Source organism: Haliotis asinina, chromosome 2 (assembly GCF_037392515.1).
Source record: "Haliotis asinina isolate JCU_RB_2024 chromosome 2, JCU_Hal_asi_v2, whole genome shotgun sequence".
Taxonomy (NCBI): Eukaryota; Metazoa; Mollusca; class Gastropoda; order Lepetellida; family Haliotidae; genus Haliotis; species Haliotis asinina.
The window spans coordinates 28,851,030-28,981,602 of record NC_090281.1 but is presented as its reverse complement, the minus strand read 5'-3'; the positions used below and the strand labels follow the sequence as shown (position 1 = coordinate 28,981,602).

The following is a 130,573-nucleotide window of genomic DNA, read 5'->3' as shown; positions in this document are numbered from 1 at the left end:
CACTATACTTAACGTAGCCGAGAAACCATTTGCTGCGTGGCTGCTTCTGAGAGCAGCGCGTGCCCACTGAGGACGGCGGCATTGACGGACTTCCCGCGATCAACGTCCTGACGCCGGAATATCGTCAAGTTAGATTCCTGGTCGGTAAATGCCCATAGTTTGCTTTCAAAACAAACAGTAACTTGTGCAGCTGTGAAACACAATATCGGTATTATCTCCATTATAAACACCAACTAGAGATGGAATCAGTGAAATTGTGGTCTATATGTACTGGAGAGTCATCATTACCGACTACAGGGGGTGTTTAACTGCCTATCGAGTTTCCCTGTCAACATCGCTGTGCTGCCACCCGTATCAGCCTAACATTTTTGCATCCATCTTATTTATCCCAGGTCCCGTTCCGCATTAATCTCATACAAACCTATCCCATCTATATCTTGTCTGTCTCACGGTTCCTGAACCTCATTATTTTCCTTTCTGCCCAGCCCTAAATACAGCCAGTGTAAATCTCCGCTGGTTCTGAATCTCCCATCTAACTGGGGCTCCTTTTCAATTCAAAAACAATCATTTGTTTCTGTCCAAATTTTGTCTAATCCGTATCCGTCACAATTAACCCCGCCAGTCCTTATCAATCTCCACCAAACCTTTCCTGTTCTCACTCTCCCTCTGATCCATACTCTTAGCTACCAATCTGAGTTTCACTCACCTCTATGCAATTCAGCCTATCCTTTCCTCTCCATATCAAACTCTACCGACCCTTCTTATGTATGTGCCCCAACTCCACCAATCTTTTCTTGTTGAAATAAATCTCCCCAACTCTTCTCGGTATGTGTCAATCTCCGAAATTGTTCTCAGTACATGCCAATCTCCCCAACTCTTTTCAGTACGTGTGTGTCCCCCAACCCTTCGCAGTACGTGTCAGTCTCCTCAACTCTTCTCAGTACGTATCAGTCTCCTCAACTCTTCTCAGTACGTATCAATCTGCCTAACTCTTCTCAGTACGTGTCAGTCTTCCCCAAATCTTTTCAGTACGTGTCAGTCTCCCCAACTCTTCTCAGTACGTATCAATCTGCCCAACTCTTCTCAGTGCGTGTCAATCTCCCCCAACTCTTCTCAGTCCGTGTCGATTTCCCGACTCTTCTCAGTACGTGTTAAAGTGAGATGGTGACTGTGTATAAATAAGACTGTATCTAAGTGAAATGACCACACTGTATCTAAATGAGTTGATCCACGTTGTATCTAAATGAGAAGACCCACACTTTATCTTTCAGGGATCAAGCACACCATGTCTAAGTTAGATGACTCACAGTGTATCTTCCAGGGATGAGGCATCCTGTATCTAAATGAGATGACCCACACTTTATTTTCCAGTGATGAAACACACTGTATCTAAGAGAGATAACCCACGCTGTGTCTGAGATGATCCACACTGTATCTATGTGAGACGACCCACACTGTATCGAAGTCAGATGACCCACACTATCTAAGCGAGATGACCCACACTGTATCGAAGTGAGATGACGCACAGTGTATCTAAGTGAGATGACCCACACTGTATCCAAGTGTGATGACCAACACTATCTAAGCGAAATGACCCACACTCTATCTCAGTGAGATGACGCACATTGTATCTAAGTGAGATGACCCACGCTGTGTCTGAGATGATCCACACTATATCTAAGTGAGATGGCCCACGCTGTATCTATGTGAGACGACCCACACTGTATCGAAGTCAGATGACCCACACTATCTAAGCGAGATGACCCACACTGTATCTCAGTGAGATGACGCACACTGTATCTAAGTGAGATGACGCACAGTGTATCTAAGTGAGATGACCCATACTATATCTAAGTGAGATGACCCACACTGTATCCAAGTGAGATGACCCACACTATCTAAGCGAAATGACCCACACTCTATCTCAGTGAGATGACGCACATTGTATCTAAGTGAGATGACGCACAGTGTATCTAAGTCAGATGACCCACACTATATCTAAGTGAGATGACCCACACTGTATCCAAGTGAGATCACCCAAACCCTGGTAAGTGAGATGTCCCACGCTGTATCTGTAAGAGATTACCCTCACTGTATCTGTATAGGATTAGTCAAACTAATAAAGGATGGCCCATGCTTTATCTTTCGTGTATCTATTCGCGGTGAGCCAAACTGAGTTACTGAATCTGGTGGAGATGACCCACACTGCATCTAAATGATATGTTCCACGTAGCATTCGAACAGTTTGAGCCAAACTGTGTCTGTACCGGCTCAATGACAGATCCGGGTGCCGTAGGGGTGAAAATATAAACCACTTAAACTTAAGATGACTCACCCTGCATTTACAACAGACGACCACGCTGTATCTACAAGAGGTACGCCATGTTGTCTCTAGAAAGGATGACCACACTTTATCTAGAAGAGATCACCCACATTGTATCGGTGGGTAAACTAAACTATGTCCACCACAGACAACCGACACTTTATCTGTACGAGTCGACCCAAACTATATCTAGAAAGAATGACAAAACTATACCTTGAAGACATCACCCACACTGATTCTACAAGGGGTGAACCAATCCGTGTCAATAACACACCACACATACTGTATCTGGAAGGATTTCATGCCTGAGAAGGTCCTTGTTAGAACTGGTCTCCAACAACGCATGCTTATCATGAAAGGCGATCAACGGATTCAGGCTTGCCGACTTGATTGGGTTGACACATGTCATCTTATCCCAGTTGCGTAAATGGATGTTGATCACTGGATTGTCTGGTCCAGAATGGATTATTTACAAAATGGCTCCATGTAGCTGGAATATCGCTTTAATTAACAAACAAAGCAAACAAAGTGGTAAGAATTCTGGTTCATATTTACAGGTCCTGAGTCAGCTTCCTATCAAGCAATATTAGCTGCTTCTGGTACAGTTGTTCTCAGAAAGATACATCACGCGTTTAGGGATTGCCTGACGTAAACGTTTAATAACTGTGATAGAGTAAATCCTGTATGTCAGCATATACATGAAGCCTATGACTTAGCATAGCTCTCGTTATCAGGTGATCTTGATCTACATCAGGTCGCTAATTTCAATAACTCGTTGCCTACTTCATTCCTTCCTCGCTACGGCGCATGCGCAGCAGGAGGCTATCGTCTGCAGTCATTACGATGGTTAACCCAGACCTCTCGAGACTACGTCACAGCATTGCCACGATAAGTTAGTTGTCACACACGAAATCATCACTTGACGTTCAATATGGCCGCTTCCCGTGTTTACATACTGTATGATAAGATCTCGTAGAACGTTTGATCGTACGAGGTTGCCGATAGGCTATCTCAGCCTAAATGTATATATATCGTTATGAGCGAAGAAGCCATAATTGCTAGATACTGAATCTGGCAGCTGTACATGGTGTGCCCTTTAATCTGCCATACATGACGGTATGACTTGATGCACCATAAAGAACAACGGTATTGCTGTACACGCGGCTTGTTTATTGTTGTTTATTGTTTGATAACTTTATACTGATATCTGTCAGTCTGTCTACTGCTGTACTTCCTTTTATTACACCAAGTTTTGTATTGTTGTTCATCCAGATTGTATTGTTGTTCGCCAAGCTTTGCATTGTTGTACACTCCGCTTTGTATTATTGTACACCGAACGTCTTATAATTGTACACCAAGCTTGGTATTGCTGTTGCACACGAAACTTTGCATTGTTGTACACCCAGAAGTGTGTCTCGCAGTCCTAACATCATAATATTCCCCTTCGTATTCTTGTACACCCAGATTTGTACTGTTGTATACCAGGTTTCATATAATTTTACGCCCGGCTTTGTATTGTTGTACACCAGTAGTGTGTCTGAAAGTCCTTTCCACAGAATTTCCCTTCGAGTCAGGACCCATGAAGGACCGGGGTAGAATAGGCCTTTAACAGCCCGTTTTTGCGATAAAAATTGACAAATTGGAAAATTGGCTTGTCGTAAGAGGCGACTAATGGTAAGGTTCGCTGACTTGGTTGGCACATGTCATCGGTTCCCAATTGTGCAGATCGATGCGCATGCTTTTGATCACTAGCCCGTCTGGTCCAGACTCAATTATTTACAGATCGCCGCCATACAACTGGAATATTGTTGAGTGCGGCGTAAAACTACACCCACTCGCTCACTCACTCACAGCTTCGACTCGGCATTGCCTGTCATAGAAACGCACTGAATGAAGCAAGTCTAGATTTCCTCTGGTTCACGTTCTGAATCTCCTATCTCTCTTGGGCTCCTTTTGAGTTTAAACTGATCTACTTGTTTCTTTCATACTAACATACACTAAGTGCTAGTGTGTACATCCAGGGTTCTGATCCACAAAGTTTTTGAAATGCTACGACCTGTCGTAACTCTATAGTTTATCACAGGATTACGAATGACACAAAGCTACGGGCGTTTTGTGGATCGATACCCAGCTTCGTCCTGCGAAACACAAAGCTTCGTGTTCTCCTGTTTCGCGTCTTCTATATATATTATAAAATTACCTCTTTATCCTGCAGCTCGACCAAAGCTTTAATTTCGACACGCATACACTCTGGTTGTAAACTTGGGGTAGCTGTTTGTTGCTTTTAAGATAACAATATTTTATTAAAGCACACATTGTTTGACTCTGAAACATTTGAAGAAGGTCTGATTTGAAATAGCTACCTGACACCATACCAACTGTTACTTGACTGATTGTATATTGGGGAGTGACGTTGTATAGCAGACTGCAGCTTATTTGTCAGATGTAGGGACAAACGCTCATTCATGTTAAGATGTACATGGCCTGTGAGGTATAAGCATGATGTGAAGATGTACATGGCCTGTGAGGTAAAAGCATGATGTGAAGATGTACATGGCCTGTGAGGTATAAGCATGATGTGAAGATGTACATGACCCGTGAGGTATAAGCATGATGTGAAGATGTACATGACCCGTGAGGTATAAGCATGATCTGAAGATGTACATGACCCGTGAGGTATAAGCATGATGTGAAGATGTACATGGCCCGTGAGGTATAAGCATGATGTGAAGATGTACATGGCCTGTGAGGTATAAGCATGATGTGAAGATGTACATGACCCGTGAGGTATAAGCATGATGTGAAGATGTACATGACCCGTGAGGTATAAGCATGATGTGAAGATGTACATGACCCGTGAGGTATAAGCATGATGTGAAGATGTACATGGCCCGTGAGGTAAAAGCATGATGTGAAGATGTACATGGCCCGTGAGGTATAAGCATGATGTGAAGATGTACATGGCCTGTGAGGTATAAGCATGATGTGAAGATGTACATGGCCTGTGAGGTATAAGCATGATGTGAAGATGTACATGGCCTGTGAGGTATAAGCATGATGTGAAGATGTACATGGCCCGTGAGGTATAAGCATGATGTGAAGATGTACATGGCCCGTGAGGTATAAGCATGATGTGAAGATGTACATGGCCTGTGAGGTATAAGCATGATGTGAAGATGTACATGGCCCGTGAGGTACAAGCATAATGTGAAGATGTACATGGCCCGTGAGGTATAAGCATGATGTGAAGATGTACATGGCCCGTGAGGTATAAGCATGATGTGAAGATGTACATGGCCCGTGAGGTATAAGCATGATGTGAAGATGTACATGGCCCGTGAGGTATAAGCATGATGTGAAGATGTACATGGCCCGTGAGGTATAAGCATGATGTAAAGATGTACATGGCCCGTGAGGTATAAGCATGATGTGAAGATGTACATGGCCCGTGAGGTATAAGCATGATGTGAAGATGTACATGGCCCGTGAGGTATAAGCATGATGTGAAGATGTACATGGCCCGTGAGGTATAAGCATGATGTGAAGATGTACATGGACTGTGAGGTATAAGCATGATGTGAAGATGTACATGGCCCGTGAGGTATAAGCATGATGTAAAGATGTACATGGCCCGTGAGGTATAAGCATGATGTGAAGATGTACATGGCCCGTGAGGTATAAGCATGATGTGAAGATGTACATGGCCCGTGAGGTATAAGCATGATGTGAAGATGTACATGGCCCGTGAGGTATAAGCATGATGTAAAGATGTACATGGCCCGTGAGGTATAAGCATGATGTGAAGATGTACATGGCCCGTGAGGTATAAGCATGATGTGAAGATGTACATGGACTGTGAGGTATAAGCATGATGTGAAGATGTACATGGCCCGTGAGGTATAAGCATGATGTGAAGATGTACATGGCCCGTGAGGTATAAGCATGATGTAAAGATGTACATGGCCCGTGAGGTATAAGCATGATGTGAAGATGTACATGGACTGTGAGGTATAAGCATGATGTAAAGATGTACATGGCCCGTGAGGTATAAGCATGATGTGAAGATGTACATGGCCCGTGAGGTATAAGCATGATGTAAAGATGTACATGGCCCGTGAGGTATAAGCATGATGTGAAGATGTACATGGACTGTGAGGTATAAGCATGATGTGAAGATGTACATGACCCGTGAGATATAAGCATGATGTGAAGATGTACATGGCCCGTGAGGTATAAGCATGATGTGAAGATGTACATGGCCTGTGAGGTATAAGCATGATGTGAAGATGTACATGACCCGTGAGGTATAAGCATGATGTGAAGATGTACATGACCCGTGAGGTATAAGCATGATGTGAAGATGTACATGACCCGTGAGGTATAAGCATGATGTGAAGATGTACATGACCCGTGAGGTATAAGCATGATGTGAAGATGTACATGGCCTGTGAGGTATAAGCATGATGTGAAGATGTACATGGCCCGTGAGGTATAAGCATGATGTGAAGATGTACATGACCCGTGAGGTATAAGCATGATGTGAAGATGTACATGACCCGTGAGGTATAAGCATGATGTGAAGATGTACATGACCCGTGAGGTATAAGCATGATGTGAAGATGTACATGGCCCGTGAGGTAAAAGCATGATGTGAAGATGTACATGGCCCGTGAGGTATAAGCATAATGTGAAGATGTACATGGCCCGTGAGGTATAAGCATGATGTGAAGATGTACATGGCCCGTGAGGTATAAGCATGATGTGAAGATGTACATGGCCCGTGAGGTATAAGCATGATGTGAAGATGTACATGGCTCGTGAGGTATAAGCATGATGTGAAGATGTACATGGCCCGTGAGGTATAAGCATGATGTAAAGATGTACATGGCCCGTGAGGTATAAGCATGATGTGAAGATGTACATGGCCCGTGAGGTATAAGCATGATGTGAAGATGTACATGGCCCGTGAGGTATAAGCATGATGTGAAGATGTACATGGCCCGTGAGGTATAAGCATGATGTGAAGATGTACATGGACTGTGAGGTATAAGCATGATGTGAAGATGTACATGGCCCGTGAGGTATAAGCATGATGTAAAGATGTACATGGCCCGTGAGGTATAAGCATGATGTGAAGATGTACATGGCCCGTGAGGTATAAGCATGATGTGAAGATGTACATGGCCCGTGAGGTATAAGCATGATGTGAAGATGTACATGGCCCGTGAGGTATAAGCATGATGTAAAGATGTACATGGCCCGTGAGGTATAAGCATGATGTGAAGATGTACATGGACTGTGAGGTATAAGCATGATGTGAAGATGTACATGGCCCGTGAGGTATAAGCATGATGTGAAGATGTACATGGCCCGTGAGGTATAAGCATGATGTAAAGATGTACATGGCCCGTGAGGTATAAGCATGATGTGAAGATGTACATGGACTGTGAGGTATAAGCATGATGTAAAGATGTACATGGCCCGTGAGGTATAAGCATGATGTGAAGATGTACATGGCCCGTGAGGTATAAGCATGATGTAAAGATGTACATGGCCCGTGAGGTATAAGCATGATGTGAAGATGTACATGGACTGTGAGGTATAAGCATGATGTGAAGATGTACATGACCCGTGAGATATAAGCATGATGTGAAGATGTACATGGCCCGTGAGGTATAAGCATGATGTGAAGATGTACATGGCCTGTGAGGTATAAGCATGATGTGAAGATGTACATGGCCTGTGAGGTATAAGCATGATGTGAAGATGTACATGACCCGTGAGGTATAAGCATGATGTGAAGATGTTCATGGCCCGTGAGGTATAAGCATGATGTGAAGATGTACATGGCCCGTGAGGTATAAGCATGATGTGAAGATGTACATGGCCCGTGAGGTATAAGCATGATGTGAAGATGTACATGGCCTGTGAGGTATAAGCATGATGTGAAGATGTACATGGCCTGTGAGGTATAAGCATGATGTGAAGATGTACATGGCCCGTGAGGTATAAGCATGATGTGAAGATGTACATGGCCTGTGAGGTATAAGCATGATGTGAAGATGTACATGGCCCGTGAGGTAAAAGCATGATGTGAAGATGTACATGGCCCGTGAGGTATAAGCATGATGTGAAGATGTACATGGCCCGTGAGGTATAAGCATGATGTGAAGATGTACATGGCCCGTGAGGTATAAGCATGATGTGAAGATATACATGGCCCGTGAGGTATAAGCATGATGTGAAGATGTACATGGCCCGTGAGGCATAAGCATGATGTGAAGATGTACATGGCCTGTGAGGTATAAGCATGATGTGAAGATGTACATGGCCTGTGAGGTATAAGCATGATGTGAAGATGTACATGGCCCGTGAGGTATAAGCATGATGTGAAGATGTACATGGCCTGTGAGGTGTAAGCATGATGTGAAGATGTACATGGCCCGTGAGGTAAAAGCATGATGTGAAGATGTACATGGCCCGTGAGGTATAAGCATGATGTGAAGATGTACATGGCCCGTGAGGTATAAGCATGATGTGAAGATGTACATGGCCCGTGAGGTATAAGCATGATGTGAAGATGTACATGGCCCGTGAGGTATAAGCATGATGTGAAGATGTACATGGCCCGTGAGGTATAAGCATGATGTGAAGATGTACATGGCCTGTGAGGTATAAGCATGATGTGAAGATGTACATGGCCTGTGAGGTATAAGCATGATGTGAAGATGTACATGGCCCGTGAGGTATAAGCATGATGTACAGATGTACATGGCCCGTGAGGTATAAGCATGATGTGAAGATGTACATGGCCCGTGAGGTATAAACATGATGTGAAGATGTACATGGCCCGTGAGGTATAAGCATGATGTGAAGATGTACATGGCCCGTGATCTGTAAGCATGATGTGAAGATGTACATGGCCCGTGAGGTATAAGCATGATGTGAAGATGTACATGGCCCGTGAGGTATAAGCATGATGTGAAGATGTACATGGCCCGTGAGGTATAAGCATGATGTGAAGATGTACATGGCCCGTGAGGTATAAGCATGATGTGAAGATGTACATGGCCCGTGATCTGTAAGCATGATGTGAAGATGTACATGGCCCGTGAGGTATAAGCATGATGTGAAGATGTACATGGCCCGTGAGGTATAAGCATGATGTGAAGATGTTCATGGCCCGTGAGGTATAAGCATGATGTGAAGATGTACGGGGCCCGTGAGGTATAAGCATGATGTAAAGATGTACATGGCCCGTGAGGTATAAGCATGATGTGAAGATGTACATGGCCCGTGAGGTATAAGCATGATGTGAAGATGTACATGGCCCGTGATCTGTAAGCATGATGTGAAAATGTACATGGCCCGTGATCTGTAAGCATGATGTGAAGATGTACGGAGCCCGTGAGGTATAAGCATGATGTGAAGATGTTCATATCCTGTGAAGTATAACAATATTGCAAAATTGATACAGCACTTTACTGACACGACATTTTACATCACGACTACAAACTGATAAACACAAATACAGCTGTGGTACATTACTTAAACAACACTGACACAATACATCATAAATACAAGCCTAATACTTCATTGACGCAATATAGGTTTAACACTAACACAACATTGACGTAACAACAATACAACCCTAATACTGCATTGGCTCAATATAGCAAAGGTTTAGCACTGCCACAACATTGACGTAACAGCAATGCAACCCTAGTACTACATAGACGCAATGTAACAAAGATACAGCAACATTACAACATTGACGAAACACTAAATGCAACCCGAATACTACATTGACACACTATAACAAAAAAACAACATTGATACAACACTAACACGACACAAATACAACGTATTACAACACTGAGCCAACGTAGCAAGATACAACATTAATACAACACTGACACAACACTAATGCAACCATAATACTACACTGCCAAAATGCAACAACGTAACAGTAATACAGCACTAACACAAAACAATAACGACATAACATAACACAGATACAATACTGGCGCAATGACACAACACAACACAGCACAGCATGTACAAAACATCAACACGAAAGCCCGTGGATGGGTCACGTGGTCAGCAGGTGGCCGGGTGTGCTAGGCGTGAAACAGAAGGTGAACGGAAGCTGGCAAAACACCCATACCCCATCATCATCAATTGTAAACCGGTGTGGGATACTTGATAGTGAAGTAATCAAAGTCACACTGTAAACAGAGCACCCATCCAGACTCTTATAGAGGTTCAAGCCTCATGACATTGTTATACCTCCGCTAGACGTTGAAATCCCTCCGCCGACTCTTCAGAACATCTGGTCAGCTAAGTAGGAGCTCTCTATGATGCTATTCCCCCAATGTGGTGTGATGTTCTCACAGCTGCTGACAACAAGTAGTTCAATGGTTAATTCCAGGCTACTTTTGATATCCCCGGCCCCAACAGGTCTGTCTTCCTTAGGGCGACCTTGTGGCAGTCGGGTTGAAAGAAGCCAGACGCCCTGTGTCAGAAACAGTAGCAGCGAGTACGTCCACACAAGTGGGTGGTGAGTTTTTGGTGAGAGGGTATGTGGTGAGGATGGTGAGTGAAGGGGTGAGGTTATAGGGGTCGGGTTGTTTCCAAAGTGTGTTTTTTTCCCGACTGCAGACGAACAACTCGTCTTTGGAATGGACATATTTTACAGAAAAAAACAGTTCTTAATATGAACAAATATAATATAATGAAAATGAGTCCTGGAACTTTCTTCCGTTTAGAAACTGTGGCAATCCAGACTTGTCACATAATCTAGACGTGCTGGGGCTTTCTTCGATATATTGTTTCTAGAATATTGCAGAGTACCCTAAGCGCGACCGCTCGTTCACTGACTCACTCACTTACTCACTCATAAATATATTACCAACTTCTCTCATTACAAACAATATCATCGGATTGGAAACACATGTACTGTAGCCATACTTGCACCTACCTCATCAAGGATAAATATTCTGGACAAAATAAGTTAAGGATATTGGTAATTTTATGATTGATATTGCATCAGTATGTCAATGAATAAATACATCATTATTGATAATTTCAAAATTTACATATATCCCTAACTATTTTTGTCCAGTATATATAAGGGTAAGTCTTAAATGTCATGGCTGGGGTTGCGATAGACACGTCGTTCTGCAAAACTGGTAAAGTCTTTTTTCTTGAAATGTGTCATAGAAAATCTCAGCTACTATCAACTATTATAACGACTGTTCTCACCACATCCGTGATGATGGCCACCGACATTTCTTCCCTGAAATAAATTTATCTTATTTGCAAAATCTGCAAAAAACAAAATATCCCAGAACAATTCTTAATGGATGAAGCGATCTAGATTTGTCAAATCATTCCAGACTTCATATGAAATCTTGTTCAGTTTTGACCCGAATAGATTCGGGTTTGAATTGGCCTTCAACAACCCATGCTTATCCTATTAAACGAATATACGGATCGGGTGGTTAGGCTGGCTGACACATATGGCTATCATATCTCAGTTCCGCAGATCGTTGCTTATGCTGTTGATCCCTGGATCGACTCGATTATTTACAGGCCGTCGCCATACGGCTGCCAAGTTGCTGAGTTCGGCTAACAGGAAATAAACAAACATGACTGTTCGGTTTATTGACCAGGTACACCGGAAAGAAGAGGAGGGACAAGTACCGGTCATGCGCAGTGTGTCACATGTCACTTCCTGTTCCCATTTAGAACGTGAACTGCATTTCACGCCTTGACTCCCTAAGTATAAACACTGCCCATAATATGTATTTTGTTTATGCTGTAATTAACTGGAGCTTAGCAAAAAGTTATCATGATTGGTGTGATAAACATCCAGTGAGTAATAGAGCTAACGTAGCGTGTGTACAGATGCCAGCTGTGTGCCGCTTTTGATATGATTCCTACTTACTGCAGTAGGTCGGGACGTCATGGGTGTATAAGGTGACACGCGAGAGAGAAAGAGAGAGGTAGACAGACACAGGGGAGGGAGACAGAAACAGAGAGTGTTAGAGTGAGGGGAGACACTGGCAGAGAACGTGGGTTGGGGAGAAAGAGAGATATACACAGAGACAGACAGGGGGAGATGGGAGGCACATAGATCCAATTAAAGTGGATGAGAAATAGAAAAGAACACAGTGCGAGTTAGCGATAGAGACAGATACAGGTACAGAGAGAAACAGAGACAAAGAGATACAAACTTGATGAGAGATAGAGAGAGGGAAGGCACTGACAGAGAAGGTGGGTTGGGGTGAGAGAGAGAGGTTCATATAGGGAGACAGAGAGGATGAGACACTGAGGTACAAAGTGGATGAGAGACAGAGAAAAGGGAAACGCAGACAGAGGAAGTGGGTTGGGGTGAGAGAGAGATTCAGATTTAGACAGAGGGGGAAATACAGAGATACAAAGTAGAAGAGAGACAGAGAGAGGGGAGTCACTCGCAGAGAAAGAAGGTGAGGGTGAGAGAGATTGACAGAGAGAGACGGAGAGGGTGAGACACAGATATACAAAGTTTATGAGAGACAGAGAGAGGGGAGACACGGACAGAGAAGACGGTCGGGGTGAGAGACATTCAGAGAGAGACAGAGAGAGACAGAGGTGTGAGAGATACAAAGTTGATGAGAGACAGAAAAGAGGGCAGACTCTGACAGAGAAAGAAGGTGAGAGTCAGAGAGAGACGGGGGAGGGGATACAGAGATACAAAGTGGATGAGAGACAGAGAGAGGGAAGACGCTACAGAGAAAATGTGGTGGAGTGAGAAAGAGATTCACAGAGAGAGACAAAGAGGGTGAGACACAGAGATACAAAGTGGATGAGAGACAGAAGCACAGACGGGGAGATTGCGTTAGAGAGAGACACAGTGAGAGGAGGAACCATACCGAGAGGGAAAATGGGTGAGGGTGTTTTTACTTTATTCAGTAAAGTACAGCGTAAAATCCTTGACTCTTCGCGTAGACTGTGGATGTACAGAGTGTGAAGGTATAAACAGTGGTATGGAGACGCGTCGAATATGAAAGCGTGGAATATGAAATTTTGAAATGTGGAGGAGAGAAAGGTTGAAGTGTGGAAAATAGAATGTGGAGTAACTCATTGAAAAGGATGACTGTCGGAATACAGATCATAGGAGCGTATGAAACATTGTAGAAGTTAGTAAGTTAGTTTTACGCTCTCAGCAATATTCCAGTTATATGGCGTCGCTCTGTAAATAATCGAGTCTGCACCAGACAATCCAGTGATCAACAACATGAGCATTGATCTGAGCAATAGGGAACCGATGACGTGTGTCAACCAAGTCAGCAAGCCTGACCACCCGATCCCGTCAGTCGCCTCTTACGACGAGCATAGTCGCCTCTTACGGCAAGCATAGTCGTCTTTTATGGCAAGCATGGGTTCCTGAAGGCCTGTTCTACCCCTGGACCTTCAAGGGTCCGTTCAAGAAGATGATGAAAAGTGTGGAATAAGGAAGACTTTGGAAGTGTGGACCTCTGAAGCATAGGAGTGCAAGGTGTCCAGGTGTGGGATTAATACTATTGTTTGGAATGTGGATACGTTGAATATTGGATGTGGTTGTTTGGAATGTGGAAGTGTGAAATGTTAAATATGATTGTTCTAAATGTGGAAGTGTGGAATGCTAGATATGATTATTTTGAATGTGGAAGTGTGAAACGCTGAATATGACTGTTCCGAATGTGGAAGTGTGGAATGTTAAATATGATTGGTCTGAATGTGGAAGTATGGAATGTTGAATACGACTGTTCTGAATGTGGAGTTGTAGAATGGTTGTTTTGAATGTGGAAGTTTGGAATGTTCAATATGATTGTTTGGAATGGAGAAGTGTGGAATGTCGAATGTGATTCTTCAGAATGTGGAAGCGTGAAATGTTTCATCTACCTGTTCTGACTTTTAGATGTGGTTGTTCTAAATAAGGAAGTGTGGAATGTTAAATGTGATTGTTCTGAATGTTGAGGTGTGGAATGTTAAATGTGATTGTCCTGAATATGTAAGGCTGGAATGTTGAATATGATTGATCTGAATGTGGATATGTGGACTGTTAGGTATGATTGTTCTAAATGTTGATGTGTGTCATGATGTATGTGATTATCCAAAATGTGGGAGTGTGGATGTTAAATGTGATTGTTGATTGGTCTGAATGTGAATATGTGGACTGCTGAATATGATTTTTCTGACTGTGGACGTGGGGTTGTTTGAAGCCATTACGTTCGGATATTTGGACAATGCAAATGTGGAATGTGGAGCAGTTCAGTTAAACGGATGACTCTTGGCTGATCATTTTGTGAGTGCATGCAACATTCCAGGAAGTGATGAACAGCAGGCAGACTGTCCATTATATCCTTCGGCGGAATGAGGCAGAATAATGAACTGCCCGTGGTTTGTGTCTTGTGTAGACATTGATAAGGCAGGTTGGTAAATGGCAAGTCCACAATACTAGAACAAGTAACAAGATGAATGGTTCATACCAGTTCCAAACCTGCCATCCTGAATGAATGGCCAGTCCATGCTAAACAGCCTCCGGTGACTCGTTCGTATTGCTCATTGCACAGGATCAAAAGGTTTAATGGTGGGCATGTGCATAAGAACAGGATTCGAGGATTGCTGATGGATATGCACACAACAAAGAATTCAAGGGATGGTGAAGGAGAAGACAGGATCCAAGGGTTGTTAATGGAGACACACAATACCCAGCAACCAACACACCTAGATAAACCTACACACAAGATCCAAGGGTTAGTGAAAAACCTACACATAACACAAGGCCCAAGTGTTACTGAAGGTTATGATACCCACCACACCAGGCCCATGTTTTACGTAAAGATATAGTACACACTATGCAAGGCCCAGGTTCTATGGAGGTTATAATACACTGAAGGTTAAAATCTACACTACCCAAGGCCCAAGTGTTACTGTAGGTTATAATACACACTATGCAAGGCCCAAGTTTTACTGAGGGACATTCTATACACTACACAGACCAAACTGCTGCTGACGGGCATTATATACATTACACAAGGTCCAATTACTGGAGGGCATTATATACATTACACAAGGTCCAATTACTGGAGGGCATTATATACATTACACAAGGACCAATTACTGGAGGGCATTATATACAGTACACAAGGTCCAATTACTGGAGGACATTATATACATTACGCAAGGCCCAATTACTGGAGGACATTATATACATTACACAAGGTCCAATTACTGGAGGACATTATATACATTACACAAGGTCCAATTACTGGAGGGCATTATATACATTACACAAGGTCCAATTACTGGAGGGCATTATATACATTACACAAGGTCCAATTACTGGAGGGCATTATATACATTACACAAGGTCCAATTACTGGAGGGCATTATATACATTACACAAGGTCCAATTACTGGAGGGCATTATATACATTACACAAGGACCAATTACTGGAGGGCATTATATACAGTACACAAGGTCCAATTACTGGAGGACATTATATACATTACGCAAGGCCCAATTACTGGAGGACATTATATACATTACACAAGGTCCAATTACTGGAGGACATTATATACATTACACAAGGTCCAATTACTGGAGGGCATTATATACATTACACAAGGTCCAATTACTGGAGGGCATTATATACATTACACAAGGTCCAATTACTGGAGGGCATTATATACATTACACAAGGTCCAATTACTGGAGGGCATTATATACATTACACAAGGTCCAATTACTGGAGGGCATTATATACATTACACAAGGTCCAATTACTGGAGGGCATTATATACATTACACAAGGTCCAATTACTGGAGGGCATTATATACATTACACAAGGTCCAATTACTGGAGGGCATCATATACATTACACAAGGTCCAATTACTGGAGGGCATTATATACATTACACAAGGTCCAATTACTGGAGGGCATTATATACATTACACAAGGTCCAATTACTGGAGGACATTATATACATTACACAAGGTCCAATTACTGGAGGACATTATATACATTACACAAGGTCCAATTACTGGAGGGCATTATATACATTACACAAGGTCCAATTACTGGAGGACATTATATACATTACACAAGGTCCAATTACTGGAGGACATTATATACATTACGCAAGGTCCAATTACTGGAGGGCATTATATACATTACGCAAGGTCCAATTACTGGAGGGCATTATATACATTACACAAGGTCCAATTACTGGAGGGCATTATATACATTACGCAAGGTCCAATTACTGGAGGGCATTATATACATTACACAAGGTCCAATTACTGGAGGGCATTATATACATTACACAAGGTCCAATTACTCGAGGACATTATATACATTACGCAAGGTCCAATTACTCGAGGACATTATATACATTACACAAGGTCCAATTACTGGAGGGCATTATATACATTACACAAGGTCCAATTACTCGAGGACATTATATACATTACGCAAGGTCCAATTACTGGAGGGCATTATATACATTACACAAGGTCCAATTACTGGAGGACATCATATACATTACGCAAGGTCCAATTACTGGAGGGCATTATATACATTACACAAGGTCCAATTACTGGAGGGCATTATATACATTACGCAAGGTCCAATTACTGGAGGGCATTATATACATTACACAAGGTCCAATTACTGGAGGGCATTATATACATTACACAAGGTCCAATTACTGGAGGACATTATATACATTACACAAGGTCCAATTACTGGAGGGCATTATATACATTACGCAAGGTCCAATTACTGGAGGGCATCATATACATTACACAAGGTCCAATTACTGGAGGGCATTATATACATTACGCAAGGTCCAATTACTGGAGGACATTATATACATTACGCAAGGTCCAATTACTGGAGGGCATCATATACATTACACAAGGTCCAATTACTGGAGGACATTATATACATTACACAAGGTCCAAGTGTTAGTGAAGGACATTATACCCACTGCACAAGACCCTAGTGTTACTGAAGGACATTACACACATTACACAAGACCCATTTGTTTCCTTTGATATGTGCACACACAAAAGGACTCGGTAGTTTTAGGGGATTCTAAGTATACAAGCTGAAGAACGTCAGTGAGCTGTGACGTGTAAAAAACGGTCTCTCATGGCATGTTTATTTCATTAGTCTTGACACGTGAAGAAGTTTGGAAATTGGCTTCATTTTGAAATGATTAGAAAAACATGAATTTCAGAAATGCCATTTTTGTGTAAGAATATCCATTTCGAGGCTTTGTTTTTTGTGTAGTACTTAGCGAAATATGCCAAGCAAGTATCCTATTTATTTCATAGGCATTTCCTTAATGTGATATATATGTAGTTTTGTATAAGCAATCGTACCAATCTTTTTAATTTTCAGAATTCGCTACTCTGCACAAGCGTGAAAGCTTTCGGCGAAATAGTCACGTGACCTGCAGCTGCAAGGGGCCGTCAGTGAATTGCTTTAACTGTTATCAAAAATCCCCTCACAAAAACACCCCTTTCCTCCCGATTACGACCCAATCTCCTCTCGTCCTGCACTCTAAATAAATATTGTTCCGTTTTATTTCAAACACAGGACGAATCTGCGTAATATCTAGGCTTGGGTTTCACATAGAAAAGAGAGTTTTATGTTTTAACAACACTAAAGGCAAAAGATTGGACACATGAAATTTATTTTTACTTCAGTTTGGATGAATAGTAGAAACTGATACAACTGTACCCTCTGTACCTGCGTACCATCTGTGTCCTTATCGTTTTCTTTATATCGGTGTTATTGTATAGGTGTGCAATCCGTATCATTCTGTCATTTTTATCGTTAAATCGCATGCATCAGTCTCTCGTCTGTATCAGTCCACCATATGTTGTTTCATTGCACCATCCACATACATAACTTCCATGGCACCATGCACCTCATTACACCATATGTATATGTAATTGTACCACCTTACCATTCTGACAACTGATCCATCGCACCATTTATGCATGAGGTCCATGACACCATATGTGCCTCATGACACCATGTGTATCATTGTACCACCTGGACATGTATAAGTTTACCCAATATATACGTGTGTAAGTGTCAGTATATTAGTTCACCATCTCCCCTCATTATACCACTTGTATCATTATACCATCTGTACATCTGGTTAGCTGACTGTGTGTATTGTCCCTCTTCAATATACTTGTCATATCATTGTACCAACTATCTACAGGCTGTTATATCCATCTCCAATTGGAACCACTATCTGCTCCATGTATATCTGACGCCCATTTCCCACTGGAACCATTTTCCTGTATATGTATCTACAGGATGTTACTCCATGTTCTAGTGTCTGTTCCAGTGTCTGTTCCAGTGTCTGCATGCAGAGGGTCTGTATCAGCGTTTGTCCCAGTGTATGTTCCAGTGTCTATAAGAGCGCCTGTACCATTATCTGTACTTGTGTCTGTACCAGTGTGTGTCCTAGTGTCAGTGCCAATGCCTATACCAGTGTTTGTCAAAGTGTCTGATAAAGTGTCTGCACCAGTGTCTATACTGTACCAGAGTCTATAACAGTGTCTGTACCACTGTTGATACTGTACCAATGTCTGTACCAGTGTCTGTTCTGTACCAGTGTCTGTAATGTTCCAGTGTCTGTGGAAGTGTCTGTAGCACTGTTGGTACTGTGCCAGTGTTTGTACCAGTGTCTATACCGTACCAGAGTATATAACAGTGTCTGTACCACTGTTGGTACTGTACCAGTGTCTGTACCAGTGTCTGTACCTGTGTCTGTTCTGTACCAGTGTCTGTAATGTTCCAGTGTCTGTGGAAGTGTCTGTAGCACTGTTGGTACTGTGCCAGTGTTTGTACCAGTGTCTATACCGTACCAGAGTCTATAACAGTGTCTGTACCACTGTTGGTACTGTACCAGTGTCTGTACCAGTGACCGTACCAGTGTCAGTACCTGTGTCTGTTCTGTACCAGTGTCTGTAATGTACCAGTATCTGTCAAAGTGTATGTAGCACTGTTGGTACTGTACCAGTGTTTGTACCAGTGTCTATACCGTACCAGAGTCTATAACAGTGTCTGTACCACTGTTGGCACTGTCCAAGTGTCTGTGCCATTGTCTGTCCCAGTGTATGTTCCAGTGTCTGTCCCAGTGCCTGTCCAAGTGTCTGCACCACTCTCTGTTCCAGTGTTTGCACCAGTGTCTGTGTTACCTGTGTGGAACGGTTCCATTTCTGATACTGACATTTTCCCAGTCTAGCTACCAAGAGAGACTCACTACTTAACACAGAGTTTCCATCCAGAGACCTGAGCGAGTACCTCAAGTATTTCACGCACGACTACCTGCGGGACGGGGTAATGGTCCCTGGTAAATGGAATATTTCCATCTGTCGGTTTCAAAAACCATTTTCATAACGAAAACAAATAATTTTGTATTTCATGTTAACATTTATTGCAGAGCCCAAATACCTCATTCTGTGTCGTGGCATTACGCGCTCAGAATTGATAAACAAACTGAGTAGATACGTTGCCAGTGCACTAGTATCATCATACGCATCGACTTAATGAGGCAGGGTGAAAGGCAACAGCAACACTGCGTCTGTAACAACATAACCACAACCACTTCACAGCGAAATCGTCACACCGGCCGTGGTGAAAGAGCCTTTGATGCTGGGGAGTGTTCCGCTCATGAGACGAACGAACGAACGAACGGACCTCCTGCTAATGTTCAGATCTCACAAGCAGTATTTAGCCATCACCCATATACCCACCACCCGTATATTACGTTCACTTTGGGTGATGTAGTAGCCGCATTGTTCGATTCCCCAAATGGGTGCATTGTGTGAAGCCCTAGCTGGTGTCTTCCACCGTTATATTGCTGAAATTAAGAGCAGTCTGAAACTTAACTCACTCTGTACGTTCTCTTGCAAGTCCACGATGTGGTAGATATATACATGTGCCGTCTCCCTGCAGATGACGTACTAGGGCCTAGGATATTCCGTGAAGTCCCAGCGAGATTTTAGTGCTCCTTGATGGCTTTCTTTATCAGTAATTTTAAACGATATGGTTTTATGACATCACCTGACGATCCACCTGTGACATAGTATAGCGTAATTACCTTACTGACGAATTGATGCACGGATGCGAGGACGCGACAGATAGGCACACGTTACTTCCAACCGTGTCAGGAGGCCGGGTGGACAATGGCGGAATGGCAGCTGTAAGATCTCCATTGTTCAGTTGTGTTGATTTCGCTGACACAGTAAGCTACTGAGAAATTGATACGCCATAAATTGTTCTCTTAAGATACCGTAGTTTCTCTGGTGGCAGTATAGTAGTAACACAACAGATAGGAGTCCTGTGACTCAAATAGACGCCTACAGATAGGAGTCCTGCGACTGTAATAGACTACTATAGATAGGAGACCTGGGACTCCAATAGACGCCTACAGATATGAGACCTGGGACTCCAATAGAAGCCTACAGATAGGAGTCCTGCGACTGTAATAGACGCCTACAGATAGGAGTCCTGGGACTCCAATAGACGCCTACAGATATGAGACCTGGGACTCAAATAGACGCCTACAGATATGAGACCTGGGACTCCAACAGAAGCCTACAGATAGGAGTCCTGCGACTGTAATAGACGCCTACAGATAGGAGTCCTGGGACTCCAATAGACGCCTACAGATAGGAGACCTGGGACTCCAATAGACGCCTACAGATATGAGACCTGGGACTCCAATAGACGCCTACAGATATGAGACCTGGGACTCCAATAGACGCCTACAGATATGAGACCTGGGACTCCAATAGACGCCTACAGATATGAGACCTGGGACTCCAATAGACGCCTACAGATATGAGACCTGGGACTCCAATAGACGCCTACAGATATGAGACCTGGGACTCCAATAGACGTCTACAGATAGGAGTCCTGGGACTCCAATAGACGCCTACAGATATGAGACCTGGGACTCCAATAGACGCCTACAGATAGGAGTCCTGGGACTCCAATAAGCACCTTGACTTGTGAGTGCTATGATTCTGATAGAACCCCACAGATATGATTTCTGGGAGGCCAGTAAACACCTTCAGATCTGAGTCCTGCGATTCTGATATAATCTTACAGATCTTAATCCTGGGATTTCGATTAAACCCAACATGTGTGAGTCCACGGACTCACGACCTTTAGTCGTTCATATATTAGGGAGAGTACGGTACGAGCAGTGTGACATTTAGTACCGGTGTTAATAACTACGACAACATAGAAAGAGGTAACTCCTACAACATCAGCAACGCCCTCTGCACAACACGACTACCAAACAGCATATCTCCGGTTCATCTGCAGGACCCGCCTGTAACAGACCCCGGTGTGTCATACCGGCGTGGACCACCTGGCTGTATCACCAGCTCTGGGTTTCATTCAGTGTTGGGAAATGTGAGACAGAAAGGGTCAACATTCGTGACTCCTACTTATGTGGACGTGTCAACACTCGCTAAAACTACTTCCACGTTCAGATAAACCATTCACATGCTTCGCCATTTCATAAAGTGAGTGTGTTTAGTTTTACGGCGTCATGAGCAATATTCCGACAAAATATCACAGCGGGGGTGACACATTGCAATCATGCTGGGAATCGAACCCAGAAGAAGTGATGAGTGAACGCTTTAACTGCTTGGCTATCTCACCACTCCACATTGTGCAAGAGATAAATTATGAACCATCATACGTTAAACATTCTCACCGTGTAATGTTATATTTTACTACACGATTGTGGTATGCAGATCCTGAAAATACCACTCTATGCTACTCCAGTCCATCCCCACCCGTCATGTGCCAACATATGTAACAGTGATCCACCATCTACAACCGCATGTTACCCGTGAAGGTCCCGGGGTAGAATAGGCCTTCAGCAACCCATGCTTGCCATAAAAGGCGACTCAGCTTGTCGTAAGAGGCGACTAACGGGATCGGGTGGTCAGGCTGGCTGACTTGGTTGACGCATGTCATCGGTTCCCAATTGCGCAGATCGATGCTCATGTTGTTGATCACTGGATTGTCTGGTCCAGACTCGATTATTTACAGACCGCCGCCATATAGCTGTAATATTGCTGAGTGCGGCGTAAAACTAAACTCACTCACTCACTCACTCACAACCGCATGTTACACAAATCTCGAGTTGAGGAAAGCCACAATATACCATCAGGTGCGTTCACATGTCCATATCCATCTTGTACTATTGTATGCTATAAAGACAGACGCATCTTGTGTTATCCTATGTTTAACAGATCTACGCACGAGGTACCACGTTATGTTACACAGACCTATTCATCGTGTACTACCACATGTTACACAAACCTGTTCATCTTGTACCACCACGTTACACAGACCTAGTTTTCTTGTACCACACACACACACGCCGCCACACAAACCCACGGTGTACAGTCCCTGAACCATATTATAGTCTTCAACAACCTAGCCCCAGTGCCATGCTAAAGTCCTCAACGAAGCAAGGTTCTGATTTCTGAATCTCTGGTTTCCCTGGAGCTCCTTATCAATGTATATGGGTTCATTTGTTACAATCAAAAGTATTTAGTCAGAGACTAAGAGTCAGTCAATGTCATGTGTTATACAGGACAGTCAAGTTCGGCATACCATGTGTTACACAGATCGACCACGCACCCAGTCACCACTGACTCACATGCGTCGGTGTAATCTTGCCGATAAAGACATTACTTGAATGCCCAGGCGGTAGAGTGTATGACGTAGCACAGTTCGTTCCCAACTCCCTCGGGAGAATCCTCTGGTGCAGCAAGGCCATGGGTGTTAACAGCAACATAGTCGTCTCTTTCTATCGCCCCTGTTTCTCTCCGGGAGATGAACGCTGCTCAGCGCCTTCAGAATCACATCGACCTCTCTGTACGTATGTCCCCACGTTAGTCCAGATGAGTCATTAGGCTAACGCTTAGTTAATATATATAATTTTGATAGTAGCACATAAACCCGTTCAAATTGAGCCCCAGTGAGGATCTGGAATGAAGCAATTAAGGACGTTAGCATTGCATGAAGGGCCAGGCAGCAAGGAAAATAATGTGGTTCAGGGACTGTGAGACAGATTAATAAGACATGTACACATCAGTGTTAGATAAGGAATTCATGTACACCACTGCAATATATAGCATAGGGTGAGGAAGACCTTCAGGAGCAGAATGCGGATGTTATGTGCTAATTCGGGTAACTCTGGAGGTATTGTATCTTTCATGTGTACAGCAGGGGTATCATATGCCCCATGAGGATACAGGTTTAAGGGGCCATACATATGTCATAAGGAATAGATCATCAGTAGAACATGGGGTTGGTGTCGGGGTGGTCGGTCATCTGTGTTTTCACGAGTAGAGAATGGAGGTGATGTACTCTTTCAGCAGCAAAATCTAATGCAGGATGGTTATGTACCCAAGCAGGAGTGGAGCGGGTGGTTTTATGTGGTTTATGTATCTGTTCAAGATTAGAGCGAGGGTACCATCTACCCCTTCAGGAGTAGGGCAGGAGGTCCATCTGTCGTTTAAGTAGGCCAGTACCCCTTCACGAGTAGAACAGATTTGTAGATGATGCGTTTTTACGGATAACAACTTTTTTTCTTTATACGACGGTTCATTTACCTGTTGAAGGTGCAAGTATTGGCTCTGAAAAGTCGTCAAAAGAAATTGTTATCCATGTCGTGTATTCATGTTCGACCAACTTCCTAATGACTTTCATGAACTTTAGAGCATCTGCCCTTTCCGGAGTAGAGCAGGATGGTCACTACCCTTTGCAGGACTAGATCATTGAGGACATCTACCTTAGAAGGAGTAGAACAAGAGTTCAGGTGCTCAATGAGGATTAAAGGGAGTAAGGGGGTATATTCATCAGGTCATAATAGAAGTTTGGAATAGTTTTATATTATGCTTGTCTCGTCTCACGGTGATAGTTACACCAAAGCTTAGTTTCCGAATATATTTAATTTTGATAGTACCTACAAAAAATAAATCCTTTAAACTTGAAAACTGAGTTGAGAGCTTCCAGAACATATGGAAATCAAGACTTGTTTCATCCATGGCCGTAGGATTGCAGGAAGACCGGGCAGTCAGGGAAATAATGTGGTTCAGGCACTGTGACAGATTAGGTGATAGCCGCACGTTGTAACGCCAAGTATTACGGCAGAAGTAGCCGTAGTTGCTTATGACTGGGACGTGTTGTGGGTGAAGCATGCGTTGGCGTATTCCTACTTATAACTGATGTGTAATGTCTGCACTTCGGTTTCCTCACAGACTTGTAGTTTCAAGTAGTTCTTCGCTGTAGTTCAATTTGCGCAGTCTTGAGTCGTGGTACAGCACAAAAACAACTGTTTGAACTCTCACAAGATTATAACTACGACCAAAGCCAGGTGGGAAAAACAAGCCACTATGAAGAGCAGTAGAAAGACATGATGAGGAACAAGATACATGGTAGGAAACAAATAGACATGAAGAGCAACAGAAACACAAGAAGAGGAACAAGGTACATGGTAGGAAACAAATACACTTGAAGAGCAACAGAAACACAAGAAGAGGAACACGATAGATGGTAGGAAACAAATAGACATGAAGAACAAGAGCAAGACAAGGCGAGGAAAGAGATAGATGGTAGGTAACATACAAATATGAAAGAGTAAAAGACACGTTAGATGGGACAAACAGGCCAACGTGAATAGCAACAGAAAGACAAGATACATGGGGAAAAGAGTTATACAAGAAGTGCAACAGACATACAAGACGAGTAAGGATATAGATGGAAAAACCAGTCATACAGGAATTGAGACAGACATAAAACACGAGTAACGAGATATAGATGGGAAAACCAGTCATACAGGAAGTGCAACAGACATACAAGACGAGTAAGGATATAGATGGGAAAACCAGTCATACAGGAAGTGCAAGCGACATACAAGACGAGTAGCAAGGTAAATGGGGGTGGGGAAGAACAGGCAGCAGATAAGTAACAGAAAGTTAAGACGAGTAGCAGCGAAATAGATAGGGAAAATAAGACTACCACAACGAAGAAGAGAAGAAGACAAAGCAGAGTATGGCATCAAATAAACCAAACGTCAAGTTGTAAGGTCTTTAACACACCAAATATCAACAAAGAGTTCATCCAATGCAGTGTGCGTCTGTGATATATAAACTATGAATTGCATCACGAGATATATCCTTCGAAATGGCAAGATGCACATACACGGTGCAATACTTAATTAGTTGTGCATTTAAAACACGCATTACAGTCACCACAAAATGTCATCTGTATTTTCAGAAGCTTTAAAAAGGCTTATGAAAATACAGGTAACATTATGTATTGACAAAATACAAATTGTTTTGTCTGTTTCTCGACATCTTGCAATTTAAAGTCCCCCGACATTCTCCGTCCGGCCACACAAGAGTGGTTTACAGACGGAACATGTAAATGTGTTGTTGGTTAAAAGGTGGAAGGAAAAATCATAAATGAATTTTTCTAGCTGACAAAGTGGTTTCAGATCATAAACAAACACAGACCCTAAATACAATATGTCCGGTCGCCTTTCACCGAAGGTATTTTGTACATTGTGGAATGGGAATCCTTGGAGTTCAATCTCGCAAGAAGCAGTCATCAGAAAACACCTAATGCGCACAAAAAATAAATAAGCATAATAATACAGCACCCATTGTTTATGTAAAAGTAAAACGTGTGTACAGTATCTACACAAACATCACATTTTTCAATACATAGGTGAATTGCAGTCATATTTTCCGCGACAGGTATTTGTTGTCTCAGCCGCTGGGGAAATAAACATGGCAGAACGATCTAAGTAGTTCCCATGTAAAACACAGCAGATGTCAGAATAATATTCAGATATAATGCATTTGAACAACTTATTGTCATCAAAATATTTTGCGAGGGCTCCCGTCAGCTCCAAACATACAACAGCGGTGTAAGGAGACCGCGTGCACCTGCAACCCGCCATTTTGATGGACTGGAAAAGCTCTGGTACTAATTATGGCAGCAATACCATAAACATACACGGTCGGCCAGCCATTAAGGAATGGCAGGCACCATGGGGAAGAGAGGAGGAATGGTCACTCTTACTGATTTTCCCCTCCAACACGTCCCTAACTGCATAAAAGAATCATCTACACATTAACGGGTAAACGGGAGAAACACATCTATGTTAATACATACAGCCTAGGTGTACAGGGGAGGTACGCATATTCTGCCAAGACACACATGGGAAATACGAATATATTGCCAATGATCACAGGGAAAATATGCATTTATTACCAATGGAAACGCGAGAAATACGCATATACTGCCAAGGCACACAGGCCCCTATGAAGTATGCATATATTACCAAGGTACACAAGGGGCATAAACATATATTGCCAAGTTACACAGGGGAAATACGTATATATTGCCAAGGTAAACACGGAAAATACGCTTTTTTTGCCAAGGTACACAGGGCAAATGCATACATGCTGTCTGGATACACAGGAGGATGACATGCGTTTACAAATAAGCACACAAAATATATGCCCAAAGTGAGCACACACCTATAGCCCCAGTAAGCATTCGTTTATAGCCCAAGCAAACTCAGACCAATCACCCAAGTAAGCGCACACCTGGAACCAAAGTGTGCGCACACCTTTAACCTACGTAAGCCACACCCATAGCCAACGTAACCACACGTATACAGCCAACGTGAGCATACACATGCAGCCAAAGTTAGCACAAACATGTAACCTGGGTAAGGCGCATCTTTATCTAACGTAAGCCACACATAATCCTAAGTAAGCAAACATCTATTGGCCAAGTAAGCACACACACAAAGCCAAAGTAAGCACACACCTGTAACAAAAGTAAGCCACACCTTTAACCCACGTAAGCCACGCCTACGGCCAAAGAAAGCCCACATATAACCACGTATAAACCTGCGTTCACCCTACAGCTCATTATACATGTAATTCCTCTCCCCATTGTCTTGGTTCCTTTAAAGCACACTCTAATTGTTAAACGTTCCATGATTGTCGCCCCACATGACAGACCTACGAGCAGACAGAAGCCATGTATTCTAAAACCTGTTTAATGAAGGAAAGGAAAACTTCCTCTGGGGCACTAATTAGGTATACTATGAGCGACTGGGTTTGTTAAGATGGATGTTTTTTTAATCTTTTAACACTGGAACTACCGACGTCTTTGTGTCTACGGCATCAGGATGATTCGGATGTAGTCAAGAAGGTCACTAAGTCAGAGGGTTAAGTGGCCGCCAATTAAAACACAGATCTTCGTCACGTGACACAGCGGCCCACGCTAAGTACCCAGTTGTCATCGATTGGCCATCTTAGATATGCGAACATTAGCCAGGTTTTATCTGTAAGTTAGATTATCATTAAGTGGTAGGAGTTGCGCGTAGTGTACATGTGTCATTGATAGGCCATCTTGTCATTGATAAGCATGAACTGTGTGTTTTGTCCTGGCCGCGTAGTGTACATGTGTCATGGAAAGGCCATCTTGCCATTGGCTGTGTGAGCTGCATGTTTTGTCTTCAGGTCATGGAAAGGTCATCTTGCCATTGACTTGTAAGAGCTGCGTGTTTCGTCCTCATGTCATGGAAAGACCATCTTGCCATGGGCTAATGTGAGCTGCGTGTTTTGTCCTCATGTCACAAAATGTCTATCTTGCCATTGGCTGGTATGAGCTGTGTGTTTTGCCCTCATGTCATGGAAAGGTCATGCTGCCATTTGTTGGTATGAGCTGTGTGTTTTGTCCTCATGTCATGGAAAGGCTATCTTGGCATTGGCTGGTATGAGCTGCGTGTTTTGTCTTCATGTCATAGAAAGGCCATCTTGCCATTGACTTGTAAGAGCTGTATGTTTCGTCCTCATGTCATGGAAAGACGATCTTGCCATGGGCTAGTGTGAGCTGCATGTTTTCTCCTCATGTCACAAAATGTCTATCTTGCCATTTGCTAGTACGAGCTACGTGTTTTGTCCTCATGTCATGGAAAGGCCATCTTGCCATTGGCTGGCATGAGCTACGTGTTTTGTCCTCATGTCATGGAAAGGCCATCTTGCCACTGACTGGTATGAGCTGTGTGTTTTGTCCTCATGTCATAGAAAGGTCATCTTGCATCGCTCGGACAGGTCATCACTATACCTGTAAGAGTTGAGTACGATCCAACGTATTATCCTGCCTGTCAGATGAAAGAGGTGTGAGCAGTGTCTGGTTGCCAACGTCATCTTAACATCTTACATCATCTTACCGATTCAGGAGCCTGCGTCTGGTTAGGTCTCTGAGTGTCTGGTTAGGTACGTGAGTTTAGTTAGGTTTGTGCTGAGTGTAGTTAGGTTTGGACTGTTTGGTTTAGAATGTTGGTCTAACTTTGTGTCTGTACGTGTGTGTGTGTGTGCGTGTGTGCGTGCGCGTGTGTGCATGTGTGTGCATGTGTGTGCATGCGTGTGTAAGGCTTAGGGTGTAGGTCTGACTTAGTATGTATGTGTGTGTCTGACTACTTCTGTGTGTGCGACTTGATATGCATCTGGCTGGGTGTATGATTCTAACTAGATCTTTACGTCCATAAAGTGTGTGGGTGGGTCATGCAGGGTCTGTGTCTGCCTGGGTCTGTGTGTGTGACTTGGTCTGTGTCTGGCTGGGTCTGTGTCTGTGTCCGGCTAGGTCTATATCTGGCTGGGTCTGTGTCTGGCTAGGTCTGTGTCTGGCGGGGTATGTGTCTGACTGGGTTTGTGTGTCTGGCTGGGTCTGTGTGTCTGACTTGGATTGTGTGTCTGGCTGAGTCTGCGTCAGGCTGGGTCTGTTTGTCTACCTGGGTCTGTGTGTATGGCCAGGTCTGTATGTCTTGCTGCATTAATGTATCTTCCTTATTGTTTACGTCCAACTGGTTCTGTGTATCTTACTTGGAGTCCGTGTCTGACCGGGTCTGTGTCAGGCTGGATCTGTGTGTATGGCTAGTTCTGTATGTTTTGCTGCATTAATGTATCTTCCTTATTGTTTACGTCCAACTGGTTCTGTGTGTCTTACTTGGAGTCCGTGTCTGACCGGGTCTGTGTCAGGCTGGATCTGTGTGTATGGCCAGGTCTGTATGTCTTGCTGCATTAATGTATCTTCCTTATTGTTTACGTCCAACTGGTTCTGTGTATCTTACTTGGAGTCCGTGTCTGACCGGGTCCGTGTCTGACCGGGTCCGTGTCTGGCCGGGTCCGTGTCAGGCTGGATCTGTGTGTATGGCTAGTTCTGTATGTCTTGCTGCATTAATGTATCTTCCTTATTGTTCTGGTTCAGTGTGTCTGACTTGAAGTGTGTCTGGCAAGATCTTCGTCTTATTATATAATTTACTACGTGAATATCAGCCCACTTGAAAGAAATACACTGATTCTATTTCAGTTTCTCTATTGCAGTCGGCGTGTGTACGGTCTCAGCTTCCAAGTGGAGTGGGATGCAGATCCAACATCAGCCCCGCCATATTGTTAACTGAGCACGCGACCCACGACGTCCTTCAGCTTAGGTAGCCAGGATCGCTGTACATTGTAAAGTCCGCCTCACAGTGTCTGTACCGTGATGTTACAGTTCTAAAGGATGCAAAACTACCTTTCCTCATATTCTGAATTTCCCATTTTTCAGTTTAAATGGGATTATTTGGTAATATCAAAGAGCCGATTCTTTGTTAATATCAAATAAAGCGTTTCCTCGTCACACCGAAACCCATTTTTGGTGATATTGCTGGAATATTGCTAAGGGAGGCCTAAAACTCACTCACTCACTCACGCACGCATGCACGCACGCACGCATCACGCACGCACTCTGCTCCCAGACACAACAACCGATCGACTCTGGCTGCTAAGTTTTATCTCTTCTCTCAGAACAGAAACCATGCACCGAGAGTGACAGTTGAAGACAATCAGCGAAAGAAACAATTAGACTGATTGATATCCTGCGCAATGCCCGTCGGGACGATTGGCGTTACATAACACTTTAGCTTGTCGTCTGACGCCATTTCGTAATGTAATGATCCTAAATTTGTTGTTAACACCGCGAGTTAAATTCCAACATCCGGTGGTTGATCGGGCTGAGCGATACGCCGTCAGCAGACCCGGGCTCAAGTAACAGGGTTCTTGTTACATGACTATAGCATGAAGACGGATGACTGAACTTCGACTGCAGAACATGGCGGGGGAGCAGACGAGCAACACAATCATTCGCCCAGGAAATATTTCACTCTCCGCGCATTTCTGTTACGATAACATTTTCATTCCATAATGCCCTTTTCTCAATGATATCATACACACAACCTTCACAAAACTATCACAAGCATGAAGGTCTGGTCTAACTCAGAAAGATTCCATGCGATGGTAAAATTCGAGTCAGTTAAACCTGAAGGCAGATGACATATTGAAAAAACGTTTTTGCGAGTAAAACGTGGATATAAGCAAGGCCTAAAGCATGACGTTTTAATTACGCCCACGTTTTATTTTCTTGTTACTTGGGTCTATTCTTTTTTAGAGGGATTCAAGTTAACTTTAAAGATCTACCAGTGAAGTTACTGTTCGGTAGGAAAGAAAGGAGGCGAAACTTAATTTTATTTTTGCATCCAATAGAAGTGTTTTCTTAAAAAATAAAACTTGAACAGGCCACAAAATATTTTTCCAGGAGAAATGAAAGCGAAAGTTTTTTTGGGTTTTTTTGTTTTTTGTTTTTTTACCTAAATGCCTCTCTGCAAAAAAACTTTTCCTCTGAAAAACACCTTGCCTAAGATCAATACTTAGTTCGGATACAAATAAAAAACTAGGGATAGCAGGTGTGCACACATATCTAACGAAGCTTACTAGTATAACTGATGCTTGAAATAAATCGCATACACCATACGACCCGTGAAGGTCCCAGGGTAGAATGGACCTTCAGCAAACCATGCTTACTATGAAAGGCGACTATGCTTGTCGTAAGGGGCATCTAACGGGATCGGGTGGTCAGGCTCGTTGACTTGGTTGACATGTCATCGGTTCCCAACTGCGCAGGTCGATGTTCATGTTGTTGATCACTGGATTGTCTGGTACAGACTCGATTATTTACAGCTGCCATATAGGTGGAATATTCCTGAGTGCGGCTTAAAACCAAACTCACTCACATACACCATACACACTGCCGTTGTCTTATGGTATTTTATGTACAATTTTTAACTTATATTTTCAAAGAGGTCGGTGGGGTAGCCTGGTGCTAAAAACGTTCACTCGTCGTGCTGAAGACCTGAGATCGATTACCCTCACGGGTCCTTACCCTCAGGCAACGACGGCGTAAAACTACACTCAGTCACATTATAAAATGACGAAGCATGTGAATGGTTTGTCTGAACGTGGAAGTACTTTTAACGTGTGGTGACACGTCCAAATTAGTAGGAGTCTTGAATGTTGACCCTCTGTCGCAAATTTCCGTACACTCAGTGGAACCCCTCACTCACTCATTCACTCACTCTACAGAAGCCCATATTACTGGCCGAACGATAACTGGATTGTCTGGTTTATTTGCAGGCAACTGTCGCTTGTCAGGAGCACCGCTGTGCGACATCAGTCACTAGACGCTTTCTTTTTTATGCAAATTGTGTTAGGTGGCATATACTACGGCAGAGCATGACATGGTTACCCTTTACACAAACATCCGTGTCATCATCAAATTTCGGCTATCCATTGAAATAATTTCCACCGCTATTTCGCCTTTCACACCCAACAGATTCCGTTAAGGTGAGTAATCAAACCCCTTCAGTCACTGACGTTGACCTTTATCGTAACCACCTAACGACGAGGGTTAAACAAGTTGGTCAACTAGTTTAAACAGACAATTGATGGGTATTTATGTCAAACTACATATTACACATCCCTCGATGCATGAAGTGTCATGGGTTTTTGGGGTTTTTTTTGGGGGGGGGGTGTTGTTTTAGTTTTTTCAGTTTAGTTTTAGACATTTTTCACATTTTCATTTTATTTTTATGACACCAAGTTTAATTTATGTCTCATACCTTGAAAAACATTAAAATTTAAATTAGGACGTTTTTCACATACCCAACATATTAGTTGCCTTTGTATTACCAAGGTCTACATTTACTGTCAGTTTATTCCAACGTTCGTCAAATGTCATGAAGCATTACTTAGTTTCTCTGGATTCCAAAGTGTCATAAGTATAGACCATATAATCGTCTCGCATACATCATATTAAGGGTTCTGTATTGTAGCTTTTATGCTTAATAATCCATTTTCATTTTCGGAACGGAACGTTTGCACATCGGTAAATCCCTATACTGATAAGAAAGGTTTTAATATCTAACCTTGTCGAACACCAATATCACAAATACGAAAACCCGCAACGTCCCGATGACTTGAAACGAAGCATATGATATTTTATATGCATCTGTACGAAAGAAGAAAGGTCGGTGCCGGCACAGCTCGTTAACTTTATCGTTGATTAATTAGTTCAAGGTTGGCGTAAGCGCGTTTCCTAATTGACTGCTGCCGCGTTTGACAGGTGGGGATATAAACAAGATACACGATACCTACAAAAATCGGCCTAAAAGGTATCGATGAAGATATGCACTGTAAGGCATATTTGATATTCAGATACGTTTTAGGTATTCAGGTACACATTTGAAGTTCTACCCGTGATATTCCGGGTAAGATCTGGATTTCAGTAACCTACCTGTATATGCATGCCGTAAGCGGCGACTATAGAACGATGCTCATGTTGTTGATCACTGGACTGTCTGGTTCAGACCCGATTACTTACAGACCCGCGCATTATCGCAGGAATGCTGCCGGATGAGGCGTAAAACGAAGAAGAAGAAGAAGAAGAAGAAGAAGAAGAAGAAGGAGAAGAAGAGTCAAGTGCTCGTAATAACCACCACCACCACCACCACCCCCCACCCCCCACCCCTCCACCACCCCCCGCAACTACGTTGCAGCGCTACTTGGCTTGACTCTGAAATCATGTCCATTCTTTCATGAGCTTGAATCTTATTGTCTATGAACAACATACAAAGAGAAATACATTCCGAGCGGCAACAATTGCACAACCGATTCCTGTCTCAAACATTAACCTAGACTGTCTCACATTCCGGAATATGTTTGTTTGTCTATCACCCAGCCCTTTCGGTAATGCCAAAGTCCTACATAAAGAATGTCTAGTTTTTCCTTAGGTTCTGAATTCCCCATCTCACTGGGACTCTTTTCAATTTTAAAAGTTACGTTTTTCTGTCTCTTCCGAGACCAAATCAACGAGCAACATTAACCATAATCTTTAATAATATCATGGAGGGCGTGCATGGCCTTCTTTTCAGATTTAAAAAAAAGGTATGTGAGGCAAAAGCATTCTTAAAACCTCAAAGGGTTTGTTTTACAGATTTGTAATTACAATGGTTTTCTTTTAAATGTGACAAGCTATATTTCCTATTCCTGGGCACTTTTGTCAGTGAACAGAAATGACCATATAAATAGCCACATCACTATCTCCAGCGGCTCAGAACACATTGTCAAGCAAATGTCATCTGATGTTTACTGAGAAAACACAATATTTAAAATACTGGAATTCCTCATTGATAACATTTTGAAGAGGTGTTGTTTTTTTATATATATAACAAACACACAATGCAACCTCCTATTTAATTCTATCGGTATCTACTGGTGTAACAGACTAAGGCATAGTCTGGGAATATATACTACAAACAAAAAGTATGGGATCACCCTAAAACTTGATAGTCATCCATAAACTTAAGCTTGGTGAGGTCACTGAGGTAAGTGTAACTTCGTGTGTTCTTAATGGGCACTTTAAACGACATGTTAGAAAATGCAGTGAACCAACTGATTCAATGTTCGTTCAAGTAAAATGAAAAAAAAATGTCCAGAACAGAGAGAAAAAAAGGGTGCTGAAACACACTAGCACCGGGTTGGATTCAAACACCCATGTACAGTAGCCTGATGCATGTGGAAGACAGACTTGTAGGGAGATCTAGGGTGTACGGAAAACAATATGGAGCGGGATATATGAGACAGACTAGTGGTGCAGTAACTAAATCAAATCGTTCCTGTGACCGCAGCAGTTTGCTAACATTGGTGAAAGTGCTTTTCAAGTCGACAAGCACGTGGTTGGTGGAGGGCCGCAACGCCCACTGTCGGGCATCTGCAGTGACCGTCCAAGGGCGAGACTGGGGCGTGGCCAGCTCGGGGTGTGTGTGTGTGTGGGGTGGGGGGGTGGGGTGGGGGGGGGGGGGGTGAGCCTTGTGGCCGTCCCACGTAAACCTGCCGACCTCTGACCTTTGCGTGGCATCTCTGATCTTGGGGTCCGCCCTCTCACATCCCACTTGTGTCCACTTAGAATATTACAGAATTACCACCAAAACGTGTGGTACAAGCAGGAGCGACATCGCCGACACTTTCCGTGTGAATGACCTCCTAGAGACCATGGCCAATGGCCTGGTCAGTGGGGATGTTTGGAGCTATTTCCAGACTGACCGAGAACCTCGCCCCACGAAGCAGCGGCTCATGTGTATTAATAATGTAACTGAACCATAAACACTGGCTGCAGCTGATGCGCTTTGTGTATCTTGGGGGATCAAGAATATTTTAATTACAGGTAGCGGTCCACACACAGCCTTGGTGTCAGTATTAGTGCACAGACTCAAGGTGTTAGTGTGACGGCAGAAGCTTGAAGAGTTAAAGATTTAGAGGAAAGACACTTGGTGGGGACCAGACATGTCCATCGGTGCCGGTGTCAAGTAACAGGCACAGACTCGGTGCGGGTGTTAGGGAAGAGAGTCAGACTTGGTGCCAGTGTTATCAAACAGACTCTAGTTGCCAGTGCTAGTGAACGCACACTAGTTGTGATACAGATTTGGTGCCACTGTTACTGAATAGACACAGATTTGGTGCCTCTGTTACTGAACAGACACTTTGTGACAGTGTTAGTGGCCACACAGATTCGGTGCCAGTGTCATTGTAAAGGACACAGACTTGGCGCCAGTGTTAGGGAATAGACACAGGTTTGGTGCCAGTGGTACTGAACAGACACACAAGAGTGCGGCGTTAAACAGCACGCAAACAAACGTTCCGTTCCCGATAACTTCGTGCAATACATCCAGCCGACGCCGCTGCCTCAGATCAAGCAAAGTGCACTTGCTACAAATTTGCGTTCACATCATGCCTCGTGCTTGCACGTGCACGGTACCACGGCTTGGGTCACTGCACGTGAAAAGTGAAGAGCTTGTTCTGGAGACGGGCACCTGAGAAGGTTGAGCTCATGGCACGTGTTCTGCTATGTAATTTCTTCTCATCGAAAACCCGTCTGGTATTTCAAACACAACCTGACTGCTGTGACCGAACACGAACAGATGGGACATAAGCACGCCTGTAGCCACACACGATTATGCGCGCGCACACGCAAGAGCTATCCGTCTAATACCTACAATGCCGCACCTGAAGACAGTTTGACTATCAGCAACGTTTCGTGTAGAATGAAGCCATGAGTGCTCTAAGATGCACGAGTTCCACGAGTTTTTCTCTAGCAATTACTGGTATCTCACCGACATGCCAAAACATAAATGAAGACATGATAAGGGTGGTCTCAACTTATTTAATAATATGAAATTTACATGACGATTTAAGATTACAACTGATTTTGACTTCCTGTTGGTTACAGTTTCCCAGGACACAGATGACTCAGTCATTAGACTAACGTCTAGTCTGTGAAAAAAAAACATGTTTTGCAGCAAAAACATTTCACACATTGTATTAATAAAATATGATAGAAGCCTCTGCATTTTCGGAAACCTTGGTAATCTGAACTTGCCACATATATAAATTTATGGGAAAGATTTCCGTCCGTATCCCACCTTAAACTTCTTTCCAGTCAAATCATATTTTACCTGAATATATATTCCTCATCTGGTGAGGATTAGATTTAACATGTTTCTTTCACTGTATGTGAACAAACACAAAGGTATATTCAACTTCTAAAAATGCCACTCAAAGAAATACTTCCTCGTCGTTATAATTTAGCGGGGACACGGGCGGAAGTTTTACTAATTTATGCACGGGCTTTGTTGGGTATGCCTGTTTCAGTTTCTGTTTGGCAAACTAACTGTAAGGGCGGTAGGGTAGCCTAGTGGTTAAAGCGTTCATTCGTTACACCAAAGACCCGGGTTTGAGTTCCCACATAGGTACAATGTGTTTCTGATGTGTTTCAGATGTCATCCGCCGTGATATTGCTGGGATATTGTTAAAAGCGGCATGAAACTAAACTCACTAACTTAATGTCTGTACGCTACCAATATTCTCGTTCTCCGCCATAATATTGCTGAAATATTGCTAAAAGCGGCGCAAAACACTCAACAGTATTCTCAGAGCGCGTGTTCTGTCTCCGTTATATCAGCTTCAAAGAATTGTTCCCACATACGCATGCACTCGGACTATATGATTAGTTTTTTATTTGTTTTTCGAACAACAACTCCATAAAGAATGCATTCCGCCTCAACGATAAGAATTTAAATGAGCAAGCCAAGAAACTCTATTCAGACCTCGTTAGCGAACTCGCTCAATGTTATCTAGGTCATGATGCCAAAACGTAAATGAAGACAGGAAAAGAGTTGTCTCGTATTATTTAATGAATATATTGTATAAATGAAGATTTAAGATAACAGCTGATTTGAACTTCCTGTTGGTTATATTGCTTTTTATTCCCACAGCCTCGTCCAAGATGCCATAATCCAAGAGCAGGGTTGCGTCCCTTCAACACACCAGGAACCTGTGTTTGTGTCTCGAAGTTAAGTTCGTAAATAATATGATTTCTAGGTTTATGAGCCCATACCTCTCCTCTAGGTCACTAAAATGATGACGGTCAGAGATCTGCATCTCTAGGGCCTTCACATGGTATCCTCCAACATTCTCCGAACGCGTCTACTGTCTCCGTTGTATCAGGTTCAGAGAGACAGCCATTCATACGCATGCAGTTCCGCTCTATGATCAGTTATGCATCCGTTTTATGAATAACGACGCCATAAAAGATGCATTCCTCCCCGACCAAAAGAATTCAAATGAGCGGGAAAAGAATCCCTGTTCAGACCTTGTTAGCAAACTATAACACAGCACATGACATCCGATTTCTACACGGAGCATTGGCTTCGACGTTCACTGGCACAATCTCACACAGCAATATGAGCATCGGCACCCTGCAACATGAACACCAACACCCTAGAACACGAATATCGGCACCCTGTCACATGAACATTGACACCCTGCAATATGAGCATCGGCACCCTGCAACATGAACACCAACACCCTAGAACACGAATATCGGCACCCTGTCACATGAACATTGACACCCTGCAATATGAGCATCGGCACCCTGCAACATGAACACCAACACCCTAGAACACGAATATCGGCACCCTGTCACATGAACATTGACACCCTGCAATATGAGCATCGGCACCCTGCAACATGAACACCAACACCCTAGAACACGAATATCGACACCCTGCAACATGAACATTGACACCCTGTCACATGAACATTGACACCCTGCAATATGAGCATCGGCACTCCGCAACGTGAGCATCGGCACTCTGCAACGTGAACACCAACACCCTAGAACACGAATATCGGCACCCTGTCACATGAACATCGACACCCGGCAACATGAACATCGGCACCCTGCAACATGAACATCGACACCTTGAAACATGAACATTGGCATCGTGCAACGTGAACACCAGTTTGTCGATAATTTTTGTGACGTTATAGGCCGGACTCGCCTTTCTCTACAATCAGTGCCACGCTAGCACACACCAGTCATTGTAATGATGTCACAAGCACACATCAATCATTATAACGTTATCACAAGTACACACCAAGCATTGTAACGACATCACGAGCACACACCAAGCATTGTAACATCATCTCAGGCAGTCGCATAGCATTGTGACGCAGTTACAGGTACACGCCAATCATTGTAACGTCATCACAGACCCAAACGGTGTAGCGTTGCAAGTTAGACTCCTGTGTAACGTTCTGATGTGCACAACAAGTCTGGAGGTTACTATACGCTCGCTAAGGTTGTTGCGTTCGTCCTTGCAGGAACAACAGAGTCGGCTGAATCTCAGTTTGAATGTTCTTTTTTACAAGCCATGATAAATATCAACCTGGGTGCTCGCTGTTGACATTATCAGTGAGGATATAGAAAGAATCATTGTGGGAACAACCGTATTGCCTCCTATACTACGTGCACGTGTGTACACGCTCACGGTGTGTTCTGAATGGAAAGAGCGTCTCGCTACGGTAAGAGAGACGGTGTAGATGTATATAATCACTTTGACCTTCATATGTCGTTGTCTTACGGCCTGAAAAGCAATAAAGTTCTGTTCTCTGTACTCCACTATACCAGGCCCGACACGGGTCGGGTCAGAATTGACCTATGACCTTTAGCAATCCATGCGACTTACCGGGATCGGGTATCTAGATTCCGTAGACAAATGCCCATAATGTCAGACACTGTATTGTCAAGACTGGATTATCGAAACATTGCTGAATGTGGTAATTAAGACAACAATACAAACACTCTGGTGGAGATTCCAAATGTCATTGTTAGGTTTTAAGCCACTTTTAGCAATATCCCAACAATATCACGGCGGGGGACACCAGCAATGGGTTTCACACGTGGGCTTGTACTCGTGTCGGGAATAGAACACGGACCTTCGAGCGAACGCTTCAACCATTAGGCTACCCCACCTCCCTTATTACATATGAACGTCTGATCTGAGCTTGATACATAGCATACAAACATCACATCACCTGATACGATAGCAGAATCAGCATTGTCAATCTCATCATAGATATGGTTCAGTAGCCTCTTGCGCTGAAAACCCGATTCCGATTCCCCGTATGGGTACAATGTGTGAAGCCCATTTCTGGCCGTGATATTATGGGAATATATTGCTAAAAGCGGCACACAAGTAAGTTCCTTCGCCAAGCTCCTAATAATCAGATTTCAGTTCTCGTCACCGCAGCTGAACAAGACCTTATTGCCAGACATGCGTCCATTCAGAGCTTCCCTTACCAGACAGGGGAGAGTGGTGTTCGGAATGTGTTTTCTAACTACGCAAACTCGAAAAGCTCAATAAGCATATTCCGAAGGACACGTACAAGTTGTTCGGCTGATTCCGTCAAAACCATCGTTTAGAACTAATTCAATAATTCAATATAATAATTTCCGTGGTTGATCAGTTTTAATATATTACAAAAAGAACAGGACAAAAACAGGAAGCTAAGCCTCGTAATAAGTAGAGATATGTTTCCAGACAGGATAAACTGATTTCTGGGCCAAAATGTTTGTCAGGCACCCGTCATTGAGCCGGAGTATTGCAGGCTCCACGTGACAACTACAAACATCCACAGTACCTTTGGCCAGTGGCAACGACTAGATGATTGTACGTGCGCCTCACTCAACTCATTCCTCGATAGACGTTGAAAGACAATCACAGTGAGTGAGTTTAATTGTACGCCGCATTCAGCAATATTTCACCCATTTCACCAAGTCAGTAAGCCTGACCACTCGATCCCCTTAGTCGCCTCTTACGACAAGCATAGTCGCCTTTTATGACAAGCATGGGTCTCTGAAGGTCCATTCTACCCCAAGACCTTCATGGGTCGACAATTGGAAGGTAAGTGAAAGCCGTAGTGGGCGAGTGGGTTGGATGGCTGGTTTTCTGTGCCGGTGATTAGATGTCTCACTCTGACAGTGTGGGCTCGAATCCTGGTGGGAATCAACAAGGCAAAAGTACTAGAATTTGTACTTTACTGAGAAAGTGTAATCCCACATATAACTTGCCACATTTGACCACTTTCTAAATGACACGGTGTATACTAAGCTTCCGGCAGTGCCAATTTATACTTATATGACGTTAAAGGTTTATAAGTCTGTGGTCTAAACCATGTGTATTCACAAAGGAAAGTCACCCATGACTGTGGGCACGGTACGCTTGAGACTTTTCAGTGCGATGTAATCTTGTTTATTTATCTTATCTGTTTCTTATCACTTGAATTCAAAGCTTCTTAAACACATTTCATATGTCGATTATGATCAATAAAAGTCATGGGGACATGTAAATGAAATGAAATCTTACTGGAAGTGTGAAAGTAAACACAACAAGTAAACACATTAAGTTGATAACTAGCCTATCTCCTTAAGTGTCAGTTAAAAACGAATCTCACGGAGATATATATTGTGAAATAAGATGAATGTATTTCTGTCTCACAGACCATCGTATTACTTTTCCATCTGCCTTGCCTTTCCTCCAGTGTCAATGCTGTAAATGAAAGCAAGCCTAGATTTCCTCATGTTCAGGGTAAAAAATCTGAATCTCCCATCTAACTGAGGCTCTTTTTCAATTTAAAAGGATTTATTAGTTTCCATCAAAACGATGTATATTCGCGGGTAACTATCAGTCTAGGTAATGTATCAGGATAATCCAACAGTCCGCCAGTTTTATCTAAAGGACACCTTACTCTTGTCATTCTTATCTTGGAATCAAGGCTTTAACTAGTGACACTTCCAGACACATGTTGAAATGTGATTCCTCTCCGATGATGGCTTCATGGTCCACAGAGACTAGGTGTCGTTTGTCACCTGCTGAGAGGACAAACCAGGTGGTAACAGGGAGTCAGTTGGAACTAGAATCATCCCGATTGTCACAACCTGTGTCTTGAAACACAGGTGCAATTGTCACATGTGTGAGGTCGCTAGGCAACATCAATCATCAGCTAACAATCTTGGCTCCTCTCATTCTTCTACCACAACTACCACAAACTATCCCCCCTCTACATATGACACTGGCTCCTCCCACTATACTTACCTCTAAATATGACACTGGCTCCTCACACTATACTTCCCATTGCATATGACACTGGCTCCTCCAACTACACTCTCCTCTACAGATCATCAATTTACTGATTGATGGCACTGGCTCCTCCAACTACACTCTCCTCTACAGATCATCAATTTACTGATAGATGGCACTGGCTCCTCCAACTACACTCTCCTCTACAGATCATCAATTTACTGATTGATGGCACTGGCTCCTCCAACTTCTCCACAAACTATTCTCCCTCTATCACACTGGCTCCCCCTACTATACCCACTTCTATACATGGCACGGGCTCCTCTCACTATACTCCCCTCTGTATATGACACTGGGTCCACAAATTATTCTCTCATCTTGTATCACAATGGTTCCCCCCATGTACTCCCCTCTATATATGACACTGCCTTCTACCACTATTCTCCCCTCTATAGTTGACACTGGCACCTAAACTAACCCCCCCTCCCCCTCATTTTCTCCTCTATTCTACAGTCTATATATTCTACTAGCTCCTCACACTATTCTCCACTCTATATATTCTACTAGCTCCTCACACTATTCTCCACTCTACATATTCTACTAGCTCCTCACACTATTCTCCACTCTACATATTCTACTAGCTCCTCACACTATTCTCCACTCTACATATTCTACTAGTTCCTCACACTATTCTCCACTCTCCACATTCTACTAGCTCCTCACACTATTCTCCGCTCTATATATTCTACTAGCTCTTCACACTATTCTCCACTCTACATATTCTACTAGCTCCTCACACTATTCTCCACTCTACATATTCTACTAGCTCCTCACACTATTCTCCACTCTACATATTCTACTAGCTCCTCACACTATTCTCCACTCTATATAATCTACTAGCTCCTCACACTATTCTCCACTCTACATATTCTACTAGCTCCTCACACTATTCTCCACTCTACATATTCTACTAGCTCCTCACACTATTCTCCACTCTATATATTCTACTAGCTCCTCACACATTTATCCCTCTTTATAAGCAGGTTCCTCTCACAATTCATCTGTATGCCTCACCAGAGAATAAATAAGCAAAAGACAAAAGGGCCATCATTTTTATTGCTTTTTGTGAAAGACACAGGTACAAAATTTGTACACAACAACCACCAATAATCAACAACTAATATGCAGTAGATATTTGCTATCCCTGTTTAATGAAGACATCTGACTGGTGGCTATATCTATCACTCCCAAAACTGAACACACAAACAACGTTCTAAGAACTTAAACTATGTGAAGATCTTTTCGTACGTATCACTTGTAAGGCCACCATGACTCATATACAGTGGAAGCTCTCTAAACCAGCACTCATTGGGGCTGAAGAAATAATCCGGTTTAGTCAAGGTGCTGGATTGTAGAGCTGATCATAAATGTACAAGCCATGAATGGGACTGACATCTTGCTGGATTAGACAGATGCCAGTTTTGACAGCTTCCACTGTATCTAACTCTTAGAATGAAACACCACCTGCTCCAGTTGAACACACTATTACAATTTACACAACATGTTCCTCTTGTTTCCAGATGAATAACCTGTTATGGACAAATGTCTTCCACTTTCAATACCAACCATAAACAAGTCAACAGAGGGCCAAGATCTGTGTGCCACTGTGTGCCACAGTGGTGTAGCAGTTAGCACACTGGCCGCTCATGCCAAAGTCCCAGGTTCAAATCCCACAAACATTTGTGACCTGGGTCTCATACTAGGTTACATCCTTAAAACCTGCCTTAAGTCTTGCATAATATTCTGTTTAAAAAATACCACCTGGCAATTCCAACCTGGCATATCATTCAAATACTCAAGTACCTAAATTATAACCCTCTTCATTTTTTCCACCACATCAAGTTGCTTCAATGACAATTCTTACTGAGCAAATGCATACTTTCGACTGATCTTAGAGGCTTTGACCATCCTCACTTCACAAACACATGCATCTGGCGCAGTAGTCATGACACAAAACACCACTGTGCAGTCAACACAGATTACATAAACTTGGCTGAACATTTCATGATAAACAGTACTTTCTCTGTCCATGTAAGTTTGCAAGCACTTGAATGAGAGAGTTTAATTTAGTTTTATGCCACTTTTAGCAATATTTCAGCGATATTACATCAGGAGACACCAGAAACGGGCCTCACTCATTGAACTCATGTGGGGGATCAAACCTGGGCCTTCAGTACGACAAGCAAATACTTTAAGTATTGGAAGATTTTAACCAAATTAAAGACAAATCAGACAACTAAGCATGCTAATAAACCAGAGTCACTGTAAGTGGTAAATATCAGTCTTGTAAAGTACAAATGTACACCACACAAGCTACAATATCCCAAGCCTACACCACAAACTAAACACTGAGGTTGAAACTACATCTCTCATAATCATGATAATACCAGTATCTACATTGCATTATTGTGCATTCTCACATTAATCTTGGAAAAATGGAACTGAAGACAAGGACCAGACAAGACACATGCTGCATTCACAGGCATTTATAACGTCTCCGTGGAAAGACAGATTCACTATTCAAATGCACTTTGTATATCTGCAAGAACAGACACACACAAATATTCACATGTACTTCTTCCTCCTCTAAGAACAGACACACACAAACATTCACATGCACTTTCTACTTCTCCAAGTATAGACACACAAATATTCACATGCACTTTATACATCTGCAAGAACAGACACAAATATTCACATGCACTTTGTATATCTGCAAGAATAGACACACACAAATATTCACATGCACTTTCTACTTTTCCAAGAAAAGACACACAAATATTCACATGCTTTTTCGACTTCTCCAAGAATAGTCACACACAAATATTCACATGCACTTTCTACTTCTACAAGAATAGAAACACACACAAATATTCACATGCACTTTCTACTTCTCCAAGAATAGACACACACAAATATTCACATGCACTTATCACATCTGCAAGAATAGACACACATAAATATTCACACGCACTTCATACATCTGCAAGAATGGACACACAAACATTCATACGTACTTCATAGATCTGTAAGGATAGATACACAAATATTCACACAATCTTCATACACTGGTGTCTGATGTCATACAACAAATATGTAGTGTCTGATGCAACCAATATGCACGATATATGAACAGACTCCAAGTAGTCATCATGGTCATGCTTCTTTAATCTGCCACAAGACACTCAATGTTAACGTTTGCCCTTCGTGAATTCAGAGTGTTAACCAAAGTTCTAACCAATAAACCTTGAATAAGTAAATCTGTTCACTACACATTTTTGTATCATCAGACTATATGTCAGAAGTGTTGCATCACACTGACATCTAAACACTCATAGCATGACTTGTATTTAAGATAAAGTTGTCTTCTATAACTCTACTGCAGCAAGTGATTAGAGAGAGAGCAGCCAATGTTTTTCAAGTGTCCAAAAACTCATATGTTGTTATATACAGGGTTTTACGCAACCCGGCAATGTGCGTCCAGTACGCACAAATGTAGACTATGACGTTATACCTTTCAGAGCAGTTACATGCATCATTTCATCCACCAGTCCACATGATTAATGATTCAACCCAGATTGTGAACATCTTGTCAAAACCTACAGCTCTCTACTCTGTTCCTTCACAGGACCCTTATTTGACCAACAAGGACCCCTGAGACTGATGATAGGGGCCCTGTGACACCCTGCTTGAGTCGAGGTAATACCCTGGGTTATATATGTACATCAGTTCCCATATGTTTGTCTGCATAAATAGAGAGTACTAGATTATCACTGATTGTGGCGACTTCCGAACAGGACACTCAGATTCATAAAACTAGATTTGTCGACATCACTCCAGAGAAATCAGAACTTCTGTGAAATGCCTTCTCATGTTATAATTTTATGCCTAGTATATGATACATAAAAGATTAAAATACATTTCATACAGATCCAACACAGATAATATTGTTTGTATAAACAGATACTGAAATCAAAATTCACAACCATAAACAATACGTATGAATCTTCATGATAAGACCATTGGTCAAGACAACTTTGTTCAGGACGGGCCATTTTCAGATAAGTTACCAGTAGGGGTGACACAGTACATATTGCTGTACAAGGCCTTTTGTACAGTCCATTTTGGTTCGGTATGAAATATGATCACAGTGCAGAAAATTGACAACAAAAGCCAAAACATGATAGACTTTGACAAAATGATTCGATTTCTAGACATCGTAGAAAAGGGTTATAAATGTTTACATTACCCTTTTTCAAGGTTAATAAACTGACAGCATGAAAACCAAAAATACTGATTTTTTTACTGAATTACAGCATACCGAACAGAAGGCAAGATACTGCAGTTCTACTAACACCGTGGTATACCATTTCAGCCCTGTTCAATAGCCATGCAGAGAACTTACTGACATCTGCACTGCATGTAAGGTGCATCACCAACATGGCCGCCGACAGATTCCTTGGCAATTCCATTAGCGGTCGTCCACATTTGTACAATCACAATTATTTAACACACTGATAAACCTTGTGGGTGCAAATACACTGAATTTGCTTATTAACGTCTATGTGTTGAGGAATAAGCGTTCTTAAAATCAGTTGAGGATGTCAGTAACTCAAAGTATGGATGTCACAAGCATCACCTTAGGTACAGTGATCTGGTTTGCACCTTGGGTTAGCTGTGCAACAGAAAAAATATAATCATCACACATATGTTGTATGGTGTACATGTTGTACAATGTAAACTCCAGTAACAATGCAATATTCCAGCTTGTAAATAATTGAGTCTGACCAACACTATCCAGTGATTAACATTATGAACACCAATCCACAAACTGGAATACAATGACATGTCAGCCAAAGTAGCCAACCTAACCACCCAACCCTGTTCGTATTCTTACCGTAACTGAAGATCAGTTCTAACCTCAGTCTACATGGATCATGGTGTACCATGTAAATATCACTAAGCTCTATTTACAAATGAACATGGCCAAAATATGGTTCCAACCACAGCAAGCACTTGTCCTGCGGAATCCAGAACTGGGAGTATGCTATATACTCCAGAACACCTATCAGACATCCACTGAGAACATCTAGGACATAATGACGTCCTAGCATCACACGCGATAGACTGACACATGCTGACCACGTCACAATCAAGGTCATTGGAAGCTGGTTGATGAGCACACGTTCAATGTAGAAACATGCCAGCATAGCCGCTCTGGTCGTATGACCAGATGGGAAGGAGTAGTTGTCAATGGAAACGGTGGCGAACATGTCCATCTGATTGTTGGAGGGACGTGGACGTTGAACCAGCACCTTCAGCACTGCCACAACTACCAGGTCAAAGATGAGAGCTGAAACAGGAGAAGATTAAGTAACAATCACACTACAAGAAGAATAATGGCTACAGGAATAAACATGGTGGTTGTAGCAACCAGAGGGTGCATACATCAACACTGAATGTTTCATCCTATGTCTCATTAATAAGATGGTCGGTGGGGTAGCCCAGTTCTTAAAGCATGCACTCGTCCCCAGTTTGACTCCCCACACAAACTTATAGTAAGTGAAGTCTTTCAGCTGCTTTGCATTTAGATACATCCCAGAAACAAATTTGGATGATGCATAACCACAGAAATCAGCATGCAAACCTTTTGATGAATTTGAACACAGATGTTGGATAATCAACTGGATCACCTATACCTGACTTATACCTGATGAAACAAATCCATATCCTGCAAAAACAAATATATGTTAACCATTTGTATTCTTACCTGCATCAAAGACCCTGTTTAAAATATACTATCCATCTAAAGTTTAGACTTGTATTAGTGTAAATGTAGCCACTTACTTCAGTCAACTGTTCTAAACTAGATTTTGCAAAATACTCCACACTGTCTAAAGGTACTGTTTACACATGAACTGATGTGTTGTCAGTCAAATACGTATTGTTGAAAAGATTATTATCATGAGTTCAATAAATGATGAAACTTAGTGGAATAAAGCAAATTTATAAAAAAAAAATTTACACCAAAACACATCTAGTCACATGCATAATATTTGCACATGCTTTTCAGCAATTTGATGCATGATCCTTGCACAATTCATCAGCATAAGCTTTGCATTTGGTTTCCAAAGTTAGTGGAGAAATTCATATTCGATGTAACCATACATAAATATTTATCATACAGTGAGTACTGTAATTGAGTCTAAACTTTCAATGGGGAGTTTATACTTGGTTATACATACAAGTAGTTAAATCACTGACTGTGTAAACATCCCCTGACATTAGTTACAATGGTCAACTTCCAAGAATATAGTAGTTCTAATACAAAAGAACAACATGCCACCATTGCAGATATAATGCAATGTATTTAGTACATAATTTCTCAAGAGTATATCAAAGAAGATCACTTTCACAAATCAAAGATATTGACTTTATAAAACAACGACTAAAATCAAAATTGAATTAATTGGATGAGTGTTCATTCAGCAAATAATCAAAATTTAAAATGCAACTTTAATGAATGTTTTGAAAAAAAGTCTGATACTGTATATTTGATTACAAACATGTCGTTTTCCTGCTTTTGTGGACTATTACATCTAAAACGATTCGATATTGTACATCTTGCTTTAATAAAAAACGTAGAGAACCTCCAAATTTAAGCACGGGGAAACAAATTAAAGTACGAATGCCCAAGAACAGGTACGGATCTGTCTAGGATTTGTAGTATGGGTCAGCAATTTTCGCTGGATCGTCTGTCATCAATACAGATTACAATATTAATGACGTGTCCACCGATCTCCTTGAAGTAAACATATTAGTAAGCAGTGAAACAATATTTCCCCTTGTAGTTGCGCAGATTGATGTTTTCCTACCTAGAAACAGGTTAACTGAAAGTTCAACATCTTCTGGTTTGTGTACACAGACAAACCAAATGACTGTCCCAATCAACCATGGCACGCCGTGACAGCTGATCTCTAAAACTTTCATCAAAGGTCGAAGTTGACCTAAGGCCGAGTTCTGTGTCGCACAAAGGCCGAATGCTTTTGTACACTGCCGATCGTACTTCAGAATGGTTTCCCATGGTGATTTTGTGGTATTGCGTGATCTGTTCCTTCTATCAGTTTCTGCTGATTTAGCTTGTCGCTTGCGTGCACTCATAGTGGTAGTTTGTGTGGTTACACGGAGGTTTAGATTATCAGGAAGTGAGATTCTGTTCCTTCTCCAAGCAGACAGCTGACTTCCTGAAATAATTTGTTGAACTCCTGACAGCGACACTATTGTTCTATTCCATTAAGAATGAAAACACGCGCTGCAATGGAGCAATGTGATGGCGCACTAAATATACTACTATCCTTCTACTAATGACTGATAGCGGATATTAAACAGGTTGATACGTCCAATAAAAGCTGTTAATAAACTGTGATTACTGAATCTACGAAATCAATATCATTATTTGTAAATATTTGTTCTGTAGTTGAAGACTTGCCCTGACTATGAAACCAGTGTATATTCTGCAATAACTACTCAAGTGATAGTTGTGACATCATAGCCATTACTCTCTAACCACACATTATACAGTTACTTTACTTTATAATATTCTGAAACGAAGAGGAAATTATCAATAAATGTATCGACAGTTTAAAACTAACATATTGTTAGACCTCCTGAGAACACATTCACTCTATCTTTACATTAAGATAATACGATATTAAAAATATGAAGTGCATGAGAAATCCACGTTGGTGTCGGGATTATCTCCTTGTCAACATAACAACAGTAGCAGACGCTCCAAATTTGAAATGGCTGAAAATACTAAAAAGCGTCATAATGGATCCCGAGAAACATAATCAAGTGGACAGAAGCACCGGTCAAGGAAAATCAGGCTTTGGGTATTTTGTCAAAAGCCCAGGTGGCGATTAAAAACCAGCGTGGGTATTTTTCCCATGGATTTCGCCGAAGGAGATATGGGTATAGCTGGAAGTTCAAACAAGAAACTGTCCAATATATCCGTTTCAGCGCCCAAAGGTGTTCCTAGTAAGATCAAAATCGTGAATATTGATACTAGAATTGATAATGAAGCAACCCAGATCGACGAGAATTCTCCGGCTGTTCTGAAGTACAGAACACCGAATTTCAGGTTTGTGTAAATAATTTGCGGAAACCAAAATCGACCGATGAGGCATATTCTGCACGCGTATTTTATGGAGTAAATGAATGTACTTTATGTCGTACATTTATGTACCACAGAGTAATAACATAATTTTAAAATCTACCAGTTGTTCAGTTTGGTGCCATAATTTATCGCTAACATATATCGCTAATCCAAATATAGTCGACTTCTGAAGTTCTGCCTCTTCTGAACGCAGTTGTTTACACATATACATAATTATTATGAAATGGAAACTTGCGTGGTCAGTGATTAATACATGAGTGGTATAGGCGTGCTTAAATGCTTATGCACAGAAAACTATTCTGTTGCATTGCTATTTGAAATTGTCCTATAGGAACATGTGCTGCTTGAGGGTCTCATAGTCCTTAACAGTATGGTGTTAGGTCCAGATTTACCCATGTGCTGCTCCGACCTTCTCACTAGGACTAATTTTCAATTTGAAAGCAATTTGACATAATATGTAGGATATCTGAGGGACCTTTATGCCTTGTCGAAGCGATCATGTTTCAAATGTGTTATTAAAGTGCGTTCATGTTTAGGTAAAGGGATAATTTCCTAGAAACTAACTGCACTGTTCACATTAGCCAACGCACACAAGAAACAGGAACAACAACGAAACCTCAAGGCACCATAATTACCCACACCAAGCAAATAGCTCTTATTTTATAAATTAACTGAAAGGAATTCTGGGTAGACCTAGATTCATGAATTAGTTGCTTGCTTGTCTTCGTGGCCAATGAGTGGATCTTTCCTCACTGGAGGGAGTGTACAGTGGCTGTATAATTTTCTTATAGGGCAAGTGCAAAGATTGAAATGGCGCCGCTGTCCCACGCTGAGACGTGGAAGGTTGGATGGATCCAGGCCTGTACAGACATGCTCTTCCACAACCAGTACGGCGAGGAGGGACAGTAAGTATCTCAACCCCTGCATACACCCCCGCGGAACATACAGTCCCAGACTGGGGATATAGGTTCTAGAGTAACATTTATTATCTCATAAATGTATATCAGCAGAACAAGAAATGAAATCCAAATGGAATGTTTGATTTCCCAGGACTGTTTAATTTCAGAGACAAACTCTGCAAAGCTGAAACTTGTTGAATTTCTTTAATTTCGTCCATTTCAACGTTTACTTTTGTTCACGTGCCATTGCTTGTTCAACGTATTTATGACCACGCTCTGACTTTTTCCACTCCGTTGTTTGTCGTTGGAGAAGCCAAATCCAATGGGAATATTCTATTTAACGTTTTAAAAAAAGGTACTGCACATAAAGAAATAGTCTCTCTCACAGTCCCTGAACCACATCATTTTGCCTAATGCCAAGCCTTCTCTGCAGTGCTAAAGCCTTAAATGAAGCAAGTCTAGATTTCCTTAGGTTCAGGATCTGAATCTCTGGTCTCCCTGGAGCTCCTCTTCAATTAAAATGGGTTTTTTTTTTTGTTACTATCAAAATTATATACACATGAGCATCAATTAAGCACTACCAAAATAATTGTCGATTGTAACGAAAACGGATCAAAACAGAGAAGTCAACCAGTTATATCTATATACACATGCAGTTAGCATGAAATTCACGTGCTGACTCAAATGCATGCACTTTTCATGCTTAAGTTCTGTCATGGTACAAGCGACTGAGGGTATAAAAAGGTGAAATGAAATATTCTCATTACTTTCGTATCGAACAAACGAACAGCGCTGAAATTGAACTTTTTTGGATATGGCGAGGTGTAGGCTTTCTGAAAATACCAGATGGCAGATTATTGGTATGCATGAAGCTGGTTTGTCCTGACGAAGCATTGGGTCCAGATTGAAAATCAGCCACACTGTCATTAGTCGCGCTGTAAGGAAACATGCGGCCCCTGGTTACGTCAAGGATCGTCCACGATCAGGATCGCCAGGAAAGACCCCCACCACCCCCAAGTGATGACCGTGCCCTAGTTCGCCTATTGAGACGCAGGCCCATGCCAGAGATCTCAGAGAACAATGGAGAGTGGGTGTTCGTCTCTCTACGAGTTTGGAGGAGTAATAAGGCTTATCAACAGCGGATGATCCATGCAGCTGAACCCTTTGGTGGTGGATCTGTAATGGTGTGGGGGTGTTACCCGTGTATCTCCTATGACTGTAAGCTGAATCTTATCACCATTCAGGGGACACTCAATGGTCAGAATTACCAACAGGAATTGCTGGAAGCTGCTGTTGTCCCGCATTTTGATAACCACGCTCTCGTCAGTTGGCCAGTATATATGGACGATAATACTAGGCCCCATCGTTCCAGAGCTGTTATCGCATACTTGCAGAACGCAGCTGACATATTACCTTGGACTGCGAAAAGCCATGGTCTCAACCCAATGAGCATTTATGGGGTGTCAAGTTCAGGCAAGGGATCCACCTGTTCAAAATCTACAGGAATTAGCCCAGGCTCTTCATGACGAAGAGCAGAGGATTCCAATGATGCGCATTCGGCGTTTGATTTCCAGCATGAGAAGGAAGGTTGCAGTAGTTATCCGTGCAAGGGTAGGATACACTAAATACTGATGTCACCATTACTGTTGGCTTAGGACTGAACAGTGAACGTGTTTTGAGAACTTTGTGTACGTCGGACCACAGACATTGTCTGTGTGACCATAGTTTTGGACATGATTATTGATAACGTTTTTAGTGCCTCCATATGACCGTCAATAAATTGCAGCCGAAAGTAGCAGCAGTGTTGGTAGTTGATGGATTGACACTTTAGATGGTTCAGTTAACGAAATTATAACCATGTGTTTGGTTTCCATATCATGAATGACCAGTGTGTTGTGTTGAACACAATCTTACAGCATGAAAATGGGTTGTGCTTAATTAATGCTCATGCGTATATATATTGAGAGACTAAGCCTTAGTCTAATACAGAAACACTTCTATTTAGAGATCAGTTCCGATCCACAAATCATTTGTAACGTAAATCTACAGTGTACCATGGAGTTATGAACGCTTAGAGGATCCAGGCCAAGAACGTTAAGGGTCTGAATATGCTGCAGCCATCTTAATTGTTATAACATCAAACCATCGCGCTCTTTAGTGTGTAGGAGCGATGGTAGACATACATGGGTATCCAACCAGGGATAATCTACAACCTGTTAAAGTTTCTCTGATCCAAATGATTTCTTCTGTGCCTGATGGTGCTAGCTGCCCAGACTGACACGACTGGTACAAATATGTTAGACTGTCTTTGGCGCCAAGGTTCAAGCTGCATGTATATTCATGCTCTTATCACGTAATTAGGCTTACCAAAGGCATTGTTTCGAAACTAATACCTTAGTTTTCATTCTTGTCTAAATTTAGCTGTGGTTGTGACCATTTTGAATTTTCGACAATGTCAAGCATATATGGTTGTGGTAGCTAATGCTTGAATGTATGAAGATTAGTTCCAAGTTATAATGATGACGTGTTTGACATACTGATGTTTCTTTCACGTACAGCACAAGCTGGGAGTTTCCCGAGCTGACAAGTGGCAAGCAGTTGATGATCAGTGACTGTGATGGTCGACACTACCCTTGGTACGGCTCCCGCAACGAGACCGCCATAATCAAAGGGCCCTGCAAGTCTTTCCAGACAGCAACTATCACCATGAACGACAACTTCCACCCTCACGTTACGTGGCGTAACCCTGCCAACCGCCACCAGGTGGAGCCAAACCTCACCCACATCAAGCGTGACCAGAGTTTCTACGTGTGGCTGGTTGCCTGGAACCAGACAGCCAGCAAGTCGTACATCCTCTCCACCATCAGATGGGGCATGCAACTGGAGATCGATGTCAAACCTCACTGTGAACTGGGCAAGAGGGCGCGGCTCATAAGCAACCCTATTGCCAAACAGCCTCAGATCCTGGACAAGAATGTGCCCATCCCACGCTGTGCCCTGGTGCCCCCTAACGCCAACAGCGCGCAGATGTTGGTCTGGCGGCCAGTACGTGGCAAACCAGTGTGCATAATTCCTCCTGTCTGGTCGCCAGATGACCCAGTAGTCAAGTGTGACAGCAAGCTTTAGTCGACACTTGCAGATTTTCTTCCTCAATTATCAATCACAGCTGTGTTACATACTTTTTTATTCGTGATTGATCCATTGTGCATGTACTGGTTGTGTTTTTCATTCATACATTCTGCATGATGTTAATGAGATCATGTCAGCCATGTAATTCAGCAGAGGCTGATTTTAATTGTGTCTTGTGTTAAATGTCAAAGACTTTGGGGAAAGATAGTGTTAGCACCAGCAGAGATCATACATCAGTACAGTGTCTGGTATCTCAAAATCGCACCTTCAGGTTAAAGAGGTTTTCAAAACACCAAACAGTTGAATAGTTCTCACTTGTCTCTCTGGAACTATTGAGCTGATAAATATATTTATTTAAGCATCCACCTAACTCTAATAACTTTTTTATCTGCTGTACATTGGAGGAATAATGCTTTTATATTTTACCTATAACTTTAGGGTCACATTTGGTATTTTGAGAATTTTTTGCTTTTCATTTCCTTAGGGACTTTTCGTAGGTTTTATAGATACTTTTAAATTTTTATATATATGTATAATTCTCAAGGAATCTTTACTTAATTCTTACAAGGGATTTAACCAGTTGTTGTTTATAATACAAGTAGTTAGTAGGCAAAGCTGTTTCCTTACCGTGGCCTTGACCCAGGTGCAACATGATGTACATATACACAGACATAACCACTCTCAGTCAGAATTAGGCTGCAAAAGATTTATTTACATATTTGTTTTGTTTTATTTATTTACATGTATTTATCATTTTATACATGTATTTGCTGTTAAAATAAAACCTTTTGTAAATGCTGTCTTTTTGTTGTGATCTGATAAAGAGGTAATGTTTTGGATTCTGCTCTGTAGAAGACTTCTGGGTTGAATGTTTTCTCTAAACAGGTTTGCTTGCAGTAATTCATTTGAAATGGCTTAAAAATTTTACTGAAGTTCAAAGCATAACACTTGCAGTCAGATCAAGTTACTGCTTGAACCAGACACATACTTCTGGACCTAAGGATCAAGAATTTTCCTAACATCACTGATCAAGTCAGATTTGGTAAAAAAATGAACCCAGTATTATTCATGACACTGATGTACAAATATTCATCTCTATTTGCCGTATAAATAACAATCTACATAGTACTTACCATGGCAGTCTTATCTCATCTTAATGCAATAATATTGTCTGTATTCCTTATTCTTGTCTTCCAAGGGTCATTTAATACAATTTCAACCAGCTTTTTACATCCATTGTGTGATTGTGTTTCAAAATGAATTCTTACCATGACTCAGTATCATTATTAAAGTATGTCCACTTATTTGCTTAGGAGCCAGTGGCCTTCATGTTATACAGAAGAGAATTGAAAATTATGAACAGTGTTTATATGCAGGGTCAGTTTCTGCTAAAGATGGAGATACAAGTCTTATGATAGTCTGATGAGAGTGGGTAGGTGTTACCTTTGTCTATTCTAGCGTATGGAGTCAGGGTTAGAGTGTAGGTATAATGACTGGTATGTTGACGTATAAGTGTCAGTACAATTAGATGATGTTTCTGAAGCATGGGGCTTTTCAGTGAGTTGGGTTTTATGCTGCTTTTGGCAATATTCCTGCAATATCACAGCTGGAGACACCAGAAATGGGCCTCACACATTGTACTCACATGGGAATCTGGATCTTCAACATGACAAGCGATTGCTTTAACCACTGGGCTACCCCACCGCCCCCTTGGGACTTGTGACATTTGCAACGCTGCAATCCCTTTGAGGGGTAGGACCACAGTATACACATAAAACGACTGCATTAACATACTAATCCTTTTATTTCAGTTCAAATACATTTCAACATTTCATACTGACCAAAGCAGAAGCTGGTGACAAAGTACATCATGTTATGTTGCTTGTAGGTGTATTGTCCCACGAGACATCTGTACATCCCTGTCTAGCCTCTGTAGCTGGTAAACTGGGGGCTGGACCTGGAAACGAAACATAGTCAGGACTCTTGTGTTTGACAACACTCCCACAATTAAACTCCATTGTGTCAAACTTTCATCAAACATCCAGTTATGTTGAACATACGATTGCTTCGAAGTAAAAGCTTGGTCACTATGTACTCCTGCATACTGTTTCTTAATGTATCCTGTTCTGGTTTTGAGGAAGCCTGGATAACTATTATTTTATTATTTGTCATTACCTTCGATCAACAGTGGTTGACTGTATTACATGTATCATTTATTGAACATATTAGACTGAAACAAATGTTATTAGACTTGGGCTTGAGACCAGTGTTGTCGCGCCACTTACTCTGCTCATCACATCTTCATTAGAGACATGCATCATACCTTTCACACGAAATAGTGACTTACCCAAAGTTTCCTGCTGTCCCAGGTTGAGGACTTCCAAATCCACCTGCTTGCTGGGTGGCTCCAAATCCACTTCCTGCAGGACTCCCAAATCCACCTGCTTGTTGTGTAGCTCCAAATCCTGATCCAGCTGGGCTCCCAAATCCACCTGCTGAACTCCCAAAACCTCCTGGATTCCCAAATCCTCCCGTGGCTGCTCCAAAGCCCCCTCCTCCACTTGATGCAAGGTTACCAAATGATGGTGCACTGGACTGAGCTATGTTGCCAAAGGTAGGACTGTTCCCACTGGCAAAACTGAAACAAATGTTCAATCTCAGAAGTCTTGTATCCTACAGTGAACCCTGAGTCATGACCCACGATCATAACTCTGTAGTTTATCATAGACTTGCGAATGTCGTAGTGCTATTAACGTTTTGTGGATCAGGCTACAGAGAGCCTACTGTCATCAAGTTTCCAGCAATATGACAAAGTTCAGTAAACAATCGAGTCTAGATCAGACAACCCAGTGATCAACCATATTAGCATCAATCAATGTAATTGGGTACAACAACATGTATCAACCAAGACAGAGATCCTGATCATCCAATCACAATAGCAGTGACAAGCATGGGTTGCTGATTATAAATTCTAACCCCAATCTTCATGGGTCTTGGACCATGGGGCAACTTGTTTCATAATCCGAGACAATTTGTATCCAACAACCTCAGTAAATCCTGACCACTGTAAACGGGCAGAATCCTCACCTTGCAAAGCCGCCCTGTCCCCCCACTGAGCCAAATGTTGAAGTGGTGCCAACTGGGCTGGAGAAGGCTGCAGAACTTCCAAAGCCTCCTCCTGGACTGCCAAATGAAGGTGCTCCACCAAACGAAGAACCACCCAAAGATGGACTGCCACCAAATGTCGGCTGACCTCCAAACCCTGATGATGCTGTGAACAGAGGAAGGTTTGCCTAATGTTGTGAAGAGAACATCTACAGCTTATATAACCTGAGATCTCTTGGACCACCGCTACATTGTATCTACAGCTGACTTACTCACATCCATTTGTGACCAGATAGTTTAGTTAAGGGTACTAAATCAGCTTTCGATTAACATGAAGAAATAACAATAAAGATTTGGTAGGCATCATGAGTGGTGCTCGATAGGCCAATCATACATGATTTTAATGTGCAGTGGTAGAGTAGCAGCCTGCAAAACAGTCGCGGGGAGTACACTGAAGTGTCTGGCCTTGTCAGGAGTTATTGTACTGTGAAGCATTTCAAGTCATAAAAATGTTTTACAATCTTTAATCCTCATAAAGACATGAGGGCCTGTGGACTTACCCTGTGAACTCTGCCCAACACCGAACCCTGTTGCTGCCACTCCACTTCCGCCACTGAAACCACCAACAGAGCCAAACCCTCCATCAGATTTGCCACCAAATGACGTTGATCCACCACTACCGAAGAGACCAGAGTTTTGGGTGTTGTCACTTGTGCCAAACGTCCCACCCCCAAACACATTTTTATTTGCTTTGTCAGCACTGGGTTTCCCACCAAGACCCCCAAACAGGCCTCCTCCTCCTCCCCCTCCAAACAAACTTCCTTCAGAACTGGTAGTAGTGGTGGTTGTAGACTGGCCAAATACACTAGAGCTGGAACAGAAAAAAGGTCATATCAGTCGGGTAAGACTATCACAGTCTCATATGTCAGTGCCAATGTGACTTGAAATTTTAACTCAGTCATATGTCAGTGCAGTTATTCCCCTAGTGAGAGGGAGTGAGTACAGTTTCACGACTGATTTAGCAATATTTTAGCAATATTCCAGCAATATCTTGATGGGGGAACACCAGACAGAAACGGGCTTCACACATTGTGCTTATATGGAGAAATGAACCTGGGTCTTCAGCGTGGCGAACAAACGCTTTAACCACTTCATGTTGCTTTTAGCAATACTCCAGCAATATCCTGTCACACCAGAAATGGGCTTCACACATTATACCTATGTAGGGATTCAAACCAGTCTTCAATGTGACAAGCAATGTAACAACTAGGCTACCCGACTCCCACCTGCCTCTAAACATGACCTAGTACACTCACCTTGTGGTGGTTGCTGTTTGACCAAACACAGAACCTCCAGCACCAAAGCCTCCAGAGCTCCCGCCAAAACTGAAACAAACATGATTGATTTCAGAGAAACAACATGGTAAACAGAACCTGACAATTTTGTTTCAGTAATGAGTTTTCTGTACAAATAGCTCAAGCAAAACACCTTTGTTAGATTATGTTATGTATTTCTCTTACAATGTTTCTTACATATTGTAACCATTGTTTTATACCACTTAAAGCAAAATGAACCACTTAAAAATCTAAAACAATAAAAGAATGAAAGATTGATTGTTGTTGTTTAATGACAATATACCAGCCATATCGCAGTGTTCTGTAAATAATCAAGTCAAGTAAATATTCTGTTGATGTTGGGAGAGATGACATGTGTGAACCAAGCAAGGGAGTCTGACCAACAGATCCTGTTAGCAGTTTCTTACCACAAGCATGGATTTGGGTTACTGAAGACAATTCCAACTTGGATATTCATACCTTGACGCTAAGAAAAGTGCCTTATCCACATTATAATTGGATGGACATTAACAAAAATCAAATCCTAATTACCTTGATGGTTGGGAAAAGCCAGGCGACTGGCCAAAAGTTGGCTTGGCAAATCCTGCAGTAGCTTGTCCAAACCCAAACCCTGACGTCGCTGTTGAAGTCCCAAAGACAGACGGAGTGGTTGTAGTTGCTGCTGTGGATGATGCAAACACACCCGTAGTGGCTGTTCCAAATGCTGATGAAGTACTGGCTGTAGAACTCCCACCAAATATAGACTTGGAGGAGGAGGAACTACCAAATGCAAAACCAGTAGCCGCTATTGTTGTTGTTGTTGTTGTTGTTGCCTGGGCTGGAGTTGTCGCTGCTTCACTTGTTGCTGTTGCAGTTTGCCCGAAGCCACTGGTTGCTGAAGTTGTGGGTGTAGTACCAAACAAAGACTTGGCCACAGTGGTGGATGGAGCTGATGTTGTTGTGGCACCATCAGTGCTGCTCACCTGGGTAGTCTTAGCCAGGGAACCAAAAGATACCGGTCCAGCAGATCCAAACACTCCCGCACTTGTTCCGAACTGAGACGTTGTTGTGACAGTTGTGGTGGCGCCACCTGGTGGACTACCACCAAACTTGGCTGGCTGACCAAACCCACCAGAAGTCAAGCCAAACAGGTTCGATGCTGCTTTAGCTGCTTCAGGTGCAGTAACAGTAGTGGGTGTATCTGCCGCTGTTGTTGCTGATGCTGTGGCGCCGCTCACTGCCAGGGAGGAATTGCCTTGCTCAGTGGACTGCGAGGGAGAGTCACCAGGCTTGAAGCTGAAGCTACTAAGTGCAGCAGCAGCTTCTTGGGGTGCAGGAGACGAAGCATCAGTCAGAGCCGCCAGTAGGCTACTCCCTAGTGCAGCAGACGCTGTTATTGATGCTGCCGATGTGGATGTTGTGGAAGTGTCAGTCAGGGCAGCTAGAATACTGCTGCTGAGGGCTGCTGTCACTGCAGCTGCTGAGACGGATGATGTAACACTGGGTGTGGTGGTGGTGGTGGTGGTGTCGGTCTTCCCACCAAATGTTCCTCCACCAAATGCAGAGAATGCAGTTGGCTGGGGCTTGGCTGTCTCAGTCAATGGCTTGGAAAAGATGCCGCTGTCTGGGAACAAATATATTCCACAATACAATAAGAAACAATACCACTGTCTAGGAACAAACATATTTACATTACTCATGGAAATGATAACACTATCTGGGGAGAAATATATCCTATATTATGAATGTATCACAGTTCATTCATTAGAGTGATTAAGACTTACTGGCACCAAAAGAGAATCCCCCTGTCGCAGCGCCACTGGTGGCTGTGGAGCTTCCCCCTGGCAGAGAAAAAGAAAACCCACTCTGTGCAGTCGATGCTGTTGCTGTTGCGGCAGCAGAGGTTGAGGTGGATGCAGGAGTGGTGGAGGAGAGAGCTGTTGAAAAGGTGAAACCCTTTGCCTGGATCTTGCCTGTTGCAGACTCATCTGCTGACATATACAAGCATCAGAATTACCATCACTGTTACATTCTCATCATCATCATCATCATCATCAGCAGCAGCAGCAGCAGCAGCAGCAGCAGCAGCATGTAAGCAGTGTATATTAACTTCAGGGATGCATGGATGATTTGTGGTTTAACACCACACTCAGCTAAATTCCATATATATGGCATGTAAATAAACAAGTTTGGACCAGACAATTCAACGATCAACAGAGTGAGTTGGGAGGTAATAAATACCCTCGATACTATTGACAGATCACTTTATAGAACAATGATACCTTCAGCCGACGACTCTGGTGGGTTTGCTCCAGACAATCCAGACCCAAACAAAGATTTGCCTGCAAGTCCTGATGCTCCCAACCCGCTGCTGAACTTGAAGCCTGAAGCTGCAGCAGGTGTTAAATTGGTGGGCTGTTTAGTCACCATGGTTGGAGTGCTCGTTGACAGTTTACTAGTTGGGGGCTGATCTGGGACGAATGTCTTTGATCCACCAAATAGGTTCTTGCTCACTCCAGCCTTTGGATCTGTGGATACAGCCGACTGCAGAGCTGACAGTGGGGTGCCAGCAGAAACTGGAGAAGAGTTTAATCACAAAGTAGAAGTCCCATAAACAAACATAACAGAATGTAGTTGTGGTCATAAGTGATACATTATCAGAATTCTGTCCCTAAAATCCAATGATGACAGTTAAATCATTCAAGGTCACACACAAATAACAACTCATTACTGAAGTTTTGCATTTATAAAATTTGTACAGAGAAATGTTGGTAGCATTTCAGCATCATGCAAAAAATCGTTTCATATGCATCAAAATCTCTTTGAAACTATTAATTTAAAATCATTTTCAAAAAGTTAAAAAGAGGTGAGTAATTTCAAAAATTCACACAAAAAGGTCTAACTGTTTTCCTCACCTTTGTTTTGGTTCGTCTCATTGTCCCTGGGTTCACTTGTGCAGGGGTCCAGGGAATACTCCTTACCAAATCCAGTCTCTTCTTCATCATCATCGTCATCATATTCACCTTCATCTTCCTCTGTGAGACCTTCCTGCTCGTCACTCTCCAGGTCAGGGGTGAAGACAGGGGAGATGTCCTCCGTGTCTGGACGCTGACCCCCAGCTGAGTATGTAGCACTCAGAGTATCCTTCATGCGCAACATTGCCGACGTGAGCTCCTCTGAGCTCACTCCACGTCCTGTGATCTTGGTGGCAGGCTAAAAGTAGATGTCAATGGATTACATCTGACTCTTCTCTTGCTTTCAAACGTAAAAACATTCCATATGTAATTCTTCTAAGGAAAGGGCTGTATGTGGGTGCATTCGTGGCGTTGTGTATTTGTGTGCTCTTTGTGTGTTCATCTGCATTGTATGTGAAAGTGTTTGTTTTGGGAATGAATGTGTGTTCACGTGTGTGTTAATGTTGATGGGAGCATTGTGGTAGCCTTGTGGTGAAAGCATTTACACTTCATGCCTGGGTTTCCATCCCTACGTTGGTACGTAGTGTCCCATCCCATAATATTGCTAGAATATTGCTAAAATGATATAAAACTGAAGTCACTCACACACTCATGTTCATGTATCTGTGCATGTGTTTGCATTTGTTTTCATTAGAGCATATGCGATCATCTGAATTGTGTGTTTACTTGTGTTCATGTGAGCATGAGTGTAAGTGCGCATGTGGAGGGTGATGGTGAAGGTTGGTTGGTGGTCTGTTTGTCTGATTCAGGATGAGACAATCCAGTGATCAACAGCATGAGCATCAATCTATGCATATGGGATACAATGACATATGTCAACCAAGTCTGCGAGTCTGACCACCGTTTAGCCACCTCTTTCGACAAGCATGGGTTACTGAGGATCAATTCTAACCTTTACTTTCATGGGCTGTGATGGGGTAGAGGACCTCTCAATGGGGTAGTGGTCCATGGCTACTAAAACACTCACCTCCTGATTCCCAAATCCCCGATGTTGTGAGTCGGCATCCCTGTTGTTGTTCCTCATGGCTGCTAAAACACTCACCACCTGATTCCCAAATCCCCGATGATGTGAGTTGGCATCACTCTTGTTGTTCCTCTTGGCTGCTCAAACACTCACCTCCTGACTCCCAAATCCCCAATGATGTGAGTCGGTATCACTGTCGTTGTTTCTCATGGCTGCTTAAACACTCACCTCCTGATTCCCAAATCCCCGATGTTGTGAGTCGGTATCACTTTTGTTGTTCCTCATGGCTGCTAAAACACTCACCTCCTGATCCCCAAATCCCCAATGATGTGAGTTGGCATCACTCTTGTTGTTCCTCTTGGCTGCTTAAACACTCACCTCCTGACTCCCAAATCCCCGATGATGTGAGTCGGTATCACTGTTGTTGTTCCTCATGGCTGCTATCTGTACACTCCTGGCAGGGTGATGGTCACTTTGAGATCCAGTCTGTATGATGGCATTGTTGTTGGTAGGGGACTTCTTGAAGCTGCCCTGACTGGTTGGGGTCAACTTGGCGCTGTCTCCTGTTGGTTCAGAAAACTTCTCCTTGGAGCGTGCAAGTTGAAGAGGCGTAGTCTGGTCACCACCTAGTCAAAATACATTCACAAAATACTTTACATTCATAACAAGAAATGAGTGAGTTAGTATAGTTTTATGCCTCTTTTGGCAATAATCCAGTAATGTCCTAGCAAGGGACACTAGAAATGGGCTTCACACATTGTACCCATGTGAGGAATCAAACCTTCGTTAGTGTGACGAGTGAATGATTTCACTACAAGGCAACCCACCATGCCATCATAACAGCAAATTTACTGATCTTGCAAAGTAGCAGCACCTACAAGTTAGACATCCTTTGAAAACCACATTTGCAAAGTATATCACATTGTTCAAAATTCTGGCTAAACATTACTAAAATTCAAGAGAAACAGATGGTGGAAGCTGTCATCACTAGACAGACACTGGACTGCAGCAAATGCTCTCTTTGTGAGTACATACCTGGGGATGATCGGGGACTTCGAACATCCTCCAGTTTCTCACGAAGTCCCTTGGCTGCTACAATTCTCGACATTGACAGATTCACTGAAACATCAGTAAGCAGAGAAGATTGTACCATGTATTACCGGAGTTTAGCCGATTTCAAAGATAAGCCCTGAAAAGACTTGGTCTTCAGCAACCAATGCTGATTGCTGGTATCTTGTTGAAAGTGCATGCATGGTTCATAGCTACAGTCTCAATCCTCTTGCCATCTGAACCTTTCATGAGCTGCCACATTAAGGGGAGTACAGCTGACAGGGGTACAGGAGGGACTGCTGATGACAACATTGTACATGCAGGGGGGAATACAGCTGGCTACAGCATTATACATGCTGGGGAATACAGCTGACAGGGGTACAGGAGGGGCTGCTGATGACAAGACTGTACATGTAGGGGGAATACAGCTGACAGGGGTATATACAGCTGACAGGGGTACAGGAGGGGCTGCTGATGACAACACTGTACATGCAGCGGGAATACAGCTGACAGGGGTACAGGAGGGACTGCTGATGACAACATTGTACATGTTGGGGGAATACAGCTGACTACAGCATTATACATGCAGGAGAATACAGCTGACAGGGGTACAGGAGGGTCTGTTGATGACAACATTGTACATGCAGCGGGAATACAGCTGACGGGTACAGGAGGAACTGCTGATTACAACACTGTACATGCAGCGGGAATACAGCTGACAGGGGTACAGGAGGGGCTGCTGATGAAAACATTGAACTTGTACGGATTTGTACAGCATCTCTGGAAGGTTCATAGTACATCATACCCAGCCTTCCTGACCAGATACAAGGTACATGGTAAAACCCACCTGGTTTGGTTGACCGAATACGGGGTACAGTTCTCTGGGCCAGGAACTGTCTAAGCTGAGCTGTTTTTTCCGGGGACACGGATGCTTCCTTGGAAAGTCCAGGCTGGGCACTACCCCTGCCCAGTGAGTTGACCAGGGACGTCAGGTCCGGGGATCTAGTAGCAAGTACAAACAGACAACGATGACAGAGTTTCAACATGTTGACTGTGCAAACTGACTTGACTGTACAAGCAGACAAAGATGACAGAGTTTCTGCATGTTGTTGACTGTACAAACTGACCTGACTGTACAAGCAGATAAAGATGACAGAGTTTGGCATGCTGACTGAGCAAACACACAAAAGGTGACAGTGTTTTGACATGTCAACTGAACAGACAAAGGTGACAGTGTTTTGACTGTTCAGACAAAGATGACAGAGTTTCGATATGTTGACTATACAAACATACACAGGTGACAGTTTCAACATGTTAAATGTACAGAGAACACACAGACAGATAGCAGAACACTGTAATACCTAGAGGTGTCTGATCGAAACATAGCCATGTTCTGCCAGTCTGCCGAGCGGTTGTACAACTGCAGGTTCTTCAGATTCTCCTGCAGCTGCTCCAGCTGTGACTTCTGTGTATGGATCAGGTTGTGGTTACTCTTCACTGCCCGGTAGATCATGTCCGATGTCGGGGCCTGCAGTCTAAAACAGAACATCACATGCTACTAGTATTAGTCCACTGAACCTCCCTCCTTAAACAGAGAAATCCAACTTCAGACAGAATGACCTACGTTTCTTTGCAGATTGACCTATGTTTCTTTGCAGATTGATCTCCCCTTCATAACCTGTCTACATTTCATACAGAATGACCTCACCTTCTTTGCAGATTGACCTCCCCTTAATAGACTGTCAACGCTTCATACAAAAAGACCTTCCCTTCTTTGCAGATTGACCTACCCTTAATGGACTGACCACGCTTCATACAGAATGACCTCACCGTCTTCACACAGACTGATTTCCCCTTCACAGACTGACTTCCCTTCACAAAGACTGACCCGCAGTATGCACAGACCAACCACTTCTTCACACAGTAGGTACAATGTGTGAAGCCAATTTTTGGTGCCCCAAGACCATGATATTGCTGGCATATTGCTAAAAGCAGCATAAAACCAAACTCATTCACTCACTTCATCTCACAGACTGACTCCGAATCATACCAACTTACCTCCCCTTGATGGCCTTCTTCCTGTCCTGATGCTCCTCCCACTGCTGGTCCAGGATCAGTTCTACATCCGTTAGTCCCTGGCTCTGGGCTTGATACTGGGCCTGGAGCTGCTTCAGTTTATCAGCACTGGCTGGGTCCAGGGCCCGTGACCTGAGCAGCTGGTGGTACTTGGGGTCATCATTGCGTTCCTGACGCACCCGGCACTCCTCCGCCATAGCAAACAGTTCCAGACATAGCGTCTTGTGGTCATGGACCTCCCGGCTCTGCTCCTGTGGAGTGGAGATTAATGTCCTTACGTATATCAGTACTTAATAACCAACCTATGTAACAGCAGTACACCTGAATTCCCAGAAAGTGGTCAGGCTAGACTATGCCATCCTGTGTAAGTCTGAAGGGTCAGACTGAATCCCCAGAAAGTATAAAGTGGTCAGACTATATTACCATCCTGTGTAAGTCTGATGTAATAGTGTCAGACTTGAGTCTGAAGAGAACTGCTCAAGAAAGATGACAAGTGTGCTGCCAACCTTAGTGTTCTCCTTGATGTCATTGCAGAACTTGGCCATGTCCTCTGTTGCTTTTCTCAAGTCCTTCATCTCACTCCTGGTACCAACCTCCTTCAGACTGTTGCTTGACCTCAGCTTCAGATCTCGCAGCTCCTTCTCAAAGTGCTGCATCTACAACACAGACAAAATCTGTGAAACCACTGGATGGTAGGGCTGCAACGATTTGGTTCCATTCATCGAAAATTGAATCTGACACCCGAGTTTCAATTTATTATAACCATTCTCCTTATTTCAATTCTACATTTGAATATGTGTACAAATTACTCCACACAAACAGAAGATAATTCTGACTCTAGCTCAAGCAGTTTTGAGCACAGAAAATAAGGTAAAACACGAAAAGTTGACCCCAGGCTTATTATCAAATGAGAATTGTTGTTAGTAGACATTGCCAAGTTGACAATGGATTTCACACCAAAAAAGCTATTCTGAGAGCTACATGAAATCTGATGTTCTTACTAGCATGAAGAATCAATAAAAAATTATCAAATCAAGGGCCAAATATCAAACAACAAATCAAATCAAGATCTGGTGAATCACTGCAGCCCTACTGTATGGGACAAATATAGACAGGACTTCCTCATATTTCGCTCATATGATGAAATGCATGCATGTGTATGTGTGGCTGGTTATACTAGCCCAGCCTTGAGCTGGTTCTGTAGTGCTAGCCCACTGAGATACCATTCCACAATTAAGCATGAATACCCAACTCAGACATATTATACTTATGTCAAGCCAACCAGTAATTGTTGTACTCTTTAATGCCATTTACAAGGTAGTGACCAACAAGTACCATATTTTAACGTCTTTTGGTATGACCAGGGATTGAATCAGAGACCTTCAGCTCTCCAGGCTGACCCCCTAACCACTGCACCATATTATGATATATACAATATATGACCACATGATGTCACATTACACACATACAAATGATATCATTCACTGTACACACTCAGATGGTATGTATAAATAGACATCAGACTCTACATACACATCACAGATTGTTCACATCTATAGATTACCTCACTCACTGTAAAGACAGTATACAGATGATATCAGAGACTGTACACATGTACACATATCACAGACTGTACACTGCAACAGAAGATGCATCTCACCTCCTCCATGATTGACTTGGTAAATGTACTCTCCACTGTTTCATTCACAGAGGGTTTCTCATACAGTGGCGGAAGTGGTGGTGCCTCCTCCTCCGTCTGTCTCGTCTCCTCCTCAATGTCTCTCTTCACTCCCAGAGTCACACCTGGCAACATCACCAAACATGTTTCACTCATACAACAATCAGGTTATACCTGATCATCAGTAACTCATGCGTTGACAAATGGGACTGGGAGGTCAGGTAGCCAATTCAAATGATGCATTTACCAGCTGCTTAAATAAAGGTAAAAAATACAAATGGGAACCTTGTGTCAGGCTTGACAGCCATATGTCAGGAATGTGAATCTTGTGCTGGGAACATGAAGTTTGTGGTAGGGACATGAAATGTTTCAGGGATGGGAAAATTATGTCAGGGATGGGAAGTTGTGTCAGGGCCTGTTGTGTCAGAGATGGGAAAATTGTGTTGGATGGTGTCAGTGATGGGAAAATTGTGTCAGGATGGGAAAAGTGAGTTAGTCATATTCCAGCATTATCATGGCAGTAGAAATGGGCTTCACAAATTGTACCCATAAGGGGAATCAAACCCAGATCTTTGATGTGACAATGAAACGTTAACCACTAGGCTACCCCACTGACATGTCAGGGATGGGAACTTGTGTCAGGATAAGCCAGTTACAGAGAAGTCAAACAACTGATCTTGGAATACACTTTAGTACCAGGCAGGAACATGATCTCACCTTTGTTTGTGGCCGGGGCTCGTGGGGGTGCTGGGTGTGAGGGTAGAGGCTGTGTAGAGGAGGACTGCCCTGGGGCTGGACTGGGTGTAACAGTCTGACCCATGGTAAACCCACCAAAAGCCACTGCAGACTGTTTCTGTGTTGAAGGTTCGGGGGGTTTAGTGAAGGAGTTGGTTCCTAATGCTGTTGATGTTACACCTTGGGAAGCAGCTGGTGTTGATGAGGCAGTTGGTGCAGCTGCAACTGAAGTCACCGGAGCTGTTGTTGACGGAGTCTTGGGGAAACCGAACCCAGGAAAACTTGTTGATGTCCCAAATAGGGACTTGCCTGCCGGCTGACCAAACATGCTACCAGTGCTGGATGATGTTGTGGACGGCACAGTACTAAACCCAAACGATGGTGGTTGTGCACTTTTTTCTGCATCTGGCTTTGTTGCACCAAACACTGACTTTGTGTCTATTGAGGGTGAAGACACTACCTGTACCTTGGTAGTGGCCGGAGAGAAGGCAGTTGTTGCCCCAGAGGATGATGGTGTGAAGGACAGCCCTGTTTTCTGGCTGATAGAAGATGGTGTCACATTTGCTACCTGCGGGGCAACTGGTGTGAAGGACTGGTGGCCTGTCAACAAATAACATAGTCAGTGAGTGAGTAAGTTAGCAAGTGAGTGAATTTAGTTTTACGCTTCTTTTAGCAATATTCCAGCAATATTCCCATTCCGGGGATGTTTCGTTAATGTTCATCCAGTAACAATATGGATCAGGCCCCTTACATTGTTTTAGCCTGTGTGATCCAGGTTAGAACTGGCCCTGTCATAAGAGGTGACTAACGGGATCAGGTGGTCAGGCTCTTTGACTTGGTTGATACACACTGTATTCAAGTTGCATAGATCAATGTTCATGCTGTTGATCACTAGATTGTCGGGACCAGACTTGATTATCTTACAGACCACTGCCATATGGTCCACCTTACCAGTGTGGCACTAAACAACGCCCAAACCAAACAATCCCCATATTAAACAACCATGCCTCACCCAATCCTGTTTTTTTTCAAGTACGTACCAGGCAATTCTGATGTCGGCTGACCTGGTTTTGTCACAAACTGGAAAGAGCTGCCAGTGGTGGGAAGAGAGGATGTTTTTGGCTGTGAGAACAATGACGCTCCTGGTGTGTCTGATGCTGTCTTCAGCTGTGAGAACAATGACGCCCCTGGAGTGTTTGATGCCGTAGTGGAGGCCTTCTGTACAAACTGGAATGAACTTCCTGTCTTGGGAAGAGTTGACCCTTGACCCAAGGTTGTCATAGGCTGGCTCAACTTTTGCGCTCCCAACATGGCTGATCCTGGAGTGGAAGCCTGTGCAGAATCTGGAACACATACAGTAGATAATATACTGAAGCATCTGAAGATAACATACAGATATGATTCACATTCCTTGCAACAATCATCGTCACTGACGATGATTTTCATTTATCCAGAACAAGTGATAATCACAGTAGCCACACCAACGAAAACTGTTTACTTCAATTATTCATGCCACCTCTTTTGGTGGGCAGGGTTAATTAGCTAGCCGTGATTTATTTCATAGTTGATTCAGGTATATTTTGATTTCAGACATAAAGTTTGTTTTATATCATTGAAAACACCAGAACACAAAGTCATCAATATCCCCCGCAGTGGCAAAATTGTCTTCATGACTATGTCTCTAGTTATGACTATGTCAAATGTTTTGGCATGTATACAGCAATGAGGAAATGAAAGTATTGAGTACTGAAATGTTTTAAAGTTCTGCTCCAGAAAAGAACACTACCACCAATTTCAGTCAAAGCCAAACTTGCCATGGAAATGCAAAAACTATTTTACTCAGAAATCCAAAACTACCAAAAGGCACCAATACACCACCAGACCTATCCATTCAAATAACCCCCCAATGCATGAATGAAAATGCAAACCTGTTCCTCTTTATTGGTCCAGTTGTATGTGAAATGGAAGTCACATTGGTCAAGAAATCAAATCAATGCTTACATACAATCAGATTAACATGGACTGGAGCATGTCTAATTTGCTATTTGGAAATTTGAACTGTCATTTTCTTCAGACTTATTGTCTAAAGTGATCAGGTGAGAACACAAGCAGATTCCCTATTGAATATTGAACCATTCATGAGCCACCAAGCTGAGCCACCAGTTTGAACCAATCAATGCTCTCAAGCAAACACCCTATTGTGAATCAATTTAGAACCAAGCTGACCTCCATGAACTTTCTTCAGATTCAGGTGGCTAAAAGCCTCATTGGACAGACCACTTTGTAATTACATCATTGTGAAGAAGCAGATGATATTTGGTAGTAATGTGAGTCTGTGTCCAAGGCTTGATACAACATTTGAGAAAAGATGGGCACACTTCATTTTCACCCGTTTTGACAAAATTTTCAATTTTTCAACTTTCAGAAGGGTTGATGAACACCCCTTCACACCTCTGCACACCCCCATCATCTGGATCTGCCTATGGTGTGAGTTCTATTTCTCTGTGTGTGTGCATGCACATTACAGAACATACAAGTTCATATACAATGCGTACCTACCTGTCGATGTGCATGCTCCAGTGGCTGTGACCTTCTTCTGGGGCAGAATGAGGTTGGGGGCACTACTGCCAAGGTTCACCTACCTGTAGATGTGCATGCCCCAATGGCTGAGAGCTGCTCCAGAGGCACAATGAGGCAGGGGGCAGTAGTGCTGAGGTACACTTACCTGTAGATGTGCGTGCCCCAGTGGCTGTCAGCTGCTCCAGAGGCACAATGAGGCTGGGGGCACTGGTGTTGAAGTTTAACAGGTAGTAGGGCACCAAAAGGCCATCAGTTGACAACATCAACAGTATTGGGCTGGGAGGATGTGTCTTCTCACCTAGAATAAAAACACAAAAAATAAAAACTCCCTTAAAAAGTGTGAGGGTCAGTTTATTTGGAACAGGAGAGGGGTTTCTCCTTTTCATGATACCTGAGGTCACTGCATGGTATTGGTCACGTCTCAACAATGTGAGTGAGTTGCATTTAATATCTCAGTAACATCACTGTTGGGTACTAGGGCTGTGATGGAGCTAAATTTTCTATATGGATCCACCACCCCCTATTACCGTACCAGGACATCCAAAATGTTCTTCAGCTCAGAGGATAAAATAATGAGTTGTTAAATATCTTAATCATGTATTATATTCAAAACAGATGACTGTAAATAATGCCTAAATAATGTCAAAGACAATATGACCTTTCAATCATAAAAGAATAAGATAATCTATTAGTCACATGATCCTAAACAGTCCGATTCTTGAGATGTGTACCCGGGTCCCACTCATTACCCAATGTCCCAGACCTTTTGAAGAGGAAGGAGGAACAGGGATTCTACCCAGTTGTATCTCTGTCTGACCCAGGGCAATACAGAGTGAGTGTCATTTACCCAGTTTTGGGGGGTTTCTGACAGCCAAGAGTTAGAGTCAGACCAATGGACAAGGAGGGCAGGGTCACTTACCCAGTTTTATCTCTGTCTGACATCCCATGGTAAGGGTTACACCCATGGGGAAAGAATCTAGGTGCTTGTCAGTCAGAGGCAGCTCAGCTCGGCCAGAGTCTTCCAGTGTCCAGTGTTCCCACACTGGGGTCGGTCCCTGATGGAGCATAATAAAACATATCACTGACATATAAAAATAGGTATCAGTGGTCCCTAATGATGTGTAACAATGTGTATCAGTTGTCCCTGATGATTTATAACAATGTGTATCCGTTGTCAATGGTCATATATATATAACAATGCCATGTGCATCACTGACCTTTACTAATGCAGGGATTCAAATTTTGTTTCAAAAGCGACTTGCCACAGGGCAAGTCACTTCAAGAAAGTAACTTGTCCTGACTAATTTTCCACCTGCCCTGATTTTATGACACAATATTTGATGTTAATGTTTACTGGACTATTTATCGAAGAGTGATAAATTTCAAAGAACGATAGCTCTAAATTACTATTATTGAGAAATGTAATAGCTACATTGTGAGGGGACATGAAATGAAATTCAAGTTTATTTGCAGTCTGAAACCATAAGTGGAAATTATCTAGTAGTCCACGGACAAGTAAGATACCATTATTTGACAGCCTGAAATGAAAACTGATTTCTCCCAGGCCTCGGGCGATGGGGTTTTCTAACCCCTGTAATGTTGGACACAAAGGGTATGAATATTCCATAATCCTGTTTACAGCGGACACTCACCCCATCAGAATGTTTGCCAATCACTGCAGCTTCAGTAGCATTGCTGGATGACAACACAACCATGTCCCTGACAACACAAAGTAGACTCTTATGTCCCTGCATATACAATGTCATATAGAAAGTGGTCAAATGTAACAAATGTTATATTAGAGATTACACTTTCTCTGTTATAAACATAAGTACCAATCCTAGGACTTTTGTTCTGTTAGTCCCATCTAGGATTCGAAACCACACAATCTGGTGTGATGACTGAGCAGGTTAGCTAGTTAGTTGACTTAATGTGCTGGCAATTATGTGCCTGACTCTGAGCATGTGGGTTCGAATCCCAGATGGGAGTCAACCAAACAAAAGTTCTAGAATTGGTACTTAAGTGCACAAGTGTAATTCCAAATACAACACGCTAAGAAAATGTCCTCTAAGATATCGTACACTTACTGAGCACAACCATTTCATTGTAAATACATGCATACACATACTGAACACAACCATGTAAGTATAAGCAGATACATGCAAAATTAAGCAATGTCAATGTTGGTGTGACATCCAGACTCACCATTTGGCCAAGAACATGAAGAAGTACTTGTGTCTACGATCTTCACCGGATCCGTAGCACACATCCTCGAAGTTCACATACGATGTCGGTCCATCTTTCTGTAAGCAAGTAAATGACATGAATACAAGAGACATCAGACTGTATGAGGGCAGCAAAGTGAGGTACTTCAGACTGTGAGGGCATATTTATAGAACACTGAGACAGAAGAGACAGTGAGGAGGTAGATACATACAGATGAGACTGTGAGCAGAACTTGTGGCTGGTCTGAGCTGTCAGCAGTGCTGGGAAGATAGGCTGCCAGGAACACATACGTTGATAGCCATGTCACGTCCACAACTGAAACACACAGGTACAGGCTCACCATCACTGTGCTCAAGCACCCATTCATAATCATAATTTATGGGCAATGGGCTGATGATGATGTCAGAGGAGTGGTGTCCATTAAAATTGTATATGAGGCGGGAGTGCATATCATTTACTTTTCACACATATCTTTCTGAATAAAACTGACATTTTTTACTTATCCAGACTCATGCTTATTATGCTTATCTCCTCCCTCTATGTGAGGACAGTGGAACACTTGAAATCCCTTGAAATTCACTTCTATTTGAAGCGGACGTACAATACACTCACCTACCAGAAGCCTCCCTTTCCCGCCAATATGGCCACATGACTGGTCATGACTGTCACTCTCTCCGAAATCTCATAAGCCCAATACAAGAATTACTGTGAATTCAGTGTGCTTGAAAGGGGCACCATGAGTCAGGATAAGTATAAAATATCAATTTTATTCAGACAATTACGTATTTTTCCTTATCCTGACTCGTGCTTATTATGCTTTCAGAATGCAATGGAAACGGTGGTGGGTCTGGCCACGGTGAATTCTGGTGACTGCCCGTACTTCCCCCTCTTCGGGAACTGTAACAGCAATAGTTCAGTCCTGTTCTTCCAATGTTCATCTGAGTGATGGGGGGATCACATCAAGTAGAACTTGTCTTCTCGGAAGCATTCGTTGACTGGAATGTGAGGATATATAGATCAGCTGGCATCCTGCTAGTGTCTAATGCAACTGTATGTCAAGATTTCTGCCAAGACCAGTTGCGACACTTCTTCATGTACAAGTATCTTCATTACGAGTACAGGGTCAAAATCACTCGTGCTAGCCTGTTCAAGACATGCGCATGGACTCTGCAGGGTGTCTAGGTCTCAACAAGTCACGTAATCAAAGGGTGAGTTAAACTCTGCACCTTTGTGGAACCATTAGTTGTTGTGCAACAAAAAAGGCCCAAACTGGTGAATGACATCCTCCATGTCCCGTAGGTAGTGGTTGGCAAACACCATATTTGATTTCCAAAAGCAGCCCTTCATTATAGATGTTAGTGAGCAGTTTCCATGTAGAGCAAGTGTCGACGATAAGGCTCTCACTTCGTGGGGGTTGGACCCTGCGGAGGTTCGAGTCCTGCTGTTTTGCAGGCCCTAAGTATAACAACTCTCATTCCTACTGAGATAGTGTTGCGGGATACTTCCATAGGTGTCTCAGTGGATAGTGGGATGAATAGGTGCTTGTACCTTTGTCTCCTTGACTTAGTTCACCGAAGATGTACTTTCTATGGATGTTGATCTCGAGGCTCGTAAAGGTCACAACTGAGATGCTGAAGCAGAAAATTCAAGTCCCAAGTGCCTTAAATCTGCCTTGTTGGTCTTCCAGCTTGAAACCTAGTAGGGCGAGTGAAACCGGCACTTTTATCAGCTTGACCCCAAGAACCTTTACGCCCTCTAGTATGACATAGATGACTCCTCAGCTACTTGAGGATGTGTGGCTCTCATGGCAGTGAAGCCCTTCAGCTTGGTGTATGTCTCAAACAGCATCCATTTATCGTCGCATAAGGAGCAAGTGGATGTATGTAGAGCTAGAGTGACTGTCTTCACCGTTCTAGCAGAATATCCTCGATGTTTCCAGCAGGCCTTGATACGATCCATAAGTGTAGTTGGAATGATGTCTGAGCGCTTGTTTGGTGTGCGGATGGACGAGTTGGTTCCACCCTTGGACTCAAAGACGGTTGTCCTAGTTCCTTGATGGTACTGGAAACCATTATCTCCCTGGCCACTAGGCTTGACAAAAGTCAGTTGCAGTATCGTTGTCTGTTTAATCTAAACGATGACCTTCATTAGTATGAGTGAGTGAGTGAGTGAGTTTAGTTTTACGCCGCACTCAGCAATATTCCAGCTATATGGCGGCGGTCTGTAAATAATCGAGTCTGGACCAGACAATCCAGTGATCAACAACATGAGCATCGATCTGCGCAATGGGGAACCGATGGCATGCGTCAACCAAGTCAGCGAGCCTGACCACCCGATCCCGTTAGTCGCCTCTTACGACAAGCTGAGTCGCCTTCATTAGTATGACATGAGGCAAGAACGCGTAAGCAGTCATTGCTTGCCACAAGAGCGACTGTTGCCCATGCAAATGCATACGAATGTTGGTATCTGTTAAACCTGGAGGCAAATTAGTCTATTTGTGGTGATCCGAATGTCTAATGACTAATGAGTCGAAATGCCTCCTGATGTATCCACTCTGTTGGAGATGGTTGAAAGGGATGTAATATAACATCTGCCAAGATGTTGCATCCACCTGGGAAGTGGCATGCCTTTATGTAGAGATTCAAGTTGTGAACAATGTCTCAGAGTTGAAAGGTTAGCTGTAGCAGCCGCTGAGATCATGTTGATCCTTGCTTCTTTATATACATCGCTACTGTGGAGTTGTGTGAACTTCGCCGTTCGGCTTGTTTAGGAGATACATGAATAAGCACATATATAGATGACTCAGTAAAAGCGTGCGAACCCTTCCACCACTTAATAATGACATAGGTAGACTGTCCTGGTCATTGTTCTTCAACTGAAGATAATACTGTTGTCTTTATACAGACGTTGTGAAGCAATTTCCATATTTCCCCACTATTTGACTACAGTAACCGAGTTCAATGAAGCATAACAAATAATCTTGTTATTTCTCCCTGCTGGTGCATGATGACCTGATGTTAGTGTCAGATGCTTGGAGATGAATTGTTAATCCTTCTTCGAAGTAAGAAGTGTAGATAAGATCATCTTACCCTTTTTGAATCTGGTATCTACTGGATTCAAACGACGAACGTTGGTATGCAGATTCCGCATGCATCAGTCTAATAGTATAGTTCGCATTCCCTGAATGCATTCGCACATGCATACATGCTTCTGTGAAGAATGTAGATCCATGTTCAACCCGTATCTGATGCCATAGCCTGATGAAGCATGCGGGGAACCCTTCCTGCTGAAATGCTGAAGGTGCTTGAGTATAATCACGGAGTCAATTGGAGAGTAAATCTCTGATTGTTGAAGGACAGGATGTGCTGATGCTGATACTTTGTCACAGTATGGCAAGCCGTAGATAAGCTGTCCGTAGATATCGGCATAAACAGAGGGAAGGTCAAGATGTCAAAGTTCGTCGTTGATCATCTTGTAGGTGAGGGTGTCGTAGGACTCTTTCAATAGTGAAGTGAGGCCTAGCCCAGTGGTAACCCAAGATGTAATCTCTGAGTTCAAGAAAATTTTTTTCCTTCTGATGTAGGCCAGAGACTCATCTCTAATCTTCCACAAATGCATTCGCGAGTGGTCTGAAAGAGTTTGTTGAAAATCGTCCCTGCATCGAACATTGGAGTGATCTTCCTATCTGCGTGCATCCCTGGAAAGGTCATCATTTTGTGAATGCTTCCATGGAGGCCTGCGTGTGGAGTCCACATCTGACAAAGATGATGAAAACTTCTTTGACGATCGGGGGATGCTGTCGGTGAATCCTTGCGGCTATAGCAGGGTACATGCATGCATGCACTCGCCAAGTCAATGCAAGGTGCGTCATCCAAAATTCGAACAAACCTGTAGAGGTTGCAGATTCTTTGAATAGAGTCCTCCTTGGGGTACTTATAAGAATTTAAATGCTCTTTAAATTCTCGCGACAGTTGTAACTATATTTTTTCAATAAAATATATACAAAACAAAAAACATCATTTTTGTCTTGTGAGACCACCCCTACAGGGCCCCTGGCCCCGTGACAGCCAAGAGCAGGTAACTCTTCAGACTATAGCCTCCAGCAAAACACTTCCGTTCTGTAAGCAATACAGACAGAATGTGGGGAGGTGGGTGGCCTTACCCCAAGGAGGACTCTATTCAAAGAATCTGCAACCTCTACAGGTTTGTTCGATTCTTTTTCATAGAGATCCTCCTTGGGGTACTTATAAGCATAAGACAGACTCCAAAAGACTGATCTTAGGGAGAGGCATTCTGTCTGCTCATAAACCTGACATAAGATGATAACCTTTATTACGTTTAACTGAAAGTAACAAGGAATCAAACTTATGTGACCTTCTATGCCTTGCGGCGGGGGTGCGGACCAGGGTCAGGCTATTACACGGTCTAACCCTACATTTCTATGAGAAAGTCGTAGGGTGCTTATAAAAAATGCCCCCCCCCCCCCCTCCCTTTTTTTCACAAAAAACGGGAGTCGAGACAGGCGATCGATATATCAGGGTCCATTCTCGTGCACTGGCCAAGGTGCTAGGGAAGACCTGAAACAGTCTAGACCGGTAAAGCAAAAAATACCACCACCATAATAGAGCCCACCACCGGGATAAAAGATGGAAAGTATACAGTAAGACACCACCACCAGTCTACTTGTTGCAGCTACAATGTCAAATGATCGTTCGTCAAATGATCGTTCGTCAAATGCAAGGGTAGCTCAATCGGCTAGGGCACTCGTGCCCTGCCCACTGGTGAGAACTGACTGGCCAAACCGAGCACGCTCGCTTGACAGTCTGTCTAACTGGTAATGACGGATGAACGTGCTCAGTCGGCTCCAAATAGCCGCGGAGCAGATCTCCTCAATGGGCAAGGCAGACGCATATGCCTTAGACGTCGCCACAGCCCTAACCGAATGAGCTTTCAAACCCTCAGGGGGCGTACGACCTTTCGAGGTGTATCCCATACAAATGGCAGAGACAAGCCACCTAGATATGGTCTGCTTGTTCACCGGAAGGCCAGCCTTGCCGCCACCATAACAGCAGAACAATTGATCATTCTTCCGAATGTCTTTTGTTCGTTTGATATGAGCCTTAAGGGTCTTACGGACATCTAAGACGTGAGCACGTCGAAGAGAGGTACCGGGCGGCGAAGGCTGCGTGAAAGCGGGAAGCTCAATAGGCGCCGTAACGTGAAAGGTGCTATCTCTCTTAGGACGGTAAGTATCTGGCAATCGAATGCTCACTCTGTCTTTGTGAAACACCGTTAATTCAGGGTTGGCGGACATAGCGTGTATGTCGCCTACCCGCCTGCCAGAGGTTACCGCCACAAGAAAAGCAGTCTTCCATGTCAACAGCTGGCGTGACAAAGCCGACAGGTTGTGAAAAAGAGGACCGGACAGCCAATCAAGAACGACTGGCAAGTCCCACGGGGGACTAATCGGCCGGACAGACGGACGGATTCTGTCCACGCCTGCAAGAAAGCGCTGAACTAGAGGGTGCTGCCCCAATAATGCACCATCGACAGGAATGTGGAAGGCAGAGATTGCCGTGGAGTAACCTCTAACTGTAGAAGCAGCCAGACCGGCTTCCAGTTTAGATTGCAGAAACTCCAACACAGATACTAGATCTGCAGAAAAGGGATCGAGAATCCCCCTGTCGACACACCAGCGCGCATAACAGGCCCATCTATCCTCATATTGAACGTTCGTCGAATCCATCCGCGAAGCCAGAATTGTGTCTGCAACTGGTGCAGGAATTCCTCTCGCATGGAGGCGACTCCGGACAGCGGCCAAGTCACCCACTGAATCCTGGGATTGGGGTGTGGCGCTCCGTTCTGGGATAGTAAGTCCGGTCGAAAGGGTAATAGTATAGGAGGCTGAGCCAGAAACCTGAGAATTACCGGAAACCCAAAGCGGTGCTAGAAGCACAAGTAGCCGAGCCGGTTGTGCGGTCAGCTGCAAGAGGACTCTTGAGATCAGCACTCTGTCTGTCCAATCGAGCAGAAAGGCGTTGTTGGCTTATCGCTCTCGGATCTGGTATCCTTGAGCAAAACACAGGAATCTGATTCGTCGCCCCAGAGGCAAACAGATCTACCTGGAACGACCCGAACAACTGGGAAATAATCCCGAATATCCCCCAATGCAGCATCCACTTGTGTGGGGCTAGTATACGTCTCGATAGCGCATCTGCGCGGACGTCTATGCCCGGGAGAAAAAAGGGGAGTACCCGAATGTCGAACTGGTCGCACCACAGCAGAAACTGCCACGCCTCCTGAAGGAGGGACGGAGACACTGTGCCGCCTTGCTTCAGGATATACGTCATAGCGGTCTGGTTGTCCATCTCTAGGCGAACCACTTGACCCCGAACTGACTCCACGAAGCTCTCGAACACCCGGCGGACTGCTCTCAATTCCAACACATTGATGTGTAGGGTAACTTCGTCCTCAGCCCAACGGCCCGAGACAGATAGTTCGCCCAGGACGCCCCCCCCAGCCTGTGAGGGAGGCGTCCGTCTGAATCGAGAGGGAAGGTGTCGGTGTCTCTAAGGGGATCCCCCTGGACAGATTTCCGACTTCCGTCCACCACTGCAGGTGAGGAATCAACCAAGTGGGAGTCTCGAGAACAGTCTCGTAGCTGTCCGAATGGGACCACAACTGGGCTAACGCCTGTTGAATGAGTCGCATCCTCAACCTCGCACGCCAGACCACGTCCACTGTAGCCGCCATAGTGCCCAGCAAATGAAGCCAAGTTCTTGCTGTGGCCCTGGGGAACTCGAGAAACTGAAAAACATTTCTCTGAACTTTGACGATGCGGTCTGGGGCTCGGGAAACAATCCCCTGAGCCGTATTGAACCGTGCCCCCAATAACACCAGATCCTGCGTGGGGGTCAGGTCTGATTTCTTGAGATTGATGATCCAGCCGAGCTTCAACAGGATGTCCATCACATGGTGTGTGGCATCGTGTGATAACAGGAGCCCGAGGGCCCTCAAAAGCCAATCGTCCAGGTACGGATGACAACACCTGCCCTGTGACCTGGCTAGCTGAGCCGGAATCAACATAAGTTTGGTGAACACCCTCGGCGCTGTGGAGATGCCGAAGGGTAGAACCCGAAACTGATAACACTTCCCGTCGAACGAAAACCGAAGGTATTTCTTGAGCTCGGAGTGTATCGGAACATGGAGGTAAGCGTCCTTGAGATCGATTGACGTGAGCCAATCCCCAGTCTCCACAGAAGAGATCACTGACTGCAGTGTCTCCATCCTGAAGGACGGAACCTCTATGAACTTGTTCAGCCCCTTGAGATTCAAGATAGGTCTGAACCCTCCGTCCTTCTTGGTCACAAGGAAGTACGTGGAATAAAACCTGTCTTCTTGTTGACCTTCCGGAACCACCTCAATGGCTGCCTTGTCCAGTAACGACTGGACCTCGGCACGGAGGACCTCTGCTTTTTCCCGGGAGAACGGCACCGGCATGTGCCGAATCCCTGAGAAGCGTGGAGGGTCTCGCTTCCACTGTGGCATATGGTCATCCCTGACTGTGGACAGGACCCAGGGATTTGAAGTGGCTGCCTGCCATTCCGAAAGGAATAGTGACAGCTTGCCGCCTACAGGGACTTCTGGCGCAAGGCAATGTACCCCCACATTCGGCAGTTCTCCGCCTGCTTGTGTGGGGGACACCGAAGGCTCTGGGCAAATGTTTAACGGGAAGCCGGGGCAGACTTCCCTGTGCGACTGCTGCAACGCAGGCCCCTTGCCTTTGCCTTTCGCCCTCTTGCTTCGTTTGTGCTGCAGCGGAGCAGTCCACTTAGCACCTTCCTTCGCTGGCGCCGAAGGGTAAGCTGAAGCAAGAGTGGGAGGCCGTTGGCGAGACGAGGAGGGTTGCTCTAACAAGGGCTTAGAGTCCTTGAAAGTGCTAACAGCCTCCGCGGCCTCCCGCACAACCTGTAGTGCCCCAGGGAAGAGGGAAGATCCCAACCTGTAGGGCAGAGCCAGGAGTGCCTGCTGGGTAGCGGGAGAGTACCTGGCTACGGATAGCCATAGCCGACGCAACCCCATGACGGCCTCCATCATCTGGCTAGCACAGCACCTAATGCTGTCCCTCGCCAGATGAGAGTGCACGTCCGTAAGCTGCCGGCCCAACACTCCCAACGGAGAGTCGTCAGCAGCGCTCCCATGATCCAACAGCTGCCCCTGCAAAGCAGAAAGGTAAGCCGAATGGACAACTAGTCTCAGCTGCTGGGCCGCACACCTATATTGCTCCTCAAAGGAACGATAGGCGGACCTCAGAGCTGGAGCGGCCGTGGAGAAGGGCGGCAGCCGCCGGCCCTGCCTGGCCGAGGCCAAGGAAGAGGAGGAGGACCCCTCCAGGGTGACCGAGGCGTACACACACTCGTCCACCACCGGTGGTTCGAAGAGCGAATCCTCATCCAGCTGATACCGGCAGCTAATCTCCGGGAGATCAAAGCGTGACCGGGTACCCGAAAGGAGCAGATTCACTACCTCGATGACCAGCGATGGGAGCAGGCGCAACCTCGCCTCGGCGACCTTAGTAGGCGCGAATGCCTCCCCGGGGAGCCGAAACTCCAAGGGGTCGGGCTCCGACACAGGAATAGAAACCTGAGGTAAGACCTCGGCAATTTTCTCTCTAACCTGTTTGAGGGACAAACCGAATGAGTACATGACCTCCGACTCGCACTCCTCCCCAATCCCCTCCCCCTCGATATCCATCTCCTCACACTCCTCAGACAAGGAACCTTCGCCGTGAAGCGAGCCTGTCGAGGGCGCTCGAAGAGACGGAACTCGAAGGAGCAGAGAGACTGAGAAGGGCCGAGCCGCTAGGTTCGCCCCTGCCAGAGCCCGAACTAGGTCGCCTGGGCAACTGGGGCATGCCCCCCCCCGGAGGGTGGCCCGAGAGCCCAGGAAATGGATAGGATGTCGATGCCCCCAGCGGCTGGGCAGCACTAGGCTGCCTGCCCACCGTGGCACTAGGCGTGCTGACCGAGGTCAAGCCGCCGACACCAGGCGTCGTTGCCGCACTTGCCCCACAGGACAAGCTGGGGCCGACTGCCCTAGGCACATCCGCCTGAACGCCCGAAGCACAGGATGGCTGCCCAGAGGGAGGAGCGTTCTCCGAGCCTAAGCCCAGGCCGCGGCCTCCCTCAACTGAACCACCATGGCCGCTCAATGAAGATCGGGCGTCCAGATCCTTTCGGAAACCAGACAGCACCGAATCTATCATTGATTGGACCGAAGACATCTGTTGCTGAAACAAGGCATTAATTGAATCAACAGAGATTAATGGTGCTTGCGAAGTAGGGGTAGGTGCTGAGGATACAGCGGCAGGAGAAGGGGAAGGGTCCCTAGACACACTGGCCTTCTTAGCCAACCCCTCCGAAGAGGAAGCTGCGCCTTTCTTTTTGTGGGAGCGCTTGGATGGAGGGTCCTGAGCCCAGATATCCCCCACCCCCCCCCCCCCCCCCCCGCCTTAAGTAGGTTGGAATAGAACAAGAAGTCCGCGTGTCTAGACTTTCTGGTCTGAGGGGTAAAACCCGCGCACACATCACAAGACTGATCGTCGTGATGACATTCCACTAGGCACCTTAGACAAACATCATGCAGGTCTTTGGCCGGAATGGAGGATTTGCATGTTGAGCAGGATTTAACTGCAAGGCAACAAATAGCCTCCTAGTGTTGCATAATACACAACAAATGAAACAAGACACGCATGGGCGCAAAGCTAGATAACTAAAACTACCTATGTAGTTAAGGTAAAAGCTAAGTGCCACGACACCATAGTTTACGACATATTTTTATAAAAAATAGTAGTAAATATGGAGATAACATGAATAAAGTACATAAAAGCATAGCTAACACAAGCTTACTTTTTTAAAAAAGACCGCCATAAAACTAAAAAGTTTTGGCGGGAAAAAAGGTTTGCCTTCCACCATTATGCTAACCACGTGGCTACCAACAGGGACGGCAAAGGTTACAACAGTTTGACAAGTAAACTGTAAAAAATGATTCCTAATGCGCCCGTGCGTCTAATAAAGAAACCATACATACAGTTTGAGCCTCTGAGGTACTCATCTTAGTACTTGTCTTTGTCTTTGGTAAGCAAGAATCTCTGTGAACGCTGAAGCACGTCTGCATAGGCGGGCGACAGAAAAGGAAGTGTTTTGCTGGAGGCTATAGTCTGAAGAGTTACCTGCTCTTGGCTGTCACGGGGCCAGGGGCCCTGTAGGGGTGGTCTCACAAGACAAAAACGATGTTTTTTGTTTTGTATATATTTTATTGAAAAAATATAGTTACAACTGTCGCGAGAATTTAAAGAACATTTAAATTCTTATAAGTACCCCAAGGAGGATCTCTATGTAAAAGAAGCATCAAGACAATACTGCTGATGGTGATGATCTTCGTGAAGGAGATGCATTCTCTGCATCCAACAGAACTACAGCAACTGCCAAACCTTAACGCAAGACAACAGTAGTGGACAACACTAGATTCACAGAAGATGTATCTGACATGTATCTGCATCCGATGAAGAGGAAGAACGATGATGGCATCTCCATCGAACAGGGGATGCTGATGATGAATGCTTGCCGCTGTAGGGGGATCCATGAGTGGCGGCACTCGGCGAGTCGATGGAAGCTGCTTTATCCACACTGCATCAAGATGACACAGCTGACAGTGATGACCTCCATGAACGGGAGCATGCATACAATGTATCCTCTTCATCTGTTGGACCTAATGCAGCTGATGAACTGTCATGCAGGGCAAATGTAGTTGTAGCTGAAGACTGACATTTCCATTCCTCATCAAACGGTGGATCCATCACATTCATCATGTGAGTCGTGAATTGTTGCATGAAGAGGTTGGTGTCCACAGATTGTGTTGCATGCGACAGAAGCATCTGACGTGCTGAGTGTATATGTTGTAGATTTCTTTGTAGAAAGTAGACTTTCTGAAGGTTGAAGCGTTGTTGTAGACATAGTTGGTGAAGGTCTAGTAGACACTGAATGCTGAACAGGAGTGCTGATGATCTATAGGTTTGACATAGATGTCATGTTCGTCAGGTGGAATGAAATCATCGCTGAAGGACTTCGCAGAAGACGTTTCAGCGGCGATCTAGTAGTTGAAGACTTAGTCTTAGATGACGACTTCTCATTGGTACTCTCAGGGTACATCTGGCAGAACACTAAAACCATGAACGTCAGCAGTGGTCAACACACAGGTACTAGATGCAGACCCAACCGATTTATTAGACATGACATGAGGAAGCCTATGTTGTTTGCCCTTAGCACACCTCTGAACAGTATATGAATATAAAGGATAATCTGTATGAGATAAATTCTTGCAAAGTTCACAGTGAACAGTGGAAGAAGAAACAGATTTACATTTAGGACATATTTTATGAGAATCAACCACCGACAGTCATAACTTACAATGGCAGCACAATTTCATCAACTAAAGCCAAGACTGTGTTGAAGGAAACATGCCCTGACCACAAGAAAAATATATGTTTCACCAATAATTACATATCATGACAGTGATAAATACAATCCAGAAACTGAATATGACACAATTTAGTTTAAAAGACCAAAAAATAAGGAAAACTTATCTGCCGTATCAGGACTCAAAGTGCCTCCAACCATCCTCATCAGGCGATGAAGGACAGAGTGACAGGCAAGGCTGGTCATGAGACTGGCGGGAAAGGGTGTATTGTATGTCTACTTCAAAAGAAGAGAATTTCAAGATATTTCAAGTGTTCCACTATCTTCGCATAGGGGGAGGAGATAAACACAATAAACAAGAGTCAGGATAAGGAAAATAAGTATCTCACTGTACCAAAGGTTTGGCTTTCGTTCATCGCACAAAAGTTCACCAAAATAGTAGATGGTTTACTTGTACTTGAGAAGATTTACACAACTTAGAGGGAAGATGGTAAGTAATCCATAGTTGTATAAGCATTTGTGCATAAAATACAGATACAGTTACACAACGAAATATCCCACATCAACAAACATGTGCCAGGCATCCATTTTGTCCACACCTCACCCTCCTCAAGACATGAAGATCGCCTTGCTTTCAGTTGTGCATGAATATTACCTTGGTGAGTAGTGGCCAGGATGTTGGGCATTGGCCAGCTGCGTTTCTCCTTCATCTCCTGGTCATATTGAATCATTGTACCATCTTTTCTTCCAACCACGAGTTGTCTCCCCTTTGGACTCCAATTCACTGAAAGACCAACAGATACAAGGGAGATTACTCCAGTAAGACTTGAAAAATATGTTTGTAGGACTACAGAAACCATGTTTGTACGGTTGTTGAAATATCTAAAACAACATCTTCACATTAAAACACTTTTTTAAGACTGTTGAAAATGTTTACAACACAGTTCACACATTCTAGCAACATAATAATAAGTGTGTAAACCTGTTAAAAATATGCTGTTACTACTTTTGAAACAGCATTCTTATATTACTGCTGAAAATATTTTTCGACATCTGCTAACATATTTAATCTAACACAGTAATGATACCTCTCAAAATACCACCCATGCATTACAATTTACAACTCAATCAAACATACAAACATCACTAAACAGTCAAACAGCAGCAAACACGTTCAGAAGCTGACTACTTACAACAAGAGGCATTGCTTGACACGGGCAGCGATCCTACTGTGCTGACGGTATTGGTGACTCGGACCAGCTCCACACTTCCATCTGACACACACACAGCAAGGAGGGCAGGGTCAAGAGGGTTCCACATGATGTCCTGCAGACTGGACCCCGGGGATGCATTCAGACGGCATCGAGCAAATGCCACGGAGCTGTCAGTCTGATTGTAAAAAATAGATGACCAGCTAAATGTAGTCAACACACTCAGTGAGTCAGTGAGTGAGTCAGTGAGTGAGTGAGTGAGGGAGGGAGGGAGTGGGCATCATACAGACATAATCATACACCCAATCTGTATGGGTATCCCCACACAGTCAAGTTGAGTACACTCTAAGAGTATCTCTAAAGGGTCAAACATGGCCAAGGGACATCTCCCACAGGGTCATCAGGCACATAGCCATCACCACACGATCTAGTTGGTACATGGACATCAGTGTTCACAGTGTCGGACACTCAGACAAATTCAGCAGATTCGCTGGCTGTCTGATGGAAGTCAACAACCCACAGGTCCAGACTGTATATTTCACAAAGATTGTGACTGAAGTTGTCATATGTGACACGTCCCACTTGTTTGTTTATAAATTTTGTGTTTGCTAATTAATTCAATGCTAATTAGAAGAAATGTTAAGAAATAAGTGTTAAATACTTATTCTATGTGTCTTGTGAATTTTCAGTTGGTCACATAGACATCAGAAACTTACATTACCCAGTGTTCAGTTATTTTGAAACACCATTCATTAACGCTGAGACATTGCCACAGGATCTAGTTTAGTACACTTACCTTGACAGCGAACTGGCGGACATCGTACATACACAGCATCAGGTTCCCACATTCCTTCATGACAACTACCAGTGTCAGCTCATCACAGCTGAGACTAAGGTGGCTAATGGGGTTGGTCAATGTCACTGTCGACCAGAAAGGGAAGTCACTGATGATGGCAGTGCTTCGATCACGGGCGTTGACGCCATCAATGTGGCATATATCAGCTGTCTTCACTACTTTAAAGCCTGAAAAAATATTGAGAAGTTACAAGAACCGACAGGAAAAGGGGTAGGATGCATGCAGATACATCCCCTGATATGAATAAGGGACAGATAAGGACAGTCTAGATAGATAAAAATGCCATGAAAGTTTGTTTGTTTGTTTGTTTGTTTGTTTGTTTGTTTGTTTTGCTTTGCTTTGCTTTGTTTTGTTTTGTTCTGTTTTGTTAATGCTGCACTCAGCAATATTCCAGCTATATAGTGGCAGCCTGTAAATAATCACATCCAGAGATCAACAGCATGAACGTTGACCTACACAACTGGGCTACTATGACTTGTGTCAACTAGGTCATCAAGCCTGACCACCCAATCTAGGAGGACCAATACTAGCCTGGATCTCTGGATCTTCTTGAATACAGCCATGAAAGGGAGAAACAAAAATGTGTACAAACTATTAACATGCACATGATGCTTACCATCTTTGAAGCCAATAAAGATAAGACCGAACTTGTTGCTTGTGGCCAGCCATTGTGACCGATCTGTGCGTACCTCGTCGAGTGGTGGTGACACACGCACTTTGCAAAGTTGCTGGAACCTGAAATCCTGACAACAGAAGAAGTATTCACATGGAAATATTGAGTTGTCGCTTGGAAATGGTTCTGCTGTCACAAGAATTCAAATAAGTTCTTTTCTCCTCAGAAGATGACTAATTGGTAACAATGTCCAAATCTAATGCTTATTTTATGAGATCACCAGTAATCAAGACAGACTGATCACAGTTTTAGATAGAATTCAGAAAATTGTGTCTGTTAACTATTGTGAAACAGTCTGTTTTGAATGCAATGAGGGTTCAAAATTCCTTTAGTTTGGTGCTGAAATCATAATGGCAATGTTGAAATAGGTTACTGGGGTCTGTTTCACAAAGTAAACATTGAACCACAAAGTTCATGAGCCAAAATGCCTTATCAAGATCATGGCAAAGTTTGAGCATAAGTGGCTTCACACGCTGTACCCATATGTGGAATTGAACCCAGGTCTTTTGTGTGACAAGTGAATGCTTTAACCACAAGGCTACCTAGTGCCAAAAATAGTATATCTGATGTTAGCCTCAGGTGTCAAACAGAGCTGCAGTCATGTGATAATATCTTCTCAGCAAACTGGTTGGGTTAGTTGGTATATTGTTTAATGTTGCACTCAGCAATATTACAGCTATATGGCACAGTCTGTAGATAAAGTCTAAACCAGACATTTCAGTGGTCAACAGTATAAAGATCTACACGACTGGTATCTGATGCCTTGTGTCAACCAAGTCAGTGAGCCTGGCCACCCGATCCTGTTAGTTGTCTCATAAGACAAGCATGGATTACTGAAGACCAATTCTAAAGGGGTGCTTGGTCAGAAAGGAAGAGATTGGTGTAGTCTACTTGCTCATAAGTAACAATAGACCCAAAAAGACTCAGGATGGACTCAGTGTCTAGAAAGAGTGACAGTAAGCTGGGGCCTGTAAATTTAATTTGTCTTGGGCCTCAGAGATGACTCAACTTTATGGATGATCAACTTCTTTATTTTAACAATTTAACATACATCAAAACTATGTTAGTAGGACTAATCTTGTCTTACTAGGAGGCAAGGCACCGTTTCAGAAAGGTATTCCGCCCGTACCCCCCGTCCTTTTACATAGTAAATTTGCTCCAGGGGAATATTCTGACACTGAAATACGTTCACTGAATCGATTGATTACTTTTAACACCTGTTATAGCAGAGACCATATAATTATTATATGGTCTATGGTTATAGTTTACTGAATGCATATTTAGGGTGAGATATGCATGTTTTGTTTCTTATGATCATGACGAGTACATGTGGAACTCTTATCACTGTTTCACATGATAATTGGGTTATCGACCACATGATTCATAGCAACATACACTGTAATGTGTTATGTTATCACAACACATGTTTTACATGTGGATAGTCATCGATGTTTGTCAGTAGCGTTCATCTGATTCACATTGCATTGTTTCAATACTGAGTTTGACATGCTGCTAAACTGAAACTGAAAGTTAACCGACTTCAGTGAAGAGACTGGAGGTTAGGAAATGTGAATATCGGATATTCCATGATAAGTCTGTCACTCAGAAAACCATAAGCTGCACATTATATTTATTTATTTATTTATTTATGTGATTTCAGCCAATAAAAGTTATTGGATTTGGAGTGTGGCCTGGACGAATCACTCGCCAGCCAGTTTCAAACGGGTATGCACAGAAACGGATTTCATAAATTAGTTCGGCTCCATGCTTGCTATTCAAGTACTGCAGTATCAAATAAACGTGTAAGGTTACCTTCACTTCCCTTTCGGGTGGGCCATCATCATTCTGAGACATTGTTTTAAACAAAATACATGGACTTTGGATAGTAACTGCGCCAAACAGGGAATTTCCCTAGGGAGATATCATTATACAACTCTAAATATTAATACCTCTAAACTTAACACAAAGATTTATTATCTTAATTTGATTAAACTCCGTTTTAAAACTGTATTAATATTATTGAATACGTTATGTGTTTTGAATAAACGCACAATTACCCGTAAACTCAGAGTGTAAGTATTTTAATGAAACGATACCTCCCATGTAATGCAATGAAAGAAATACCATAGTTATCTCCCCTACACGCCCCTGCCAGTTGCGGATCACTAGTCTACATGTTATCAGAGACCATTTATATAAAATGTTTATTAAATGGTCTCTAGTATATCGCGTTGCATTTATTTAACACATATGTTTAAAAAATATATATATTATTTAGTTCCTACTTTCTACTAAATAGTGTTAAAATTGTCGATGAGTAGATCTATGGTATAATTTTCAATACTATTCAATACTTTGTCATTTTTTTCTCATTCAGAATAATCAATCGAATTAATTGCTAGTATGTATAAAAAATAATCAGACTGCCCACTTCGTGCATCTGTGCACGTAATTCGAGGCTTTATTTTAGTCTGTATTTGGGAATCGTAATTAAGAGTTAAACGCATCAAATGAAATATTGTATAGTTAATATACATATGACTGTTGAATCTGTACATAATACTACTTCATATAAAGGATGCACGTACTGTTGATTTCCTTTTAAAGTGTAGCCTCAATGCTTTCTCGTTATTTTAACTTCAGACTCCAAACATTCTAAACTTTCTCCCGAAGTTTTTGAGATATATATTAAGTATATTCGGGGTTCAGCAACGAGACTCGGGTGAAGAAAATCTGTTTGCAGTGAAAACGTACAGATGAATTTCACTTTAATCAAACAATTGAAGCAAATAAAGTGAAATTACAAGTGCTAACCCTCATAATATTACCTTGCCAAATGAAAATTTAACTCTCAGAATATTTTATTCAACTTAGGACAAAGTTGTTTAACAAACGATCATTGATTCAAATCGTATTAGAAGGGGGTAAGCGCAGTAGTTGGAACAGTGAAACAAATGTGCTAACTTAGACCAACCCTACTTGTTCTCGGTGTTATACCCCCTTGTAATACAAACACATAAGGCGATTTGAAACTTTAGTTGTCAATGTTATTACATTTATTGGATGGCTCTGTAACTTCCATGTTAGGGGGAAATGAACAGAATCTCAAACCAGAGACCATACATCGGTATATGGTCTCAAACCAAAGACCATACATCGGTATATGGTCTCAAACCAGAGACCATACATCGGTATATGGTCTCAAACCAGAGACCATACATCGGTATATGGTCTCAAACCAGAGACCATACACCGGTATATGGTCTCTGCCCAAACTGTTTTCTGCGAAAGTCCCGACATTGCGAGAAACCACTGGGCCAATTTCTCACACGTTCACGTCCGTCCAGCACTTAAACAATATTCACTAACTCCAGGGGCGGATCCAGGACTTTGGAGAAGTGGGAAGGGTGTATGCGTGCACATAAAGTCCAAAGATTAGATGAAAGGGCTCATCAGGGAATATTTTCGGGGGAGATGGGGGTGAGGGGGTTGCGCTCCATTTCAAAGAGTACAGGAGGGTTGGTGTGGTTCACCTGCATAGCAGCATGGAACGGCTTCTTCTGTGTTGTCACAGACGCATTGCAACCAGCGACTACTCAGTTCCATGACTTCTTTTCTCTGCGACACCTGTGAAATATGAACGTGTATTGGTCGAACCTGTTCAGTAGCCATTTTAGTGACGACCATTCCTTTACTTTACATCTATCTGGGACGTAACTACTTCCTCATTTACGGTAATCTATGTTCTTTGCTACTATCATGCTGACGCCTACCCGCCAGTACCCGGCAATACTCGACGATTATGATTACGACCTAATCCGTAGAATTTGAACAGTCAGTAGTGCCGATCCGTCGTATCATGCTTGAGTGGTTCTGTGCTAATCGGAGAGTTCATTAATTAAGGGGTCGACTTGTATCAGATTAGACTACATGAAGCAAGGCCATGCTCTTATCCCTATCTCCCCACATGGTGAAAAAATATACATGGGATTGCTTATCAAATCTTCATTTACCATGGAAAACTATTTATCGTAAATTGAATCTATAAACTAGAGAGTAGCATGTGACATAGAGGATTAATATCACGTTGTCAAGGGTTATCCAAAGTATTTGACATTTAGACGTCGCTATTTAATTACCACATGACTGATCCATGAATGTTTATTTTCTGTTAAGTGCTATCTTTTATCATGTAAGGTCTTTGTAAGGAGAATGGGATTTGGTCGTTATCTTATTTAAGGAATAAACCAAACCAAACCAAACCACGACACTGTGGATAGAGTGAGTGAGTGAGTGAAGTTTTACACCACACTCAGCAATATTCCAGCTATATGGCGGTGGTCTGTAAATAATCGAGTCTGGACCAGACAATCCAGTGATCAACAACATCAGCATCGATCTTCGCAATTGGGAAACGATGACATATGTCAACCAAGTCAGTGAGCCTGACCACCCGATCCCGTTAGATGCCTCTTACGACAAGCATAGTCGCCTTCAATGGCAAGCATGGGTTGCTGAAGGCCTATTCTATCCCGGGACCTTCATGGGTCACGCAGTGGATAGAAGGCGTATGGACACTTGCTTGGAGTATGGTGAACGTGTGTAACATTCCTACAAACTGAAAATGTGTCAGTGAAATAATCTTTCATTTATTTAATGCAGGTGTAGACATAATATCCTTGTGTATATTTCTCCTTATGAATGCATTTTATGTCATGCATCACTTTCAATTTGTGTGCAAAAATACGAAAGATAGTCTAACCATCCCACACTCCTTGCGTCTTTATTTTGGTGTGATTCAATGTTTTGATAACTAATTAATAGCGAAGGTCAAAGTGCTCACCCGTCTACTGTATTTTATACTCTGAAATCTGAAATTCGACGGATCAGTACGCGACTTACGTGACAGAACCTGGTTCAGACGCTTTATCGGGTATACTAAAAATTGAAATGGTGCTTTCCGAAACCACTCCTACCACTCCTCGCAGTTTCCGCAGTTAAGCGAGGCTGACGCCGTTAGTTTAGACATTATCAATATTCAAACAAAAGTCACTGAGTGTGGATTTAAGCCACTTTTAGAAATATTCCAGCAACAACAGGGAGGGAAAACCAGAGATGGACTTCACGCCTATGCTGAACTTATGAGAGGAATCGAACCCGTGTCTTCAACGTGACGGGCTTTAACCATTTAGGCAACCCCATCGTCCTTTTTCAGACAACATCACCGTGATGACAAGAAGGGCACAAGAAATGGGCTTCACACATTGTACTTTAGTGTGGGAAAACAAATCAGGTCTTCTGCGCGACGAGGGAACGCACCAACTACAAGGCTACCCTACTGCCCAAAGAAATGTTCTTCAATTAGTTTACCCTCACATCAGAGGAGAAGAAGATATGGCAACATTTTCAGCCTGGGCAAGCAACAAATCTGCCCACAAGACGACACGAACCAAGTTTGTTTACTTATTTGAACACATGACAGTAATATATTTTCCTATGGAGTAAATAATGTTCAATAATAAACAAACCTAACTTGATGATAAGTTTGAATTTTTTCATAAATGTTTATACCAAATACATATGTTTACCTTGTTCCACAAATAAGATACGCGATCCTGATCAAGTGACAGTTCGCGCACGGTACGCAAAATAAATTGACTTTATGTAATTAACTTGGAGCAGTGTGAGTATATATAATAGGAAATTAACTATTAATGACAAAATGGACGATAACTTGTGATTTAATATTCGATGGTCCATTGAGTTATTTTTTGTTGTTGTTGAAATACAGCAGCAAAATGGGGCACCTGTAAGTTGTACGGTTTTCCATCATTATGGTTAGCAAGACTTTGGAGGATGGAACTAGTGTATTCAAATACACTCATAAAATAAGGTGCCGCTATCATATTTTACATTATTATGGACACAACATGGCTATACATGTACAATTGCAAGTGTCAAAATGTCAATATATGGACACTTATACGATATTATATTTCACCAGGGATACTCTATATTGGTTCCCTGATTTAACATTCAGTTATCCTTATAATGGTAAACGTATCGAAAGAAATCAATAAAATGAAGCCTGATTTAACATTACTGATACGAAGAGAGGGCTATTTCATGTATAAGTTATTAAGCAGATCAATTATTGAGAGATTCGATTAATTAGTCGGCCATATTAACAAATGAATAAATAAGGTAGACCACTTGCACAATGAAGCATACACAACTTTACGTCATTTGTTGACATCTAAATTTGCGCATGCGCGGGGGCAACTTCCTGTAAATTCAGCTGGACAAGGAGTTAGGGACTGACAGATCTTGTTTGGAATTATCACTCCTGTATTCATCCGTCCATACTACTGGTGCGTGTGAGATAGAGTAGCATGCTAACGACTAGTATTAATGAAAGTTTGGTTAATTAGAACGATTGTGACGAGGAGATCAAGCAGACGATCTCCTTCAGTAACTGTGTGACAAGTCCCTTGACTATGTCAACAAACATGGCCGACGACAGGCCCATTTTCGGCTAGTGACAGTCACCAACATATTGTTTGTAATGGAAAATCGATTACACTGAGACAGTATTGTTTTAAAGCAGAGTAATACTTTTAGATTATTTTGCTTTCAGTTCCATTATGGTACACTTAAACTTCGTCCTCACGATTTTGGAACGTTTCAGTCGTAACCCAAAATGAAAATAACTTCTCTCCACGCTAGACCACAGGCACAGTTAAGTGGTGATTCATGTAAAGGCCAAACTCTTGTATTATACTTTAATGCCAAACGTTAAAAATGGGAGGAACTTTCATTGGACGTAGAATACATCTTGATTGATGGTAGCTTACGATTCCCTAATCCTGTCAATGACATGTGATTTTGTTTTATTGTGTCTGCTACTTGTAGTAGTTTATATCCTGCCCAGAAGTCTGTCATTATGTGAGAGGCAAATAGCGGGATCGGGATGCCAGACTTGCTGACTTGGTTGACAGATGTCATCGCATCCCAACTAAGTAGATCAAAACTCATGCTGTTGATCACTGGATTCTTTGGTCCAGACTTGATAATTTACTGACCAGCACCACGTAGATGGAATATTGCTGAGTGAGATATAAACCTAAACTCACTCATTCACTCACTATCATTATGTAGCATCAAATTTGTATCATGCATTGTAAAACAACGTACAAGACTGTAGGAACAACATTTGCACACGTGTGTTACAGCCGTCCATGATGGACCCAATGGAGTGTGACCCAAGCCATGTGGAGTCCGAGGTGTGTGTCACACAAGATTCGGACAACATCTATAGCGGCCTCACAAACTTCAAGGTTGAGAAGAAGATTGGCAAGGGGCAATTTTCTGAAGTGTGGAGGGCACTCAACCTCATCGACAACAGCATCGTGGCTCTGAAGAAAGTCCAAGTATGTTGTCGTGTGTTGCCTTAAGAGTATTGTCAACACTTGTGTGGATGGAAGGGGGGTTGTCTTACATGGTAGGGGGAGAAGGTTTTGCCAACAGGGTTCTTGTCCTAGGGGTCTTATATCCACAGGGTTTTGTCCACATGCTGAGAAGTAATAATCACATAAAAATGCTTCAAGTACTGATGATATATAAAAAAGGTATGATAAAATCACATTGAAAAGTATTGGATAGGACTTCAATGTTGCAAAGTATGCACACTTCAGTCGTAGAGAGCACACTTGGAAATCTTTATTTTGTTAAATCAGTGCCCTGTGGCTCATTTGTGAATTGAAATATGTCTCTCATTAATATGATCACTCATTAATATGATGGCATTATTGTAGATATTTGAGATGATGGATGCCAAGGCAAGGCAGGACTGCATCAAGGAGATTGATTTATTGAGGGTAAGTTTGTAGTATTAGTATTAGTGTGTCTTATTACAGGCCAAAGTTTGCCATATCTGTAGCCGTTTCCAGACCCCAGAGTTTTTTTCCAGGAACCAGTAGTTGACCATGCTGTTGCTGTAAACAATGTCAAGCTCTTGTGCTCCACTGACCAATGTACAGATTATTTTGTAAATTGTTGAAATTAATGTGAATTGGCTGGATGAAATCTTGAATGAGAAAAATGAAATAGATCGCCAGTATAATCATGATAGTGCCAAAATTACACTAACACAATTTTCAACAGGAAGTCAAAATTACACTAACACAGTTATTACCAGTAAGTCGACTTTTAGGTAAGTTTATTTTCCAGAAATTTCCTCATTGTCATCCAAAATGCTCTAATTTAGTCTAAAGATATTTTTCAAATATGGTCAAGGTGTATAGTACTGTATACATGATAGAAGAATGAATGAAGTAATGAGGAGTGGTGGGGTAGCCTAGTGGTTAAAGCATTGGCTCATCATACAGAAGACCTGGGTTCGATTCCCAACAAGGGCACAATGTGTGAAGCCCATGTACCATGATATTCCTGGAATATTGCTACAAGCGACATAGAACCATAATCACACACTCACTGAAGTAGTGAAAATCATGAAAATGTGATTTGATTATCAACCTTTCAATGTCGTGCAAAATCATTGATGATGTAAAAACAGGAATGTAAGTGGTGCAGTGGTTACCCAAGCTGGAAACATATTTGTAAAACATGCCTGCACTGAGAACAGCTAAGAGGAAGACAGTCAATAATAATCAGTAGTAGTCAATCACAGTAGTATAGATCGATATCTATCCTAGTGATGCCTTGGTGCTGTGAAAGTATGAAAGACTGAATATGGTAGAAATGTGACAACAGTCTTCTGCTATTGAAATATGAATGATTCAGACAATGGCCTAATAAATCAGCTAGAAAGCTGATGGGCGTTAGTTTTCCATCTTTTGACGGGTGATGACTGCCTTGAAAAGGACAGAAATGTGGTGGCTAAATGTTAGCAAGAACTGTAGTGCTACATATACAGTGAAACCTGCCAACACTGACACCTGTCTAATCCGTCAGACTGTCAAAACCCGGCAAATTATAACTAATTAACACTGTCTAAACCAGCATGCGTATAAGCAGCCTTGTCAAGGTCCCATAATCCAATACACTAGTTATTCCTCTTTACACATTAGATAATCAGGAGGTAGTGATTGTGCAATGAATAAAACGCTCTAAGTCAGCATGGGGATGAACAGTCCAATCAAGGTACCTTATTCCAAAACACTCCTCTCAACACTAGATAATCAGGAAGTAGATACTAAAATATTAAAGGCATTACAGAGATAAAGAGATTGACAAGTGTAAATCATAAATGGCATCCATGTTGGAAACTGATCATCACTGTGTAATCCTGCACCCTGTCTAAACCAGCATTTTATTTGCCAGTTTAGACAGGTTTCACTGTATGCCATACACATACATTTGGTTGTTCCTTACAGCAACTGAATCACCCGAATGTCATCAAATACCTAGCCAACTTTATTGGCAACAATGAGCTGAACATTGTGTTGGAGCTGGCAGATGCTGGGGACCTGTCTAGGATGATCAAGGTACAGCAGACTGAAACCAACAGGTGGCCTAATGCACAAGTATTAGACTGTTCCTACTCAATTGTTGATAAGAAGCAAAATTGACAAGAAGCCTGAAAGACGTCATATTATTTCACATCATTGGAAAGTTTGTTATTTTTCCATGGACGGGAACAAAACAGCATCCTTAACATAATTTAGTAGCATCCCCAAAACTGAAACTTGGCTTTGTTGTTATGTAAAGAATTTAACACTATACTTCATCACAAATAGGTATCTGTGATACTATGGATAACACAATTTTCATATCAAAGTCAGGTACAATTCATCCACATTTAATGCCACTTTTAGCAAGTTTATGACATTTATCTTTTACTAGATCGGTTTGTCATTGAGAGAGAATGTTCTAAACTCCTGATTTTGTTCCCATTTCTTATGCAGCACTTTAAGAAGCAGAACCGCCTGATCCCAGAGAAAACAATTTGGAAATACTTCGTGCAAATCTGTAGTGCCCTTGACCATATGCATTCCCGGAGGATCATGCATAGAGGTAGGTCTGTACAGTCATATCTTCAAATCATACACACAGGTGGTTGTATACTCTCAATGAATCCAGGTATCATGCATAGAGATGAATGCATACAATAAATACATGCTCTGGATCATGCATACCTGTTGGTATCATAATTGCTTATCACATGTTATTTTGTCAGATCATTAATGCATCATTATTTGTGCAGGAATTTATTTGATGATGCAACTTGGTCTTGTATTTGTTTCATTAATTTCACCACACTGATACGTTTGGGGCCCCTATATACAATGATGTATCAAGTTGCAATGTGCTTAGTGCTGTCCCTTAGATCTATTACCCGTGAAGGTCTCAGGGTAGAATAGGCCTTCAGCAACCCATGCTTGCCATAAAAGGTGACTGTGCTTATCGTAAGAGGCATCTAATGGGATCGAGTGGTCAGACTCGCTGACTTGGTTGACATATGTCATCGTTTCCCAATTGCGAAGATTGATGCTGATGTTGTTGATCACTGGATTGTCTGGTCCAGACTCGATTATTTACAGACCACCGCCATATAGTTGGAATATTGCTGAGTGTGGTGTAAAACTCCACTCACTCACTCACTCACTCACTCACTCACTCACTCACTCACTCACTCACTCACTCACTCACTCACTCACTCACTCACTCACTCACCTTAGATCTATTTCAACCTGTGATCATTTCAGGGCTTGTCTGCCCTATCCTTTGTTCGTTGTCTCCACCATAACACCTTAGACATTCAATGTTTAAGGCTTTCCTGCCACATCAAGGTGACCTGCTTTGATATAAGCCGGTACTGTCTCGTGTTATGTCATGTATCATAATATAGATCTTATCTTTCAGATATCAAACCAGCCAATGTTTTCATCACCGCTCAGGGTGTTGTGAAGCTTGGTGACCTTGGCCTTGGTCGGTTCTTCAGCTCCAAGACAACTGCAGCGCATTCCCTAGGTAGGCAGACTGTCCCCATGTAGTTTCACTGTACACAGTTACAGCTCATTCCCTGTGTAGGCATAAAGGATATATATACATGCACTCGATGCAAATTTTTGTTTTTAAAAATCTTTTGGTGTCACATGATGAATTTCATGAAATGAGTTTTGACAGTTTGTTCCTCTTGCATCTTAACTTGAATACAGTGTCAAAACCCACATCAGAGATCCTCAAATGTGACAAACAACCCAAAAGGTTCAGTCTCTTCAAAAGTGTTTATACTTCTCTTGCCCCACTGATTGCTCCAAGTCCAAAACTCCCCAAAGGGGTGGCATCTGAGTATGCTGTCTTCACAATGATTGGAATCAAGCAGTTATTCATGAAGTCGGTTGACACTGTGCTCTTCAGTTTTTGTTTGTGTTGCAGTGGGGACACCATACTACATGTCTCCAGAGAGAATTCATGAAAATGGCTACAACTTTAAGTCGGACATCTGGTCACTAGGCTGTCTACTGTATGAGGTGAGGACATGAACTGGTAATACGACCACACTAGAGTGTGAATGAGTTTAGTTTTATACCACACTCAACATAGAGGTGTCTATCTTTATGATTTTTCCATAATTATTACGATTATTACCTTCCAATTATGGCATTACAGTAGTATATAGCAATACTACAATTTCCTGAGTGTCAAAAATTCAAAATTACTTACAGAAAGTACTTACAAAACAACCTCTAATCTAAAACGATTTGCGACGATGAACAAAGCTTTTTCCTGTTACTGCACTTCCTGTAATCAGGCGCAACAACTATTTCCAGAGTGCATCATGAGGTAATCCTGTTCGCAAAGTTCATGTAATTCCAATATGTGAGTGAACTACCTCAGCTTGTTTCTGATTGGTTGTTGAAGTAGCATGGCAAAGATCGTATATTTCCGCTATACAAATGAAAATTACTGAAAAAACTTGCATTTCCCATTACTTGTTACTGATGGGGCACATTCAGGGTAGGCACCTCTGCTTAACTGCATATTCCATCTATATGGTATTGGCCTGGAATAATCAAGGCTCCACTAGACTATCCATTGATCAACAACATGAACATCTACACAATTGGTATTGGATGACATATGTCAACCAAGTCAGCAAACCTAACCACCCGATCTCTTTAGCTGTTTCTTTTGACAAGCACTGGTTACTGAGGATCAATTTTAACCCGGATCTTCACGAGTCCCTGCCACATTAACACTGACCATCAGAGTGACAGTCCCAGTGTCTTAGTGCTGACACTGCCTGTCTCTCATTCCATTATTGAACCATGGTCACCAATGTTGCCGTTTTTTCTGCCAGTGTCCAGTGTTTGATATTAATACATTTGGAAATTATCAGGCAACTGATTAATTCTATTCTTTCTCCCAGCCATGATTGTTCACAGAGACAAATTGTCAAGATTAGAATGAACACGCTTTTTGAACACACTGGCAGTTGACATAGTCTGTTCGGTCTCCAGCAACCCATGCTTGTTGTAAGAGTCGACCAATGGGATCGGATGGTCAGACTCAATGACTTGATGACTCATTTCATCATATCCAAATTGCGAAGATTAATGCTGAAGATGTTGATCCAGGACAGCCTGGTCGAGATTCGATTATTTATAGACTGCCTCCATACAGCTAGAATATTCCTAAGGGCTTACCAGTAAACAGACAGCTAACCAACCAGCCTGTCATCTTATATCTACTGCTACACACGATGATGTTGTCTTTCCTCAGTTGACAAGAAAAAAGAAATGCCTTCTAAATATTGTTGTTATTTAGTTGTATGTCTGCCAGCCAAATGAGTTGTCTCCCTTGCTTCCAGATGGCAGCGTTGCAGTCTCCCTTCTATGGAGATAAGATGAACCTGTATTCGCTTTGTAAGAAGATAGAATCATGTGACTATCCACCATTGCCATCTGACCACTACTCTCGTGAGGTATGTTCACAGATATACCCAAATCAGGAGCTCTCACTGACCAACAAGACATGATTATAAAAGTAGGAAATTGTTGAATTCATTGATGACTGATGTGGTATATAGCTGTCAGTGTAGAAGAATTACTACATTCAAAACTGACCTAGAGAACTATGCAACACAATATTGAATTACTACATACAAAACTGAACTCTAGTTTGAATTACTCTGTACAACATAAAATTGAATTACTCAACTTGTGTCTGTGTAACACTGACTTGAATTGTTCTGTACCACAATACTTGAATTAATTTGCTCAACACTGACTTGTATTACTCCCTACTTGTCTCAGACAGATTTCTATTTTTATTAAGCTGCTTTTCAACATCACTTGAGTATTGCTCACCATTTCTCGTTAATGTGTGCATCCATAACACAAGTTCAACATCGGTGTTTACAGCTGCGAGAGCTGGTAGCCATGTGTATCAACCCAGACCCTGAACAGCGACCCAGCATCGACTATGCCTACTCGGTAGCACAGAAGATGAACTTACATTTCCAGCAGCAGCAGAAACAGCAGGGGGCCAGTGCAACCACGCAGGTACAGAAGCCAGCTGTACCGCAGCAGTTCCAGGCCATGGCGACATCCACACCCCAGCAGTCCTGACTCAGTTGTGACCTTGACCATCATGTGTCCATTTGACTTTGACCTTCATGAGTCCCTTTGACCTTGACCTTCACTTTAATGGTCATTATCATCAGGTTACATAGAGTTGTCTTTCACTTGTCCTCGTGACCTTGTCCTTCACTGTAGGGGTCACTGTCGTTATGCAGATCATGTTATTTAATCCACTGCAGTTGTGTAAAGTGTTAAGTGCAGAGATTTTATTGAGACTGATTGTTAGGTTGTAATGGTCTATCTTTGTTGCCATGGGGTGAGCTGACCTGTGATGATGACTGTATGTATGAGTCAAGTCACCTAGAACGTTGACACTCAGTTATGTCTTGCCCAGTTATCTGTGTTGTGTTCACCAGCACTCTTTACTTCCCAGCACCCAAACTGCAGATCAAAGGATAGCACTTGCGTGATTTGCCATTGAGAAAAACGACATTTGCTTGAAAGCTTGATGTGTACACCATGTACACAGTGTGTTGGAAGCAGCTGCTTAGCTCATGATGATCACTCTCTGTGTGAAGTGGTTGTCATATATATATTTACTGCTGACATGACAGGCTTGCAACATATGACATCCTGAATTCCTACAGATCAGTTCTGATGTAACCCCACATCTAGAAAGTTGCAGCTCTGGGCTGAAACACAATAGTTCTTGGAACCATGGCAATGGAGTTTGCTGAAAGAAAGAAAAATCATGCGAATGTTGTAGGAACATTCAGCAGAACAGCTCTGCTTGGATGGAAGTGTTGTGGGACATTCAACAGAACAAATCAGCTTGGTTGCAAGTGTTGTGGGACATTCAACAGAACAAATCAGCTTGGGTGCAAGTGTTGTGTAAATGTAGAACAGAAAAGTTATGGTTGAATGCAAGTGTTGTGAGAGTATATTTAACAAAAAACTGGTTTGATGCAGTGTATCCATGTTGTGAGAATACATTCAACAAATTAGCTGTGGTTGAATGTTAGTGTCCTGTCAGTACATTCAATATATTTGCTGTGATTGAATGCATGTATCAAGTCTGTACATTCAGCAAATTAGCTGTGTTTGGCTGCAAGCACTGTGAATGTAGATTGTAAGATTCTGTTACAGTTATCATGGGCTGTTTGGACTGAATCATCTGAATCAGAGACATTGAAAGAGCTGATGACTGACTGAGGGTGTGAGATGCCTGTGTGACAGTAGACCCATCCACTGTAGGAATCCATACACAGCACACAGTATTATCCCAGTATTATCTGCAAGGTTCCAATGTAGATGCTAGCGTTCTCTTGCTGTTAATATACTGAACAGCAAAAGAAACACAATTTTTAAAAAAATGTAATCTCATAAAAGTAAGCTTTCATGTTCATGTCTTCTATTTAAAACCTTGAAAAAGACAGAGTTGTGTTTCTTCAGCTGGTGAGTATAGTTCCACACAGGCACAGAGCTTCAGATTCATTGAAATTGTGTCAGGATGCACACAAGCTGTAACCAGTTAGATGTAATCTGAAGCTCTCCATGATTAGAAGAGCAATTAGTTTTTTACAGAAACCACATTGTTAAAAAATGGCTGGTCCGATGTGTTATATTGTACTGGTTCATTGTTATTTACTTGCAGGTGAAATAGTTATCCCCATTGCACCTGAATTTATTGTAGGGTTTGCTTTACGTGTGTGCACAATGAGATCGTGTTGTGTGCCGATTATTCTTGTTTTATTAGTTTTTTCTCTGATATTTATTTTCACTCTTGCTGAACTGGCAGAGTGACCATCTTGGTGATGTTTGCCTTTTGCTACGGCTTATTTATTTAGTTTGTTTATTTTTGCCAAAGGTGATTTTATCAGGTTGAAGTGATAGCTTCTGATCATCATCGTCATCATAATCATGATTACATAATAGCTATTCAGTAGGAGACGCCATATGATTGGAACACTTGTGCTCACCCATAATGTAGCATTCTTTAGTGAAACCGTCCATTGTGATTGATAAGAGGCATTTATGATATATTTTACATATCATTCTTTAGATGTTTGACATGTCTTATATTTAGATATTGTTGTTTTTCTGGAAATCCGTCCATTGTTACGTCTTTTTGTGTTATTTTATGCTATTTGGCAAAAGTATTATGTTCAGGTGGAGTTGCCTCCCCTGCCTGTCTGTGGACGTGAGCAGTCACTATTCACAGCTACATTCTGGTCACAATGGCGACACCTCTTATAGCCTTATATAGCCTGTCTCTTCAGTTGCCAAGAAGACTATTTATTCATCTCACAAGAGCTTTTAGTCACAGTGATGAAACTTCAGTAACACTAATATAGCCAGTTGTTGAACCAACAAGTGGCCATTGAGGGAAAATCTGGTCCAACGCTAAAGACCTCTTGTCCTACTGTCTAATCACAGATGACAGATGAGATATGTGATATTTCCATAACAGTGGACTTTCCCTACTTTATCCTTAACATGATCTTTATTCTTTTTTTCCTCAAATAATCAGTTTTTCAATCCTTTTTACAATTATCTTGGACATATTTTAGGACTAACATTTGACACTGGATGTGAGGGAACTGGTAGCTTGTGTCAGGAAGAAAATATTTTACAGCTATGACTGCAGAACAGAGATTGTTTTAATCAAAACTTGAGCCATACTATTTTTTTCAAAACACTTGGAAGCAGTGTGTTTGGTGAAGGGAAATACGTTTTTCAGTCCCACCGTCTGGAGCGAAAGTATTTGTTTCAAGCATTTCCTGTACCATGCTTTTTAATTTTTGATGAGAAACCTTGCTAAAGGTTACATTGATATTTTTCTTTGGGAAGTGAATTCATAACCTCTATTCTCTAATTTAGTGCCCTTAGAATTTGATAGTCATTTGATCAGTGGACTGTATTTAAAGTTGTTTCTTTTCAATCAGACTGAATGGGTCTAGGTTATATGATTTTAGACAAAACCATTAATTAGTATGCCATGGAAACAGGTGTTCTTGTTTTCCCTAACGTCAGCTAGTTTGTTGCTTCTGGGCCTAGATGAGGAGAGTCCACTGTTTTATTGGAATTCAGCTTTATTTCGGTCATGTTAGTTACCTGTTGTTAACTTCATGGTGAAGACATTGAATGTTGCCCTGTGTTTGTTGTGAATACAGTTGTTGTGTTATCCAGTCACAGATGAAATGAGCACTTGTTGTTATCAGGTGTCTAACAGATATATTGTACATAGAAAGTGTTCTATTGTCACCCCTTTCCCACCACCGTACCCTGGTGTCAGTAGACACTATGTTATCCTGTCAGACATCCAATTTATTCCAAGGTGTCGCACAGCGCCCCGTGTTATCACACCAGTTGACAACAAAGTCAAAGTCCCCTGTTACCCCATCTATCAATACGTCATGGTGTCACTGTATTTCCCTAGCGAGGACATCCCGTGTCTGGTTGCACTACGTTGTTTTTATCACCGTCTGATACAGAAAGGAACCACCTCCAGCCTGCTGATCCAATAATTTCATTATTCTAGGCCAATTTTTGAAATACATTTTATGTATATGGTAGCCTCTTTGAAAGTGGTAGCTGCCTACTGTACATTCTATTGTGGAAAGATGTTCGGCAACTAATGTCCAAATTTGCTTCATTCAAATGAACTTTATGTCACTGTCATAAAGTGTTGTCAGGTCGTCTTAACTGTTCCCCTACCCTTGCATCAAACGCTACTACGACTGACGTAAGTCGGTCAAGATCAGAGTTTCCGATAGCTTGGCACCGAGACCGCTTCGTGACACATAGTCTATGTGCATGACCAGTGAAGCCATTCAAAACAACCTAAACCCTACGACAGACGTAAGTCTATGTCTACGACCACCTTAACTAAGATTGCTTTGTACAACGGCATCCAGTCTGCAGGTGATTTCTAAGCTGTAGCCGGGTGACGGCGCCACCATGTGATACTATCATGAATAAATACCACAGAGTGTATTGCTCACCCAGGGAAATATTTCCGCATACATTCCACTGTTAGTTACACGTACCACAGGCCACTAAGCCTCTCCATCCGCCCCAGGTATATGCACGGCTAGTATACAGTGGGGAAACATTCAGTGAATACAAGACTGTTAGATAACAAGGTAGAATCCAGACCATGTCACTGTTCGTAAGTTGCTTATATCTGGTGTGCACTTATGTCCATTCTGATCTAATGTTGATGTGTTGATACGAATTGAAGATCTAAGTTAAAATCGTAAGGCTGCATAAAAAAATTAAATGTTGCTTGGGCAAATTGACAGAAAAGAATGACGACGAGAAGTACAGCTTGGAAAGTTTAGCACATGTTAATGAGTTGTAAATTCAGTCACACTCGTTCTTACAGATACTCATTCGTACAGTGAACAAATGGATGGTCGGGACGGGGCGAAGTCAAATTGTTTTTATTAAGATGACAATAAAAAAATTACGTGCACAAATTAAGGTGATGCGACGATGCCCGAGAAACATTTTACTTTTTTATGTAGCCTCAGTTATGTGGAAAGACAAAGTTTTATCTGCATCTGAACCAGTCTCCGCAGTGTACCTTCCTTCCGGAGTCCTCATCGGGATGGAGAGGTGGTTGCTGTGGGAGTATCTATGAATAAATATATGATACAGGAAACTTCAGTGTTTGTGTGATTGCGAAGCCATCCATCTATTTTAACTACCCCGGGTTTCATACCCCTAGGTTGTCATAAGAGGCGACTAACGGGATCCGGTGCTCCGGTTCTCTGACTTGGTTGACACACGTCATCGGTTCCCAATTGCGCAGATCGATACTCATGAGGTTTATCACAGCATTGTCTGGTCCAGACTCGAATATTTACAGACCGTCGCCATATAGCTGGAATATTGCTAAGTGCGGTTTAACACGAAACTCACTCGGCAAGTATTGCACCATATGAGGTATATTAAGATTCAGTTGAGACTAGGAGTCGGTCACTGTCCCAGAAGATGATACTCTGGTGCCAAGGTCATACATCATCATTTCATTCATGGTCCGTTTGTCCACAAGTCCTTAACTGGACCCGTGAAGATCCGGGTTAGATTGGGCGTTCATCGGCCAATGCTTGTCAAAAGACCTGTGACAGGATCGGGTCGTCAGGATCGTTGACATGGTACGCACATGTCATCGTATCCCAAAAGCGTTTGATCATTGGAATGTCTGGCCCAACTCATAATACCCCGCCGTGCGTTCAGCGCGAAGCGGGGGATATAGTATTAGGCTCCGTACGTACGTACGGATTGACGTATCTTAAGAACCGTTGACTAGATTCTTTTCATGTTTGGTGATCACAGTAAAAGAGATGTCTCAGGTTTGGTGACCTTGACCTTCATCTCAAGGTCACCAGGGAACTTTAGCATTTTACCTTGGCAGCGAGATATCGCAAGAACCGTATACTTGATTTTCTTCACATTCAACAACAAGCTTTATATGGGGAAGGTGCAGGGCCCAGTCGATTTTGGTGACCTTCAGTTAATTTTGAAGATCTCGGCGAATGTGTTTTTCAGGAGTTTCATGCACTGGTCAAGGTCTAAGTAACTCTTCAAAATATTTTCGTCTTGAACAACTACAGTGCAAGATATCAAGAGAGTTTGAGAGTAATGGTAGGTGACATTTTACTTCATTCTAAACTACGACCTTCACTTTCATTTCTTTTAAGTTTGATTTGATAATATGCGGCGGGAGGTTATGTCACCTTAGTGATAATACTTGTTATATTTACCTACCGCCACCATTTCGCAGGAACATTGCTGTGTGTCCTTGACGACAAACAGCATCCAAATATCGGGGTCGGCTATAATTTGTTTTTTGCGACTTTGGACTATCGTCTGTTATCATACTCCCTATGGGCCTCTCTTACTGCTATAGCAGCCATGCACTGGTTTGTCGGTGGTATTGTGCTCCCCACAATCCCTAAACTGCGTAATTGACCCTTCAGCCATATACCCATCAGAGTCACCAATAACAAATCCCTTAATGAAGCAATTTTAGATTTCCTCGTGCGAATCGCTGAGCTCTAATGGCGTCCATGTGTGCAAGGATATCTTTCAGTTTGTCATTTGTCAACATCTCGAGATTCGACATGCGCCAGGTGGGACTGTATTGTAATTAACCCAAGGAACAAGCACAATTACAACCAATATTTGCTGTGTCGCCTTTGTTTTGAACATGTCAAACAACACGACTCGCATCCAAGTGACTCATATACACCAAATAACACCGATTAACCTGGAATGAATGTCTTTAATGAGGGCAAACTACGTCAAAAGTAGATGTGCGTCGACGCGAAGGACACCATATGATGTCACAGTTTTGATACAGGTTCATACAACTATAATGTCCGAACAATGAAATATTTATACACAGCTAAGTAAATAACGCTGGCTGGTAACGTCAGTAGCGATTGGTCGCCTGTCATCTTTCCTGATCCCATGTAGCACGAGGACAACATGGCGGCAGTGGCGTAGCATGTCACGTGGCACTAGAGCAAAGGGAAGCAACTGCGTGTGTGATTGACCCCTCATGGAGGAGTACACCAATGGATATTTCCTTACAACTAAACCGAAGCCTGGCATCCGGACGTAACTGACGTATGGGCGTGGCTGATGTCCAGTCAGGAGTACTAACCTGTCGCGTCATCGGTCAGTGTGATGTCATCAACTCACAACCAATAGGAAGGTCAGATATTGGGTGTATATCAGGTGCTGTAGGTTTCCACTGATAAACCTCAAGCAGTGACGTACAATGACATAATAATGATAATAAATATTATACAACGAATACTAAAACAGTGTCACCGTCTGGGCAAAAAGCTATGTATACACCAGCATAAGTACCCGAGTATATTTGCCAGGACTCAACCTGGCAACGTGGTCATCGACGCTGTCTGCCGCGACTCCTCACACCGACCTCAAGTCTATACAGTACCCAAACGTGTACTCTGATTCATGGCTGGTCTGTGGGGAGCTCCGGCATTGCTTGTTGCCTGGGCACTTGCACAGCAGCCGGGTCTCACGTCGTGTGTTGTTATGGAAATTGAGCTGACAGGTGGCGCTGCCTCGCGAGGGATGGGCACACTCCGGCTGTGGACAAATCAAAATGAATCAAGAAATCCTTTTGGCATCAAAAGTCGCCCGTACAAACCTTTTCTTAGTGCGAAAATTTAAAAACTTGAAGCGATTCAAAATGTCCTCAAAATATTGGATTTCTTTCAAAAGTGAATGCATTTAGTTTCACGCCGCAGTCAGCAATATGCCAACTTATGGCGGCGGTCTGTAAATTATCGACAATTCAGACAACCCAGTAATCATTAGTAATGACGCAATGTCGCGTCACACAAGTCAGCGAGCTTGACCACCCGATCCCGTTAATCGCTTCTTGCGTCAAACATGGGTTACTGAAGAAGAATTCTAACTGGATTTTCACAGGTCTTATTTGAAAAGTCGACCCTATGTTACTTACATATTTCACATCACACGAACCCCACACTCAAAAATAAAACAAACAAAAACACAACGACGCTTTAAATCAAGTGACAATGTGTGTATTTAAAACTACTTTTCTCTTAATCACGCTTGGCGTATTACTCACTGACCACACCGTTTGCCTTTTACAGGTGAAGGAACAAATTTTATAGATGATCAACTTCTGTATTTTCACAATGGCGACGTTTCGGTATGGATTCTTATACCGTTTTCAAGCTTGAAAACGTCGCCATTGTGAAAATAAAGAAGTTGTTCATCCTTAACATGTGTTCCTTCAAATTTAGCTCAGCAACTTCTAAAATGCCTCTAAAACAGTTTGCCTTTTACAACAGAAACCTCTAGTTACAAATGGACACGATGACTCAGTTGTTCAAGGCGCCGCAATTTGCTGTCCATAGTTGCGTCCCTTGGGTGTGAGAGGCAACTAAGATCATGAAGTCGAATCCTGGTTGCTTTTGTTTCTAGGTTTGTCAGCACCACACCATTGCTTTGGTATTCCAACAGTGGGACCCAACTGTGATACTCATCACTCATCACATCCCCGCTCCTTTCCGTTCTCCACACTTTCAGTGCTCCCCAAACCACGCACGAACACACAAACATATTAATCCTACAAACATTAATCCAACATACAGTAATTTAACTCGAAAATAATTTTCAAAATTGCGTTCATCATGGTTGAAGTCAATGAGAAAAAAAATAAAATCTGCTAGTGTGTCATGTTGCGTTATTTCTTTTAATGAGTACATGTATATCAACCGTTATATAGTGTGAAATCGGCAGCTGACACTTACCATAGAACATACAAAGTTCTCATGCCTTTCGTAAGTGCGCTCATAGAGCACACTCTGAAGATGCAGAGGCCGGTTGTCTGAGCACCTGCAGTTGATTGACGTCACTTCCTGTGGCAGAATGGATCTACCCTTGAGCGACAATGCTACTTCGTGTCGATGACAGGGTCGCTCGGCATGGACAATCTGGCAGAACTTGAGCTGCAAGGTGATCACCGAGTCTGAAACATAAAACACGTCACTATAGGCTAACGAAAGTTTCACGTTTGCTAACGTAATGCGTTCCAGTAATGCGTTCCAGTGCACCACGACAAACTTATTGATAAATGTATGCTTTAAAAAAACCAAACAAACGAACAACTCAAACGAACACCACGGTGCGTTATCTGTTTTTCAGGTGAAGTTGGACAGTGTTAAACAGCATAACGATACTGTGTTATTTGGGTTTAAACGGGTGCAGGCTAAAACGTCACCACAGCAAAACGGCACCTGGCGAAAACGTCACCATTTGGACAGAACGGAACCTTCCCTTGGCGAAAAAGGCTACAATTGTTATGGCGAAAACGTCACCATATACAATTTTAAAAAGGATGAACACTGATATGATGACTTTATTGTATTGTGAACGATTTTGGTGCCGTTCTGCTGTGGTGCCGTTTTAGCTATAACCCGTTTAAACAACATGCCGATTGTGTTTTTTCTGTCGTTAAATCTGTGTTTCAAATGAAGCGGGGTTGTGTGTTATTATGGTTAAACAACTCGCCGCTAGTCTGTTTATCTGTGTTTATACAACATGCCGATAGTGAGTTATTTGTGTTTTTTTCTGTCTTTAAGTATCACTTGTGTTACCTGTGTTTCAACTGAAGCGGGGTTGTGTGTTGTTAGTGTGTGTTATTATGGTTTATTCAACATGCCGATAGTGTGTTATCTGTGTTTATGCAACATGACGACAATGTGTTGTCTGTGATTGTACAACATGCCGATAGCGTGTTATTATGGTTTAAACAACATGACGACAGTGTGTTATCTGTGTTTTTCAATATGCCGATAGCGTGTTCTCTGTGTATATACAACATGCCGACAGTGTGTTACCTGGCTTTAAACAAAATGGTGAGTTATCTGTGTTTCAACTGACGCAGATTTGTACGTAATTGTGGTTTAAACAAAATGCCGATTGCGTTTTCAGCTGTCTTTAAACAACACCTATTGTCAAATAGAAGTTGTTTATATATTTTTATCCTTCCCTACTGGCCCTTTTTTACTTTTAATAGGAAATAGGTAGCCTATTGGTTTAATCGTTAGCTCGTCACGGCGAAGACCCTGGTTCGATTTCCCGTATAGGTACAAAATGTGAAGCCCTGTGTGTCGTGTTTCCCCAGCCGTGATGTTGCTTGATTGACAAAAGCGATCTAAAACTAAACAAACACACCCACGCATCAACATGAAATCCATCTATATAGCGCCATGGGTAGCGATTCGGCTGGTCCCGGAAGAACACGTTAAACGTACGCGTGTGTCCCCACTACTGACAAGCTCAAGGTCAACGTGAATTGTCGAGGGATGGCGAATATAACAGATAATGGCAGTCAGCTCTTCTTGGCGCCGATTGAGGCCGGGAGACCGTTTATCTACGGGCTCTCAATTGCCCGCACATCGATGGGACACTAATACTTTTGTCAATAGTATTACCCACATCAATCTCCTACAGACCCGGATGATAGCCCTTGACCTCTTACTGTCAGGAGGTGAGTACTCAAGCACCGGGACGGGGAACACAAGTCCCTCAAACAAATGTATATGGCGTCGCATACTGCGACCAACATGGCCCTTCAATGTATGTCAGATAAAGCTGTTGACATAAAAACAAACCAGAACTGTACACCCCTTCAGCGTCTGTATCAAAATGCAGATGATCGACGTCAAACAGACCCCAACGTTTTTGTTCTTCTGCATAAAGCCTAGCAGCTCATTTCACAAAGCACTACTGGCAAACAAGGATAAGTTGGGCCTGCGCAGAGAACGCATTTACGATAAGTAGCCGGTGCACCTCAGTGAGCAAACCCATTTGGTTTGTGAAAGGTATAGCAGATCTAGGGTCGTGCACGGGCAGTAGCTGCACACGCCCTGCTCATTAGACTTCGCGTACTGGTGTAGCAAGTTGGAAAGACACTCCACGGACAAACTGGGGCCCCTTCGCTCCCAGTGGCATGTGCCAGTGGGTGGAGCACATACAGGCAAATACGGGTCAGCTGGCAGGTTACTGCTGAACTTATCCTTGCTTGCCAGTAAGGTGATCGTAAGTCACTATGGTAACCCTAGTCAGTGTTACAGAATGAGGATTAAGGTTAACCTCAGTAAAAGTTGCTTCGTGAAAGAGTGACTTTAGTTTTACGCCGCACTCAGCAATATGCCAGGCATATGGCAACTGTCTGTAAATAATCAAGTCTGGACCACACAGTCCAGTGATCAACAACATGAGCATCGATCTGCGCAATTGGGAACCGATGACATGTGTCAACCGAGTCAGCGAGTCTGACCACCCGATCCCGTTAGTCGCCTCTTACGACAAGCATAGTCGCCTTTTAAGGCAAACGGGTCTCGTGAAAGAAGCCCCAGGGTGCCGCTTAACAAAACAATCTTAGCGATAAGACCACCTAAAGTGTATGGTAAGGTATGGGAGTTAAGGCCACCAGGCGCTAAGATCGCTTTAAACACAGGTCACAAATCAGTTGAAGTAGTGAGTGAGTTCTAGGTATACTCCGCTTTTCCCATCTTTTCAGCAGTTTCCTGGCGGAGGACACCTGAAATGGACTTCACACATTGTACCCATGAGGGGAATCGGAGCCGGACCTTCAGCGTCCCGAGCGAACGCTTTGACTACTAGGCTACACCCCCCACCCCCTCACCGCCCCCATTTGAAGCATTACTTTGGTCACTGGGAGTCCTTGGATGGGTGACCGTGTTTAACAGCTCCCTCTGATTTCTGTCCTGTCCCACTAAGAAATACGCGTGGCCACACTTTAGGCAAGTGAATATAGTACCTATTTTCACTTACATGGGACGGGGGAGCCTGATTATAGCGTTCGCTCCTCACGCCGAACGCCCGGTTCGATTCCCCACATGGGTACACTGTGTGAAGCCCATTTCAGGGCATCGAGGGACATGATTATACACGTGCTCCTCTATTCCTTGTCGTCGTCCAGAGATACTGTCATTAGTAGAGTCGCGTTGTATTAAAAAATGTTCTGAATGGATAGGAGGCAGTGAGATAGCCTGGTGGTTAAAGCGTTCGCTCCTCACGCCGAAGACCCGGTTCAATTCCCCACATGGGTGCACTGTCGCCCATTTCTGGTGCCGTCCTGCCCTAATGTTCCCGGAATATTGCTGAATATTCCCCACCCACTCACCTGTGTTCACACAGCAGAAAATGGGTACCCGGTGGGATATGTCATATGACTATATTACCCTTCTAGCACCTAACTAGCAGCTTATGTTATCAGAGATGATAATGTGCATTATGTTGTATGTGCTTGGAGCTTGCCCGTGCGGAAAATGAATATATGAAATGATATATAATGAAAATTATGGGGTGTATGGCCCAGGTTATCTACTGGGTTCACAGTACGATATAAGGCTAATGATAAACGACACTTTTTGAGGTTTTGCCAGTGGGTATAGTCCCAACTTTTGCCAACCTAGCTCAATAAAATGCACCATTATTTGGAAACCTAGCATTGGTTATTTGCATATATTTATAGACTGCCGTCATATGGCTGGAGGTTTTGCAGGGCACAGCGTTAAACAACACCCAAGCAGCATGTGGAGTTCTATGAATATGCAACATCTTCAATATACTGAACAACAAAAGAAACGCAATTTTCGAAAAAATGAAATCTTATAAAAATAAGCGTTCATGTTTACGGCTTCTGTTTAAAAAATGACAAAAGCCAGAGTTGCGTTTATTTTGCTGTTCAGTGAATAATATGAGCGACGTGTAGCTACTGACAACGTTATCAATTAAGTGTTTATATGGTGTTAATAGCTACACCCAAGGGTAGCTCATATTGCACTAAAGAAGTCGTATATCCATATAAATCTCTTCGTTGCATGTCACGCCAACTTCTAAATGCCACTCAAAGAAAACAGCCAACCAACTCCATCGCAAACAGCTGATGTCTTTCAGACGCCCGACATTGTCAGCCCTTGTCATACAGCTATACGAGAATACATTGAAATACTGATTAATGTCTTGTATTAATGTCATTGTACGCGGGTTTTTTTCCCTAATACAGGATATTTACCATTCCAGGACAATCAGGCTTGACAGCTTGTTTATCATAATAATGCCATTCTAATTTACATTGTCGAAAACAGTTTTCTCATCTTTCACAAAAAAATACCCAGACATTTCTTGGTTTACTGGAATGCGCCCATTTATCTATCACGTCACGAGATCGTGCTGTGATTTAGTCAGTCTGCAGTAACAATAGTTCAGTCTGAAACTTGCTTTTACTTAACATGTGTGTAGCAGATTATGTGTAGCAGATTGGGAGCCAGGTTTTACTTAAGACGTATGTAACAGATCTGGGGCCATGTTTTACTTAACACATGTGTAGCAGATTTAGGAGCCACGTTTTACTTAACACGTATGTAGAAGATTAGGAGCCAGGTTTTACTTAACACGTATGTAAGCAGATTAGGAGCAAGGTTTTACTTAACACGTGTGTAGCAGGTTAGGAGCAAGGTTTTACTGAACACGTATATAATATAGAGTCGAGTTTTACTGGAAACAATATCGTGACGAGCTTACTGAACATGCGTATATTGGAATATGGAGATGTGTAACCTGAAGCGAAATGAGGTGACGTTTTACTTAACGAGCAGCGAAATAAGCTGATGTCTTATTTAACGAGCAGCGAAATAAGGTGATACTTTACTTGTCATGTGGCAAAATGAGGTGACGTTTTTTGGGGTTTTTTTTTCTAACGAATAGCAAATTTAGATGATATGTTACTTAACGCCTGCCGAAATAAGGTGATATTTTACTTAATGTCCGGTGAAATAAGTTGAGGTGTTACCAAACGTGTGTCGAATAAAGAATATGTCTTACTTTACGTGTGGCGAAATAAGATGATGTTTTCCCAAATGTGTGTCGAAATAAGGTGAGGTACTACATAAAGTGTGCTATGAACGATGACTATATGCTGAATTTAGCACGTGCTTTATTGGACTAAGGTGAGGGGTCTCACTTACCGCGAGGTGTGCGGAGGAATCTAGTGACGGATCGTTCCGGGTTTTGGTCCCACTCATTCGGGCACATGTCGCCTTCGTCTTCGCCTTCACCTTCGCACATGCACATGCTGCCGCTACGGGTCTCCTGTTTCAGTGTCCCGTTGCCATAGTATTCCCGCACCAACACCTTACAAGGCTTGTTCTCCCGGGGGCACCGTGGCATTTGCTGGAAGAGTTACAACAGATTAGCAAAGGAACAAATGCGCAAGATTATAGCGGATATGTAGCTTTTTGCGGCGGTTAGATGTCACGGTGAAACCAAGGGAATTGCAGTAGGCAGTGTGGTGGGTGGATAGTAGGTTGTATGGATAAAAATTTAAGCTATGACGGATGAGGAACAAGTTGTTGTGGATAAAAGGGAGGTTGTTGTAACGGAAGGAATGCGGGTGGAAAGCAGGGCGTAGCAGAAAGAATGCGGGGTGTTGCGGAAGGAAAGGAGGGTGTAGCGGATGAAAAGGCGGGTGTAGAGGAGGGAATGCAGGGGTGGCGGAAGGAGTGCGGGGTGGAAAGCAGGGTGTAGGTGGGTGGAAACGGAAGGAATGCAGGGTATAGTGGAAGGCAATGTATAGCGTAAAGAAGGTGGCTGAAGCTGCTGGAAAGCTCAGTGACGAACTGTAGGTAGCATAATTAAGCCGGGTGGGCGTAGAGGTTGGGTGGCACGACGTGACGTGTAAAGAACAGGTTGTGGAGGTAGGAATCCCGAGTTTAGCATGTGGAGAGTCAGTGGCAGAAATAGTGAGTGCACGGTCGGTTAATTTGCTTCAAAGTTGTAGCGTTTGGACGTATGTCTTTGCTTAATATATTGAGAGATGAGGTCCGTTTCACAAAACTCTCGTAAGCCTAACATCTCGTAACTTTTCACGTAGTATTCGTACCTCGTATACTGTAACAGGAGGTGCAAATGCTACGAGAAGAGTTACGAGATATTAGGCTCACAAGAGGTTTGTGAAACGGGGCCCTGCGTAATTAAACGGTTTAACACTGAGATTGTATATCTCAGCATTTGAGCAAAGTCTAGGTGTCATAAGCATCTTATAATCAAGTGATTGCTGGAGAACAATGGTAACCCGTCATCCTTGTGTCTGGGTTCCTGTATCCAGCGCCCCCAAGCGACAGGAAGACCAGGACGAAAAGGTTAATTACCCTACCCAAAACGATCGTCATGTAATTAATGATTAATTATTTGTGAACTGAATGGCCATTGGGGCGCATTTAGACATGATTTCTCCAGAGACATCCGACCCAGTGGCTGGGACATAGGGAAGTAGGTAGAATCTGCGTTACAGCTGAAGGATATGGCGAGGTCACCATGATTATAGCGTCATCTGGCACATATAGTCCTCACTGACACACATCAAACGGGAGGAAATTGTAATTTTAGAATTAATTTCCCCGAACATTAGCGAGAACCAGAATCTGAATTCCAACCTCCAGACTATTAACTGACGATCAGATATTAAATTTCTTTATTCAGACCATCTCTTGGCGATGAGATGAATGAAGAGGCTGTAACGAGGGGCAGATACTCCATACGCCTCATTGATAGATCTTGCTATGTCCTAGCTAAGGATGCAATGAATAATGGAGATATATGACATATTAGAACCGTATCCATCTTAATGGTGAAAATAGAACTGGCAGTCACCCAAATTACAATAACGAGTGGGAGAAACGGAAAGATCCATATTAACACTACAGACGGCATAAATCTGAGTTGGGTTTTGTGCCTCTCTTCGCAATATCCCAACAATATCACGGCGGGAGAAACCAGAAATAGGCTTCACACAATGTACCCATGTGGGGAATCGAACCTGAGTTTTCGGTGTGACGAGCCACTGCTTTAACCACCAGGCTACCTCACCGCCCCCTATCCAATCAGAATACAACGGGAATAGAGGAGCACAAGTACCCAGCCATTGTACCCAGACCACTTTGATCGTTGTTAAACGCCTCCGCTGTGTCTGGTTAGAGCGTCCACCCTGAGAGCGGAAGGTCGGGGGTTAAATCCCCGGCGGCGTTATAGCAAAAGACGTTAAAATATGATGCTTCACGGTCTCTGCCTGGCACTCGACATTAAGTTAGTCTGCGATGTCTTGTGTTACAGATGCTGTGATACATACCCTAGATAGAGCAAGACAACCCAGGGGGGTGTGGCAGTTAGTCTGAGATACCTTATTTAACAGATGCAGTGATACGCACTACAGATAGAGCAGGACAACCCAGAGGGGTGTGACAGTTAGTCTGAGATACCTTTTGTTACAGATGCAAGAATATGCCCCTTAGATAGAGCAGGACAACCCAGGCGGGAGTGGTAGTTAGTCTGCGATGTCTTGTGATACAGATGCAAGAATATGCCCCCTAGACAGAGGAAGACAACCCAGAGGAATATGACAGTTAGTCTGAGATACCTTATTTAACAGATGCACGGATATGCACCACAGATAGAGCAGGACAGCCCAAGCGGGTGCAGCAGTTAGTCTGAGATACCTTATTTAAAAGATGCACAGATATGCACCACAGATAGAGCAGGACAGCCCAGGCGGGTGCAGCAGTTAGTCTGAGATACCTTATTTTACAGATACAGGGATATGCACCCAAGATAGAGCAGGACAACCCAGAGGGGCATGGTAGTGAGTCCGAAAAGATATACAAATATACTAAGCACATAAAAAAACTGTGCCTACAAAAATTTAAAATCTAAATGTCTCAAACCGGTGTAGACACATAAGGATTTAAACTCAGAGATCAGTGACATGTATCCAACATGCATGCACCTTTCGCGTTCCGTGATGGCGGTGGTTTCGTCCCTGAGAAGTGCAATACGTTGTTGCAAGTGCATTCCGGGAAAGAAAACAGAACAAATGAATGCCACACAATACCGTCACTTCGGAAAGCTCAACCCCTGCCCTTGCGGTCTTTCAAAAACATGCATGCCAAGACTAATGACTGCAAAACGTCATGAGGCCATTGGGATGGTCCGTGGGGGAATGTCTCAACGACAAGTGGCTGCACATTTCCACAGCCACCGGAACACCATTTCTGCAAAGGTGAGACGCTACCAGACCACAAATGACGTCATCGATCGGCCACGTTCTGGACCTCCACGTGTAACAACGCCAAGACAGGGCAGATGGATAAGGGTGACCCATCTTGGCCACAGGTTTCAGACTGCAGTGATGACTGCCCGGGCCATCCCAGAACATCGCCGTATTCACCCCAACACAGTTCGATAACCTCTACGTTATCATGGGATCACACCACAATGTCCTATCCTGACACAACGTCATCGACAAGCTCGCCGAATGTGGTGCCGAAATCATGTCCACACACCTTTGTTTTGATGGAGAAATGATGTTTTTACAGATGAGTCCAGGTTTAGCATTTCCCATTGTGATGGACGTCAACGTGCTCCTAGACGCGTGGGAGAACGTTATGCACAGGTCTGTGTCCTGGAGAGGAATCACTTTGGTGGTGGTGGTGGTTCCGTGATGATTTTGGGTGGAATAACAGCATGCCAAAGAACTCCTTTGGTGATTGTTCAGGGCAACTTAACTGGTGTGGCCTACAGGGATCAGATTCCTCGATCTGTGGCAATTCCTTTTCTGCAACGTCATGGCCCTGGGTTAACATTCCAACAGGACAATGCCCACCTTCATTCGGCAAAGGTTGCCATGGATTTCTTGCAACACCACAACGTTGATTTTCTGCCTTGGCCTGCAAATTCACCGGATCTCTCCCCGATAGCGCATGTTTGGGACGAGATGGATCGACGTGTACACCGTCTTCCTCATCCGCCAGATAACGTCCTTGGCCTTCCAAAAGAACGTGAGGGAATGTGGCGTGACATCTCACAAGCCTTCCTTGCACACTTGGCTGTATGCGTCGTCGAGGCAGTGCTGTTCTCAATGCCGATGGTGGTCATACACATTATTGAGCTTGTGGCATGGCCGTTTGACCCCTGTTCCGCTTGTGAACTCGTGATGTCTTTGTGATTGACTTTGCAATTGAAATTCTCCCGACATGTTTTGGTCTCATGATCCCTCCATTAAAGTTTATATGTACCTTTGACCAGAGACCATATACCCCCTGCTTTGACACTGCTATCGTACGTATCAACTGGGAAAATATTTTGACAATGCACAGTTTCTTAATGTGGCTTGTATAGAAGTCAAGACAAATACTCTAGTGACAGTAGGGTGTTATGCATGTAGTTGCAGGTAGCTGCAGAAATGCACCCCGTGAAAACAGAACAACACAGAGAGAACAGGGGCTGGTCGATCGATCAGATAGCCTAGAATATCATCAGTATGTCCATTCATTCAATAAATCTCAGTACTCAGCCAAACGAGTGTATTGATGAACTCTCAGCAGCCTCCTTGGCAATCGTGAGTTAAACAGTGTCTCAATGCTCGCTTGTTAAGGATCTCGGCTGCCCGAATTACCCCCTCCATTGGACCAGTAGCTCAATACACGTAATGAAAACCACTGGTTCATCACACACGTCTGTTTAACTTGTGTCTGTTACAAATGAGAACATGCTGTCGACTGTTAGACAACAGCAATTGCTTCTGTTAAACCATGGGCCCTCTTTCAAAGGAACAGAAAAGCAAATTCAGTCAGTCAAGAAATCTTACTTCCGATTATATAGAACCGATATCCTATTTCGGTTGGTCAGTATTACCCTAATTAAATTAAACCAAATATCCTAATTCGGTTAGATAAAAAATTCGTCTTTAGTTAGACTGGAGATACTAATTCAGTTAAACCAGATTTCTTACTTCAACTGAACAAGACATCCCACTTCAAATTTAAACCTCAGTTTTAATTTCAGTTAGACCAGAGACCCGGTTTCTGTTAGGCACGTGATTCTACTCCTTTCGAACACAAAATCTACTTCTGTTAGACCAGAGACCCGACTTCTGTTAGACACGAGATTCTACTCGATTTAGACCATAGATTCTAAGTCAGTTAGACCAGACCCGGCTTCTGTTAGACACGGGATTCTACACGATTTAGACCATAGAGTCTACTTCTGTTAGGCCAGACCCGGCTTCTGATAGACACGAGATTCTGCTTCAGTTAGACCAGACCCGGCTTGTGTTAGACGCGAGACTCTACTCGATTTAGACCATAGATTTTACTTCAGTTAGACCAGACCCGGTTTCTGATAGACACGAGATTCTACTCCATTTAGACCATAGATTTTACTTCAGTTAGACCAGAGACCCAACTTCTGTTAGACGCGAGATTCTACCCTTGGCAGATCACAGATTCCACTTTAGTTAGACCAGAGACCCAACTTTTGTTAGACGCGAGATTCTACCCCTGGCAGATCATAGATTCCACTTTAATTAGACCGGAGATTTTACTTCAGTTATTTCAGAGATTCTACATTCGTTAGACGTGAGATTCTATTCCAGTTAGATCAAAATTCTACTGCAGTTAGAGAAGAGAGACTGAGGTGGCAAAATATGCCGGTGGCAAAAAGAGACGTTCCTTCAAGCGAATTTACTTAATTTGGCGTCATCACATCACCGAAACTGGAACAATAGCAATCTATCCCTAGCTTCAGATTTGATAAATTAATGCGACTGTGACAAGAATTCAGTCTCCAATTGTGTGAACTCGATATCCAAACCCCGTAACAATTCGTCTCGTCTTGTAGTCAGTGAGCTAACGACGCCAAATCTGCCGGCGTAACGTTACATTATTATAATGATGAGTACGATTAAATCTGCTCTGGTCACGTTAATTATGCTATTTTACAATTAATAAGTCGCAATTACGTCCATGATTGCTTTTGTTTGTTAAACTGTAACACTTTGGAAGTCTGACCCAAGCGACGGTCGTTTTAGTTGCCACGAAGAAGGGACCTAAATCTGTGTTGGATGTCCTTGAAATGACTTAATAATACAAAATTGTTGTGCAGGAGTACGACCGGGTGATGCGTGAAATAGACCTGATGTGTCAGCTTTTGTCTTTTCTGCGTCTTGAACATTGGCATTTTACAGCCTGTTCTCCTTGCTGTCGCAGTTATTTGCTGAGGTAGCAAACAGTTTCCCCAGGTTCTGTTGCATCAAATAGGTCGTTATGTCTGTAGCAGATGCCGCAAACACTTCGTTCTCCATATCAACTGTAGTAAATATGCCGTCCTTCCCGTGTCAGCTGTAGTAAATATGCCGTCCTTCCCGTGTCAGCTGTAGTAAATATGCTGTCCTTCCCGTGTCAGCTGTAGTAAATATGCCGTCCTTCCCGTGTCAGCTGTGGTAAATATGCCATCCTACCCGTATAAGTTGTAGAGAATACACCATCCTTCCCGTGTCAGCTCTAGTAAATATGCCATCTTACCCGAATAAGTTGTAGTAAATACCGCCCCCCCCCCCCCCCCCCGCCCCGTGTCAGCTGCAACAATACGCCGCCCGCTCCGTATCAGGTGCAGTAAATATGTTGTCCGGCTTTTACCTGGTGAAGTAAACACACCTTGTTGTTAGTTTTACCCGCAGTAAACACGTCTCACCATTTGAAGAAAGTGCAGTAAAGCACCCAAAGCTGCATTAAACAAGGCCTCGCACCTTCAGTAGCTGTAGTAAACACGATCCCCTGTTTATAGCAGCTGTGGTAAACAAAAAAACAGGTGAGCCGTAAGGAGTCCGCCATGAGGACGATGCCATACCGCACTCTCTGACACGAGTGATAGTTGTATTTTCGCACTATGGGCGGACAAGGTGGTGTGTAAGAATCAACAAGTATACGGAAACGAAATTAAATATTTTCCGTCCGATATGTTGCTAAATGTACACACTCGGCGTTAAGCTGAGTCAAGTGGTGTGTCGAGTAGCCAGTTTGTGGGAGGAGGGGTGGTCACAATATGGCGAATGGGGCACTTCCGGGGCGAGCGGAAGTAGTAGTTACTATCGAGCTCCGCAAACATCCCAAACTCAGTACCCGTCCCTTAATTCCGTCCCGTTATCAGAGTACTGGCAGACACTTCATAAAAGGTGGAATATACTACATGACTCGGTCACGCAACCAGGGTGTGACATATCTCCTAATACTGGTTTAATTGTAGTTTTCCCAGGTTATGTTTTGTCTTATCGGTCTCTTGTAAATCACCTTGGTTATTCCTGCATCAGGGTGGGGGCGACAGAGATCGACTCAGGATGCAAAGTCTGGCATCAGGGACGGCACACACTAACTCTGTATGTAGGCAACCCACGTTGACACATGGGCAGGGACGGCTGCAGTGACGACAGACGCTCCAATAACAGGTGGCAAGGCACGTTGACATGCTGCCTTTTGAAGTGCCAATTTTGATAGCATTAGGGATTTGCATTCAGTATTCTATACCACGCTGACAAACATAAACTAAGCCATTACAAATATAAGTAACATAAGTAACAGGTGTCTTCTGTGACCAAGATCTCCCTTATAGATAGAACCCGTTTGAACGATAAGGCATGTGTAACTGTATCTATGAAAGATATGAGCTGCTTTTCTGAATGTGCTATGAACCAACTACATCTATTGACATCACATGGGTCTGACATAAACATAGGAAAATGAACTAAAGTATACGTATGTAAGCTTTGCATAAACTAAAATACATTTATATGAGTGTTATATACCAGCTTAGTTTATTTCTTTAAAAGGTCAACGGCCAACATGAAAAATATATTGAAAAATCACATTTTCGAAAGCGCGTTGCCAACATATTGCCTCCCCAACATTCCTCTCAGCTCTTTTGTGTCTAAAATCTCCATGGGTATTGAGGCCTAGCGTAAACTACAAATGAAATACACTATTTGTGTAGCTATTTGTTTCCAAAGCATAAAGGCATATCTGAAGCATTAAACTATAAGAGCGTCTGGCATGAGCCTATCAGATCATAACTACAACTGTCGAGTTAAACATACACATGTAACCTTTCCATAAACTAGAAAACTCGACTGAATCGTAATTACCTTGTTTCAGTAGCAGTTTAGGACAACATTGTCGGATAAACTTTATGGATAACAACTTCTTTATTTCGTGAAATGCCCTCATGAAATAAAAGAATCTGTTGTCCATACATTTTGTCATTGTTGAATGGTTAATATGTGAGCTAAACATAAATTACGAAATGCCGACTGAAACATACGAACTTCAAAACTCGAAGTTTACACCTTGTTAAACAGTCGACTCTTATCTCTATTAAAACATACCAATGTAAGCTTTATTTTAATAACAAAACTAGACTAATATATATAGATGTCTGTTATGATGCATTGGATGGTTTCGCTAGGGTGCGGTAAAATCACTCTTCAACAGCTCTCAGCCAGTTTTAGCTTGTTTGACTTCAGACAATATAATTTTCACAAAGCAAGATTATGTCACACAACGCAATTCGAGCTCACCCGTACAGATACGTAAATAGCACCTAGACTGTGTGGCCCAGTAACGTCATACTGGTGATGGATTCTCTCTTTCAGCACGTGACACCTAGCAAACTAAGTATATCCGTCACACGTGCGGAAATCGAAAGTTTAAGGTTGACAAAAATGTTTCAGCAGATATATTTTAAAACAAGTCCTAACGACAGGATGTACAAGATAGGAAATATTACATTAATTTGAATGAAAAAGGGGCGCATTTTCTGAATATTTCTCTCTATGTGTATCACACAAACAACATTAACTGGCCACATTTACTGCTCTGTATATTAGAATTAAACGTATAGCTTATATATGTGATCAAAGTTTTAATTCAACAATTTGAATTTAAGAATGTCAAGTCTCACCTCGGCGGGGTCCGGCCCTACGAAGTTGATGCGGTCAGCATACGGCCACGCCCTTCCCCTGCACGTGCAGATTAGGCTGAGTAGGAATACGCAAATCACTTGAATCAAATCCATGTCTGCGCGTCTGTATGTTTGTCGTACTGTCTGCTGTCGCCTATAGTCGCCCGTCTTTTATACAAACGGTCAGCAGTGAACGCTTGGCTCTGACTCAAGCCTCTGTTTATTTTTATGTCATTTCAACATCTTTATTTCGCCTTTAACAATTAATATGACAAAAACCGGAGCTCAAGTGCTTCCTCCAACCAATGAATGAGTGAGCACGAGCGGGGCGGCAAATGCGGGGGCGGAGGCACACTGCGAAATGAGTGACGGGACACTTTCATTCACAGAGTAGTGATACAAACAAGTAGTGCCACGAGATACTGAGGGGTACCATCAGTCGCCTAATTGTCACAAAGTGATGGATCTGGCCTAAATTGGCCACCAGCCTCCCGCTTCGTGGCTTGTGCGCCACAATTACACGCTATTAAAACAAATTAACGGATGTTTGAGTAGATATCCTCGTGGTAATGTCGCATGTCCTATGTCCGGTGATCTGATGAAGGGGACGTTCTCATTGCCGAGGTTCATGTGCGCCTGCAAACACAAACAGTAATTTGGTGTATTCTATATTCACGTCACAGACGTGAGATAATGCCCCTGTATTCATTACGCGGGTTGGGTCAGTAGATCAATGGTTGAGGCGCAGTTCTTCCTAAACATACAACGCGAACTTAATCACGACCATTGTTAGTGAGTGAGTATGGTTTTACGCCGTTTTTAGCAATATTCCAAAAATGGACTTCACACTACTAAAACCACACAAACACATCTAAAACATCCGATCTCGTGACAAAGAATCTACACCATTCGCCTGGCGAAGGAGCAGGGATAATCTACAACATGCATCTGTTAATAGTCTCCCTGGAAGGAGAAAGAAAATACGCCTTGAAATATAGAAGTTGACAACAATAAATTGTCGCCGCTATTATGTATTACTTCTAAATGCAGTTCAAAGACTTTACATAGAGTTTGTGGTTTTAAGTAATAGAAATTCAAAAGACCTGTTAAACTGTTGCTTCGATGTGAATATCACTTCTGAAAGGTTTTGTTTGTTCGTGGCTGGGTTATTTGAGTAAAGTTTTGATTCAGCGTGACTTGGGAAAAAGTGAATTTGCAACCACATGCCCAGACCAAGATATATATTATTTCCCCGAAAAAGATCAAATTTATGATTTTTCAAAGAGCACATATCTGATTTGTCCTTTTAAAAATCGTTTTCTGTTTTGAAATATTATTTTATAATCATTATTTTGAGAATGTTCAAAAGGAGCTATAGACTAGGCTATATTTTTTTGTATTAAAAAATATTATTTTAGAGCTAACAGCCAGTACAGCTGATTTTGTGGACATTTTTTGTGCACGAAAACAAATCACTATGATCCACGTATTATTTGATATAATAGAGAACTGATATATGAATAAATAATCGATCTGGATCAGACAATCCATGAAGATCGATCTACGCAACATGTGTCTAACAGGACATGTGTTAACCAAGTCAGCAAGCCTGGCTACCCGATCCCGTTAGTCGCCTCTTAGATAAGAAGGGGTTGCCGAAGACCAATTCAAACCCGGATCTTCACGGGTCACCCGTGACGCGATGGACTTGTCACTTGTTGGCGATAATAGCACGTTGGTAGCCCACGTCGCCACCACAACCACCAACACCAACACGAAGTTCAAAGTCGTCTGAGTACATTTTGGGGTGATCTTTTGAATATATATATATATATATATATATATATATATATATATATATATATATATATATATATATATATATATATATATATTGTGTGTGTGTGTGCGTGTGTGTGATAACGGTAACGATTGGTACATGATAAGTATATACATTGTGTATATAAGGTGATAATCGTACACATTGATTGTGATAACTATACTATAGAAAGGTTAGAATAATATAATATACAATGATACACGTAAAAGGTGATAACAAATACAGAAGGTGTTTTGTAAGTACAGAAGATGATAACTCGACGTGCAGAATGATAAAGAAAGTGATGTCAATACACACAGGTGATAACGATACATACAAAAGGTGATATCAATGTATACAGAAGGTGTTATCAGTACACACAGAAGGTGATGTCAGTACACATAGGTGATAACGATACACACAAAAGGTGATCATGTTACATACAGATGGTGATGTCAATACACAATAGGTGAGAACAATACATACTGAAGGTGATAACGGTACACACAGAAGGTGATTGCAGGACGCAGAGAGGGAGGGAGGATAACTACAAACAATAAGATGTATTCCTAAGGATGCACTATACAGGGACTGACACACATTTCGTTTCCATTGATGGACAGTGTGTTAAGACGGACACTATTAGACCAGACTGCATTGAGCCAACTGCGGGAGAAGGCTTGTTAGTTGTAATTGACAGCGGTTTCTGTCAGGCGACACTTGGCCATGCCTGATCACACAGCTCGCTAGATTCTTTCGGGCTCCACGTGAACTACATATCTGGGTGTTGCTATTCTTGAGGTGCGTTTGCGTCATGCTGACGTCATGCATGTTCCATTTGAAGAACGTAGACCAGGTGATTACACAGACTCGAAAAGACGGCGACCAGTTGCAAAATGGGTACCCGGTAGTTAAGAGACGAGAGGATAGAGTGTTTCACTTTCCATGTAAGTAACACGGGTACCCAGCAGCTGAGAGGGGACATTGATAGGGTGCATCACTTTTTTATGTGGCAGTCGTAGAACGGGTACCCGAGAGGACATATCACGGACGTGCACCACAGCTTTTTATGTGGCAGTCGTAGAAAGGGTACCCGAGAGGACATATCACGGACGTGCACCACAGCTTTTTATGGCTACAAACGGCGATAGGCCTATTTGCTCAAACCGTTCAAAGTCGTTTCATTGAACTAAGGCACAGACTTCTTCACAGTGGCTATGGTGGACGCCTCGCTTGTGTGAACTAACAGAGCTGTACAAATGCTGACCAGTGGTGGACCAGTAGCGGACTCCCTGACCATCCATGTGAATGCAAAGTGGACCAGTCCTCCGTAGCCTTACAACGCTGACACTGTACATCCAGAAAGCGAACGACCATTAACACAGATCTGCCTACAAAAGCATATACCGCGATTGGATGTACTCACCTGGCTATGTCCGTCTGTCTGTCTCTCCAGCTGTCTGTCCAGCTGTCCGTCCCTTGGGCTGCGCTTCGGCTGCCAAGTCAGCCACGTCTCATGACAGGACTTGCGGTCAACGTACAGACCGCGTCAACATGAGATCGATATGTCCAGATCGTCGTGCCGGCAACGTCTGAAGACGCCGCGGGGGGAGGAAGAGGTTGCAGCAGGAGGGCGGGGGAGGGAGAGGTTGTCTGGCGAGGCAGACCGCTATGTCGAGGAACTGGTCGATTAATAGAGTTCAGGACAGCGAGGATGCTGAGAAATTGGTTTTCGGATTGCCATCGGAAGATTAAAACGGGTTGTCACTTGAGACAACTGCAGTTGACGATAGTACGTGACACCAACCACACAGTGCGTGACACCAGTCACTGGCCACATGACAGTGCGTGACACCAGTCACTTGCCACATGACGGTGCGTGATACTCACTTGTGTGAGCTTGTGTGTGCGTGTGTGAGTGTGTGTATGTGCGTGTGTGTGTGTGAGGGAGAGAGAGAGAGAGAGAGAGAGAGAGAGAGAGAGAAAGGCACTCAATCCCCCGCTCCTGAACCCCGAATACAATGTACAGCATTTCGCTCCGAGTCTCCCGCGTTCATCGATAAATCCCCAATGCTGAGCACCCAAGTGCACATGTCAGAGTGTAATCTAAGATGGCAGCATGTCGATTACAGACAGCCAATGGAACATCTTCCTGGTTTTTAAAAAAGTCCAGTTTGATTGAGTGAGTTTGGTTTTACGGTGATTTTGGTTTTAGCAATATTCCAGCAATAATCTGAAATTAAGTACTGAAATGTTAGAGGTTATAACACCAAAGTATCTTTTACAAGCACCATTTTTTAAGTTTCTCTTGGTACCAAACACGATCTCTTTTGCGCGTCCCGTGTACCACAATGCCTGCCTCTCTAAAGCTATGGTGCGTGTGTAAATACATTAAATGCACTGTCTTGTGTAAATACGTTTGTGAGTCTCTGTCTTATGTGAATACGTCTGTGTGTCTGCATGTGTCTTTTTCCACCCCACCTCACCCCTCTCTCTCTCTCATCTCCCTCCTTCCCTCTCTCTCTCTCTCTTTCTTCACCCCCCACCCCCACCCCCTCCCCTCTCAGTGCCTTTTCTCTCCCATTCTCTTTCTCTGAAACTTTGATTCGAATCTTCACCACCATCCCCACCCCTTGCTCCAGGGGTATACTTCTATTATATTACGTTTTGCAGGGGGTATTAAAATGCACTCCGTCCGTCCGCGCACATTTATCTTTTCCGGAGCAAAACTCTAAAACCGTTCAACATTTCTTCAACAAACTTGACACATAGATTGGTCTGGTGGTGTACTGGTGCCTTTTGATAGTTTTGGAATTCTGAATAAAATATTTATGGCGTTTACGTGGCAACAAGTTTGACTTCGGCTGAAACTGAAAGTAACGCGGGGGATATTGATGACTGTGTCTTCTTGTTACTATTATCACGCACTTATATATTCAAGGAAGGGCAAAATCTAAAATAATGACTGTCAAATATAAAAATAGATGATCATTTCAGGGTTCAAACGACGAAATAAATTTCCCCAAGGAGTGCCAAAAAGGGCCTGCAATCAAACACTCCAAATGTCCACCGACACCCTAAGCTAACTTGATCAGCATATCGCTGTTGCGTAGACATGTGACAAGAGAGAGATAGACACACACACAGATAGAGATACAGAGAGAGAGTGAAGAGAGAAAGAGAGAGAAAAGGAGGTGTATGTGTGTGTGTGTGTGAAGGGGGCGGTGGGGGGTGGGGGAGGAGGAGTAGTCGGAAGCACCTGTTCACGTCTTGCTGGGCTGACATCCTTCATCACCAGTGGGGTGACAAGATAAGGGCGGGGTTATCGCGTGTAACGGACGGCTTGTCTTTGAGATCTTCCACTCGTATTTTCAAGCTGACAATATTTAAACCACAGCTTCCGGATTTTTTTTCCTGGTTACAAACCTCAGTTTCCGACATATGTGGTTAAACTAGCTTCCGTGAGTCTTGATGGCTTGTTCAGCTTCCGGTACGGCATGGATAAGAGAGATATCTACCCCTTATATCTGTTAAGATCTGCAAAATACTCCCGCCTACGCACTCCAGAGACAAGCAATACGTACATTCTTGCCGTCTACTATACCTGTCTAGATATGTCCACATCTTCCTCGTGCAGCGCCACCTATGTACTTGTCTGGATATTTCCTCAGATTCCTCGTATACCATCTTCTACACCTGCATGTTTGGTATCCCTACACTTTCTCGTGCACAATAACCTATATCTGTCTAGACATGCCCACACCTTCTCGTGCATCGTCCCTTACACATGTCTTGATATGTCCAAACCTCCCTCGTGCACCGCCCCCTATACCAGTCTGGTATACCCACAACTTCTCGTGCACAATAACCTATACCTGTCTGGATATGCCCACACATTCTGGTGCACTGTCCCTTATACATGCCTTAATATGTCCAAACCTCCCTCGTGCACCGCCCCCTATACTAGACTGGTATACCCAGACCTTCCTCGCTCAACGTCACCTATACCTGTCTGGATATGTCCACAACTTGCTCGTGCACCATCCCTTATACCTGTCCAGATTTACCTGTCTGGTATACACACACTTCACGATTACACAACAATGTCAACGATAGAGCACACACAAAATTCTAATAGCCAACACACAACGCAGTTTTCATGACATGGTTTCTCCCCGATTTTCTCATCGTCCAAGAACGACGTCATTGAATGAATCCATTCAAGCTCCACACCCAGAAATGATGTGAACTGAAGGCGTCTAGGGTCGCCCAAGAGTAGAACGGCCAGATATGCTTTGCGACATTTACACGCAATATGCGTTGTTCGATTCCGCGAAGAACTCACCCAGGGCAGCCTTGCCCTGCCCTTACAACAATCACCCATTGTTGACAGCTGAGTTGTTTACTAGTGTTGTTTGCTGTAGTATTGCCGCTCCTTGTGCCCGTTGCAATAGCACCATAACCTTGTCGGGCACAAGCACGGGCTGGCGAGCCTGGGGATCTTTTTGATCGCCTCATGTGGCAGAGGCGAGATAGATTTATGTTGTTATCCATTTGAACATTCGTGTTGAGGAAATATGGATTTAGGCATACTGTATTAGACGTGGTCGTGGGTATAGTTGCAATCTAACCATCTGCCTAAGCCCATGTCCCCGTGTATCTAATTTGAGGTTTTGGCCCATGAGCATATGGTTATTTCAGGTAAAGGACCGATCATAATGTATGGCAAGATGGTGAAAATGATTTTTACGGAGAAGTATGTACAATGTGAATGGCCCACCCCTTCTAAAACTATCTACTCCCCCCCACCCCCTCCCACCCCTCTGCACGTCATAAACAAAATCACGACGCAATACCAAAACCTTCACATAGTTTTAAGCGTAATTTTATCATATTCTGTTGTACAAAATATCTGACTCACCTACATAAAGAACAAGATGGGTGTCCCTATATCTTAAAATTGAACGGTCCCTTATTATGTATTTGCACATGAAGAGGGTGGTATACCGTACAAGACGTTAACATAAGTAGTGGCCCAGTCCAAACACCTACACAGAGAATCTCAAGTTAGGGCGTGAGCGCGTGCGTTCGTGTGCGTCTGATCAAGTCTGTGCCTCGTCACGTCTTAAAGTGGGACCAATGTTGTGTGTGAACGTGTGCTACAGTGGAGCAATACGCTGTCCGCATGTCATCCAATAGAAATGTCATGTCTGCGCGTGTCCTGCGGTGGAGACCCGTGATTCCTGCAAGTGTCTACAGAAGACAAATGTCATGTCTGCATGTTTTCTACAGCAGAGAATTGTCATTTCTGCACGTGTCCCACAGTAGAGAATGTCATATCTGCACGTGTCCTACAGTAGAGATATGTCATGTATGCACGTGTCCTACAGTAGAAACAATTCATATCTGCACGTGTTCGACAGTAGAGAAACGTCATGTGTGCCGTGTCTGACAGTAGGCGCATGTCATGTCTGCACGTAGCTTATAAACGGAACCTGATCACGGCACGTGTCTTACAACACGGTGGTTATGAACGTAGGTTAATTCCGTTCACACACCTGTAAGTAATGTCTGTAGGCGAGTATGACGTTTGCGCCAAGAAGTATAGTTTTGAATTGAACATATGTGGAATCTGAGATGCAAAGGATGGTCCACAAATTACACTTGACTGCGTGTTTCGTGAAAACAAATATCAGATATCCATCACTGAAACCTTGTACCGGAAGAGTTGAAAAGCCAGGAAGTTCTCTCTTTTCCTGTTTGTTTACCCTGAAATTACCAAACTGATTAACTACAATAACAGCTGAACAACAGATAAACACACCAAGACATCTAAACCGCACCAATATCTTACCCAGGCGTCTGTGTTTCATGAGTATGTGTAGCACCCGTCGCCATCTTTAGTCACATGATCAAGACGTAATATACCCAACACACGTCGCAATTTTCAGTGACGTAATCAAGGCGTGATTTATACGTTCCCTACACCTGTCACAATCTTTGGTCACATGATCAAGGCGCAGTAATCTATCCGGTCACATGATCAATTAGTAATATGTCCTACACTTGTCGCTATCTTAAGTCACATGGTAAAGGCGTAACATGCTCTACACTTGCCATCTTAAGTCACATGATCAAGGCATATTATGTCTTGCACTTGTCCCTATCTTTAGTCACATCATCAAGGCGCAATATGCCCTACACTTATTACCATCTCAGGTCTCATGATCAAGGCGCAATATGTCCTACACTTGTCGCTATCTTTAGTGACATGATCAAGGCGCAATATGCCCTACACTTATCACCATCTCAAG

At 43.0% G+C, this 130,573-nt stretch overlaps 5 protein-coding genes across 7 annotated transcripts; 2 read left to right on the top strand and 3 right to left on the bottom strand.

Annotated features, from left to right (window-relative positions):
• Nucleotides 1-42,395: 42,395 nt before the first annotated feature.
• Nucleotides 42,396-48,602, bottom strand: LOC137273537 (polyisoprenoid diphosphate/phosphate phosphohydrolase PLPP6-like). Its single transcript, XM_067806273.1, has 2 exons — nt 48,233-48,602; nt 42,396-46,710 (listed from the first exon to the last, which is right to left on the bottom strand). Exons 1-2 carry the CDS (start codon nt 48,516-48,518, stop codon nt 46,328-46,330), a joined length of 669 nt encoding a protein of 222 aa, XP_067662374.1. The 5' UTR covers nt 48,519-48,602; the 3' UTR covers nt 42,396-46,327.
• Nucleotides 48,603-49,303: 701 nt separating this feature from the next.
• LOC137272429 (protein FAM78B-like) lies at nt 49,304-53,558 on the top strand. Its single transcript, XM_067804810.1, has 3 exons — nt 49,304-49,497; nt 50,325-50,438; nt 52,991-53,558. The coding sequence occupies exons 1-3, from the start codon at nt 49,304-49,306 to the stop codon at nt 53,556-53,558; spliced, it is 876 nt and encodes a 291-aa protein (XP_067660911.1).
• A 1,788-nt stretch (nt 53,559-55,346) lies between these two features.
• Nucleotides 55,347-88,425, bottom strand: LOC137273539 (nuclear pore complex protein Nup214-like). Of its 2 annotated transcripts, none has more exons than XM_067806275.1 (28): nt 88,314-88,425; nt 86,445-86,571; nt 85,769-85,995; nt 84,955-85,150; nt 84,417-84,545; nt 72,496-72,599; nt 72,264-72,361; nt 71,711-71,777; nt 70,978-71,113; nt 70,204-70,356; nt 68,519-68,821; nt 67,461-68,078; nt 66,726-66,868; nt 65,572-65,721; nt 65,048-65,316; nt 64,351-64,524; nt 63,837-63,991; nt 62,975-63,058; nt 62,318-62,565; nt 60,916-61,213; nt 60,283-60,576; nt 59,785-59,991; nt 58,553-59,624; nt 57,983-58,051; nt 57,227-57,537; nt 56,649-56,832; nt 55,909-56,199; nt 55,347-55,518 (listed from the first exon to the last, which is right to left on the bottom strand). In XM_067806275.1, the coding sequence occupies exons 1-28, from the start codon at nt 88,353-88,355 to the stop codon at nt 55,485-55,487; spliced, it is 6,183 nt and encodes a 2,060-aa protein (XP_067662376.1). In that variant the 5' UTR covers nt 88,356-88,425; the 3' UTR covers nt 55,347-55,484. The 2 variants fall into 2 exon arrangements, with proteins under 2 accessions (XP_067662376.1, XP_067662377.1); XM_067806276.1 differs by having other exon boundaries at nt 59,785-59,988; nt 88,314-88,405.
• A 4,356-nt stretch (nt 88,426-92,781) lies between these two features.
• LOC137273536 (serine/threonine-protein kinase Nek7-like) lies at nt 92,782-104,714 on the top strand. The gene is made up of 9 exons (XM_067806272.1): nt 92,782-92,872; nt 93,734-93,931; nt 94,316-94,378; nt 95,897-96,007; nt 96,428-96,536; nt 97,386-97,493; nt 97,902-97,996; nt 99,337-99,450; nt 99,890-104,714. Exons 2-9 carry the CDS (start codon nt 93,740-93,742, stop codon nt 100,094-100,096), a joined length of 999 nt encoding a protein of 332 aa, XP_067662373.1. The 5' UTR covers nt 92,782-92,872; nt 93,734-93,739; the 3' UTR covers nt 100,097-104,714.
• Nucleotides 104,715-106,320: 1,606 nt separating this feature from the next.
• LOC137273535 (uncharacterized) lies at nt 106,321-130,169 on the bottom strand. Of its 2 annotated transcripts, none has more exons than XM_067806270.1 (5): nt 130,114-130,169; nt 122,441-123,076; nt 113,626-113,830; nt 108,376-108,593; nt 106,321-107,179 (listed from the first exon to the last, which is right to left on the bottom strand). In XM_067806270.1, exons 2-5 carry the CDS (start codon nt 122,552-122,554, stop codon nt 106,997-106,999), a joined length of 720 nt encoding a protein of 239 aa, XP_067662371.1. In that variant the 5' UTR covers nt 122,555-123,076; nt 130,114-130,169; the 3' UTR covers nt 106,321-106,996. The 2 variants fall into 2 exon arrangements, with proteins under 2 accessions (XP_067662371.1, XP_067662372.1); XM_067806271.1 differs by lacking the exon at nt 130,114-130,169 and adding an exon at nt 125,686-125,859.
• Nucleotides 130,170-130,573: the final 404 nt, after the last annotated feature.

Bases quoted from the DNA above. Each gene is read 5' to 3' on its own strand.
- LOC137273537 (XM_067806273.1), bottom strand. From the start codon at position 48,518: ATGAGTGCACGCAAGCGACAAGCTAAATCAGCAGAAACTGATAGAAGG. The intron at 46,711-48,232 runs GTAGGAAAACAT...CTCCTGTTTCAG, and splicing joins TTCAGTTAACCTGTTTCTAG to CTCTCATCTTTGACCTGGTA.
- LOC137272429 (XM_067804810.1), top strand. From the start codon at position 49,304: ATGGATTTCGCCGAAGGAGATATGGGTATAGCTGGAAGTTCAAACAAG. The intron at 49,498-50,324 runs GTTTGTGTAAAT...ATTTTCTTATAG, and splicing joins TACAGAACACCGAATTTCAG to GGCAAGTGCAAAGATTGAAA. The intron at 50,439-52,990 runs GTAAGTATCTCA...TTTCACGTACAG, and splicing joins CAGTACGGCGAGGAGGGACA to CACAAGCTGGGAGTTTCCCG.
- LOC137273539 (XM_067806275.1), bottom strand. From the start codon at position 88,355: ATGTCTCAGAATGATGATGGCCCACCCGAAAGGGAAGTGAAG. The intron at 85,996-86,444 runs GTAAGCATCATG...ATATTTTTTCAG, and splicing joins CTTTATTGGCTTCAAAGATG to GCTTTAAAGTAGTGAAGACA. The intron at 57,538-57,982 runs GTGAGTGTACTA...TTTCTGTTCCAG, and splicing joins CAAACAGCAACCACCACAAG to CTCTAGTGTATTTGGCCAGT.
- LOC137273536 (XM_067806272.1), top strand. From the start codon at position 93,740: ATGATGGACCCAATGGAGTGTGACCCAAGCCATGTGGAGTCCGAGGTG. The intron at 94,379-95,896 runs GTAAGTTTGTAG...TGTTCCTTACAG, and splicing joins AGGAGATTGATTTATTGAGG to CAACTGAATCACCCGAATGT. The intron at 97,494-97,901 runs GTAGGCAGACTG...TTTGTGTTGCAG, and splicing joins AACTGCAGCGCATTCCCTAG to TGGGGACACCATACTACATG.
- LOC137273535 (XM_067806270.1), bottom strand. From the start codon at position 122,554: ATGGATTTGATTCAAGTGATTTGCGTATTCCTACTCAGCCTAATCTGC. The intron at 113,831-122,440 runs GTGAGACTTGAC...TAACTCTTCCAG, and splicing joins TAGGGCCGGACCCCGCCGAG to CAAATGCCACGGTGCCCCCG. The intron at 107,180-108,375 runs GTAAGTGTCAGC...ATTTGTCCACAG, and splicing joins AGAACTTTGTATGTTCTATG to CCGGAGTGTGCCCATCCCTC.